Source organism: Stenella coeruleoalba (genome assembly GCF_951394435.1).
Source record: "Stenella coeruleoalba genome assembly, chromosome: 17".
NCBI classification, from domain to species: domain Eukaryota; kingdom Metazoa; phylum Chordata; class Mammalia; order Artiodactyla; family Delphinidae; genus Stenella; species Stenella coeruleoalba.
The window spans coordinates 18,433,152-18,577,330 of NC_137163.1; the positions used below are offsets into that span (position 1 = coordinate 18,433,152).

At 40.8% G+C, this 144,179-nt stretch overlaps 1 protein-coding gene across 6 annotated transcripts; it reads left to right on the forward strand.

Annotated features, from left to right (window-relative positions):
- Positions 1–35,015: 35,015 nt before the first annotated feature.
- ENPP2 (ectonucleotide pyrophosphatase/phosphodiesterase 2) lies at positions 35,016–111,104 on the forward strand. Of its 6 annotated transcripts, none has more exons than XM_079901183.1 (26): positions 35,016–35,143; positions 35,365–35,467; positions 45,323–45,478; positions 49,842–49,967; positions 52,002–52,062; positions 54,173–54,270; positions 54,485–54,564; positions 55,317–55,436; positions 62,609–62,664; positions 67,589–67,654; positions 68,597–68,669; positions 73,061–73,216; positions 75,215–75,323; positions 78,145–78,270; positions 81,528–81,559; positions 82,264–82,391; positions 85,290–85,377; positions 85,542–85,629; positions 86,751–86,923; positions 89,952–90,003; positions 98,612–98,748; positions 99,730–99,865; positions 100,564–100,641; positions 103,814–103,946; positions 105,827–105,983; positions 110,518–111,104. In XM_079901183.1, exons 1-26 carry the CDS (start codon positions 35,111–35,113, stop codon positions 110,686–110,688), a joined length of 2,736 nt encoding a protein of 911 aa, XP_079757309.1. In that variant the 5' UTR covers positions 35,016–35,110; the 3' UTR covers positions 110,689–111,104. The 6 variants fall into 6 exon arrangements, with proteins under 6 accessions (XP_079757309.1, XP_079757304.1, XP_079757305.1 ...); XM_079901178.1 differs by lacking the exon at positions 73,061–73,216 and adding an exon at positions 97,222–97,296 and having other exon boundaries at positions 86,751–86,935; XM_079901179.1 differs by lacking the exon at positions 73,061–73,216 and adding an exon at positions 97,222–97,296.
- The last annotated feature ends 33,075 nt before the right edge of the window (positions 111,105–144,179 follow it).

The following is a 144,179-nucleotide window of genomic DNA, read 5'->3' on the forward strand; positions in this document are numbered from 1 at the left end:
AAGATGGGTCCAAGCCCTCATGAAGGTTCAGACTAGTGGAAGCAGCAGGAAATAGGCAAGTAAGGGAACAAGGGAATCTCTCATTACAACATGGGATAAATGATGTGATGGACATAAAGAAGGCTAACAGGTAGCTGATGATGAGGGAGAGGATGGTTCCCTATATTGGCTGTCAGGGAAGGTCTCTTTGAGGAGGTGACTTTAAGCCTGGTTCTAAAGGAAGGAACTGACCTTGGAAGATCCACAGGAAGTATGTTCTAGACAGTGGATACATGTGGGGTGTGTGTGTGTTGTTATTGTTGTTAAAACGAACAGGCATGTATTCAGACCGTATTAGGAAAAACGGAGTACATTGTATGAGAGACAGTTGAATATGTTTAGCGACTGTGATTTTTTTTTTTTTTGCGGTACGCGGGCCTCTCACTGCCGCAGCCTCTCCCGTTGCGGAGCACAGGCTCTGGACGCACAGGCTCAGCAGCCATGGCTCATGGGCCCAGCCGCTCCGCGGCATGTGGGACCCTCCCGGACCGGGACACGAACCCGTGTCCCCTGCATTGGCAGGCGGACTCTCAACCACTGCGCCACCAGGGAAGCCCCTGTGATATTTTATTTATTCTTGTATTCCTAGAATCAAAGATGCTGACTGTCATGTGATTTATACATGCAATGTATAAATGTCTGATGAATAAATGAACTAGTGAAATCAGTAAAGAAGAAACTGAAGGATAGAGGGATGGCTGATGAAAGAATGTTCCAGAAGACATGGGAAGAGAGGGATTCCATAGCATACAGAAGGAGGGCCACTTCGAAAGTGGGAGGCAAGGTGTGGAGACTGGAAATAAGTTTTCTGGTGCAAGGACAGGAAGCAGAGTTCCCTCCTGATAGTGCTTGTGCCCTTTGCTGGGGGAGAGGAGGTCGTTTGCTGAAAGTCAGCTGGGAGTGGGGTCCGGGTTCTCCAGGGGTGGGAAGAGTGACTTTGTGGAAGTGAAGTGGTGGGCTGACCAGGGACACTCATAAGGAATACAGTGGTGCTGGACCCGGCACCTAGGCTGCAGAGCACACACAGGTGGTGGTGCCAGTGGACACGGTGTGTGATGCTGTGTAGCTCTAGCAGCCCGTTACATCGTGGCTGAGGGTTTGCAGATGGTATATGGCAGTGGTTGGACCAGGAAATGAACAAACTGAGGTGGAAGGAGAGTAAGATCGAAACCGACATTAAAGTCTAGGCTGGGACATAAAGGAAGGAAGTAGTGTCGAGAAGGAGGAACAAAGTGGAAAGAATAAAGGACAAACTCTAATGAGTCAAAAGCCAAAAACGTATAATGGGGAGAAGGGAATGAGCTGGAAGGAAGGGAGTTCCTATTCCATGGTAGCTGCTGCACACATTAAAGCATCAATACTTTAAAAGACAACAGTAGCTACCTGTTGCTGAGCACGACTGTATGTCAGAAGAAAGGCAAGGGGCTTTACCTACATAATTTCATTTAATTCTCATAGCATGTACCATAATCCCCATTTCACTGCTGAGAAAACTGAGGCTTACTGAGGTTAAATATATTGCTCGCATTTTTTTTTTTCGGCCATGGCTCACGGGCCCAGCCACTCCGCGGCATGTGGGATCTTCCCAGATCAGGGCACGAACCCGTGTCCCCTACATCGGCAGGCGGACTCTCAACCACTGCGCCACCAGGGAAGCCCGCTCGCATTTTTGTAGCTAGGAAGAAGAAGAAACTGCATCTGTCTGATGAAGCCAATGCCCATAACCACCAAGCCAGGTTGATATATATATTCTTCTTGTTGTAGAACAGCATAGGACTCCTGCATCCTTTTCTTATGAGCTGGTAACCCGGAGCCAGTTATATTAACCCATTGGGCTCCGCAGGATGAAGTCCAAATTCCCTCAGGTGACACAGGAGGCTGGTCAGAGTCCAAACCCACACCCTCCTCTCTAGACACAGCCTCCCACACCCTCCGCTCTTGTCTGCAGGAACTATTTTCAGTTTGCCAAAGGCATCAGGACAGCTTTTGGACATGATGTTGTATGAGTCAGTGATGTGCTTCTTCCTCTTCTCCTCCTGGCTGACTCCTTCCAGTCCTGCCAGGCTGAGTGTGAGTATCACGAAAAAATGAGGGTGATGCCATTGGCCAGACCAGACATCTCTGGAGCATCTCCGCAGACCCCCATCACAGCTCTCCTCTTCACACTAAAATCAGGGAGGCTGCCTCCTTGTTCACGGGGGCTTTCTTTACAATCCCACAGCCTCTTCCCCTTCTATTTAGCATTTTGCCATCTGGAAGGACCCAGAAAAAGGAGGGAAAAAGGCTCTGGTCATGACTAGTGACAGACTCTCGAAGCAGCCTCAGGAACCCCTAGGCTTGTACCAGCACTTCAGAGTTGCCCGTCTGGTTCCTATAGCATTCTTTCAGCAGCTGGTAAAGAGAAAAAATTAGACCATAAAGAAACGTGGTCCATGAACTCAAGATATCTGTGGATATCCTTAACCAAAACAGCTATTATTTTAAAACACTTCCTAACGCTTTTATAATCCAAACATTAAAATGTTCTATAGTTACTCTTGCTGTATATTATGCATTATGACATGTGCTTACGTGTTATAATTAAGTTACTGGGGTGGGTCACCCAGCAGGGAGGTGGGTGCTTTGTGGATGCGGACAGGATGTGATTGAGAAGACTCAGATTTCACTTTCTGGTTGGGTGATTGGGCAAATGTCTTATTTTTCTGGAGCTTCTTTTTCTTTATGTGTAAAATGGTAGTAATAGGAGAGTCTTCCTGTCATTGTTTGGGAGGCCAAGTGACAGCATGATTGTCACAAGCCCTTTGTCAATTGTAGCATGCTTTAGGGGAAAAAATGGGGGTATTATTTTCCAGAGTGTTAGAGGAATTTATACAACATACTGCTCGCGTTTAACCTGGGAATGCTAATTCAGGGAAGTCATCAACAACACGGCAGGAAACTTCGGCAGCAAAATCCTTTCGGAAACCCCGGATAAAGAATCCGGCAGAATGAGGGAGAAATGGCAAATCAAACCTCACAGAGACTCTCCTTGAAAGATTACGGGATGAAAAATTAACTTGGCACTGTTGGGGGTGGGAATGCGGACGGCTGCCCTGGATGCCCGGTCTTCAGCCTCCGGTCACTTTCCTTCCCCAAAGCCATTTTAGTCAAAGGTCATGTGTGAGTCTTGTCAAAGGCCAGCTTCCAATGGAATCATTGTCCCCCGGGACAGCGGCCCCCTGACTACATCTGCATTGGAGAAATCCCAAAAGCAAACGGCCCAGTGCAAACAAGAGCAGCCCGAGGCAGCCGTCCCGGGGCAGAGCTCACAGCAGAGGCCGCGTCCGCAGCGCCCGGGCCGGAGCAGGCGCCCAGACGGCCGCAGCAATGAGCCGCCGCGCCGAGCGGGTACGGTAGGCGCCTCCCTCTCCCCGTCCTCCATTGCTTGGGCTCCCGGGTCCCAGCTGCTGTTCTGTCAGCCGAGAAACCTTGCAAAGGGCCTCCGGATGTGCCGGAAAGCGGTCCCCGTTGGGCTGCGTTCCCGTGCACTCAGCTGCAGCGATTTCCAGGCGCGCGAGATGCAGAGCGGAACTCATTTCGAGCTTTGGTTGCCAGGGAATGTTTGGGTTTGTAAATATGTATCTCGTTTCTGGAAACCCAGCCGGTAGTCCCTGCAGAGAGGGGCCGTGGACGAGTCTCCGGTCACCGCGGCTGGAACCTGTGCCAAGTGGGAGCTCCCCTGGGCGCAGCGGGTCTCGGGGTTCGGGGAGCTCGGTCCTCCGGGGCCGCGAGAGGGCTCGGCGTTTGGTGGATTACCTGTTGGACCAGGGCTTTGCGGAGAGGATAGGGATTTTTAAAGTCATCTGCTTCTGTAATGTGCTGTGGGATCCCACACTTGACTCCAAAGGCAACAGACATCTCGCAGATGGAGGGAGCCCGTTCCACATGGCCGGGTCCCCTCGGGGGCTCCACAAAGGGAAGGTGTTGCCCGGCGTGCACACAGCCGGCGGCGGCACAGCCAGCCCCCTCGGCCCTTTGTACTTCACTATTTGAACAAGCTGACTTTCAAATGAATCTGGCTCGGTTTTGGAGAAGAGTTGAGGGAACCCGGAGTCTCAGCTGAGCAGGGGTGCTTCTGATCCGGACTTGGAAATCTCGCAGGGCAAATACGGCAGGTGGGGAGGGTCGGAAGGGGCAGCCGGCGTTCAGGTGCGAGCGGTGGGTCCAAGGCTTTCGATGGCTGTCCTGCTACACACTCTGGTTTCATTTTAACAGGTTCAGCCCCGAACCGAGCCGCTTCTCACTGATAAAGACAATGAAAACAAAAGCCTTTCTAGCGCTCAGCAGGACGCAGAGAGGGAAGCCGGTTCTGGCATTTGTTTATGAATTTTTCACCCAGCCAGGTCTGCCGGGAATAGGACGTCTTCCTCACTTCAGTCAATCGGTGTTTGTTGAGTTTCTGCACTTCCTCTCTAGCTGAAAAATTTTTTTCTCCTTTACCTTCCCACCAAACGTTTTTTATTTAAATAAACAAATTTATTTAATTTTTGGCTGCGTTGGGTCTTGGTTGCTGCACTCAGGATTTCTCTAGTTGCAGCGAGCCGGGGCTACTCTTCATCGTGGTGCCCGCGATGCGGGCTTCAGGAGTTGTGGTTCGCAGGCTCTAGACCACAGGCTCAATAGTTGCTCTGCGGCATGTGGGATCTTCCCGGACCAGGGCTTGAACCGGTGTCCCCTGCTTTGGCAGGTGGATTCTTAACCACTGAGCCACCAGGGAAGTCTGCCCCACCAAACTTCTTGAACGAGTGGGTGACATTCACCATCTCAATGCCCCCACTACCCAGTAACTTGCTCATCCACAGTCAATGGCTTCTGCCCTCCCTTCTGAAGACAAACCTTGGCCAGGGCCACCAGAGACCTCTTGGGAGCTAAACCAGAGAGTGTGTTGTGTTCAATCTCCCCCAAGTCTTCTCTGTGTCATTTTGAACTGTTGGCCATCCCCCCCATCCCTCTCTTTCTTTCTTTCTTTTTTTTTATTAAACTCTGTCCTGGATTCTTTGATACCACACTTCCCTGGTTTTCCTCTGATCTTCTGAGTTTCATTTAATGCCTCTAAAGTTCTTCCCTTCATCAGCATTGGTGTGCCCCTGTGTTCCTTGACTCTCTTCCCTTTCCATCCAGTAGTCTCCCTAGGAAACCTCTTCCACCCCCGTGGGTTCACCCACTACATACAAATCTATAGCCTATCCAGATATTTCTCCTAAATACCAACCTTTTTCTATAGAGCATCTCCACTTTAAGGAGCATCTCCACTTTAAGGTGCATCTCCATGGAGCACCTTAAAATCAACATGTTCAAATTGAATTTGTCTGCTCTCATTCTCTCCCAGGCCTGCTTCTCCTTTTCTATTCTCCAGTGCTCAAATGGCATCCCTAATTGTCCAAGCCAGACATGACAGAATCATCCTAGACAGAATCATCATTCCTCTCTTTCATTCATGACACCTAGTCCTATCTGCTCTCCCTGCTTAATGCATTTCATACACATACCTGCGTCTCCAGCTCAGCTTCCACTGTTTTAGTGTAAGTCAATACCACCCCAAATTTGATTCTGGTCACAACTTTCTGTTAGTCTCATTTGAGGCCACTACTACCCATCCCCATGCCCCCTGTCTTGTCACCATACTGTATCAAATGGTCTTTCTAAAATGCAATATGATCATGCAGATCTTTTTTGAAAAGTCTACCGTGGATTTTTATTTTTTTCCTTTTGAGAATAATGTTGATGTACACAGGTTCTCTGGGACTTGCCTTTCTCTTCCCTTTTATCTCTCATCAGTCACTCCCTCTACACATGTTATGCACATTTTAATACATACTTTATGCATGTTGTATGCAAATTTATGCATATCAAGCTATTTACTAAACATGACTTTCCTCTTTGTCCTTCTCTTAGGTCTAACTTCTATTTTTCCCTAAGGACTCAGCTGAGAGCCACTTTCTCTTGGAGACCGCCCCTCATCCTTCAGAATGGGTGGGTGGCTCTCCCCTTTTTTCCCAGAGCTTCCTCTGTTCCTTCTATCAGAGCATTTACCATTCTTTTTTGCAAGTATCTATTTACTTGTCTGTCCTCCACTGGTCTGTAGACTCCTCGAGGGCTGGCATCAGCTCTGTTTGTCTGAGCATACTTCGAGCCTATAGCCTGGACCCAATGAGGATGCTCAGTAAATTTGTGGGAATTCTTGTACAATTCTTGTCAATGACTATGATCTCCAGGCATTGAATAAGATGAAAGAGATACAATGTATAATACAACATGGTAAAGAATGAAGAATGAAAGTCAACCCTGATTATCAGGAAAAGGTGTAGTCTTCCAATTATTTAACAGAAGAAGGGTGTAGACTTTCTGGGTACTTAAGATAATCCCCCAACTCTCCAGATCTACCAGCTCCCTCTCCCATCCACATCTCAGTGGCTTTCTCCTACTGCTGTCCACATCTATCCCAACCTTGCCCAAGGCTGGGAAAAGCTGCACAAAAAGCTGTTTGCAATTTTGCTTTGGCTTTGTGAAAGCGAGGGAACTGTTTTCAGTATAGTACCTGGCCCAGGAAGAGGTTGAAGACCAAGCTAGGTGGACTTGTAAGAGAGCCTTCTGATAAGCTGATATCAAAGATACAAGCTGGCATCTTTTGATACCAGAAGGAAGGCTCAGAAGGGACCAACAGGTGAGATCTCTAAGAGCTGCTAGAGAGCGATGGAGGCTACAGATAAAAACATTCAGTTTGATTTTCTAAAGAAATTTGTGCATTTGAAACTCTAGACAGAGGTGAATGATGATGAAGAGAGTTATTTAAACGGCAGATTATTCTTGTTTGGAGCCACAGTCCTCGTGGGACTCAAATGTACATTACTATCCTCAGAAAAAATGCACAATATACAAACATGGTACTTTCCATAAATTTTCAGGAGGTTCGTACAAGCCTACTCTTGGAACCCCTTGTGTTGTCATGAACCTCGGGTTAAGAATCTTGAATCAAAGAATTCATTCAGGGCTTCCCTGGTGGCGCAGTGGTTGAGAATCTGCCTACTAATGCAGGGGACACGGGTTCGAACCCTGGTCTGGGAAGATCCCACATGCCACGGAGCAACTAAGCCCGTGCGCCACAACTACTGAGCATGCGCGTCTGGAGCCTGTGCTCCGCGACAGGAGAGGCCGCGATAGTGAGAGGCCTCCACACCGCGATGAAGAGTGGCCCCCGCTCGCCACAACTAGAGAAAGCCCTCGTACAGAAACGAAGACCCAACAGAGCAAAAATAAATTAATTAATTAATAAACTCCTACCCTCAACATCTTAAAAAAAAAAAAAAAGAATTCATTCATTCAACAGATATTTGGGAGAGTAGGTGGTGATTAATAGGAACCCACGTAAGTCCAATAATGCATACTCTCTCTTTTAGAGGATCTCAGTGTAATGTGTGGTATTCAGTTTGGAGTCACAGGACTTGGGCTCATGTCCCTGCTTTGGCACTTGCTCGTTGTGTGACTTTCTCTCTGAATGATAGTTTTAGCATCTATTAAAAAGGATAGTAGGTGTTGGAAATGGTGACTAAAATAAAGTTTGTGAAAATACCTGGAACATGGTTATACTCACTTAACATTAATCAATTCAAACACCTTGGTTTTAGGAAGGGCCCAGATCCTGTGATATTCTTCTGGATTAGAAGCATGCACGTGGGCCGGATTAATGACAGGATGCGTTTACTAAAGAATAGCTGATTGACAGATGGACGTCTTTAGGATGGTATGCTACTGGGGTCCATCTTCACTCCTGTTTTATTCAATATTCTTAACATCCATGAAGGCATAGCACACTGATCACATTTGCTCAGACAAAAGGCATAAGGATTGGGAGTCCAGAAGTTATCAATTAGTTGTAGCATACTTTGACTTTTTATTTTTAGAAGCAGTGTGCAAAAATAGATATAAAATATATCATGCATGGCTGCCAAAAATCAATTGCAAATTATTGGGTGTGTGTGACAGAGAGAGAGAGAGAGAGAGAGAGAGAGAAAAGAGGGAAAGTTAAAGACAGAAGTGGTGGCTTCATGTAGTTAAGGTTTAGGGATTTAAACTGACAATAAATCAACCATGAGATGTTTCTTCTAAAATAATGTTAGGGGGCTTCTCTGGTGGTGCAGTGGTTGAGAATCCGCCTGCTAATGCAGGGGACACGGGTTCGAGCCCTGGTCCGGGAAGATCCCACATGCCGCGGAGCAACTAGGCCCGTGAGCCACAACTACTGAGCCTGCACGTCTGGAGCCTGTGCTCCACAACAAGAGAGGCCGCGATAGTGAGAGGCCCGCACACAGTGATGAAGAGTGGCCCCCGCTTGCCACAACTAGAGAAAGCCCTCGCACAGAAATGAAGACGCAACACAGCAAAAATAAATTAATTCATTAATAAACTCCTACCCACAACATCTTCTTTAAAAAAAAAATAAATAAAATAAAATAATGTTAGGTTTTATTAAAAGAGGTATGGTGTATAGCACATGGAAAACAATAGACCTTCTAATCTGTATTATGCAGACCACATTTAGAACAATTGTACCTGGTTCTGGGTGCTACACATTAACACATTTTTTGAGCACATACATATATACACACACACACACACGTGCGCATACACACACGCACGCACACGCACACACACGCACACACGTGCGCATACACACACGCACACACACGTGTGCACACGCACACACACGCACACACGTGCGCATACACACACGCACACACACGTGTGCACACGCACACACACGTGCGCATACACACACGCGCGCACACACACACGCACACACACGTGTGCATACACACACGCACACACACGTGCATACTATTTGCCAATCACTGTGCTAGACACTTATGACAACTGCTGGAAAGAGCAGACCTGCTCTCAGAGTTCACAATATAGCAAAGGTGTTAGATGAATAAGCAGGTGATTTTAATTAAATGTTTTACTTGTATAATAGGGGAAGCTTAGGTCCCTGAGGAACCACTTAAGAAGGGGTTTTTAATCCAGACTTAATGGAATTGGGGTAGACTTTCCGGAGGCAGTGATGTTTAAATTGAAACCCAAAAGCTGAGTAGGGGTTATCAAGGCGCAGGTGGTATAGGGAAGAGGGTTCCAAGTGCAGGTGACAGTAACTTCCATAGGGCAAAAGTCCTGTGCAAGGAACTGAGAGAAGGGATACACACACAGAGGAGAGGGGATGAGGGAGATGAGACTAGAGTGGTGGTCGGGGATAGAACTTCATGCTCTGAAGCCGTAATCGATCCTGAGAAGAACAGGGAGCCATTGAAGGTCGTAAGCACAGCAGGGTCACAATCAGTTTTGTGTTTTGGAAAGGTCAATATGGACAAAGCGTTGGAGGGATGGTCAATGAGAGAGAGAGAAAGAGAGAGAGAGAGAGGGAGAGAAACGACATAGGAGGAGTTATTATAGTATAAGCAGGAAGGGATGGTGGCTCCAACAAAGATGGTAGCAGGAAGATGACAAGAGAGGAACATTTTAAAAGCTAATTAGGAGACACAAAGCAAATAGTGACAGGGCTTCCCTGGTGGTGCAGTGGTTGAGAGTCCGCCTGCCGATGCAGGGGACGCGGGTTCGTGCCCCGGTCCGGGAGGATCCCACATACCGCGGAGCGGCTGGGCCCGTGAGCCATGGCCGCTGGGCCTGCGCGTCAGGAGCCTGTGCTCCGCAACGGGAGAGGCCACGGCAGTCAGAGGCCCGCGTACCGCACACACAAAAAAGAAAAAAAAGCAAATAGTGACAAACTTCAGGGATGCTGTAGGAAGGATGTCTGTAGGACATTTAACCTGCAAAGGAGAAAGTCTAGAGAGCTATAGTATCTGTCTTTACATCTTTCACTCTCCGTGGGAAGAGAGATTAGTATTGTGCTTTTCTCTCTGAGATGGCAGTGCTGGGCCAAATGGGTGGGAGATACAGGGAGATAAATTTCAGCTCAATACAATGAAGAATTTTCTAACAGAGCTGTTCCAAGGCAATGCATTCTTTGTCACAGAGATATTTAAACAAAGGCTTGATAAATATGCTTGGAAATTTTGGACAGGCAGGGATGGGGTGGCCAAGCTGGAGGGCATTGACATTTCCTTTCAACCCCAGGATTCCAAGACTGTGTGTATGAAGTTCAAATATCTTACTTAGGCTGGCACTTAAGGCTCACTGTGACCCAGCCCTTTGTAGGGAAGTCTTATGTCCCGGTTTCCCTGTATAAGCCTAGTGCATGCCTGGTGTCTCCTAGTAGCTATTATGAGCACTCAACGTTCACTCTCAAAAGGTCCTAGTTTGAACAATAAATTTTATGATCATCCATCCCTTGACTTAATGTTCCTGCCTCATGCCCTGGCATTCTGTGAGGAACCTTACAAACAACTCATACTGAAGTTTTTGTTACTCCCGGAGGAAACCTGGCATTTTGCTGCCTGTTTGTTTACTTAGGCCGTTTCCTATGTCAGGAATACTCCTCCTCTGTGCATTCTGCATCCTTCATTGAGAATATACTTTTTCATCAAGGCCTTTTTATAACACCACGGGTTGCATTAAAGTGCTAAGTACATAATTATTTGATCTCCCCCTATTATCCCCTAGAAGTCCAGTACTAAGATCTGTGAAAAATAGTCAGCCAGTGGTATGAATGGTACAATGTGTAAGGCAGTAACGTTTCAGAAGGAAATTCCCATTTATTAGAAAAAGTCATATTTTCATTTTTAAAGTGATTCATGCATTTTGTAGAAAAAGTTTAAATTAAGGAAAGTACCAGGAAGAAACAAAGAATTGTCTACAATCGTAGCACCTATAGATAAGCATGTGAACATTTCAGTGAATATCCCTTCTATATTCTTTTATGCACATGTAGTCTTAAAATTGGAATCATGCATATCCTTCTGTAACCTGCTTTTCACTAAAACATACCAAGTGTGTTACCCCATGTCATTATATATTTTTCAAAAACGTGGTCTTTGGGGGGTGGTGAATTGTGTTCCATTCTGTAGCTGTCTCATGTTTTGTTTAACTAACTTCTGGTGGACATCAGGTTGTTTCTATCTTTTGATGTTACAAATAATGCTTTGATGACCCTCTGAGACATACATCCATGTACCCATATATCCATCTGTATGGGACATTTACATTTTCTAAAATTGCAAGATAGTTGACCAAAAACTGATATTGAGTTGCTAAGAAAGCATGAGTTTAAAAAAGGTCTAATTTTACTTTAAAAACTTCACTATTATTCTATGTTATATAAATCTATTATATATGAGATATTATGTGCATGTGTGTGTGTGTGTCTCCACTTATTAATTCTCTAATTTCATGAAGGTATCTGATTTGAAAATGTATCAACAATCTGTGGGCTTGATGCAGAAGTGCGAGATAACAAGTGAATACATTTCTTGAACAATGAATTGAGCTTGAAATCTAAAAACTTCAGTGACTGTATCAGGGTGACAAATTTTTGTTTCCAAGCTAAATATAAGGAGAAGTGATGACATGTATGTTGCAGGATAAAGAGAATTCTCTGAAAAGAGAGACACTGCCTAATGTTCTGGTGTCTGGAGGAGATATGTGGCCATGGTCTTAGATCTTTATTCTAAAGTAAATAATTCATCTTCTTAGACACTCAAGGAGCAGGTAGGTCTCCACTGTAGAGTGAAATGTTTCATCTGAGAAGCAGGCCTTGGTTGGGAAACACTGTGAATCAGTTTGGTGACTTTTTAACAAAATAAATGAAAGATCTTGTCATGGGTTGATTTGTATCTATCTGCCACTCCTTGAAGTCCTAACCCCCAATACCTTTAAATGCGATCTTATTTGGAGATAAGTTCCATATTAGTCAGGGTTCTCCAGAGAAACAGGATCAATAGGATATACACTTGACCCTTGAACAGCACAGGTTTGAACTGTGTGAGTCCACTTATACATGGATTTTTTTCAATAAATATGTACTACATTTCTACTCAGTCTGAAGCTGGTTGAATCCATAGGTGCGGAACTGTGGGTACAGAAGGCTGACTATAAAGTTATACATGAGTTTTCGACTGCTCTGAGGGTCAGCACCCAACCTTGAGTTGCTCAAGGGTCAACTATATACATATATCTATGTATATATGTATTGGCTCACACGAGCATGGAGGCTGAGAGGACCATTGATGTGTTGTCTTCAAGCTGGAGAACCAGGAAAACTGGTGGTGTAATTCACTTTGAGTCGAAAGAATTGCGGGGTTAGTGGTGTAAGTCCCAGTCTGAGTCCAAAGGTTTGAGAATCAGGAGCACTGATACTGAGGGCAGAAGGAGATGGATGTCCCAACTCAAGCAAAGAGAGAAAATTCACTCTTCCTCTATCTTTTTGTTCGATTCAAGCCCTCAGTGGGATGGATGGTGCTCACCAGCCTCGTTAAGGGTGATTTTTAAAAAAAATTTATTTATTTTATTTACTTTCCTCATTTTTTTGGATGTGTCGGGACTTAGTTGCGGCACATGGGATCTTTGTTGAGGCACATGGGATCTTCTGTTACGGCGCACAGTCTCTTCGTTGTGGTGCACAGGCTTCTCTCTAGTGGCGTGCGGGTTTTCTCTCTCTAGTTGTGGCGGCTTGTAGTTTGCAGCACATGGGCTGTCTCATTGAGGTGTGTGAGCTCAATAGTTGTGGCGGGCAGGCTTAGTTGCCCCGCGGCATGTGGGATCTCAGTTCCCTGACCAGGGATGGAACACGTATCCTCTGCATTGGAAGGTGGATTGTTTACCACTGGACCACCAGGGAAGTCCCGAGGGTGATCTTCTTTACTCAATCAATTCAAATGCTAGTCGCTTCCAGAAACACCCCGCAGACACCCCCAGAAATGTTTTGGCAGCTATAGGGGCATCACTTAGCCCAAACACATCGACACATAACAATTAACCATCATAGGGTCTTTACAGAGGTAATCAAAGTAGAGTGAGGTCATCAGGGTGGGCCCTAATCCAATAGGACTGGTGTCCTTATAAAAAGGGGAAATTCAACACAGAGACATGGAAGAAGATGATGGGAAGAGACACAGAGAGAAGATGGCCATCTACAAAGCCAAAGAAAAGGGGCCTGGAACAGATCCCTCCCTCACAGCCCTCAGAAGGAACCAACCCTTCTGACACCTTGATTTTGGACATCTAAGCCTCCAGCACTGAGAGTCAGTACATTTCTGTTATTTAAGCCATCCAGTTTGTGATACTTTCTTATGGCTTAATACAGATTTGAATTAATATAGATTTCATGAGAGCATAATCCCCTTAGCATGGCTTCAGCTGGTAACAATACAACATTATTTTGCTCTTTGGTAACCAGAGATTATGGTGTTGTCCCTAGGAATGACAGCTGACGATATATTGCTGTTTCAGTCAGCAAATATTTTCATTACCGTGATCTCCTTTGACCCTGATCAAAGCCTAAGAGATGGGCATTCTTACATCTCTGTAAGAATGCCCATTAGGGATAGGAAACAGAGGCTCAGAGAGACTAAGTGAATTATTCGAAGTTGCAAAGCTTGGAAGAGGTAGACCTGAAACTCAGATATTGGCTTCTGGATACTAAATACCACACTAGTTTAATGAAAACACAATGCTTTTCACCTTCATGGACATGTCAAATGTCATCTTCCTTCTTTAAAATTTGAAAGACACGTTTGTGGCATGCTGAGCCAGATTTTTCGTGGGTTTTTTTCCCCCCTAAATCCCCTGAGAATGATTTTATAATCCTACTTGTTGGAAGATCTCTGATTGGCTGAAGGCACCTACTCCATCCACGTCCTCGTTATCAAATATTTATCAGGAATTTAGGCACCGTGTTTATGTGCACAGAATATTTCTTCTCCACATAGAAGCTTTGTTTACTGACAAAATGGGCTTTCTCAGGACACGGTTTGATTACTGACAAATCCAACTGCGAAACTTTGGATGTGTTGGATATAATTGAGTTTTTCCATCATTAATTCTGCTCAGATATTAATTCAACATAGTGACATGAGGGGCGCCAAGCAATTTCCAGGAAGCTGCTTGACTTTAATCAGCAGGAACAAATGCAAGATTATTGCACTTTTTCCTTGGGTGACCTAAGCTTGTTCTTGGCACCCGTGAACACAGAGCGCTGGTTGTCTCATAGTGTTTCAGTGGCTTCTACCCAGGGGACTTATTAGTTTTGAACCTTAGGGATAATTCCATAAGAATGTAATTCTTTCCCTCCCTGAAAGAACAAAATGTTGCTTGTGTTGGGCTATTCTTGTTATGTGATAAAACCAGTGGTTCCCAAATTGTGGAATCACAGAGATCTGTAGGTAGGGTCGTCAGATTTAGGAAAAAACGGGCAAGAGAACCAAAATACACAACAACAGTAAAACCTCCAGGATGCCCCAGTTTAACTTCAATGGCAAATAAACAAGAAATACTTTTTTAGTATAATTATGTCCCCGATATTGAAAATACTAAAAAAGTATTGTCTCTGGCAACCCTACCTATAAGGTTATATTGGGGGTAGAGTGTTGATAATTTGTCAATATTTCAAAAGTTATGAAAATTATACGTTTACACAAGTAAGACTTCAGAGGTTCCTGAAAATGTTAAATTTCCTTGATTTTGGTTGGGATTTTTTGGACCCAACTTGAAAGCACTGTCACCTCACGCTGAAACCATAATTTTATTACCGTTTTTGATGACTTGTGTTCCAGGGATCATGCAAAGCACATGCATTATCTCATGTAATCCTCAAAATCAGAGGTCGGAGGACTATAGCCTGCAGGCCAGATCCGGTCACTGCCTATCTTGTAAATAAAATTTTGTTGAAACGCAGCCACCTCGTTTGTTTCTGTATAGTTTGTGGCTGCTTTCATGCTCCAACAGCAAGTGTGTAGCTGTGATAGGAGATTGTTGTATGGCTCACAAGACCTGAAATACTTATTATTTGGCCCCTTGCAAGCAAAGTTTGCCTACACTTGCTCAAACCCACCCTTTGAAGGAGTTACCTATATTCCCATTTTTAGAATGAAAACATGAAGGCCCACAGAGTTTAAAAAACTGGGTAAGTTCTCACAGCTCTTAGAGTTCAAACTAAGGTCTGTTGAATTCCAAAACTTCTGACTACAGCTGACCGTAAGGCTGATAGTCAATTACATTTATCCTAAATGGGTTTAATAATGGAGAAACTGATTTCTGATTAAATACTGTCCATCCCAAAGATGAGGCAGAAGGAATGGGGTCGTGGTTAGGCACCCAGGCTCTGGAGCCACAATGCTTAAGCCCCAGCTCTACTGCTTAATTTCTCTGTATCTCAGTTTCCACCCTTGTGAATTGCAGATGATAATAATTCCTATATGTGTGATTGTTACTGGGGTTAAGTGAGACAATGTCTAAAAAAACGGGAAGAGCAAAAAAAAAAACAAAAACAAAAACAAAACAGGAAGAGCATTTGCCGTGGTCCACTAGGCATTTATTATTTTTATTTCAAATGACTGTTTCAAAGCAAGGGTAAAATAAAGAGTTTGGAAAAGTTGGGAACATCTGCCATGGTTGATTGACAGAACAGTTCAGGCAGGAAGCTCAGAGAGCACAGCGGCCCCTACTTGTCAGATCACAGCATGGAAAGATGCTTGTCTGGCTTCTTTATACAGGCGTATCTCATTTTATTTGCTTCACTGTGCTTCGCAGATACTGTCTTCCGTTTTTCTTTACAGACTAAATGTTTGTAGCAACCCTGCATGGAACAAGTGAACGGGCACCACTTCTCCAGCAGCAATGGCTCACTTTGTGTCTCTGTCACATTTTGGTGATTCTTGCAATAGTCCAGACTTTTTAATTGTTATTATATTTGTTATGTGATCTGTGATCAGTGATCTTTGATGTGACTATTGCAAAAAGATTGCGACTTGCTGATGGCTCAGACAACAGTTAGCATTTTTTAGCAATAATGTATTTTTAAATTAAGTTATGTGCACTGATTTTTAGACACAATGCTATTGCACACTTAACAGACTACAGGATAGTGTAAACATCATTTTTATATGCCCTGGGAAACTAAAACATTTGTGTGACTTGCTTTATTGTGGTATTTGATTTATTGCAGTGGTCTGGGACCAAACCCGTAATATCTCTGAGGTGAGCTTGTAAGAGATGTCTTTGTTCTGAAAGTGTCTTTTAGTCCTTGGTTGGCCGTGTTTGCCTTGGGAAGCCGTGCTGTGAGATGTTACAGGATGTTCATCCAGTGCTCACTGGACCTTAAACCCCTTATTACTATTACCTCTGATATTTATAGCCCTAATATCCACCCCCAGTGGCTCCAAATTGACTAAAAATATAGCCAGGCTGCTGGAGAATAACCTTCTTAAATAGCACAAGACAGGCAATTGTCCTCAGAAACACCTCAATCTATAATTTAATCCTTAGGCAAAAACTAGAAAAAAAAATCAGTTTTTACCAGTATTCCTCACCCTCCAAAGCATATTTTGTGTATGGAGTCACTATGAATAAAATCTGTATGTGGACCCTGTTAAATATATTAGAATAGCCTTGATCTTTTGAGGAGACTAGGAGATAAACGTTGTTCCCTGAGAGTGATGGAATTGGATGACTTGAAAAGACTGGAAAAATCTGCAATATTGTGTATAAACCATTCAAGAGCTAAGTCAATATGTAGTCATTAAAAACATGGCCAAGACTCCTGGAGACTTTGCTTTGCAAAAGTGAAGTGGCATGAGCATGCATGGCCATTATCAGCAGGGTTTTGCAATTTCCTAGCGTGCCTGGGGTGCATGGAAACAGGAGCAAAGCAAGTAGCATTATTTTCCTAGGGTTGGCTTAGTCATCCTCTAGGATCTAGAAAATCCTTGAGAACTCTAGCCTTGGAGGTGGAGGGAGAAGCCTCCAGCAACTCTGCTGCCATTTTACAGAGAATAAAGCTGCAGGACAGTTGCCTCATCCCTTTTCTCCTCTGTCTCAATCCTCCACGCTCTGGTTACATTTCCCTTCCTCTCTCGTCACAATCTTCTTCCTTTGTTAATTCATTGAACCAACATTAATTGAATGTCTCTGTGTGCCAGGCACTGTGCCAGACTCTGGGGATAAACGAGAAGAGGCATAGACTTGGTTTCTAATCTCATGGAGTTTACAGTCTAGTGGGAGAGGCACACAGGCCAGGAGTTGTTACCGAGTCTAAGCTCATACTGCTCGCCACACAACAGGCCAATAATGGAGAGACGAGTTGCTGGGGCAAGGAAGAATGACTTTATTCAGAAAGCCAGCCAACCAGGAAGATGGCGAGCTCGTGCCCCAAAGAACTGACTTGCCTGAATTAGAATCCAGGCTCCTTTTTTACTAAAAGGGGAGGGAGTAAAGTCAAACACTTCCTGGTTCCCATCAGCCTCCGGAGGGGATGTGGTCATTTCTTCCTCCCTGTAGTCATTCACAGGTGGACCTGGTCAGGATGTTTCCTGTGAGCTAAACAAAGGTATTTTAGCTTAATGCTCATTACCTGGGAAGCAGGGTTCCCAGAGATGGGCCATTATCTATAATTTAAGCTTATAGGCAACATCCCTTTAGTGATTAACTTGTGATAGAATACGAAGGTTCTTCTCTATTACAGTTAGAGTAAGTATTGTAAGGCGTAAAGATTGGGGAGAAAGAGAATAATGACGTGTGTGTGTGTGTGTGTGTGTGTGTGTGTGTGTGTGTGTGTGTATGTGTGTATGTGTGTGTGTGTGAAGGGTGTGGATGGGGTCAGGAAGGCCTTTCTCTGAGCTGAGAACTGAAGGCTCAGTGAGAGCAGAAAAGTCTGTTGAGTTGTTTCCAGACACAGCCAGCTAGTGAACAGTAGCCCTGAAGTTTGAACCTAGGTTTGCCTGACTTTGAGAATTCTCCACTCTTCACTAAATCTTAACCCAGAAAGAATTATACTTGCTCCCAAAATGTTTACATTTAGCTGTGTTGTCCTCCCATGAAGCAACTTGAACAACAGTAAGGAGAGAAATCATTCATCCTTCACCCCATCTGATCATTCACCATGGGCTAGCCACGATGTGTATGCAAGTGCAGAGCACAGCTGTGACCAACGCCAAGGAATGTTGAGGAAAGCATTGTTAGCCCGGACTTGGGGTGATGCGGCCAGAGTCCACATGCTCTTCAAATGCATCACAATGCCCTCTTTGCTCCAAAGGATCCTGGCCCTCATTAAAATGCAAGGCATGTGCATCCCACTTGCTTATTCCTTTCATTCCTAGACAAACACAAGTCTAATAAAGAGGCAAACAAGTGTGTCCAGGTCATAAGTCCACTTGGGAAAATGGGTATTTTGGGGAGGTTAGACTAATGCTAGCAGGTTGCCATTGCATTGTGAACTCTGAATGTCATTTGGCACTCTGGGGTTCAAGGGTAATATTGCCTGCAGTACTAATTACACACTGCAACTCACTGCCAAGGGAGGTTGAGGAGGTCTGAATGTTAGAATTGGCAGCCATATTTCTTGGGTATTTAGAGTTCTGTTTGGGGAATGTGGCTGGTCCAGATGGAGGAAGTTCAACACTTTCTATGCCAGATGTTGTGGAACTTTCAGGAGATGATGGAGAGGCAATCCCTGTCCTCAAGGAACTTTCAGTTTAGTAGGAAGAATTTCTGACAAAACAAACTCAACCCAGGAGGCAAGGTGTGGTGAAAAAATCAGGAATTTGAACCATTCAGTTTGGGTTTTCTCCACCATTACCTTGTAGTCTTGAGGAAATTATTTAACCTTTCTGAGTCTTGGTTTCTTCATTCATAAAATGAGGTTTTATAACTACTTCATGCCATTGTATAACTACCTTAATAGATGGTGACTAGTAATCACTGTTGCTGTATTTATTACTGTTAGTATCAGAATATGGCAAATTCTGCTCTAACACTGAGTGACTTTGGGCAAACTATTCAAATCTTCGTCTGTAAAATAGGATAATTCTAATGGCCTTATGTGTGTAGTTCAAGAGCTAACTGCATTCTCTCATCACTCTTACCATCCTTTTTTATTCTTTATTTGTAGCTCTTATCACTCATTGACATATTTGTATATTTTATGTCTTTTTCCATCCAAAACAATGTAAGCTCCGGCAAGAACCTGGCTGCTTCTGTTAATTGCTGGTGTCATTTGTGCCTAAATACAATGCCTGGAACATAATATGCTCTCAATAAAATATTTACTGTGTAAATGGATGAGCAAGTGAATGAATGCTAACTCCTAGGTTAAATATTTAGCCAGTTGTCGGCTCCCAGCACACGGGACCTGTCCTTGTGCTTAGTGTCATTACTAGGGGTGGAATATGGTGCGTGCCAGGCCAGGACCCAATACAGAAAGATTGCTCCCGGCCCTGTCAGGTGGTGATCTTTGTTCTTAGCACTGGCATCTTATCAACTGTGTTGTAGCTGGGAGAAGCAACCGGGTCATTGTCAATAGTAAGGTCACATGAGACTAATTGTAAAAATAAGAGTTTCAGAATTTTTATCAATTCTCAAGAAGAAGGGGAAACAGCTGCAGAAAGGGAGGAAAGTCTGGGAAAAGGAGAAAATAGCATCTTTAGCAAAATGTTTTGTCACATGGGACCATAGGCTATAAGTCTCTGACTGAGACTTACCCAGCTCCAACCCTAGAAGGCATGCAAAGCAGCTGCCTCGGTCAGATGACACGAAGATAGTACACTGGTAAAGGGCCCCAGCCTGGAGTTGGTGCCAAAGTGAGAAACTGTCCTTGACAAATTCTGTTCTGTTTCTGAATTGTTAAAGGCACTAGGAAAAGAAACTCTCAACTGCCCTTCAAGTGTGAAATCAGAGGAATTTCTTTTAAAAATAATAAAACAAAATATAGCATAGTGGACTATAGCAAGAAATACTTAGAAGCTGGACTCTGGTTAGGCAGACCCGAGTTTGGAAGCTGGATTCTGGTTAGGCAGACCCGAGTTTGAATGAACTTGTGTGAACTTGAGCAAATTACTCAAACTTCTGTGAGCCTCTGTCAAAAAGAGAAACCAATATGTACTTTGCAAGATTGAGAGAATCCAGTGAGTTCATTCCTGTACAATGTCCGGCAATTCTAGGGGCTCAATAGATGGTAGCTGTTATTGTTAACAATGAACACTACGTGGATTATTTTGCTTAATTCTGCAGTAACCCTATGAGAAGGTAAGGGGATTCTTCCCATTTTACATATGAGGAGATGGAGGTCTAGGGAGGTTTTCTAACTTAGTCAAAGCCACACAGCTAGTGAGCATCTGAGTCAGGACTCTAACCAAGCCTGAGAGCCCAGGATTTTCCTAATTAGCAAGTTGTATAACATCTCTCATAAGAGCAACAGAAGCTTAGCGGGACAACGGAAGGTCCAGGACTTCTGCATTCTCTTGCATAATACTCTAGTGGCAAGCTGGGGTTATCGGATTTCAACTTTTCAGTGGCTCTCTGTTTACAAAGCATTGTAAGAGACCTATAAGGCTGCTAGAGGCGATATAAGGTCAGCTTGTCTTATGCCTGTCTTCTAGATCCATCCAGAAGTAGATTGCTTCATATCTTAAGTCCATCAAATGATTTTGTGAAAGGTGTTCCTCCTTTTCTCAGCCCACTCCTGACAGTGTTCCCTTTAATGAGCATGAATTACATTGTGCATGCCATAGGTATTATATATCTATCTATACCTATCTATATCTATATGTATATTTCCTTCAGGAAATGAAATAGTAAGAACAAGGTGTGTATAGGATCCTTAGCTTTCCTTTGGATTTACTCAGGAAAAATAAAACCAAGTTCTGTTTATTTAATTTAATTGAGTAGCTCTTTGCTGGTCATTATATAGAGAGAGAGAACTCAGCTCCCTAAGAGAGTTGTAAGAAGAGAGAAAAATAGTAGAGGCCTAGAGTTGGAAATGACCATAAATGTTGTATAGCCAATCTTCCTTTGAATTTAGATGCTTTATAAGACCAACCTTTTCTTGAATAGTAACCATGAGTTCCTTTTTTATAAGAGAACTCTGGCAGCACGGCTGGCTAGAAAGTTCATTTTATTATGAGACGAAACATGCTTCTCTGTGCCTTCTAGTGTTGCTCAAGGAAGTGCAATGCCCTTCAAATATCTGAGAAAGACAACCACACCCACCTTCTCCCATCATCCACGCAAGGCACCCGGGAGGCATGGTCACAGGTTCCTCAGCCATGGGCCATGAGGGGAGCCCATTAGATATCCCTTCTCTAAATATTAGTCAGAGTGAGCCTTTTGAAACAGAAATCGGATCATGTCACTGCCTGACTCAGATCTCTCCAGTAGCTTCTCAGCACACCCAAAATGAAACATAGAGGCTCACTGGGTGACCTGGGTGGTCCTACATAAACCAGCACCTGATCCAGTCTTTGATGTCCTCTGAAATTGCTCCCCCATCTTTCACTCCACTCCAGCCACACGGGCCTTCCTGAACACCCTGAGCTGTCCCTACCTCAGAGCCCTCCCACCTGCTATTTCTCCCAAGAGACACCTGGTTCTTCCCTCACTCCATCCAGATTTTTATTCAGAGGTCATCTCTCCAGAGAGACCACCTTTGTTGCCACCCAATTGAAAATAACTCCTCCCATTACTCTCTGTTCTCTGCTCTGCTCTGTTTTCCTTATCATTTATTAATTACCTGACATTATTATATTTCTCGCCCACTAGAATGTGAGATCCATGAGGCAGAAGTTTCGTTTTGTTCACTTTGCATTTCCAGTGCTAGATACATACAAAGTGCTCAATAAAAGTTTGTTGAATAAATGAACAAATAGATGAATGAATTAATGAATGGATTGGGTAATAGGGACTGCTCATCATCTTGGTCCTGCCTCTCTCACTGCTGTCTGGTTCTGTAGTGACCTAAAACAAGTGGTCACTTAAATGAGATATCCAGAAGTGAAAACAGTCCAGACGGAGTCCATGCAGTGCCAGGCTCAGCTGAACTTTTCTGTCCTGGATCTGAGCGGTAATTGTCTATTAGAGGAGCCTAAGGCAAAATGAGGTCATTTAGAGTTGTGGTCAAGCATAGGCTCCTATAGAACTTGCAGGTAACAAAAATCCCCAGCTTTCTTTTATAAGGATTGTTTTCAGTTCTGGTCTCTCCTAGTGTGAAGTTTTATAACTGAATTTTGTATTCTAGTTCAAGAATCTTACCCCAGACAGATTGATCTGGCTCTCTCTCTATTTCTTCTAAAATCTTTTGACTTCAACCTGTCAAGATATTTTTGAATTTCGATTCAGTCCATGGTACGTAGTACGTGGCACCTAGCTGTTGCTGGAATACTGCGTTCAAGAACATACCCTGTATCCATGATTCAGGAATCAAGAAGCTACCATCTCTGTCACCCCCGCAGATGTCTCCTAGGGCATAGGAAGCTGGAGAATGGACACTGAAATAATGTTTCAGAAAACCTTCCACTTCCACAATCTTATTTGCACAGAGAAGCAGCTGAAAGGGGCTGGAAGAGAGATCCTGTCTTCATTCTGCTGTCCAAATCTCATGTACATAAAGACAATCTCAGCAGCATAACTGGCAGAGTCTATAAACTGTATCTATAACTCATCCTACAAAAAGCCTGCAAGACAGGAGGGCTCCCTGGAAGTGGGGTGGAGTAGAGATTGAAGGAGCCAGTTCTCAGTCTCTTCCACACATAACCCTTGCATACCTCTACAATGGAACTCATCAGAGTGTGTTTAACAGACAGTTGACTTCCATTTCTTCCGATGAAAACATGCTTTTTACCTCAATATCCCTGATACTACGTGGTACTTGGCACAGAGTAAGCTTTTACTAAGCATTAGCTTCTATTATAGGGAATGCTTACTAAATCTGTGTTGAATCCACACTATATGAATTTGTAAAACTCTCACACTCCAAAATGTAGAGCCATTGTCTGACAATGACCTGCATGCTCTCTGATCCCTTAGGAACTTTGAAATGACACGGTTATGATGCCCATGGCTCTGATCACTTCCTCATTACCAACTGATTCTTTTTTTGGGGTCAGTCTAGAATAGAAGTTAATCTGTGGCTTCTGATATGTTCTGAAATAGGAAACATTATCAAGTATCAAGGCTTATCAGACACTTATCAGATTCTCTGCTTTTAATAGAATCATGTTTCTTCTAGAAAATAGTTGAAATTCCCATTCCTTTTAGATCTTGCTAGTTTTGTAATTTTCATTGGGAAATCATGGAGAAAAGAGGGCTCCCCCACTTAATATGTACTTGAACTTGGGCAAGTTGCCCAAGTTGAGCTTGTTGACAGTGATAATAATCTGAAGGGCTTTATGAGGTTAAATAAGGCAATATATAAAAATATCTCTAGTTATGTTGCTGAGCAAAAGGCAGGCACTTACTAAATACTAGCACTTAGGGGGTGTCTGATCCATGCCAGGTATGGTACCACTCATGCATACTTGCTGTTCCCTTTTCCTTCACCCAGTCCTGAGCTGTCCTGATATCCCAACCAGAGCTACTTTAGCTCTGTGACCTTGCCTACGAGCAGCATTTCAGTTTTATTGATTGCAAAGTGGGAAGACTGAGTAAGCCTTAATTCTTCTAACTCATAGCCCTTTTTTTTTTTTAAAGAAATGTTCTTTAAATGTTAAGACACATTTTTTTAAATGAGGTATAATCAACATATCACATTATAGTCATTTCAGGTGTATAACAATGATTCGATATTTGTATATATTGAGAAATAATCACCATAGTAACTCTAGTTGAGATCCATCACCACACATAGTCACAAAACATTTTTTTCATAATGAAAACTTTTACGATCTACTCTCTTAGCAACTTTCAAATCTGCAATGCGATATTATTAACTACGGTCACCATGCTGTATGTTACACCCCCATGACTTATTTATTTTATAACAGGAAGCTTGTACCTTTTAACCCCCCTTCACCCATTTTGCCCTCCCCAACCCCCTGCCTCTGGAAACCATCAGTCTTTCTCTGTATCTTTGAGCTCCTTTTTTTTTTAGGCTCCTCCTATAAGTGAGAACATACAGTATATGTCTTTCTCTGTCCGACTTTATTTCACTTAGCATAATGCCCTCAAGGACCATCCATGTTGTTCCAAGTCATTGTTCTTAAATCCCCACAACTGTCCCACAGACTCTGGTTACTGTTTGTTGCCATTAAATTCGAGCCCCTTGAGATCTGTAGGTGAAATGACAGGGCTACAATGCCTTAGGTTTTCTTCTTAGGCTACTTTATTTGAAAGTAAAATGAAGCAGGAAACTGATGAAGCAGAATGGCAGAGACCCTGAAGTGCTCTAAAGGAGTCCCAGGAAATTCTCCTATTTTTAGGGAAGTAGAGGGTTTCATCACACATCGGGGCTAGTTAAAATAGGTCCAACACCACAACTCAAAATGCTTCAGTTTTCCTGTTAATTATCAGGTTTGGAGGGTAACTGAGGTGACTCTGGAGACAGCTTTGAAGGCACTGACCCAAGCTGCAGATCAGGATTAATATTCCTTTTCTGTGGGTCCAGATGCTTTGGAATTTGCTTCACTGTGAGAATAATCTCACTAGCTCTCTTTTATTTTAGCAGCAATTTTTGAGATATAATTTATAAACCATAAAATCCATCCTTTTAAACTGAACATTTTGGTGGTTTTTAATACACTCACAGAGATGTGCAAACACCACCATAATGTAATTTTAGAACATTTTCAACACTCCAACACAAAACTTCATATCCAAAAGCAGTCACTTCCACATCGCCTGACAACCACTAATCTACTTTCTTTCTCTATGGATTTCCCTATTGTAAGTAGTTCATATAAATGGAATCATACAGTATGTGGCCTCTGTGTCTGGCTTTTTTCACTTAGCATGATGTTTCCAAGGTCCATCCATGTTTTAGCATGTATCAGGACTTCATTCTTTTTCATAGCTGAATAACATTTAATTGTATAGATATACCAAATTTTGTTTCTCCACCCATCAGTTGAGAATTCTGCTCTGGACATTTGTGTACAAGGTTATGTGTGGACTATGTTTTCAATTCTCCTGGGTATATACCTAGGAGTGGAATTACTGGGTCATACGGTAACACTATGTTTAACATAGAGTCTAACACTTTGAGGACCTGCCAAATTGTTTTCCAAAGGTGCTGCACCACTTTGTAATCCTATCAATAATATATGAGGGTTCCAATTTTTCCACATCCTTCCTAATACTTATTCTTTTCTGTCTTTTTAATTTTAGCCATCCTGGTGGGTGTGAAGTAGTATATATTTCATTGTAGTTTTGATTTGCATTTCCCAAATGACTAATGATATTGAGCATCTTTTCATGTCCTTATTGTCCATTTATATATCTTCTTTCTAGAAATGTCTATTCTAATCCTCTGAACATTTAAAAAATTGGGCTATGTGTCTTTTTATTGCTGAGTTGTAAGAATTTTTTCCATATTCTGGATACTAGACCCCTGTCGGATATATAATTTGCAATTTTTCCCCCATTCTGTGGACCATCTTTTCACTTTCTTGCCATCTTGACAATAATGTTTTTCAATCCATGAACATGATTGTCTTCCCATTTATTTAGGTCTTCTATAATATATTTCAATTATGCTGTCTGGTTTTCAGAATACAAGTCTCACACTTGCTTTGTTAAATTGATTACTAAGTATTTTAGACTTCTTGATACTATTATAAATACAACTGCTTTCTCAATTTCATTTTAGATTGCCCATTGCTAGTGTACAAAAATACAATTGATGTTTAACATTTAGTTTGTATCATGCCATCTTCCTGAATTCATTTATTAGTTCTATTTTTTTTTTTTTTGGTATGCGGGCCTCTCACTGCTGCGGCCTCTCCTGTTGTGGAGCACAGGCTCCGGACGCGCAGGCCCAGCACCATGGCTCACGGGCCCAGCCGCTCCACAGCATGTGGGAACCTCCTGGACCAGGGCACAAACCTGCGTCCCCTGCATCGGCAGGCAGACTCCCAACCACTGTGCCACCAGGGAAGCCCAGTTCTAATATTTTTTAAACAGATTCGTTAGGATTGTCTATGTACAAGTTTATGTCATTTGTGAATAGAGATAGTTTTATTTGTTCCTTTCCAAGTTAAATGCCTTTTGTTTGTTTTTCTTGCCTAATTGCTTTGGCTAGAAGTGCAGTGTTGAATAGAACTAGTGAGAGAAGACATCCTTGTCTTGCTCCTGATCTTAGGGGGAAAGAATTCAGTCTTTCACTGTTAAGTATGATGTTAGCTGTGAGTTTTTCGAAGAAATCTTTTATCAGGCAGAAGAAGTTTGTTTCTATTCCTACTTTGCTGAATGTCACTAATTGTTGTTTGATTTCAAGGGGAATCACAGAAATGGCAGTTTTGCTTCCTCCCTGAGAGGGTACCATTGTACTCTAAGCATGTGATGATGCCATTCCATTAGCAAGTATAAACTTCCTTTTAGGTTTGAGTTCAACAACTTTCTTGAGTTGAAGCTCAAATTCTCGGGACTTTCCAATTCAAATAGAAGGCCTTTATTATTGTAGTTAAAACCTGCACCTTGAAAGCTGTCTCCAGAGTCACTGCACCCTTTTCCAAATAAGTGCTGCCCATTTTCTCTTGAGGTTAGAGAGAATGTGAAAAAAAAGTTGTTTATAACATGTCTAACTTAAACCTACATGTAATCTCTCCATAAGTAAAGGCAATTCTCCTAGAACCTTTGTCACTACTAAGCACCTATTACGTGCCCAGCCTTTTGCTACCTACTGAGAATGAAACGGAGCAGGGCCCTATGGTCTGTTCCCCCCTTGTCCTCAGCCTGCCTTTTGTCTGTGGAAAGATTTTAGCCAAAGAATAAGTTTAATCAGAGAGGTGAGAAATTGCAGAAACAAAGGAAAACAGTCAAAGGAGACCAAATAATAATAGTTTAGTCATTAAGCATAGTCAAGGAACTTTAGTTCCTTCTCAAGGGCTATAGATCATATTCTGAGCCATATCCTGTGAGCTGTCTTATAGATACTGAAACCCCCGCTAGGTGGAAGAAGTTAACTCCAGGATGACCATTATGACATGACTATAGCAATGACATGAGCTGCCACCATTCTGAGGACTGGCCTCAAAGAAACGGAAACAAACTGACCCTGGAACTGAAGATTAACTATGCCTAAAACCATCAAGATGAGGCTGGTCAGACCACCAGTGACCAATTTCAAGATGACTGTCAGAGCTGACTGTGCTGTTTCTGCATGTAGCCCCTTCCCTCTGTCTATAAAAGCTCTTGCCCCCTGATTGTCTGGGAGTAGGGGGGAGTCAGCCTTTGGACCGGCATCTGCCCTCCCCCCACCCCCTGGGTGCCGGCATCCAAAAGAAAGCAAACTTTCCTTTCCACCAGCCTTGCCTCTTTATTGGCTTTTGAGCAGAGAGCAGCCAGACCCCACTTTCAGTTACATGAACATGATAGTAGATGATGAAGTCTTTATCCTCCTGGCTTTAATAATGGCTAATATTTGTATGTTTCCTATGTTCAAGTACTGACCTACCTGCTTAACATGCATTATATCATTTGGTCTTCATATCAACCCTGTGTGATGAGAACTATTATTATTTTTATTAAAAGAAATCTGAGTTTTAGAGAAGTTAAGCAAGGTCTCACGCTTAAAAGTGGCAGACCTAGGTTGGATGGACTCCAGAATCCAGACTCTTGTTTCTTTCCCCTGCTCTCTGGGGATTTATATTCTTATTGCTGAGACAGGAAATACTTAAATAAAACAGGCAATACTAAAGAACAAGAGATAAATGTTTTGGGTAGAATCTGTAGGTTCTTGAGGATAGCACAGTGGGTATTGCAGTTGTGAGGAGGGTTCTTGTTAAGATGCTGAGCCTCGGGGAAAGGAATGGATTGGCTAAGATTTGTATGAGCACAAAGGAAAGAGGAGCAGGGCTGAGAAGTAGCATAAGGAGAAGTGTGGAAATTAGCTTAGACTTCTGGGGGGAAGAGTCTGACTAAAGTGAGAGTTTCTGTCATTTATCAATGGAAGATCTGGTTTGGGGGTAATTTGGGTCATATTTTGGTGTGTGTGTAGGTATATGAATACTACAACAAAGGGTAGGGTTTAGAAAAGTATTTTTAAGTAATGGAATTAACTTACTTATTGATTGTTTTTGTTTGTTTTTACAAACTGTACTCCTTGAATTTCCACATTTCTGAGAAAGTGCCAGAGAGAGAAGGGAGGTGGCTGCTTAGATGGGATCCTGGCTTCCCACTCGCACTAGAGCAGCTCCAAATTTAGATGTTGGTATTCATTTTGAGATTTTATTTGAAAATAAGGTTTTAATGCTTAAAAAAGTGTTTCAAACCACTGAGTTAGCCCAATAATCCTGCTTTACAGATGAATAAATATGGGCTTAAAGGGACACAGCTAGTTAGTAAGAGAGCAAGAATTCAAGTTCAATTCAAGTTCCAATTTAAACTTCTTGATGCCAAGTGCTTCATTAGACAAACATTTATTGTCTGTTTGTTATATCCCAGGAAAGATTCAAAGCTCTGTGGAGTGCAAGGATGACTGGTCCCTGCATTTGAAGGACCACAAGGGATAGAGATGCCTAAAAAGAGATTATAGACAGTATGGGAGGCCCATTGCTCTGCATGGGAAGGGAAAAATCAGGGGGTGCTCCACAGAGGAGTGACACCTGACCTGAATATTCACGAATATGTTGGAGTTTGCCAGGGAGAGTAGGTGGAGAAGAGCATTCTAGGCTAAAACAACAAGGTGTATTAAAGAACGAAGATGTAGGAAAGCACAGCTTAATCAGGGACTAGCAAATAGTTCTCAAATTAAGAAAACTTACCCTTTATTTAGCATTCTCCTGTGTCAGGCATTGTGCTAGGCAATTTACATGGATTATTTCATGTAATGTTCTTAAGAATCCTATGAGCTGGATACAGATGAGAAAACTGAGTCTTAAGGTGGAGAAGTAATTCACCTAAGGGTCATGTACGGTCTCACAGTTAAACAGTGGTAGAGCTGGGATATGAATCCGGGGAGCTTAATTTTGGATTTAGAGTCCTGTGCACCTTGCTAAGCAGTTTGGATTTGATCCTCTAGGTCAGTGGTCCTCAAATTTGCAGCAGAATCACCAGATGGGCTTGTTAAAACATAGATTCTGGGCTCTACCCCTGAGTTTCTTAGGTAAGACCCAAGGATTTGCATTTCTCACAAGTTTCCAGGTGATTCTGACCCTCCTGGGGATCACACTTGGAGAACTGCTGTGATAGGAAGCTACTGGAAGGTTTTCAGCTTGGGGGGGAAATCATCAGATTTGCCTGTATTTTATGCAGGGCTCTCTGGGTGAGGAATGGAAATGAATTACAAGTTGGATAAGAGAGACCTCAGTGAAATGGTGTTTGGAGGGGGAAGAGAAGGCACACAGGAAGAATAGTTATGAGATGAACTTCTAATGTGTGTCCAGAAGAATGAAGATGAAGAGATAAATCTAAAAGTAATCACACAGAAAGATAATTTAGGTATTAATGGCACTCAGCAGGCTCTGATAAAGGATAGTAATAATTGTAATTAATAATGAGACTCTGCAGACATGGTTTCTGATTAGAAACAAGAGATGAAAGGATTGTAGAACAAAAAGTGGTTTTAAGGTTTCCATGAAAAGACATTGGAGAGCAGAGTGGCTGTTGAGGTAGCTGTGTTTTGAACGTGCGAGTTGAGGCCCTTGTGTGGCCTCATAGAGAGACATCACACTATAGTGGGAAGAGGACCAAACTAACTTAGGAGGCGTGGTTTCTAGAAACTCAGTCACTCATTCTACCATTTTGAGATGTCACCTATCTCCATCTCTTTATCTACAAGTGGTGTTGGCAACAGCTTCTCAGCCTGCTTATGTGAGACTGGAGGGTAAAGGCTGAACGTTTTCGACCTTGTGTTGATACTTTTAGCAAAACAATTTTCTCTAGTCACATACCCACCGATTCGTGCTCAGATGTTACACAGTCCACATGGCAAAGTAGACTCAAACGTCTTTCATTCACCTGGACTTTTACATGCACGTTTCAGAGTAGCCCCCCCCAAAAAAAGACTTAAATTGAGTTTGAGATTTAAAATGTTTTATTATAACCTAGGGTTAGGAACAAAGCTGAGTTATTTCCTGGGGGGTAATTCTTCTTAACCTCAATTATGAATAAATGCATTTTCAAGTTTTCAAGTCTACTATAACTTTACTTTAAATCCACTGCCTTAGAAGATTTTTAAGACTACTGACACGTTTTAAAGCTATTAGCGAGATCCCTCATGTTAACTATTTAATTCTAGAGTGTTAGCAAATGGATACACGTCTCTAAGTCTTTCTTATAATTCCATTAAAATTTAAGAAGTGACTTTGCTGGTCATCACGATCATTGCATATTCATTCACTCAGGAGTCATCACGTTTAACACCTGCCTGCCCCTCAACCTCCACACCCAATGCATGAACAAGTCCTTTTCCTATAACTCTCCCAGTTTTCTGCCTCTCCACCAACACCATAATGTTCTTGGTGCAAAATATCACTCAGTGTCTTTTGTCTGGATTACTGCTGTCATTTCCAAACTAATCTACTGTATCCATTTGACTCCCTCCAATTCATAACCACACTGTACAGAGATTAATGCTTCATATCTAATTAAGCTTCCACCGACTTAATCCCTTTAAAGGCTTTCCAAAGCTTTTAGGATAAAGACTATACCACCCTACAAGACTGATGAGGCCCCACATGGACTGACCTCTACTAACCTCTCCAGTCTTATTTCACTCCAGGCTCCCTTTTATCTCCCTGAACTAGTCAAACGGGCTGTCTTCTCTTCTAGTGGATGCCTGGTGTCTCCAGGCTACAACTTTTGCGGCTCCTGTTCGCTCCACCTAGAATCCTTTTCTCCTCTCTCATCTAGTTACTCCCCTCTATCCCTCAAATCACGGCTCATCTGACACTTTTCAGAGTCTTCCGTGACCATCAAACCTGAATTACACGTTCTCATAGCATCATAGACTTCTTTACGTCTATGCTTGCCCCAGCTGCAATTTTACATTTATTTCTGTGTCTATTTGATTGATATGCAGCCAGGGGACTATGTTTGGTTTGGCTCCTCATATAGAACTAGTGCCCAGAAGAGTGCTTGGTACACAGTAGGAGCTAATGAACATTTGTGCAATGAATGCATATTCTTAGAGTGTGTTCCAGTTGCAGGGGCTCATGCTTAGATACCATTGGGAGTAAATGTAATGCACAGAAGTGTACGATATAAGTTGATGTCATTGAAAGAGGTGACAGTGTTGATTTCAGCTTTCAATTGTGTAATAAGTAATAACACAAGTACTGTTTTCATTTGAATAGGCGTATGCTATTTCTCCACTGGAGAAACCCCCGGGACCATAGATTACCCATAAAACTTTGCCTCTGTGGTTTAAACTCTTAAGTGGTGTCTACTTTATACATACAGGCAGTCCTGGGTTGTGGGAGCGATTGAGCCTGCTTGTTTTTCTATTAGCTGTCATGAGTTTTTGCTCCATTTAGATTGGCAAATCCCTTTTGCAGAGACTGTTGTCCGGTTTTTACTCTGAATTTTCTAATAGTCCTCAACCACAGCAGAATTGAAAAACAAGGCTTAAAGAGTTTTAAAATAGGATAGGAAGAATATACATGGGTGCGGTTTTCTTACTTTCCTGGTGTGTGCTGTAGTGACTGCTAAGTGGTACCCCTGAAAATCAGGTGGTCAGTGACTGTCTAACACCATAGTCTTAGAAGTATCCTGGGACTAGAATTAAGTCGTCAAGGCACCATGATTGCAGTTAATTTTGCACCATGAGAAGCTGGACATTGATAAAGTTTGAATCCATTCGTGAATGCTTCATAATTACTGCAGGAGGCAAGAGTGACATCCCTCAATTACAGATCTTTCAAATCTCACTGTTAACCTCAAGCCCTCTTACCGTAATCAGGGCTTGGGAACAAGGATTCACAGAAGCATTTCATGAAAAGATGGACTGTGCATTTGTATAAATGCAACTACTGTATTGCAATTAAGCAATACACACACTGCTGCTTCGTACCACCAGCAAAGTAAATAAAACACTATTCTGCTGCTTACAGTTTGGAGATGATCCCCATGGAGGAATAGCCACGGTTTGTCATTGAGATTGAAACTTTAATGTCCAGTTAGTAGTGAATGCTATTAATGGTATATTAAAATTACATTATGAATTAGATCAAGCAAGTCAACCTTCAGGGCAGATATTAACTGATTCAGAGTAATTTATTCTAATGCTCTGCTGTTCTTACATGATTTGTATCAGAATGTGGTCCTTACATTGCTTGCATCAGAATAGCCTATTGTGTCAGTTCTTGTCTGGCTCCTAAACCCCCTTTCTTCTCCCCACCTCCTGGAGCTAATGAATCAGAATCTTGGGGGTTAGACGATAAGCATCAACATTTTAAACGAGTTCCCAGGGTCATTCTTATGCCCAATAAAACTTGAGACCCACAGAATGATTTTTAGGGCCTGAGACTTGTCAGATTGTTTGGGTTCTCTTCTGCCAGGGGGCAGTGTTCTCTGAAATATGGCTGGATTAATAAACCAAGCTGAAAGCTAATTTTAGTCTTTCTCATACACTTTCTTGTTTACTGACCCCAACCATGGTTGACCTGATACCAAAAATCTTAAATACCAGAGCAGGTGAACTTTCTTGATTCGGTTTTGTCATAGAAGGCTTTAGACTATATTTCAGTCATTTTAGTTGAGTTTCTGGACGTGCGGTATCAGGCTTTTTGGGTTTCTCAATTTTAGATCATGAGGGGTAATTTTATTTTGTGTTTGATTTGATGCCCAAGATAGGGACTTTGGTCATGCTACTGACAGTTAATTTATAATGATGTCTCTTAGTAAAATCCTGTGTAACTGTGTTAGATGGGGTGTGTGTGTGTGCGTGTGCGTGTTTGTGTGAATGTGTTCCATGCACACAATGACCTGGTAGAAGATAAAGTTCTTTGGCAGATGGTTAACAGAAATAATGGCTGAGTTCAATCCTCTTAGATAATTGGTAACAAGTGCTGTACAGAAGCCAATTCTGGATCACCCTGGCTATTACACTTCAGACTTTCCCCCCCTGCACAGCTACTCTGCATGTCAAAAAAAATTAATGGATAATGTTCAGCTTCTGAGTCTAATTTTTTTTTCAAGGGGGGCCTTCACTGTCCTCATGCTGGATTTCTACCATCAAATGTCAGACAGATTCTAAATCTGCTGGACTCCGGTGAGGGCTGGGGAAATTGGCGAGGGCAGGGGAGCACCTTTGGAACGCTGTGCCATCGAGTGCAGTCACAGGACTGCCTTGCAATTTTCCTTTTAGCTTTAGAGTTGTCCTCTGTACAAGCAAGCCTGCATCTTGAAATTGAACATAAAGAGTAAAAAAAATCTTACGTGGGGTTAACATCTTTCATAAGCCTTGCTAAATGCAGGACCCCAAATCATTTCAGTATGGCACAGACTAAAGCAAGAGACTTCCATAGGAAAATTCATAAGCCTGCCATCTCTGCAAGACTGCGAAATGAAAAGGACGTTAGAAAGGCAGCTAAAAGTTTGGCACTGTGTTTTTTTCTTTTGCTCAATTAGCTGTTACTAAATTCTAGAATATCTAATGAAACCCAGGACTAATGTGCAATCCACCATAAACAAGTTCTGGCTTTTGTGCTATCAGGTTTTATTTGAGCTGAGCCACTGCTTCCTCAGTAATTTGTTGCATGGTAAGCGCCGTATTTGTTTACATACACACATATGCTGTGTGTAGGAACCATGGTCACCGGGTCCGGCCAGAGAAAATCCAAAGATAAGCTTTCCTCCCTCATTTGAATCCTAAAAGTGTACAGTATTTAAAGACCTCTCAGCTTTTGAGGCCTTGATTTCTTTTAGGAGTCTCCTGATTGCCAACTAGGTTAGTAAAGAGACTTTAATGCTCACGATAGCATCAAAGGGCACAGTGTTTGGTGGCTAGATGATAATTTATCTGGGAAAAACCTAGGGAAGCAATTCTTTAAAGCTAAATTCTTGCTGCCATTGAGATTTCCTTCCTCAATTCAATCATTAATAAAGCTTTCCCATCCCACCCCTGCTGCTCCCACACCCCTCCAAACACACAAAAACAAAAGCAAAAAAACCCAAAAAAACCCCAAACCCAAGCTGACAGTTTTTTCGGGAGGAAGAGGCAGAGACACGTGAAGTTATATTGTCCCTCCTCACCGGGCAGAAGAACTGTGTTGCTTAGTTTGACATTCCCAGTATTTTGATAAAAGTTACTTCTCTAAACTCTAACAACAACATGGGGAAACATAATGCTATCTCTTGTGTTTAGTTACAATCGTGGGAGATTTCATCGTGAGAAATATTTGAGGAGTCGGGAGTAGCTGAGAATGTGGCAAAAGGGACAGGGTCGTTTAAACTGCCAGAAAAATAAATAAATAGGCAAGACAGAGAAAGTTATTAGGTTTATAAATTATAAAACTTTCCTTTTAAAAAAAATAAAGTCGTGGGGTTGACTACATTGAATAACTACATTGTAAACCTTAAAAGCTTAGAGCGGGTAGAAACCCTTTTATGGCTCTGTTTCATTTTTATCGGATAAAATGCATTTGGTTTCTTTTTTTAAAACCATGTTTTTAGGAGGGAAGAAAAATGAACATGCAGTGTTATTGGCTACAGCGACATAAGAAACCCTTATGTTACCAGAGGAAACCACATGAAAGTATCTGTGTGTCAGGGGAGGGACAGATAGGGGGTGGAGAGAAGGAGAGGGATATTTCAAGCTTCTTATGCTCAGAGCTGCGATTTGTGAACAAACTGTGATGAAATCAAGCTGTGGACAAATCAGAGGAGCCTGTCAACCTCCCAGGTGGGATTACTTGTAGTTAATAGACTGGACTCAGCCCCAAAAAGCAGTGCATTCAGTGTAGGCAAACAGAACACACTGCAAAAGGCTTTCCAAGAACCCTCTGCCATGGCCAGGAGAAACTCCTGTCAGCTGTATCAGGTAGGAGAATGACAGAATGCCACGGGAAAGCCTTGGTTTTCAGAGCTGCTTCCTGATTTTGAATTTTCTTTTTGTTTCTAAAATGAAGACAGCACTGTATGGTGCCTTTGGGAAGTTGTGAGATTGGGTGGTGATGTTGAAGGCATTTGCATTTTGCCTTCCTGGAATTTGATTTAGGCTTCTCTGGCTGCATTGACAATTTGAGCTCTTTATTCCCTTAGGTAATATCCCTGTTCACTTTTGCTGTTGGGGTCAATATCTGCTTAGGATTCACAGCAAATCGAATTAAGAGGGCAGAAGGATGGGATGAAGGCCCTCCTACAGGTAAGTGTAGCAACTATTCCCATTTTCAATCTTTAAAAAATTTTATACATTGGGTCATCAATGTCAGCTCATTAAGAAATTCATCTTTAAACTGATCTTGCAGTGTAACTACTTTAGTCCTAGATGTCTCTGGAATAAAAGCAGCTCTGTGTATAATTCAGATAGGATAATGTGGTTTAATGAGAGAACATTTGTGATCTCTTCATGCTAGATCACTGGCTATTTAAATCTCTGTCCTCTGAAATTTCTAAATGTTAAGATAATATTAAAGCTCTTGTGAATTGACAAGGCTGAAACAGAAGTGGTGAGAACAGGTGCTGGCTTAATATTACAGATACATGAATTTGATTGATTGTCATGTGGTATGAGATGTAGTATTTGCTTCCAGAAAGTTCTGACCTAGAGAAAAATAGGAATGGAAGTAAAAAAGGCAGGGAACTCTCTTTGTGAAACTTCAGGGCTATGAGATTAAGATTTACCTAGAACAGGAAAAATATAAAAGAGAGGAGGTGCCTAGAGGAGCTTACAAGATTGAGTTGCACTCATTGATTTTTCTTTTGGGCTGAGGAGGGGTAAGTTTTAATAGTGTACCTTGACTTAACTAATAGAGCTGAAGTGAAAGAGTTTTCGTTTACAATACACTGTGCCATAAGCAGTGTGGGAATTCTTATGAAGGAGCTCCTTGTGCAGATGGCGGGGCTTAACTGACCAGGTCTTAAGTAATGAGTTGGTTAATTTCCTGGAAATTGGAGCTGCCGATGGTTTTATGAATAAAAATTACATATGAAGTAATGGGTACTCTATGGGGCAATCTTTTCTTGACTGTTCCTGACATCTCAGCAGGTTCGTCGGCCTTCCTGTGCATTTTGTGTTTCTCTGCACTGTATTTCTTGACCTGACTCATAAGACACTCTCACCTGTCTCTGTTTAGCCAGCATGAGCACTTATTAGCCAAGTTATGATCCATACATTGATGGAATACTGAGTCTTCCTTACATCAAGCAGGTAACTTTTGAGTAAGGGTGAAAAAATTATATTAGAAGTAGTTTAGTGAGTCCAAGTGGGGTGTGCTTGGGGTGAAAAGTGAGAAAATAGATCATAAAAAATTGCACCCCTGGGCTTCCCTGGTGGCGCAGTGGTTGAGAGTCCGCCTGCCGATGCAGGGGACACGGGTTCGTGCCCCGGTCCGGGAAGATCGCACATGCCGCGGAGCGGCTGGGCCCGTGAGCCATGGCCGCTGAGCCTGCGCGTCCGGAGCCTGTGCTCCGCAGCGGGAGAGGCCACAACAGTGAGAGGCCCGCGTACCGCAAAAAAAAAAAAAAAAAAAAAAAATTGCGCCCCCAGGGAGCCAAATGGACAGAATGAGTTGTCTTCTGTTGGGGAAGGGGAGGAAAGTAGATCACTAGGCTGGAGAATCCTGTTTTGATTGATAGCAAATGCTCTCTTCAAAGACTTCTTTTTCTTGTTCCAGACAAGCATAACTCCCATTCACACTGACTGTAACTGTTCAGGCTGGAAGGGGGGAATTGGATCCTTAGTTTGGTCACGTGGGCAAGCTAACATCTTGAGAGCCCATTGCTGGTTCTTTCCAATGGACCCTAAAGGAACTTTTTTCCTGTATTGTATTAATATATTACTTTGGCTAAAACTGATATTAAAAGTGATTTCCCTGATGAACGTTGTAAAATCAAGTCGCCCATTATTTTCAAAGTTGACTTCTTTGGAAAATGGTCATGAAAGTCCTGGACTGGCACCCCGGATCTGTATCACTTGCTGGGCCGTCTTGGGGAAGTCACTTATGAATTCTGCTTCCTTAGTTGTACGACAAGGCACAGGCCTAGATGATTTTTAATTTTCATTCTGGATTTGAAAAAAAAAAGCCCATGATTCTGTCCACTCTGTTTCATTGCCTTTTGAATGTGTGTGCTCTCTTCAGGAGAACTTGAAAAATATAGACCAGATTTACTAATCCTTGAATATATTTTGTGTATAATAAATTATTTCCATATATTATTAAGAATAACTATAAGAACTAATTAATCAATGCTACTTCTGGAAAAATAATATAATCTAAATTATCATCTATAAATCGAAGTGATCTTAAACATACTACAAAATATTTGCTTCTTGAATTATTTAATTAAATCATTGATTATTTTCAGCCTTTATGGTATCTTCTAAAAAAATTTATTAGTGAAAATTCTACAGCTAAGAAGTATTAGTCTTGGGACACAATGCCATTTAAGTCTGAGTTTTGGGATTTTGGTATACCTGACACTTTTTATTTTAAATTTTCTGTTGATATAGCTTACCGGCTGTCTAGGCACTGTGGATGATTTCTCCTGAATAAAGACCAAGATGTACTTTGGAAACTGAGTGAGAGCATAGTGCAGAGAATTTAAGCATTTTCATCTTTTTAAATGTTATATGTGCCTGAAATGACACATATAGTTGGTTATTCTGTCAACAAAGCCTACACATCGGAAAACACTGGGTGAACGATTACTTATGTATTAGAACAAGGTACTAGGAGGAAAGGCTGCTACGCTTATTTTCAACAATGCTTTCATGTTCCAGAGAAATCCTGGGAAGCTAGATGCTTCGAGATCTTTCCACCAAATAGAAGGAACATAAAGGGTATTGACATACGGCCAGCTTCAGACTGACCGGAGCAAGACCTCTCATTCACAAGCGTTCAGTTTTTTGTTGAGCAAATGTAGGTCCTCAGAATCCTCAACTGTAGCTGAGAATGTTCTATATTCATGCACACCCTTGCTGCCGTACTACAGACTGCGGTGTTAAGTTTCAAGGCTGTGGCAGTGCAAACTGTTATAATTAATTAACTAGCACACTTGTTAGCTGGATTTTTTGTTAGGATGTTGGGATCTATTGGAAATCATGGTAGAATAGGATTTCCTCTACCAGATCATAGAAGATCTACAGATTTATTAGAAGATATGAAATGAGCAGAGGTAATTATAATTCTGTTGGGTAAATGTAACGGGCCATCAGGTAAATGAGATGGCTGGAATAACTTTTCAAAGAGAATGTAAAGAATATGTGCAATTCAGTTTGACATCCTTGTTGCATACATCTGATGTAGCCAGCTTGATTTACCTTTAAAATTGCAAGCGAATTTATGTGTATACAAGTGTGTGCGCACTCATGTAATGTGCATATATGTGTATGTTTGTGTTGTGGTGGTGGAGTCTATTTCACTGAAGTTGGTGATATGTACTCTTCCAGTCTCCAGGTGGAAATGGGATATCCTCTGAGAGAAGCAAGTTAATACTTGAAAGACAAAGGGAAACTTATAAGCTTGTGAATAACTGGCTAATACGGACTGGAAATCTCAGTCCTCATTCTACAATGAAAAGTCACTTAAATGATAGGGTGGCAGCATGTAGGAACTGCAAAGCTGACAGATATATCAGTCATTACTCTGCAAGGAAAATTAAGGGGACTATCACGTCATGGGATTTTATGTTAAATCTAGTGTAGAAATCAGAGGGAGTTTAAGTCAATGGAATGAAATAATTTGAATTAGAATTTAAGGAGGGCATGGATTTTTCAGTTCATTTTTAATTGGTGCTTTGGTGCAGTGGTTTTTCATTTATCTTAAAAATGATACGGAATCTTCTATCTTGTTGCATTAACCAGAAATCTCCATCTTCAATAGAGTTCAAATAGAATATATCTTCCAAGATCATGTCTTAAAAAGAACATCTAAAATTCAGAGCTTATGTACATAATTTGAAAAATCCTTTGTTAATGAAAATGGCATTGTAGTTATAGTCAGATGATCTGAAATTGCAGCTAGGCCTTTGCTAACTCAAGTTAGGCCTAGAGCTCTGCTCTTCCAACCAGGAAAATGGGGGTAATGTTGCCTCTTTATCCGAAAAGATTTTTTAAAACAAAATGCCATGCTAAGACTGATGAGAATATAAAGTGTTAAGTATATGATGATACACTTAATTTACCTCCAATTTTGTTTGAAGGTCAGTGTCTAAATTTTTACCCTATCAGGTTGACAATACCTGCTATATAAAATGATGTTTCATTGTTTGGTAGCAGATTTGTAAATCGTTCAGACTTACACTACTGACTACTCTCATAAATGCTATTTGAGTGGTTTATAAGTGAAATTAAAGTCTTAAATTTCATTCAAGTCATCTAGAAATCTGTTTTCTTGTAGTTTATTGAAAGTACAGGTGTTTGAAAACTTCCCAGGTGGACCTATTTATTAAAAAAATTGTCTATGAAATCTGGTTCAGAAGCTGTGAAGAGGAGAGAATAGTGATGCCTAAGTAATAGGTATTTATAGAAAGTGATGTATTTAGGAAGCAGAGATACAGACATGTAGGCCGGTATGTAAGTGCTGCTTTCTAAGGGATGAGGTCAAAATGTATGGACACCAGGGGGGGGAAGGAGTAGGTGGGATGAACTGGGAGATTGGGATTGACCTATATACACTACTACATAGAAAATAGATAACTAATGAGAACCTACTGTATAGCACAGGGAACTCTACTCACTGCTCTGTGGTGACTTAAATGGGAAGGAAATACAAAAAGGAGGGGATATATGTATAATATAGTTGGTTCACTTTGCTGTACGGCAGAAACTAACACAACATTGTAAAGCAACTATAAAAATAAAAATTAAATTAAATTAAATTTAAAAAAATAAAATAAAAATTAAAAAAAAAGAAAAACAAACAAACAACAAAAAGAAAAAATGACTTCAGTACAGGAAGGTATGACCAGAAAGAACGAATCATATACTCCAGAAGAGGCATCAGACAGTATTAAATCCTGGAGTTGGGTGGTATCTTGAGTGTCGTTCATGTTGTCTGCCTCCTTTCCTTGCATTTTATATTTCAAACAGGGCAGGAAGACACAGGAGAACCAGATCTGTTTCAATGCTCTTGAAAAGGAGGCGACATAACCACAGTCTGTTTCATTTCAAGCTTTTACTCTCACTGTCAGGAAATACTAGGGCTGGGAACCATGGAGAATGGGAGGAACAGAGAGGGTGTCATATCACAAACTCTGAATGCAGGACCAGACAAAACGTAGAAGAATCATCCAGCTTTATGCTGAGCTAAATGTTTTCAAACTTAAATACAGCCTCCTTCACTGGCCATCATCCAAATCTGAAAATTTCCATTTTGCAGAGAGAGTTGAAGGGAAATATGATTGGGACTCCAGGATGAAGTAATGTTTAGGTCACAACACTTGTCATGAATTAGGTTCTTTCCAATAGTCTAATTAAATTATCAATAGTATTTCTTCTGTATATAAATGACACCAGAATTCCACAATGCTACCTCTGTGTCGATACGGTAAGATGGAACGTTTTAGAAATAAGGTTTTACTTAAAGAAATAAAAATAATTTCACTTGTTTCTCTCAGAATTATGAATTTGAATGAAATAAATCAGGTTTTATATTGGTGTTTTTTCCCTAAATCATGAAATTATGCTTCTGTGAAAAAAAAAGAAATGTATAACATTGTTTTATGCATATCATACATGTACGTTACACACATATTTAAAAATTTAAAGTCCCTATTTTTATTTTTTATTTTATTTATTTTTATTTTTATTTTTTTTTGCGGTACACAGGCCTCTCACTGTTGTGGCCTCTCCCGTTGCAGAGCACAGGCTCCGGACGCGCAGGCTCAGCGGCCGTGGCTCACGGGCCCAGCCGCTCCGTGGCATGTGGGATCCTCCCAGACCGGGGCACGAACCCGTGTCCCCTGCATCAGCAGGCGGACTCTCAACCACTGCGCCACCAGGGAAGCCCTAAAGTCCCTATTTTTAAAAAACTTCCATCTGTGTAGATCTGTAACATTTATTTTTTAAGATTCTGGAACAGACTAGTTTCTTTGAAGTAAAATAACACCATTTAAGTATGTTATTAAATTGGCAAATGTCTCATACAAAATTTCAAACCCCCATTGCACCTAGCACAGATTTCTGACTTGATCGTTTTCAAGTTTTTTGTTTGTTTGTTTGTTTCATTTTGTCTTTATCTTTCTTGTTAGTTCTGAGCTTATTAGGTCTGGAAAAGGAAGGCTTTACAGATTTTAGACTTCAAGCAAAGTAAGTCAGAGAATCTTTCCATGTTTGATCATTCAATCAGGTATAATAAAAAGAGAAGTCCTAAAATCTGTGCTTAGCCTGGTGTGGGGAGAAGGACACGGGACCTCGGCATGAAATGAAAAAGCCAGCACATGGGGAAGAATTACAGAACTACAGAAAGAAGCAGCGCTAGAACTTGTTATGAAAGAAGATGGCAGGGATGGAATAGGCCCTGGAAAGGCAAAGCGAACTTTGTTCTACTCTATCCCTTTATTTTCTTAGAAAAGTTGCGGCAGTTCAGTTGGGCTCATCGGACTTGAAGAAGTATACGGCTCAATTGTTTATCTTCCTATTTCTCTTCCTGCCATTGTCAGCTGAATGCAAGTCAGCCAAGAATGAATTTTGTCATATGTATCCCTAATCCACATAGGCCCAGGAATTCACTCTCATCTGAAAGCTGTTGGTAACCCAATCTTGAGTACTTTTATGAGATGTATCTTTGCATTATGAGTGTAAGGGCAAATCTTTCTTAACAAAGCTGTCTTCAGTTTAAGGGTTGGCAAGGAAGATTATAATTGATAGGGGCAAGCTATTGAGGGAAATTCAATTATTTTCAAAGACAAAGTAAGGGATAAACTTAGAGAATAACCAACTTTGTAAGAAAAGAGTAAAAATCACGTTGATAGAATGGATGAAGAAAGGTTTAAAATGGCTAAAATTTTGTACAGATATTTTGAAAGGAAAGAAAGAAAGAAGAAAGAGATTATGATGAGGGGAAAGCAAAGGGCATGAATGGAGGAAGATTTCACATGCAGGCTGGGATGCTATGAAGAAGAGGAGCCAGGACAAGTAAACAACTACAAACAATGTGCCTTTGGATCTCTTCTGATTATCTCAGCTATAAGTGTAGCCAAGCATATTTAAGTATGCAGCTCATAGGCATGAATACTACTCAGAATTTATTAGATGGCTGTTGGAGTGATTCTGTCTAAGCAGTACCCTTAAAAAAGGAAAAATTCAATTATAAGCATTTTTCTTATCTTTATCTTTTTTCTTATCTCTACTATAGGATTTCTCTATTTTTCCTTTTTCTACTTCTCAACCCTCCTCCCCTCATAGTTTCTTAGGGTCCAGCATGCACTGTTGATTGGTTGGCCAAAGTCAATAGAAAAATGTCGTTTAGGAACCAGAGGTAAGGCATTGCATTGGAAACCTGACGTTATTTCTTAAACCAAACTGGTGTGCTTTGTATGTATTTCAAGATCCCAGAATGAACCATGTAAAAGCGTTTCACATCTCATGGTCTAGTGAATCTGTTTGCTTTAGTTGAACTGATCTAATGCCATATGGGTGAGGATTGGGTGACTCTGACTTTAAAGAGGACAAAGAACTAAGGGATGAACAGGATGTTCAGATAAATGGCTTCGGTGAACCTAGAAATGTCATTTAACATCTGTTCTCTCCCTGCCTCTGGTGTTTTGATTTTATAAGTAATGAATACTAATCATAAAAAAATGAAAAATTTGTAAATGTAAATAAGGAAATAAAATTACAAATATCATGTTTTAAATAACATTTGTTAGGATATTTGTATATCAATATTATATAACATATACTTTATACACATATGTTCACATGCATGTATACATATATACACGAGAGAGAGAAGTAAGCAAGCAAAAACCCAAAAGGACATTTGTAAAATGTTAGACGTTTCAAACTGCAGAAAAGTAAGAAGTCTCCTTGTTTCTCTCTTTCTCATTTTCCCCAAAGGTAATTCCTGTAAGGAGTTTCTTACAGTGAAAATACAATGGTTATTCATACTGGCACCGTGTCTCAATGCCTCTGTTCTCACCCTCTGTCTCATCTCGAGCTCTGGCCTCTGTTTTTATTTTATATTTATCTTTATCCTTATTGCTTTGGCTCTATTTTTAACACAAAATATATCAATTATATGTACTATTTACTACTATAACAGTTTTCTGTACTTTGCTGGTTAAAAAAATGTGTTTATCAATTTTGTAGATCTTTCCATATTAGCCTATGCAGATCTGACTCGTTCTTTTTAAGGGCTGGGCAATATTCCATTTATGGAGATAGTGATTCTTTCTTGTACGTGTATCTTGGCAAACTTTTGCAAATATATGTGAGAGAAAAATTCCTAGTAGTGGAATTTCTGGGTGAAAGATTCATATGCATTTAATAGTGTTGATAGATACTTCCAAATTATATAAAATTTTTAATAAAAATTTTCATTCCTAGCAACAGGTATGACACTGCTTATACTTTCCATTCGTCAGAAATTAATTATTTTGTAAGCTAGGATGAGGATCCAGATTAATTTTTCCAGTCAGCCCAGCACTACTTACTGATAAATCTTTTTTTCACTTCTTGATTAATCCTTCTTTCTTTCTCTGATTTAAAATGTTATTTTCATTATAAAATCACTTCTCTTATATTTGGTCCTATTTCTCATCCTCATGCCCAGCACTGATCTACTTATTTTCTATAACCAATCTGTTTTAATTATTTAACTTCAGAATATATTTTACTTTCTTTTCAGTGTTTTTTGTTTTCATATATTTATTTTTGATAAGCATTTAATATCCTCTCAAGTTTCAAGAATTCCTTTTTGTATTTTTATTGTGATTGCTTTGAATCTTTAAGTTTATTTAGGAAGAACTGACATTTTGTTGTTGTTTTGTTTTTGTTTTTTTCGGCTGTGCCATGGCTTCTGGGATCTTAGTTCCCTGACCAGGAATTGAACCTGGGTCCTCAGCAGTGAAAGCACAGAGTCCTAACCACTGGACCACCAGGGAATTCCCGACATTTTTGTAATATTGATATTTTTACCTCCAAGATGGTATGTTTTACCACTTAATTAAATCTTTTAAAATATCTTTTTTTGTAGAGTTTTACTGTGTTCTTCATGTAGGTTCTAAACATCCTATTAAATTTATACCTAGATATTTTACCTTTTAGGTACTATGATGAATGGAACTTCCATTTAATTTTTGAACTTATATTGCCTGTATTTTACAAATTTGTGGAATTTTTATCTCATTGAATTATTTTTTCCTAAAAGTTTTAGTCGGTTCTTGAGATTTCTAGATATACAATCATATCATATGAAGATAATGTAGGAGGATTTATGTTTGAAAAGCCGAGACTGTAGAGTTTGTGTTTGTGTAACCCTAGTTATAGGTGTAGATTTTATGGCTGGAAGAGATTTTAAGAGTCTTCTATTCCAATCCCATCTGTTCAGACTGTTCTCAGAACATTTAGGCTCAATTTTCCTTACAAAAGCTATGGATATTTGAATAGGGGAACGAACTCTTTTTTCTGAGTATATACTTCAAAGTTCTGTTCTCTGTTGGCATCACAGCATCCACAGAGAAACTATCCCTCATGTTTGTGGTAATAATCATTGTAAACAGTAGTTTTGTGGTAATAATCATTGTAAACAGTAGCAAAACCAATAGCCAACATTTGTTACTTTCTACGTGGCTGACACCCTGCTCAGTGTTTTGCATGGTTTGTTTCATTTAATTCTCATTGTAACCTCGAGTTGCTTCTATTAATCCTCCACTCTACAGATGAAGAAACTGGAGCAAGGAACCTGCTGAAGGTACATAGACGGCAGGTGATGGATCCGGCTGCTCAGCCAGAGTCTGACTGCATCACCGCATTGTATTGCTACACAGGGTCACCCCTCCATAGCAACATAACCCATTCCCTAATCCCCTTGCCTTTGTCTCTTGTATCTTGTAGTGTTATCAGACTCCCCCTGGACCAACACCTCTGGATCTTGCAAGGGCAGATGCTTTGAACTTCAAGAGGTTGGACCCCCTGATTGTCGGTGTGACAACCTGTGTAAGAGCTACAGCAGCTGCTGCCATGACTTTGATGAGCTTTGTTTGAAGACAGGTGTGTAAGTTTTGAGTCTTCTCTAGCCTTGATTAGATGGCTTAAGACCTCCTGCTGTTGTACAACCTGCCATTGCCATTCTGCTTTGGCCAAACCAAACCGTGAGTTTTAGTTTTGTTTCTTGAATGATTATCAGTTTTATTATGAGCACACCCTATGTGACTGTTGTGTCCACATAACACCCACCCAACGATGGTTCTTTGCAGCTGCAGTCATTATTTGCTAGTTTTGGAAGTATTTGAGGCCAGCCTTTTTTTTTTCATCTTATCATTTCTGTCTCTTGCTGTCAATTCCCTCATTCACTGCGAGGATACCTGGGCTGAAACTGTGCACATTCTTAAAGCGTTGGGGTTCTTTTGTTGTTGTTGTTTCAACTTTAATTTTTTTGTTTGCCTGCCCAGTTTCTAACGTTTGTTTTATTTCATCTTATAGTCTACTACTATACTACTTTGATGTCATTCCCTGTTCTCAGTGCAGGTAGAAAATTGTTATAGAATTCTACTTGGGGTCGCGTGCTCAAGGCACCTCTCAGATCTTCCTCTACAGGTTCCTGACCTTTCTTTGCATTTCTTCCCTATTGGAAGAGTCAGTAGAATATACAGGCCTCTGAGTGAATGTACATGAGTTGAGAAGAAGCACTTTGGAGACTCTTGCCATTCTACCTGCTCTGTTTCCAAAGCCTAACACTTTAGAGGGGACTTTTGAGATACCTTGTAGGCTATCCATCATGCCTCTGGGCAACATCACATTCAAATTTTCTGGGAAAGGTGATGAGCAACCCTGCTCTTAACACCATTAGATACAATGATTCTACAGCTCTCTTGATAAATTATTACCTGTTTGCAGACATTTATGGTTAGATGATTCTTTCAAAAATCTGACTTATATTATCATTAACATTAGTCTGAGTTTTCTAATGACATCATGAGAAACAGAGACATTACTCTCCTTTACTAAAGAAATAGCCGCTGATTTACATGAAAACCTATGTCAACCCCCTTACTAGTTCTGATTTGTTTGTTTTCTGCCCCAGATAAGAAGAATTTTATTAGACTGTTTTTTTGCATAATACATTTTCCAAACATTTGGCCATTTTTTGGGTTACTTTCCTTTGGAACTTCTCCCAGCTTCCTTAGTTGTGGGTTTGTAAACTTAAATGCTGAGAAGCTTGTAACCTGAATATATGGATGGAACAGATGTTCCAGGAGAGCTTTTGGCTCTAAAGTATTATTTCAAACCAGCGGTCTGTATTTGCTTGGCACTGAGGAACTAGCTAATGTTGTGTGTTTCCTCTCTACCTTGAGTATCTTGTCCCTGACACGTCATCTCAGCCCTCCAGATTCCTGATCTTGGAGCTCCTTGCAAAGTTTAATGGATCTCCTGCCTTTAGGTTAGCTCTCTCTGAATGTAGCTCATGCCTTTCTTCCCAAGTTTAATAAGCATGGGTTATAATAGCACTTTAAAGTAGTTCATTTCCCTGTGGAAATGAACAAGGCCAAATGTGGAAGAATAAAATAATAGCAAAAGGTTGAAGGAGCAAACAGAAATCTCTGAGATTCTACTATGCTGACACAGCACTCTCTAGAGATAAGCACAATCAATGTTTCAGTGTAAACTCTGAGACTGGGTGTGTGTTTAGAATGTGTGTACACATTTATACATGTGTGTATTTATGCCTGTGTGAGGTGTATCTGTATTTGTGTACCTTTGTACACATCCCCCTTTTGAATGCCTACATTGTATTCTATTGGATAGATGCAGCCTACTTCATTGAGTAACTGATCAGCATTTATGTTTCGGTAATTTTTGCTATTATGAACAATGTATCAATGAATATTTTTCATACATATTCATATTTTTGCCTATTTTCCTTGAGATAAATTCTGAGGAATGGGATTTGGGGATCAAAGCGTATATGCATTTTTAAAATTTAAATATATATTACAGAATTATACTTCTCAAAGTTGATATTTCTCTCAAAGGGCACAAGAGCTTTTCAGCATTCCCTTTTCAGCATGTTCTCATTTTAAATAATATTTTTCTGATAGGTAACTTTCTTGTTATCCAATAAAGTTCAATGTTTTTTGTGTTTATTCCCATATTTGCTTTGAAAATTCTACAGCTGACTGAATCATACCTTACTTGTAGTTCACTGAATTTTTAAAAATTTCATTCTTATACAAAGTTAGTAATTTCTCAATAAACCTAGCTTGTTAATAGTGATGCTGTTTTGTGAGCAAAGGGATTTTCTTATGGAACTAGGGAGGAATAAGCTAGGAGAGGAATACTGGTTGATAGAGTTATCTCTGAATTGAGGAAAAGGACTCGCATGACCTCTATCAGTCAAAGTAACCTTGGAAAATTGCTAACCATTGGGAATAGCATACCCTGGGCAAGAGAATTCCAAGCATTTATTCTGGTTGGGAAGAGAAGGCAGTGGAAATAGGGGATATTAAAAAAAAATCAGAGAGTGGAATCAGGATGCAAAGGTAATTCTAAAAGAATGGAAACTAGACAGTAGTTGCATTGTTTTCTAGTATGGCAGCTGTTATCCCCTTATCCATTTATTCACATAGCTGTAGTATCTCTAGGTAGAATATTATTAAGGAGCAGCACTGCTTTCTTTTCTTTTTTTAAATTTAATTTAATTTATTTTTTATACAGCAGGTTCTTTTTTTTTTTTTTTTTACGGTACACGGGACTCTCACTGCTGTGGCCTCTCCCGTTGCGGAGCGCAGGCTCCGGACGCGCAGGCTCAGCGGCCGTGGCTCACAGGCCCAGCCGCTCTGCGGCACGTGGGATCTTCCCGGACCGGGGCACGAACCCGCGTCCCCTGCATCGGCAGGCGGACTCTCAACCACTGCGCCACCAGGGAAGCCCCATCAGGTTCTTATTAGTTATCTATTTTATACATATTAGTGTATAGATGTCAGTCAGCACTGCTTTCTAAAATCATTGCTTTCCACTTATGACATGTTTTAAGAGGTGAAGACCTGAAGTGTCCTTTAGCTCAAAGAAGCGTTTCTTGACCATTCTACGTCAAGTAGACCGGGCCCACCCCTGTCACTCACTATCCATGCCATCCTGTTATTTCCTTCACAGCACTTAGCACACGCTGAAATGATCTCATTGACTAGTTTACTTGCTTATGGTCTGTATTTCCCAATTGGAATGGAAGCTCCATGAAGACAAGACCTTGTTCTTCACTACCTCCCCAGCACCTAGAACACGGAAAATATAGTAGATGTATTTATTGAATAAATGAATTAACTCTGAAGTTTCTCAATACAGCAACCCCAAATTTAAAGAGTCATATTTTATTTTCATGGTAATTCTCAATTAGATTGAATAAGTGTTCATGGACTACCTGGCGTGTGCCAGGTAGATAGACTCAGGTACTGGGGATGTAGCGGTGAAAGGAGAGATGTGATTTTTCCTTCCATGGAGCTTACAGTCTAGCAGATGAAAAGTCACACAAAAAGTACAGCACAGTCTTTAAAATAAAAATATTACTTTTCCGAAGATATTTTCTTGGTAGAGTTGAGTGTGAGCTCCCAATCAAGTATGCTCAGATAGAAATCTGTAACCTAGCAACTGACCTCCTTGAAAAAAGGGCTCTGACCTCTGATTGTGGGTAGGGCCACAGTTTGGTCAATGCTTAGAGCTGTGAACGTTTTTAGTATACCTTTATACTCTTCATATCTGTTTAGGACTTTAACCCCCAAGTGCATCTTATAGCAGGTAGAGGCCATTTAGTTGCACTATTATTTTTTTTAACTTTTTATTTTATATTAGAGTGTAGTTGATTTACAATATTGTGTTTGTTTCAGGTATACAGCAAAGTGATTCAACTATACATATGCATGTATCTATTCTTTTTCAAATTCTTTTCCCATTTAGGTTGTCACATAATTTGAGCAGAGTTCCCTGTGCTGTACAGTAGGTCCTTGTTGCACTATCATTTGTATTTAAATCAAGCTGATTAAAGTTTAAATAAAGCTACTTGGGAAAATAAGAGTCCAGCTATAGCAACTATGCCTACAATGGTAGGTATCTCTATCACAAACCTTACACACTATACATTGTATTGGGTCATTTAGGACAGTTGGCAAATGGTTAAGGGTTTCATTTTTCCAAAGGAGCCCAGTGGCATTTGGCTTTGTACTCTGATTTGAAAAATTAAAACTCCATCCTATTTGTAAGTCCTCCAAATATCATCTAGGCCTCAGGCCAACTCTAATTTCACAAGCAGATTAAATGATGTGGGATTTTAGCTCTTTTTCTTGGCAAACGTTGTAAGCAATTGTGGCCTCTTTTATTTGGTTTGTGTGAAGCAGTGAGTGTTCTGTTGTGCCGATTTCAGCTGGCGGCTGGGAGTGTACTAAGGACAGATGCGGAGAAGTAAGAAATGAAGACAATGCTTGTCACTGCTCAGAGGACTGCTTGGCCAAGGGAGACTGCTGTACTAATTACCAAGTGGTTTGCAAAGGTACATGTTTCCTCGGGTTGGCTTGATCTTTAAAAGAATAAAAACTGGAGATGTTTGAAGAGACCTTGGATATTGTGGATATATCACCTTGGATATGGGCTTGGGAGGCAGGAAGGCGTTGTCCTTCCTAATTTCTCATGCTTCTTTCTTAGTTTTGCTTCTCTGCATTTCACTGATCTGGAATAACAAGGAAATAACCCCAAGTTCCGTAATTAGATACAGCCGGAATAATGAGGAGATTTCTAAAAGAGTTCCTGCCTTGGTCCTAGGTCAGGTTTCCTAGAAGCAGAGCCTGAGACAGGAATTCTGTGTATGGAATTTATTGGAAGAGTGCCCTGCAAGAAAACTGTATAAGGGAGCAGGGGATGTGGGAGAGGGGAAAGTAAGCAAGGATGTGGCCTCAGGGGAGGTCTCACCTTGGTCTGCTCTACTGCGGGCTCTGGAAGGTAAATCCCAGAGTCCTTACCTTTGAGGCAAGGGGCATGGCTTTTGTACTCACTGGCTGTAAGCTGTAAGGCAAAGCACCAGCAGCAGCATGGGGATGGGGGTACTAGCTGCTAAAGGGGATGGGACACCAATAGCTCCTCCAAAGCCATACATGCATGTGTGCTGACTTTGTGTGGCTGAGTGTCAAATATGATGGTTTTATTCCAATAATAAATACTACTCAATGGACTGCCAAACATATAAAAATATGCAGTTTCTGTCTTTAAGGATTTTTAAGTCACCATCGCACCCACTTCTAAAGTTAATGGAAGGATCCAAGGATCTTTGTGTAAAGTTTGCAAGTCATTTTTTAGTGTCTAAATTAAGTCCTCTTCCTAGCTGTGACATGGAACATTTAAATAGAGTTTCTGTTCAAATATTTTGGGGGAAAAGCAAATCAGTTCTGAAATATGCATAGTGTTTATTTATGGCAAGACATACTGCTTGAATGCTGAGTTTGAAAATTTTTCCTACCCCAGATGATTATTGGAACTGTTGATAAAGCATAAAACTCGTTGAGAATTTATTTCCTTTTCCCTTTTATTTCCCTAGTAAATGTACCAATAAGCCACAAAGGCTATTAGAAGAGAAAATAAAGTCCTAAGTATCACTGGTCGTTGAATCATGAAATGCTGGCTTTTGCTGGTTTAAAATTCTAGTTGCAGTACTTTTGTAGGGCCCATATGTACGCCTGGGTTATTACATGTGTGGTAAAGCTTCCCTATTTTAGGGAGCATGGTACTTACACAATTGTCCGTAGTTAGATTCTTATTGACCAGGGAGATCTCCAGTGCTCTTTACATGGGAGCAATTTCTCCAAAGTCTTGGTCACAAATGTTACTTATGTTCAAGACATATGCTTTTTTTTGTTTTAGGAGAACTTAAAGCAAATGCTTTTTGATAATTTTCATTTTCTCCAAAGTAAGCTTCATTTTGTATCTAAGCCCTTTTCTGTTCTCTATTCTTGGTGGGAGTAACTCAGGAAAGACATAGCTTTATGCTTCCAGATCTCAGTGGAAGATAAAAGTGAAAGATAGCATTGGTTTTTATTCCTAAGTGCCAGGGCTATTCACGGATCCATTGGCGAATAACCTCTCTATTGCAATCTTCCATCTATCATCTCTGAGTAGCCTAAATCTTTTTCCCCAACTAAAGGGAAGTTGTGCCATGTTTCCGACGGCTATGAGATGTTTGGTGGCCTAGGAAAAAATGTTCTGTCTAATGACCAAACAGTTTATTTCTGGAGGGAAACAAACATGGAATTTTGTTCACTGACGCCACTGGTGTTTTTATCTACAAACCATTTAGACTCGGAAGGCTCAAATAAACACCACTTGGGGTTATTAAATCTAGACTTTCCCATCATGTATGGGTGTAGTTTAGTAAGCCAAAACAGACACTAGACTTTATTTCAGAAGTTCTTTTCAGATGGCGTCCCATAAACAATGAGTATCAAACAGGACACAGGTCCTGCAATTATACACTTCAAGGCTCTGGATGATATTTATAATTAGATTCATCAAAAAGTCTACCCATTTTTCCTTACAGGAGAGTCCCATTGGGTAGATGATGACTGTGAGGAAATAAAGGCCCCAGAATGTCCTGCAGGGTGAGTGCATTTAATGAATATTATACAGTTTTAAATATTTATTGATAAAATATCACAGGCTATGGATGGGTAAATGGTTAAAAACAATGTAAAACTGAAATCCTCTTATATAGGCAAACTTATGAGTACTTCTGAATAATTTACCAGTCGAATGCTGGAATGTACATCTTGAAGTAGGGAATTAAAAAAATGTTTTTTCTCCTATCACCTGCACATATCAGAGACTGAATATCCTCTGTATCTCACCTTAGCTGAAGTTTTACGAAGTATATATAAATAACGCTGAGGAAGAAAAGAAACATTCTGGCAGTGATTTGGTTTGTTTTCCTGTGTTTTTTCCTGAAGTGCTGCTTTTGCTTTTTGTTTTTTTGGTGACAGTAGTGGTGGTGGGGTGGCTGAAGGGAGGACTACAGAATGTCTCAAAAATATTATCTGCGATGGTAACTCCTACCAGATGCTACAGAAACTTGACAAACCACTACAGCCCTGCTTTGCTGGGATACAGCCAAACTTGAGTGACACCCCACAGCTCAAGTGGGACCAGCATAAGACACTTATTACGCCTTCCAGGAAACTGTTGCAAATTCATGGACCCTTAAAATGCCTGGCAGAAAATAAAATGTTCTACAAATGTGTTTTCATGAATGTATTTGATCGAGTGTCTTTTTGTTTTAGGCAGCAGAGCCTGGGACACAAAATCCAAGAATTTAAATATTTTTATTTTTGTCTCCTTTTTAACTTTCATGAGCTACTTGAACTTCTTTGGACTTTTAGAATGGGATGGCGATAGTTTCTGAATGTTTAAAATGTGTTCAGTTATTTTGGAGGTGAAAGCAATCTATGTGGTAGAAGCGTAAAATTATAATAGTTATGATAATAATGAACTCATATAGTATTGTTCTAAGTTCTTTATATGTGACTCTATTTTAAATGAGTCATTTAAAATATGCCTCATTTGGGACTTCCCTGGTGGTCCAGTGGTTAAGATTCTATGCTCCCGATGCAGGGGGCCTGGGTTCGATCCCTGGTCAGGGAACTAGATCCCGCATGCTGCAACTAAAGATTCTGCATGCTGCAACTAAAAAGATCCCGCATGCCGCAATGAAGGTCCCGCGTGCCGCAACTAAGACCCAGCACGGCCAAATAAATAAATAAATATCTTTTAAAATGCCTCATAAGAAATGTAGCTTCAAGTAAATTCAAGCCCGTGCTTGCTGAATTATCTTCAAACTATTAGAAACAGTTTTGCACATAGTTTAGCATTCTCAAGTCTGATCGAACAACTGTATCTTTAGAATATAACAAAAAGCCTATTTCATCAGTCCTGCCCTAGTTAGGTGGATAGTCTAGTTCTTTATTGATTGATTTTTAGATCTTCAACAATTTTAATTATTTTTGAAATTATTTTGTAATTAAACTTAAAATAATTTTTGTATAAGTATTTAGTTCTAGTGACAGGAGTACTACTGCTATTAATTTCATCTCCCTCCCTTCCTCCCTCCTTCCCTCCCTCCCTCCCTTCCTTCCTTCCTTCCTTTTTTCTTGTATGTGATAAATATTTGTTGAAGCCCTACTATGGGTCCACAAAATAAAAGATGAATAAGACACAAACTGTGCTTTGAAACGAGGGAAGAAGGTAAACATGTTAATATAGCAATATAATATAGTATAATGTATATATGAATGATAAAAGAGGTATTAATTAATATCTTAAAGGGATTCAGAAGCATGACACCTAATACTATGAAAGAGGAAATCTTAAGCTGAATTTTAAAGAATGAATAGGAGTTTTTCAGGTAGCAAACGGGAGAATCAATATTCCAGGCAAATATAGCAGCTTTTTACATTGTGAAAAACCTTGTTTGCAGTGCAAGAGGCAGCAGTGGAGAAAGTACATTAGGGGAAATCTGGAGTCCAGTCCGTTCCCTGGTCATTTAACTCTGCACTTAAGTTGCCACAAATGTTATGTGGCTAGAAGCCAAGGCTTGTACAGATATCCTCACTTGAAGTTTCATCTTGGAAACCCTCGGTTCCAATTATTGAGAATGACTAGGCATAAAGCAAAGCTGTGACAATAATTTTTCTAAAGCTTAATGTGTTACTGTTTAAGGTTTGTCCGCCCTCCATTAATCATCTTCTCTGTGGATGGTTTCCGTGCATCGTACATGAAGAAAGGCAGCAAGGTCATGCCTAACATTGAAAAACTAAGTAAGTCATTTTCATACTGTGTTCTTATCTGTAATCCATGATCTGCCCAGTAGCCACTTAGCTGTCGGTTTTGAGATGTATGGACACATGACTTTACCATTTGAAGTTCAAAAGTGAAGGTAGCACATGTCTTTGCTCATTTATAGAATGGATTTGCATACATGAGGTGATTCCTGGTTGTTCTCTTGCTCTAATACCTGAATTCTGTTTCTAGGGTCTTGTGGCACTCACTCTCCCTACATGAGGCCCGTGTACCCGACAAAAACTTTCCCTAACTTATACACTTTGGCCACTGTAAGTATTTTTTCAAGTGGTGTAGATTCAAAGCGCTGATTTCATGCTGAAATGACTTAGAGAGATTTAAAAAACATGTTCCTTAGTGTTCAAAGAAAATCTTTCTCTTTTTCATCTTACCTGTATCAGTCGTTTATAGTAAATGCCTTTTACAACCCTGTGGATGACTGAACTTCATTGCAATTTTAAAACCTTTTTTTTTTTTCAGCTGCAGTTCTGTCTGCATATATACATTCAACCTCTCAAATACCACAGGAGCTATTCTTTATTTTCCGAATTTTCAAATAAAAAATGTTGACTTCAGAGCTGCTATGTTTAAATTTTCAGATACTCCCAATTCTACCTTGCTTTCTTCTTTAAAAAATATAATTTATTTAGTTATTTTTGGTTTGGAGTAGAAATAAAACCTAGGAAAAAGGAATCGTGTATTTAGAAACTTTGGAGGCACATAAGTAAATTTCATTCTAAGGGGTAATTTATTATAATAAAAATTATTGTCATCTTATTAAATGCAACAGTTAAAAAACATCCCAATATTAAATTTCTTATAATCATGTCAAGTTTCACAGATGGCTTATAATCAGTCCATAGATAATATTCCTGTTTGCTAAGACAGACACGTATAGAGGTTATATATGTCTTATATAAAATTGGAAATTAAATATTGTTATAAAACCTTCTATGATAAGAAAATTTATGATAGAACTATTATGTGTGGATTATTTTGACAATAAATTTGCTTTTCCACAAAGGGCCTATATCCAGAATCACATGGAATTGTTGGCAATTCAATGTATGATCCTGTATTTGATGCCACTTTCCATCTTCGAGGGCGAGAGAAATTTAATCATAGGTGGTGGGGAGGTCAACCGGTGAGTTTTGCATTTTTTTATGTGTCTGTGCCTTGAAACATTTCACCCACCCCCAAATTTGTTACCTGTTGAAAAGATGCATTTAATTTCCTCATACTTGACAATGTTTCTGTCTTTTGATATTGTATATATATATGTGTGTATGTGTGTACATAATATATGTGTATCTATATGTGCATATAATATGTATGTGCATGTGTATTATGTATATATATACGTATGTGTTAACATATGTGTGTATGCAATGTATATATACTGTGTATACATATGTTTATGTGTCTATGTTTATACATGTGTGTATGTGTATGTGAGGTTATGATTATAAAAGTGTGTGATGATAAGGATCTCCATTAGGGTGACAGTGGTAGAAATGGTGACATAGGGGTAACTTTCAGAAATATTTTGAAGAAGGAATACTCAGATCTTATTGATTTACTAGATTTGTGGACACAATGAAAAAGAAGTGAATGACATGACTGCCACAAAATTTTAGCCCAAGCGCCATACGATCAGGAACAGGGAAACTTGCTGGGAAAAAAAAATCTCAGTGAAACCCACAGTAAATTTATGAATTCTTCTGTTTAATCCATTTTTTAAAAAATCTTGGAAGTTACGTATAAGTAGAATCTACCTTGGTTCTGGACCAGCAGATTGATACTTTGAAAGAAATCATCCTATTTACTTCAGATCAAATGGCTGGGCAGAAAGTAAAAAGAGATATAGGTGGCTTTCTGCACAATATTTTTCCTGTGACTGTGTGTATGTGTACGGTCAGGCAGCTTGCTTTGGTCAGAGGTGAGCAAAGCAGCAACATAAATCCACAGCTGTTTAATGTGCAGAATTGAACTAAGTGCACGTGACCCTGGGTAGAAGGATCCGAATCCCCGTAGGAACACATCCCAGTACACACAGTCAATCAGAAACACGTAGAAGAAGGATGGCAAATGGTTCCATCTCATGTCTACTCTGACTGGGGGCCACGGCTCCCTGGAACACTGGTGGGAAGGGGGGCTGGGAGGCTTTTGTGCAATCTGCCATGGCATGAAGAGTGGGCAGTCTGCACATATCCACGTACCTACCATCCCCAAATGATCTCCTACCTGGAAATGTTTGCTTCAGTCTATGGGCTAAATAGAGAATATAAAGTATGAAAAAAATGGTATTGCTCTTTGAGAAAAGGTCATCTATGACAAAAAAATTCATATTGCATAATCAGTATGCATGGTTAAATATGGACTTTTCATTTAAAAAAAAGTTGGAAGACTTGTGTATCTGTAGAAGTGTTTCTTTCTATCAGAGGTTCTGATTCTGCTGTCTTTATTCAGGCTAGACTCCCAGAAGTCTGTGATGTCTTACGTTGTAAGCAAAGTGAAATTTGTTTACAGTGTGGATTTACCAAACAAAGTTTCTGATAGAGGAAGATTTTAGGTATAAATAAAATAATTGAAATTTGAGTTCTGTCAAGAGCTGTTGCTAGTTGGTGTTTTATATTAATTTTGTCATGGAAGCAAACTTGCTTGAAGAACCACAAAGGATATAAATAGTAATTTTATCAAATTGGATCAACTTCCACTGAGTGTGGATATTAGGCTTCCTCTGGGTTGGCATGACTCAGAAGATGAGTCCACATATTCATTAACTCCTGCAGAAACAGAGCAGACGGAAAGCTGTGAACCTGCTCAATGAAGTGAAGTCTGTTTTAACCCTGTTTGCCTGTTTCCTCACTAACTCTCTAAGTCGACGCATTTCACTAAGTTTAGTAATTCCCTAGTGCTGACGGAGATTTGCACTGAAACTGATTTGTGTTTCTGTCTATCTTCTTGAACAATATGCCACCATAAGAAATCCAAGGAGCACAGTAGATATCATTTAAAAACATGTTTTATAGAAACTTGGCACATAGGAAAAATATATGGACAGGAACTATAAGAAACTACAGTATGAGTATAAGAAATTATAAGTGCTATAAGAAAAGATGAGCCTTAATAAATACTCCTTAAGCATAAGAGGCTTGTATATTTCACAGTGAAAAAATAATTGGAGTAGAGAAAATATTTATAAAAATCTTAAATAGGCAATTAAGTCAAACAACTTATTTTTTACTGAGTGATTAAACCATGAAAGACATTTGGCTAAATAATATATGAGTCATATTAAATGGTGAATAAGAACCATTCTTATTCTAGTTTGAAATCTTATATATGACATGAGGCATTTGTAGTGTCCATTCAATTTGAATTGCACCATTCAACTTCCAAAAATAATTTCTATAATTTAATTTTATTTTTAAAACCCTGATATAGCCACTTTAGCAAAGTGGAGTCTGCTTTTAATTTGTTGATCTTCAGAATGCACTATTAAAAGTTGTCATTCACTGTACGATCCTACATTTCTCCTACATATTATAATGGGATTCCTTTTCATGTTGTTTTGAAACTATTTACTTTTTTCTCATTACAAAAGTATGTTCCATACTCTTAACAGAGTGCCATAAGTGTGTTTGTTTCTTTGAAAAATCTCTCCATTCTAATCCTGCAATTTCTAATACTAAGATAACTCAGTGAGGAAATTGCCTGTTCCGTTCAAAGCTGGACTCAGAGAGGTGGAGAGTGAGTGAGACTCCACAGGGCCCACTACGTGTGACGATTTGAGAGATGAGTCCAGCACCCGACCATGGTGCAAGTCCTCTGGAGCCATAGTTTCTGGAGGAAGGAGGATTCTTTTTAAAAATTAAAAAAAAAATTTAATTGAATGAAAGATTCTTTAAACTCTATAGTGCTTTACAATTTTCAAAAGTTTCACACACATGATGTCAGATAATCCCATAATAACCCCCCTTCTTTCCCTTACCTTTATATTGCCCCCTTCCCCTTCCCTCTCCTCACTGGTAACCACTAGTTTGTTCTTTATATCTGTGAGTCTGCTTCTTTTTTGTTTTATTTACTAGTTTGTTGCATTCTTATTACTTCTCAAGTTGCCGGGCCTATGGTGGTTTTCGGCCAGCATTGGTGATGCAATGAGTTGGTCCTGAGACCATCCTTGTGAATTACTGTAGTGTAAGAACACAGGAAAGATGGCAGGTTCAAGAAAGAGATAGCAAAGAGAAGAAGAATGACATTAGAGTAGGAGTGAACTTCCAGGCCAAAGGGATTGGCCTGATGGAAAATGTTAGTCTTTGCTTACCACTTTGTCTAACAGGTGACTTTCTTTTTTATTTTTTCCAGGAAAATTTTACCTTTTCTTTATTGTGTTTCTTTTCCATATACTGCGATAAATCTATATTTCTTTCTCATTTTACTGTATCATAATGTACTTAGGATAGACTCTACTCTCCTGGTCCCTTTGCTGCCAGGCTCATTTCTCTTTCAAATTTCACTGTAAGCAACCTTTTCTAAGTAGATTTCACGAAGCTCCCTCAGCCCTCGCTAAGCTCAGGGACCCACTTTTGGGTTTTCTTGTTATTTCTATCATAATTGTGACCATATCATTTGAAATTATTCACATAATCTGCTTTCGTCTGTGGGCCCCATGAGGGTAGAGACTTGATTTATTTATCTCTTTATTCTCAGGACCTAACCCACAGCCTAACACATTTAGGTGTCCATTTATTATGTTTTGGATTGAACTGTTCTACAGCCCCATCTGAGGCGTGTTTGCCTGTACTTCTTCCTGGATTTCATCACTCACCTTCTTCTGGCCCTAATCACCTGGAAAGAGCCACACTGGTTCACAGTCTATTCTGCTGCATCCCCGAAGCCTCACTTCTTTAGTTTGTTCCTACTCTTGAATCTCAGCGATTGATTTACTCCTGCTGATACTAGGGCCCCGCCCATTCCTCTGGTGTCCCAGAATTCTATTTCTTCTACCTCTGTGCTTTAGAATGCAAAGGAATAATTTCCCTGCAAAGAACTGCTAGGAAGACTACAATAGTAGTTCATGGTTTTCAAAAATGTTTTTTTGCATGTTTTCCTTTTTAAAACATCTCCCCTTCTCCCACAGCTGCATATTCTCCTGAATTTGAGAAAGTGTTGGATTTCGCATTTAAATGCTTCTGGTCCCAGTGGGAGTTTTCTTTTCTTTTTTTTTTATTCCTGATAACATATCAAGAAGGTACAATATTATTTCCATTTGTCCCCTTTTCAAAATGTAGCATCTAGGACACAAATGTTGAAAACTCTGCCTCTAGATAAAGGAAAGCAATGGACGAAATACTGGGATTAAAGGTGGGAAGGCCAGACTCAGTGTCTTCTTAGCTAATTATTTTTTAGCTGTGTTGTTTGGCCCATCGCTGAGGAAATACAGATTACATTCAAATTCAGAATGGGAAATGGGAAATTATAATTCCTATTTCTCTGAATTAACAAGAAACTAGTTTTATGATTTCTGTTTTATGATTCTCCCTCCCCTGCGCCTCCTCCACTTCATAGACCAAGAGGCTCCTTTTCATTTATCTTCCTTTGGACCAATATTTTACTGCACTTTTTTCTCTGTAATTACTAGATTTAACTTTAGAGTTCTGAAATATAATATATAACTTGCAAAGGAACTTTTATAACTGCTCATGATCTGATTTAACTTAAGAAACTTTCTTCATGCTTCAGTTTCATACCATTTGCCAAACCTTTGACCGACCAGCTTCATTACTGCTAGGGTCCTTTCCTTTGAGATTTTAAAATGTTTTTTTAATTCCAAGTATTCTCTCTTATTTGTTCATTCTTTGCACTTTTCTGACCATGCTCCCAATTTTCTTTTAGAAAATGCGGCCAACACAACTTGTACCAAGAAGCAGGGAGAAATTTTTTGCATCTTTTTTGGAAGAAATAAATAAAAAAATTTTACCTTTAGCTTGTCTTCATAGTTCACATTGCTTTTTACAACCGGTTAATTTTTTTTTTTTTCTGATTACCAAGATGTTAATTGTCAGTACAAAATTTCGGGGAAGTACAGACAAGTACAAAAAACCAATGATTCTGATTTTGCCACTGGGATAATTTTAGCACCCTCACATCTGTCGTCTCCCCTAGTGCTCTTTCCTTATACCATTGCAAAGACTCCTTTGGTGATCATTCCCCCTGAGGGTTAAGAAGTTAAAAGTTACTTATAGGGCTTCCTGTTGCTCTGATAATGCCAACATCAGCATGTATTCCACAATATAACTTTTGAAAATGTAGGGTCATCATTTGACAAAATTGTATTAAAAAATTTTCCGTTAGAAAACCCCAGATTGATTTTACATTTCATATCTGCCAAATATTGCCTAATACAACTTCCTTGGAAATGTCAAGGCACCACAGTTTCTAGGAAGTTGTTTGGCTGTGCGTGCACCAAGGATGTGTCTCTGAAACTAAAATAAGTATGCGAATAGATCACTTAATATAAGAAATTGATCTCTCTGGGATCTGAGGTGGCTTTGAGGCACCTGCAGGGTGTCCAGGACTCGGCTTGAGTTCACCTTCTTGCTAAAGGAGGCGCTGACACAAGACTGTATGAAACTCCAGGACCCATTTGAGTCCTCCTTGGCTTGAGGATACCCAGAAATGCCAGAGTTTATCTGTAAAGCAGAAGGATACTTTGGACCAAACCCTGGTAGGATGCTTAGAGCAATCTGAGGTCCTGATCTCTCTGGTCCATCCTAATGGGACAAGGACTCCACCTTTCCCATGCTAATGACATCCGCTGGCAGCTCAGACCTCCAGGGATCTGGGAGGGTGCTGTATGCTCTCCTGCCCCATCCCTCACTTGCCGGCTGCAGCAGCTGTGATTTTGGAGCTGGGGGTTTCCAGTCCTCCCCAGAGGCCTGGGAATCCTTACAGAATTCTCCCAGGCCAGGCGTTCCAGACCTTTCTGAGGCCGTGGCCAAGCTCCTGAATGCCCCACACCTCCAAAGTGCCCCTTTCCTCAAAAAACAAAGATTTTACCTGGAGTAAGTAAAATACTATCAAATTCTGGAGACAAAGAAACCAGACAGGAGGTTGGTTGCAACTCGTAGACCATTTTTGTTTTGGTCTTGTAAAAAACCAAGCTACACTTCTTTTTCCTGTTTGCCTCCTAAAGCTAAGGGATTTCTTCCACGGACTTCTATTCAATGGGACACTGGCCATTCTAAGTTGTTTTTAGTGTCCTGAAAATAACTGGATTATATTTATTTCCATTAATGCATAATAATTAAGATGAAAATTGATCTAGTGTTTACCAAATGCTAAAACACTGTTTTTAAGGACTTTACATGTATTAACTCATTAAAGCTCAGAATAATCCTATGCGCTAGGTAATATTATCTATATTTTAAAGGAATGTAGAGACCTTAAATAACTAGCTGAAGGATCACGAGGCTAGTAAGTGACAGAGACAAGGCTTAAAATGCAGCTAGCTGGTCGCTGGGCTCAGGTTCTTAACTGCCGTATCTTCTACCTCCCAACAGCATGAGCTGGAAAGAATATACATATATTGGCCACTCCACGGGGCATGAGGGATCTTAGTTCCCCAACCAGGGATCGAGCCCATGCCCCTTGCAGTGGAAACGCAGAGTCTTAACCACTGGACCGCCAGGGAAGTCCCTGGAAAGAATATTTTAAAAGCCTTAATGACATGCTTGGTTCACCTAACTTATCCCAGGAATTTACTCCTAAAATTCCACTTACTAAAAGGCTAAGTAAAAGGTACAAGGGGAAAACCAGAATAAAAAATAGCCCCTTTTCCCCATTTCATTCACCTCATTTAAAACAAAACAAGACAAAGCTAGGTTCCGAGATCCTGGCATCTGTGTGCCAAATTGGGGTTTTCCTCTGTAGGCTTTCAACAGTCAAGGAAACATATGGTCACTCGGGGTCCTTTGATGAGCAGAATTCTGCCATGTAAGTGAAATGTTCAAAACAATGATCAGAAAAGACAGGTACAGAAGAGATTCTTGAGATGAAATAAAAGTTTTTTTAAAAAGAGCCACTATAATCATAGCAGAGCTTGAAAGCTTTTGCAGAGAATGTATTGAATAACATTTATGGAAAGAATAATTCTGACTTCCAGATGTGAAAAGAAAAAGGTTGCAAATATTGGGAAATTTATGGTGGGGTATGGTAAAGTATAACATATCTGAGCTAATATATTTTAAAACCTTTTTCTTCTTTGACCCAAACCCAGAATATGTTCTAAGCCTCTTATATTTTCCTCATTAGCTATGGATTACAGCCACCAAGCAAGGGGTGAAAGCTGGGACCTTCTTCTGGTCTGTGTAAGTTACCTCTATTTTGTCAATGTAAAATTACAATTATGATTCCATTTAAGAAACATTCATTCAATTTGATTTCACTTCAGTTAAATGTTAACATACTCCAACGTATGAATATTTTCTGATTCAAAATAACCCTCCATTTTTTTTTTAAGAGATCCTCTCTGTCTTTTTCCATCTCCATTCTCTTTTCCTCTTCTCTCTCTCTTTTCCCCCATCTTTTCTTAATAGAATGTAAGGAAGATTTTCTCTCCTACATCTAGTCACCCTTTAGAATTTTCTGTCCCTGTTTATAGGTTTTTGGTAACTTGGCAACTAGGGAACGTATATTTCTCAGGCTATTTATTGCTGTGATTTGAATTATCATTTTCTGTAAATATATTACAACATTCTATATTTATTTTGGTTCACAACTTTAAAAATTGAATATGGTCTCAGACAGCTGATGTAGTGGTCTAGAGACTGGAAACTCCAGACAGGAGACAAGAGGAAGTCTCTGTTTCCACCCCATTTTCCCACTGAGCTCCAGGATTTCCCTAATAAGAAAAAAGGAACTACTTCTCTTCCCCGCAGAGGTGATGGGGGGATTAGTAGTTAATGTTCATAAAATAGCCTTAAGATGAAACTTACCTAATAAAAGTGTCAACATGTTGATTATTTTTGAGGTTCCTTAGTAAGAAAAGGAATCTGTTTCAACTTTCATGGGGATTTTGTTCCCACTGAGATGTTCTTTCCATCTTTATTTTTTTTAACCACCTAAAGCTGTTTCCATATTTGCCTCTTATGCCGTAACAAAAATATGACTATTCTGTAATTGTGCGCTGAGAGCAATCACAGGTTCAGATTAACACAGAATGGTACCATCTATATTCTCCAAATTCAGGAATAAAGGTAGCTTTTTCAGATTTGAAGGGCTAAATTGAAATTGGGTTTGGTGATTTGAAGCTAACACAGAGTGTCCCTTAACAGTCTCCCACCCCCCTTTTTAAAAAGAGATTTTCTCTGTTGAGAAATAAGTATATGTTAGAAATGACATGTAGATTTACCAATTTAATCTTATGCATTACATTTTTTAACCTTTGATTGCCATTGATACTTATAGAAGTGATTTCTTCTGCTCCACAACATATTTGGCTGGTAGAATGGAGAGGTGCCAACGGCATAATTAATACCTAGTCCCCACCCTTTACCCCCCGAAACTGCCGCAGAGCTTCATTGAAAAGCCTTAGTGTTCCGGTTTTGAATGGTAATTTTTTCCCCCATTTCAAACCTTATAAGAAGGTAGCTTTTTTGCTCCAAAGATGTCTGTAGTTTGCTTTGCTTCTCAGACTATTCTTTTATTTCTATATCCCGGAAGTGACTTGGATTCATTTTCTTTCTTTCTTTTTTAAAAATCTCTTTAGAACTTAAAAAAACTTGTCATACTTCCAGGTATTGAATAATTTAATATTTAATATGTCAAGGAAATCTACACGTCATAGATTCTGAAAATTTTAAAATTTAAAACCAGATTCAGCCATAGACTTAGACTTTGAAGGTCATCTTTTTAACCTGGTTCCATGTTGCAACCTAGAATTAGTCTAGCTTTTCAAAAGATAGCATTTCATTTCAAAATCATCCTCAGCTGAGTCTCCATTACACTCTTTTATGTCAATTCATGTTCAAAGGCAGTAATTCCCTTTATATATGGGTGTCTAGATTGATTCCAATCCCAGCTCTGTCACATAATAGAGTGCTGACCTTGGACAGGTGATTTAATGTCTCGATAAATGAATGTCCTCATCTTCAACTAGGAATGATAGTGTCTTCATCATAGGGTATCGTGAAGGTAGAATGAGTTAACTTATTTAAAGTGCTTAGTAGGGTACTTAGTACATAGAGAACAGCCAATAAATGGTATCTGTTTTCTTATTCACATTACCTCTTTCAACAATGACCAGACAATGGCTATATATGACCTAAGGTAATTTGTTCCCCTTTAGCACTAAATCACTCATCTGGTTTATTGAAACTCATCTAGTTTATTTTCCATTTTTCCTACTTCCTTTTCTTTTTCTAAAACATGTCTAATGTACTTGGTGTCATGAGAAATTCTATATCAATCAATAATGGTAAAGGCAACAGCAGGAATCCCATTTCCCTTTCTGTTTGGAATACACTCTTCCTTTGTCAGATCTGTTTGTGCCGTGTCTGCTTCAAATTTTAAACATTAATGGCTAAGGGCCATGTCTTTTTTGGTCTCTGAGGTTATTTCATAAAGATAATCTAAAGCGACTAGGAAACTTAAAGACCACTGTGTCTGACTCCTCACGTTTGAGATCAGAGTGCCAAGGCTTAGAGAGGTAAAATGTACCCAAGGCCACAGTTACGGTGGATACTCAGGCCTCCAAAGTACTCATGCTCTTACCACACACACGTATTCATCCCCTGCCCAGAAAATGGCAATTACCTGCTTCTCGTTCCAAGCAGAGAATGGTGACTTCCCCGTAATAGCTTTTTTTTTTTTTTGGTAGGAGTATCTTGTATCTTTTTTCGTATTCACAGAAATGCCTTGAACGTAATACGCTTTTAACAAATATTTCGTGAATGAGTGTACTATATCTGTGGGCCTGTGAATCCAGTACATAATGATAAAAGCTAACTTTTTTTGGGGGTGGGGATGCCACGTGGCTTGTGGAATCTCAGTTCCCTTACCAGGGTTTGAACCCTGGCCACAGCAGTGAAAGTCCGGAATCCTAACCACTAGGCCACCAGGGAACTCCCGTAAAGCTAACATTTTTCAATGTGTCAGGCACTATTCTAAGTATTATCTCTTTTAATCCATACAACAACCTTATAAGATAGGGACTATTATTCTCCTCATTTTATAGAGGCACTAAAAGGTTAAGTCACTTGTCAAAGTCTCATCCAACACAAACCCAGGCATTCTGGCCTCAGAGCTGATGCTTTTTTTCCCTGCTCCCTACTTGTCAAGTAGCCCATCCAAAGAAGGCATTAAAGGGTGAACATTTTGAGCTTGAAACAAATTCTATTAAATTGTATTTTTCCATTAGCATCAAGTGAGTCCATCAGAATCCATTTTTGTGACTTAACACCAATTACATAAAATAAAGCAGCTTGTAGGTAGGTAGTGAAGTAAGGTAAAATGAAAAGGCTACAACATTCACTTTTTTTTAAGTTAGGAAAGAATTCCAAATATGTAATTATTTTGTTCAGATACAGGGGATTTCTAAGGCTGAAGAATTAAATACCTTCAGCGATTAACCTGGCTTTGCTATGCCTACTTCAAATTCAATTATAGGTTATAATAGACAGGATCGCATTTATTCAATAGCATTGGAATTTGTTTAAATGAGAACTTGTTTTATGGTAAACATGACTTTTTGGGGGCTGGTAGGATAGTTCTAGACAGAGAAGGCGCCAGAGAGAAGAATGACAAATCTCTTACCTATTGGAAATAGGGGGAGGCTGCCTGAGTAGAGTCCCTGCCAAGTCTAGCCATCTACCATGGCTCTGAAGGTTCGTCTTTCCTCCTATCTCTCTCTTGCTCATGTCTACCAAAAGTAAAAGCTGAAATGGCTCACCCAATATCCCACAATAAATTTTTAGTAGTTTATTTTTTAGAGCAGTTTTAGGTTCACAGCAAAACTGAGCAGTGGGTACAGAGAGTTCCCATCTACCTCCTGCCCCCAAACACGCACAGCCTCTCCCGGTATCAACATCCCCACCAGAGTGGTACCTTTGTTACAAAATGATGACCCTCCATTGACACATCATTATCACCCAGAGACCATAGTTTATATTAGGGTTCACTCTTGGCCACAGTAATTTTTATAGTTTATATGAGGGTTCACTCTTGGCCACAGTAATTTTTACTATCTACAATTAAACTTAGGCTTCAGTTTAAATTCATCATAAACATGCTCTAATACTTGGTCTTGGATGGGGAAGCAGAAAAGTATGTTGTGTTCCTTGTTAGGAAAAAATAAGCAAATTTCCCCACAAATAAAGACATCACTCAGCTTGCGAGCATCTTAATGTAACTCAGCCCATGATACAATGCTATCATGTGAGCCGAGAGCTCTTGAAATGAGTGCCAGATTGAGGGTAATTATATTTCAACAGAGGAATGAGACTTAAACACAAAAGTCATTGTGGATGAAGATTATACCCTTTTTGTCAGTCTCATAATTATATGTGCCTATTCTTGATAGATTTTTATAGAGCTAGAAGAGAATTTCAAGAATACCTTTTCTAAACACTGATTTTATACAGGAGGAACTTAAAGTTTCAGATTAAATAATGTTTCTTAAGTCATATAGCTACTTAGAGATCGAATGATAACTAATCATGATCGTTAATGAAAATAGGGATGATTTTTAGCACTATGTGCTAGGCACTGTACATGCCTTCTGCCTTTCTTGTCTCATTTCCTCCTTACAAGCAAGCTGTTCAGTGTGCTTTGCTATCATCTTTATTTTACTGATGAGCAAACTGAAGCTGAGAGAGGTCAAGAGGCATAGAGGTCAAGAGAGGTCACACCAGCAAGAGGCAGATTGGGGATATAAGTCCTGGCCCTTCGGTGGCTACAACGAATGGCTTTACCCACTAAATAGCAATGATTCTGAGTGTGGGGTCCTTTCCGCCTGTAGCTGAGCCTCTGATAAGCATGGCAGATTCTTCATTTGACTGTGAATCAGAGTTTCCAGTGTTGTCTTCTGTAGCAGAGGCCGAGCAGCATGACATATGGCAAATAGAAATGGACGTTTAAACACTAATTGGAAAAGGGATCTTTTACTACGACAAAGTGAAAACAGATGGTGGTAAATAGAGAGCCCTTGGCCTGGGTGCAGGAGTAAGAGCTCATCAGGCTGGAGATGGTAGAAATGCAACCTAACCTCACGCTTTGCCGGTTGCTACCCTACAGGATGATCCCTCATGAGCGGAGGATATTAACCATCCTGCAGTGGCTCACTCTGCCAGACAACGAAAGGTATTTGCTTCCCCCCATCCCACCTGGCTCTCCCTCTTCTTTCTTTAGTACATTTCCACTTTAGGTCGGAATTGGGTGAATAACCAGACGGACTATGCAATAGAAGCACAGCCACTGTTTGGTATTATTACAAGTTTTGTGGTTCTGAGCCTTAAACGTGGCTTCCCTAAGAAGGACTTAGGTTACAATGGACGTAGGTTATTGAGGACCATTTAATTACATGAATTACTCCAGCTATCAATCCTGGTCACCGCAGCAGAGCTCGAGGGAGTTCCCGGCTTTGATAAATAAACCAGCAGCATCCCAAGGATTGGGGAAGCATGAAGACTGACTTTTAAAAAAGATTTTATTTTATTGAAGTACAGTTGATTTACAATGTTGTGTTAGTTTCTACTGTACAGCAAAGTGATTCAGTTATGCGTATATATACATTCTTTTTCATATTCTTTTCCATTATGGTGTATCACAGGATGTGGAATATAGTTCCCTGTGCTATACAGTAGGACCTTATTGTTTATAAACTCAATATATAATAGTTTGCATCTGCTAATCCCAAGCTCCGAGTCCAGAAGACTGACTTTTCACTTGAATGGAGTTGTCTTTCAGGCTGCAGATTGCATGGCCCCTGTGAATTTTCACTGGGTTCTATTATTTTGGGGATCCAAGACCAGAGTTTGCCTTCAGATTTTCCTCATGACTTTTTATTCCTGAAAGTAGTAACCAGGCAGTTACCCCAGCAGGGATGGTGTAGGGGGTGGTGGGTGTTTTTTTTTCTTGTAGAAAAAAAACAAGAAAGAGACTTTTTTTCATGCTAAGACTAACAGTGGTTGGGCGATGAATTAACTTGATTTGAGAGGATTTTTTGGTAATGTGTAGGGATATTTGATATTCTTTGTCATGTGTGGTTTGGGGGAGATTCTGAACCTTCCAATTTTCCCGTAGGCCTTCAGTCTATGCCTTCTATTCCGAACAACCTGATTTCTCTGGACACAAATATGGCCCTTTTGGCCCTGAGGTTAGTAGCTTATCTTCTGCCTGAGGAGAACCTGTGTCCCTGGGCCGCCTAATCTACTGACCTTTTTCAGGATTTGTACAAAGTCTCTTAGGGTGTTTGTATGTGCCAAGTGGATACAGAGTCAAAGAACTACAAGAGTAAAAACATTTAAAAGAATCTTAAACATACGTGGTTTTCTTACAGGAACTTCATTTCAGATTGATTTGCTATTCAAACATATCCTAAACTTGGTGTTCATAGGAAGGAATGTATTCCAGCCCTGCAGGCATCAGTCAAAAGATGAAGGATCGGGAATGGTTGGCATTTGCCATCACTGGGATAGGAGTAGAAAAGAATCTGGAGGTGAAACCTGCAATATAAAACATTGCAACTGAATTTCAGCTCCCTTAAAACGGTTATGCTGTTCAGAGAGTGTAGGTCAGCTCACTAACCTTAGCAGGTACAAGCAACCTGGAATATTTGATAGCATTGGACATTTTTTATTTGATAAATCTTGACATAGGTATATACCTGTGAGACCATCACCACGATCAAGAGTATGAACATATCCATCACCCCCCGAAGTGAAACAAATTCTTAATTGGGAGAAATACACTGTTGAATGAATCTGTTTAGCAGAGCAACGTGACACCCTTGTATCACTCGGGGATCTTAGTAGAAGACAATCTGTCTATAAGGTAGCATCCAGTATAACTTCAAATTCAGGAGGTGGGAAAGGGAAGGAGATATTTTATTATGTTCCTCTTTTATCGAGAGATGGAAATTTTCCCAGTGCATCAGCATAGATCATTTTAAAAGATGCTGGGATTTGCAAATCTAAATCTTTTAATCTGTGAAATGTTTTCCACCTCTCTTTCTTACTAGGGTGGTGAGGTCTACATCAACATAATAAAACTTGATTTGGATGAGAAATTGTTTCATAAACTCTTTGAGGATGGGAACTACCTCTTATTCTCTGATAGCCGATGGCAACGCTGTTGGCTATAATTAAGTTTGTTATGTTCAGCATAAGGATGACTAAGCAAATACAGATAAGTGTGTCTTGGTTTAAGTATTTCTGACCAAAATGCAGCATGTTTAAACAAAGACAGTAAATACTAAGGAGCCATAAATACTTCTGAATGCTTTAACATCAATTCAGCGGTGATTTCCTTAAGCACTGGAAACTAGAGGCTGTGTGAACCCATTCCTAGTTTACCTTAAATCATTGAAGTCATATAAGTCTCATGCTCTTTTTCCTATTCCTTTGATGTTTAACCACTGGTGCATGATTATGAAACACAAATGATAAAATGAGATAAACATCTGCGTACATGAAACACAAATCTTATTCTTGCCAGAGCAAGCGTGGCTGTTTTATCTTTAGGGTGTTTTTCTTTGAGATTAATCTAAAGTGAACAATAGGAGCCTCATTTTATTAAGATGTTAAAAAAAAAACCCAAACCCTAAGCAGTTCCATGTACCCTATTTAAAGGTTCAATTTTGTTGGGATAATAGTATCCCCTAAAAGACCCTGTGGCACAGGCAAACAGCGCTTGTTATAGCCGCTCTTTTAAAAGCCAGAGGCTGGTACTTTAAGAGGTTAGGAGCTACTCCAGTTGCTCAGCTGGTAAGCGAACTTGGAGACAGAACTTCTGACTCCCAGACTAGGAAATAATTTAACTCTCCTTTAGTCCAGGAGATAAGCAAAGTGGTCCATTAATAACTATGTTCAAACCACACAGAACGTTTTCTTTATGTCAAACGTTGGCTTTTTACAACACAGAGGAGGTATAATTCTTATAATTTTCATTTCCTTAAAAGTTATACGGCTTAGCAATGAATCTTCTTTATTCATTAACATCTCTGGATTTCTAATATGTGTAGTTCAGTTATAATTACTTACTTGAAAGTGTGTTTTTGATCAAGAAATGAACTAAAAGCTTCTTTTAAAGTCCTGAGCAGTGAAAAATGAAGCATAATATAGGACACTTTAATTTGCTGTAATGATGGTTCTATGTTCAGGATTCTCATAAATATACAAACATTTTTTCCTGAGTATTTTTGAATTAAGAGTTGGAAGTATTCATGCTATGTTCTTTTTAGTGTTAATGCTTCTTATAACTGGGATATTCTCATATATCTACGGGGTAAAACACTTACGATGTATCTTCAGTTATGATAACCTGAGAACTTGGTCACTTTCTCTCGAACAAGCAAGGGATGTTTTCAGATTTCAATGATTTCTCATTTGGTTCTAGGAATCTTATTTTTTGCTGAAAGAAAAACAAAACAGTTTAAAACATGAAACCAAAGCCAGCAAAACCTATTTTTTTGTGGTAGACGAATTGGTTTATCTACCTATATATCCCTCATCTACACTTATTGTGCATGTAGCTGAAATATTATTTTTAAAATCAGTAACATGTTATCTTTTACACCTTGCATTTGAAATTTAATCGAAATGATTCAATCTGGCAAAATGTTGTGTGCTCCAACACACTCGAAGTTTGTGCTTTATTCGCTTAACACCTGAGTATACTTTTTTCAGGACGATTCGCAAACATTGGGCTAATAGCTTCGAGAAATGGCGTATTGCTCCTGGTTTCACAGTGTAATGGTGAATGTTCAGAAAATATGCTTGCTTTTGGTTACTGGCACAACCTTTTTCTCTCTGAGCTTCTGTGCTTTCCCTGTGACTCTCCGTTCAGCTGCTCTTCAGGCCTAGAGGCAGAGCTTTGGCTGGCTAGTTACTACCTCCAGATGGCAAAGTATCCTGAAAAGCAGGGAAAGTTGCCCATCTCCTTCCCATCCTTTTAATAACCTCAGGCTAAATCTTCTAAAGTCAGACTAAAGTATGGCTGGTCAGTGAAAACTTAGCTATTGTCAACCTCTAACATTCAAAGAAGGAAATCCATGCAATATAATCCCTGGATGAAAACTCATTTTGACTAAAATCCTGTTTCTCCTGCCGCCCCTCTAACCTGCTGCCATCAGAAGGGCTACCTTTGGAGCCTTCAGAATGTTGAGGTCTCTTGCAAATGGCCGAGTGTCTGATGGGCAGACTTGAGCGCTAGCTGAATGAATTTGGTGACCATGAAATGGTAAACCCTCTTTTTTCCTTTTGCTTCTCATCTCATGGGGAATTGGCTAAAACTAGAGGCATTAAAAAAAAACAACAAAAACCAAACCAGAGTCCGTGGGACTGTCTTTCCATCGCTCTGCCGGAGAGAGAGGATGAGACAGCTGTGGCGATGCCTTTGCAGTGGCTTGCTCTGGAAACAGTGAAATCGCATGGCACATGGCCTCCTTTTTGGATACACTAACATCGTTCCTCCTCCTGGCCCTTCTTGCGTTTGAATGAGTCTCGGAACAGTCCCACCGAGAGAAATCAGCTAGGTAGACAGCAGGGCTTGCTGCTTTAATTCACCTTTGCACCATCAGCAAATCAGGGGCCTGTTTTTCTCCAGCATTTGGAAGTCCCAGAAGGTTACCTTCCTCATCTACAGTTTACGTGTCAGCCTTTACTGCTTGCTAGGTTTTCAAAACAAATGCATAGTACAGCCACTACCCCCCAACCACCGCTAAAAGGGGAATGTCTAACGGAAAGAGTATAAGTAGAATCTTTCTTGATATATTTATGTATACCAAGATGAAGAGGTCTCGATGACTTTTTACATTTGACCTAATTTTACAAGAGGATTTTTAAAAAGACAGTTAGTTCTATTTATGGTTACCTCTTAGCTCAGTGTTCTTCTCTACCAGAAACCTAAATTATCAGTGGGAAGTTCTCTCTGCTGATTTGTGGGAGTACATTCATGACCAAGGAGGACTGCTTAGTATTTATGTTTCATTCCATCCTTGGTTTAAAATTTCTTTTCCTGATCCTTTCCAATGAAGGTGACAGTTGCTTGGATGTAGTTGGTGGTCTGAACAGATACCTGTTAGAATCTGAATTGGAACCGCCTCCGTGAATCCTTTAGCACTTTGAAACGACCAAGTGACCAGTATTCCATTTAGTTTTCAGCTAGTACTTTATACATGGAGAGCTTTTCATAGCCAAGGACCAGTCTCTCCGTAACGCAGGAGTTATGGAATGCAGAATTCTGTGTCACCTTCAGGTCTATCCACAGTAGGTCCCTCAGCCAAAAGAGACCCACACGACCAGATTCTCTTAAATTATATACTTGTTCTCAGTGAAGAAGCTGTAACAGCAACATCAAGATCAATCTAGGAGGCTTCTCTCTGTAGAGTTCCCCGAATCATCCCTCATACCAACTTTTTCTCACTTAAGGAGTCAGTTTTTTTAAACTAAGACTCTACTGACCCCAGATGGCAAAGTGTGAGCTTTATGATCTGACCCAGAGGGACAGACGACTTCTGAGTCCAGACATCTCTATCCGCCAGTACAGGACAGTAGTTATGGTTCACCTTTTACTCCGGCTAAGAGACCTAAGAGGAAGGTTACCCCTAAGAGGAGACAGGAAAGACCAGTTACTCCTCCAAAGAAAAGAAGAAGAAAATTACATAGGATGGACCATTATGCTGCGGAAACTCGTCAGGACAAAGTAAGTTTATCTATTGTTCCAACGCTTTGTGGCGGGCAGGTCTGAGTTGAAGGTTTCCTTCAGTGCCTTGGTTTGAAAATCAGCTGAATATGTTAAAGAAAAAGTCTGGTGTGTCATCCTTGGCTTTGAGTCCAGAAGAATCTGCTCCTTCAGAGGTTAACACTGATGTGAAGACTTCTTGATCTTTCAGCCAGAAAAAAAAAAAACCAACAACTTCTACTTTCTTTAAAGTTAGTTGCCCCAGACTAGTATGAATATTTAGGCTTGAATGAGTGTTAAGAAAGCTATTGGTTTTGCTTGCACTTTTTCACAGAATTTGTCACAGTTTCTTGTAGCCTTGGTTCTTGAGAACAACCCAGCAAGGTAGTCGGGGAAATCCTGAGAGACGGTATAGATTAGAACTCAATAGTATATTGGACTAGATTAGTGGTCTGTACCTTCCAAGTTCACAAGAGGTCTTAGATGATAGGCAAGGGAAGAGCTGAGACAGAAGGAGAGAGAAAACAATGGGTAGATAGAGTTGGGTGTGTTTTCTTATAGAGATATGAGCAATGTGTACTCTTTTCATTACATTCAGAATAGCCTATAGGTTGTTACTTTTCTTGAAACCTCCGGAGACCTCTGAGGCACTATCTTATTTATGATTGTTTGAACTAATCACTAAGAAATAGGTTCTGGATTTTAACCTGAGTCATCTTTCTGACTGAAGAAAATGAATTTGTTGTCAAGGGTTGACAAAGGTTGTGCATTTGGTATTTCTTTGTCTAGGTGAAGGTCTTAGAGGAGAGCACAGTTTACTCAGAAGCAAATACCGCTAAGTCTACCCTCTGTTAGTCTCTTCAGATTATGCCGCACACATCATTATGAAACTTTCACTTGTGACTTACTCCTTGGGACAGAATTTGAAACACTGACTCCTGTCATGAAGAAAAAAAAATTTACACCTGATTTTACTGATGATGTGATATGAGGAAAGGTCAAGAGTCATCTGAGAAGATGCTAATGGAAGATAAGATTATGTGTCTGAGGAAAAAAGATATGCCGATCCCTTCCGTTCTTATCTCTGTCATTTTGAGTGGATATGTGTGACTGTAGCTAAGCTGTCCAATTCAGCTGAAGTTCTGTCAAGTGTTTGTCTGATGGGATGTTTCTTGAAAATCTTTCCATTGCACAGAGATGAGAGGGAGAAGGAACTCTCTAGTAGGTTCTATCAGAAACTTCCACTTGAAACAAGAACGTGAGAGATGGATTATGATTCTTGTGCTTTGGAAATGTTCTTCAGAGAACTGAGTTTTCAGTTTTCGTTAGGCTAAATAAGAAACCTTCTAGAACAAGCTCAATGATTCACTTCTATTTAAGTTTGAACTCTTGTAGATTTTTATTTTACTCAAAATCAGCTTGAAAGGGACTAAATTGAGACGTAGTAGCTTGCTTCTTAGAAGTGGTCCTTCTATTAAGAATCTATTGTTGTCAGAAATTGACAGTAAGTTTTTTGGAACACTAGATGGGTCTCTTTGTATTAATGATGCTCTAATTTGGCATCCAGTGGAAGGTTACCATTTAACCTCAGAACTGCTTTTGATTCACTTAGCCTCCATCTTCTTGCCATGGTTCAAAGCCTAGGTGATTTCACGTAGGGAACAAGAGGCTTAAACTGTCCATCTGACTCACTCTCAAAATTCTTGGACTTAAAGAACATTGTTACATTTTAGAAAAGCCATTTTATCTCTAAAAAAAGAAGTGCCCTTAATTTTTCTATTTTTATGTCAAAGAATCTTGAAAGGGATTGAATGAGGAGAGGTTTTACATTCCTAAAAGAATATAAATAAAAATGCTTAGACCATGTTTCCATTTAGAAAGGCAGGAAAATCTCCCTAGACAAAGCTCTGCCTCTGGGCCTGAAGTTTTCTTTCCAGAATGTTTTAGGGGTAGAAGATCTATGAGATACTGAAAGGAAGAAACAAAAACCTTCAGGGACTAATTTGCTCCTTTTTCCAGATGACAAATCCTCTGAGGGATATTGACAAAACAGTGGGGCAATTAATGGATGGACTGAAACAACTAAAGCTGCATCGCTGTGTAAATGTCATCTTTGTTGGAGACCATGGTAAAGCTTTGTTTCTTTATCCAGATAGATAACGTTTCTGATGTGCTGGGGAAATCCTTGCTCTCAGAATCCCAGGTTATATTCTTCTTCCTCCTTCCCCCTTTCTTCAGGATGGAGAAAGAAATCGAACCGTGACTCAAAATTATGAGATGACCTGAGATGACCCTGCATACATTTTGATCAAAACCAGGGAATTCCTGTATCTTCCTATTCTTCGCAGGAAAAGCCTTCCTACAAAAATCTGTCCCATATTAAAAAGTTGCAGGGAATTCCCTGGCGGTCCAGTGGTTAGGATTCGGCGCTTTCACTGCTGGGGCCTGAGCTCAGTCCCTGGTGGGGGAACTGATATCCCTCACGCTGTGCAGCATGACAAAAAAAAAAAAAAAAAAGATTGTGATATTAAGAGCTTCCTCTGTGAATGTGACATATCCCTCCTAGCCACATCCCCAAAAGGAGCCCACAGAGTTCATGTGGCTAAAAAATAGATCTAAATATGATTAAGAAAAGGTGGAGACATAGGCTTCTTGTCAAAGAGGTGACATATGAGAAAAGTGATTTCCATGCATTCATTGAGCGAATTCAAGACCCAAGTCAGAGGACCCTGGATCAGTAGAGAAGACTGTTAAGAGAGGAAGAAGCAGTTTAGGGAGCTGTTTTCTAAATCACTGTATAAAGTAGAAAAATGTATGGATCAAGAGCATTATAAACATATATGTCTATAGAGCTGGGGTGGGAGGGTGCAGCAGAGAGCATTCTTATTTCACAGGTGTGCAGACTGAGAGTGCCTTCTGCCTTCCAGAACTAGCAAATTGAAATCATGGCTCTGGAATATGGGGCTGCTCCCTTCTAGGAGAGGGTTTGGAAGAAGAAAATTAGTTGACTTGGTAGTTCTGTTAAGAAGGGCAGATAACTCTCCCTAATCAAAACTCTGCTCTGGGCCTGAAGTTTTCTTTATAGAATTTTCTAGAAGATCTATAAGAAATTAAAACAAAAACAAAACAAAGAAAACCCTAGAACTAATATGCTCTTTTGCAGGGACTAAATGTAACCATCTGCAAAATCATGTTCCATGAGTTTGACTCGGTGGAGAGCTGCAGATAAGACAGAGAATGGGGAGCCTGTGACACAGCTGATTTGATTTAAGTTGCCCAGAGGTGTCAAGAACACTTGCTTACATGTTGGAGCCATATGTCTAAGAAGTAGATGGGCTCCAGTGAATCACAGGCTGGAGCCCTGTAAAAGTCTTGGCTAGATTCCAGTCTGGTCTTGCCAGTGTGCAGGCTTCTGAGACGAATAAATGGCACAGCATCTCTTTCTTAAAAGGTAGTATTGTCTAGTGTTCCAGAGCCTGGGTTTGGGAGTAAGAATGAGTTGCCATGGAGTTCAAATTGCACTGTGCCACTTAAAAGCCTCTCCAAGTCTCAGCCTCCTGGTCTGTAGAATGAGAACACTAATACCACCAACGCAGAGTTAGTCTGGAGGGTGAAGGGTGATGATGCTTGCTTGAGAAGCACTTTGAAAGCAAGAGAGATGGTTCACCACTGGGGTGGCTAAAGTGACTTAGGAAGGCAGCAAATGGAAGATTCTTCTAGTCTTCCATTAACATGTATTTAGAGACTTCCCCTTCCTGGATTCACATTGTGCTTGAACGTAACAGCTGTTTATTGCTTCAGTTATTCCTCCTGAGATTTTAAATGTTAAAAGGCAAGATCTATAACCCTTGTGCTATGTTGGGATATGTTTTTCTCTCTCTTCCTTCCAATTTATATTTTAAAAAGAGGGGTCTGGATCTGGGATCCCAGAAGGTGATAATTTGAATTTCACCATATCTGGGCCACTCTGAGTTATATTTCTTTATTCTAAAACCTTAGGAAATCCTTTACAGAATCATTTAAGTTTCCCCACTTAAAAAATATTTGGATACTGGATTATACAAAGCAATATATTAAACCTTTATGGCTTCATCTCATCTCGTAAATTCTGAAATGACAATAAAGTTCTCTTCCAGCCTCCATAACTTGTGATTCTAAGATTTGAGTTTGTTTTTATTTATTTTTTTAATATTGATCAAGAAATTCTCCTTGATGGGAGGCAGGAAACAAATCATGGGTGGGAGGGGGCAATATTTGTTGGTGAAAAAATTCCCTACCAAGACCCTTTTTATATTCTAGTTGCTAGCTTTCAGTTTTAACTGATTATATTGTTTACAGCTTGTTTTCAGCGTTATTTTGTTTTTCAGTTTGGGTGGTCACTGGGGCTGACATTTTTCTTTCTCTGTCTTGTTGCCAGTATTGTTTTGTCAGTAACATCCAAGGCCACCAGTGAAGGCAGAGTGAGGACTGGTGATTATGTACTCAAGTCGTGAGATACATTAGAGAGTTGGAAAATGACATTTTGTAAAAGAGACACAGCTATTTACACCACCCTTAGCTGGGAAGAGTTTAAAGCAATCTGGGATTTTTTTTTTTTAAAGAATAGATCTTTTACATAATGACAGTGTAAATAGATTTTTTTTTTAAAGATCACAGTTACTTCCTTTATCTTGTTGGTCTTGCTGAATGACTTAAAATATAATTGAGATGATGCATTTTCAGCCTTCTAGTGCTGCAAGATGATATGACTAAAGCAATGTCTGATGAAAAGATTATATAATGAAACATTCAACAATTCAAAGTCAAGTTAAGAAACCTCAAAAGAGAGGGATCCTCATGTTAAGTTGTGAAAAACGAATTAAGGAGAGGCCTGAATGTTACCTTTAGTGTCTGTGTGGAGATTTTAATTTTACAGTTGCCTGAAAATACTTTCTTTTCCCTCCCCTTAGGAATGGAAGATGTCACATGTGATAGAACCGAATTCTTGAGCAATTACCTAACTAATGTGGATGACATTACTTTAGTGCCAGGAACTCTAGGAAGAATTCGACCCAAATTTAGCAATAATGCTAAATGTAAGTTGACTCTTAAAATACTAAATTGTTAGAAGGGTAATTTAGTGGAGTGAGAAAGGGCTTATTCTCTGAAGCTAGACTACTTGGGTGGAAATCCTAGCTCTGCTGCTCAGCTGAGTGAACTTGAACGAGTCATTGAAATTCTAAACCTCAGTTTTTTTCATCTGAAAAAAGGGATGATAAATAACAACTAGCTCATAGGGTTGTTGTGAAAATGAATCTATGTATATCACTTAGAATAGTTCCTGGCCCCTGGTAGCATTATGTAAATATTTGCTCTTGTTTTTATCATGTGAAAAGTACACTTAATTTGAGTCATGTGTATAACCATAAACTTCTGCTTACAAGAGACAAACTTTCCAACAAGAGGTTCAGGTTTACTCTTTAGCTCAAGTGAGGGAGTCCATGACAGGGTTGGCAAAAGTGCCCTCAGACCCTAAACCTTCCTAGGAGCCTGGTTGAAGGGAACTCTTTACCTTTAGAAAAGTGATTGACAGAAAGCAGCAGGAGAAACTACTAAGTCCTTGGAAAGTGGCAGCTGTTTTGAAAGATTAGAAATAAAATAAACAGGAATAATCTTATCACTCCTGTTTTACACATTTGGGTTATGATATGCCACTGACGAGAACTTTGATTTATGGGCTAAGATGTTTTACATGCTGCCCAACCACCTAGCTTTGGAGACGTGTATCGTTTTATTGGAGGCATGCTGCATTTTGGGGAAGAAAAAAATCCTTTAGCATTTTTAGCCTTGGGAATAAGAAACCATTGGCACCAAGCATAAAGCTTTGGAAAATTAAGTTTTTCCCAAACGATGTTACTGAGTCAACAGAAATGGGAACTGTTCCAAGGTCAGCTCCAGGCAACGCTGTGAAATAAACAAAACGTTGGTGTCTCTGCCTTCTCTTTTCCGTGCCTTTTCTATCTTCCGTGTCCTGTCTTCTCTGTTCCCTTGAGCTAGGCAGGCCCTTGCCAGAGTGGCCCAGAGTCACCACGGTACCTCTTGATCTAGTATTTGCATTCTAGGGCTTATGCAAGAAAGTTTTTGTCTATTTGGAAAAGTATTTCAAAACATCAGTAAAAGTAATGGGGAGGTTGCTTTAGGGGTGGAAGGAAAACTTTCCTAAGGCTAATGAAATGATAACTCCCAATAATTAAATGTCTTGTATTTAAAAAAACACGTTCATACATTTTATGAGAGATGGGAGGGCGAGGTGTTTAAGAGCAAAAACAACGGTGGCAGGATGTGTGGGTTCAAATGTTTGCCAGCTGCTTCACTCTGTGACCTTAAGCTGCTTAAACACTCTGTGCCTTAGACTTCTCATCTGTACCATAAGGATTTGGGGGAAGATTAAATGAGAGGTTCCCTACAGCTCACTCAGATTAGTGTTTAGCACATAGTCAAGCTATGTAAATGGTAGTTATGACGATGATGTTTTCGTCACGTCACTCTTTCAGCCAGATGTGTACACATTTTATTGAATCCTTCCAGTGGCCTGTGTGTTAGGTATTATCATCTCCTCTTATAAACAGTGGCAATCAAGGCTCAGAGAGAGGTGAAGTAACCGGCTAAGAGGACGACAGTCAGTGAGCGGCAGAGCGGGGACTTAAACCCAGATGCTTAACTGACTCTTAACCACTACCCTGTCCTGGGGGCCTCCCCTGCTCTCTGGGAGCTGTTAGCATGAGAAGGCTGAGTATTTCAGAATTGAAGGATTGGTGTCCCACACGTGGACTCAGGCATTTGTTATTTCCTAGAAGTTCTCTGGGATTTATCTGAGCACAAGACTGCCCTGTGCTATTTATTTTTCTTCATTATCGAAGAACATGAACTCATTCTGTTTGGTCCCTTTGAGGACTGTGGTTGATGAGGTCACTGAATGTAGAGGTTCAAAGCATGGCTTTGCTCAGTCAGATTGCCAGCAGGGTCCTAGTGTGCACGTTCCCCTCGTCCCCCGCCTCCACCTTCTAAATGCCAATTGGCTCAGTGAGGATTCTGATCACACCTACCTTCCAGCAGACTAGTTGTGAATGACCAGAGAGACAGTGCCTGCAAAGCCCTTACAGAGACCGAACATGGTATGGACACAATTTGGGTTAATTATTATTGCTACCATTATTACTTATTTTCGTGTCATTGAAAGATGCAACTCAATTTTGACCCCAATTTAAGGAGAAGGGAATCCACATTTTTTTATCTTCGAATTTCATAGCTTTAGAACTAAGATGCTGAACATTGTCTTTGAAGAGTGTATATTTATGCTGCAAGGCAAGCTTATTCATGCATTTGCACCAAACATGAACAAATATTTATTTATATTTATTAACAAATGTTTATTGAGTGCTTACCAGGCCCTGGGGACGCAGCAGGAAATGACAGAGACATGACCTGCTCCACTGATGTTTATAGTCCAGGGACGGTTGCCTCATGGCTGTCGGTATCTCTTCTGAACGCTGCTTTCCTTTTCTGCTGATTCTATAATGACATGCTGAAGCAAATTTTTGGAAAACAAAACAAAATGCAACCAACCTACAATCTCCTCTTTCTCCCCCCGCCCCCCCGCCAAAACGGGACCATCAGATAATATAATCCTGTCCACAGTTTATACACAGCCATCATTTACATAGTTTTGCTTTTAGCTAGTTCAGGGTATTGACTAAAATATCCTTTGTTTGCTGGTAGTGAAAATAAAGAAGGTGCATACGTGTGTGTGTCTGCAACTGGAAAGGGGCAGCCACCTATGTAATTAGACCTGTGATATTACCGAGGAAAAAAATTCCCTTTAGAAAAAATAATGGATTAGAAGATTCATCTTAAAAGTGGATGATGGCTTGTTTGAAAGATCTGCAGATACATAGGAAGTTACATTAAAAGCCCCAAATGCCCAGTTTAGTTCCTGATGTTAAATTTCAAATAAACTCAATCCAGGTTCCAGAGGGACCATTTGGGAGAATTTTAAAAAAGCAATTTACCCAGCAATACCTCAGTGCTCTGGAAGGAGGAATTCCCTTCCGGAAAGGTTGACTTGGACCTAGCAGGGACATTTACCATAGGAATTGTTCCTCTCATTTAGATACATTTCACTTACTGAAATTTTAAATACCCACACACAGTTTTACATATATTTTACACAAAATCTAAAGTGATAAGTCTTCTAGGAGAGAAAAAAAGAATCGAGTGTCTCGCTGCAAAAATGATTTCTCTCAGTGATTACTGTCAACTCTTTTGAAATCTTTCTCCTTCTCTCTTTGAACAGATGACCCTAAAGTCATTATTGCTAATCTCACGGTAAGTATTGCATGTCACCAGGCCTCTGCCTTTGGAGTAGCTTCCACACACTCATCTCCTGTATTCAACTCCCCTGTAGGCTGAGTGGAACATTTTCCTCACTGCCCTGCCATCCTGTATATTTGTTTCCCTAAGAGCTTTCTGGCCCATGGACAGCTGCAGGCTCCCTAATGGTCTTGGTAACAAAACAAAATGAGAGTATTTGACCTTGCCATTAGGGCTGAAAAGTATTCATTCATGATTAAACAGATCCTTACTCTGTCTGAACCAGATCTGCCCACCACCCTGTTCCACAGTTTTCCCATCCGGGATAGAGACCTTAAAGGCACATGAGACGGTAATCACATGGTCCTGAACATGCCTTCTCCTCCCTTCCCACCCCACCTCCCCATTCCTTGATTTGAAGCATTTGGGAAAAGCCTTGGAGTTTGAGCTGCTCTTCATGATGGTCTCCCGAGTCAGGAATGTATCTTAAAAGTTTCTAACTCCCCTCTGATAACCTTCTATGTCTTCTTCAACATTATCTATTCCCCTTTGAATCTATTTGTTTTCAGCTTTTGTCATTTGATAGGGGTGACAAATGCCATTTATTCAGTAATTAGCCTTTCGTTTGACTTAAAACCTCCTTCCTCTTTCTAGAGAGAATGTCTTGGACTTTTCTAGAAGACAGTCCATCTGAAGTTCAATATCCATTTCTATTTCAGTGTAAAAAACCAGATCAGCACTTTAAGCCTTACATGAAACAGCACCTTCCCAAACGTTTGCACTATGCCAACAACAGAAGAATTGAGGACATCCATTTACTGGTGGACCGAAGATGGCACGTTGCAAGGTAACTTGGGGATAGGCTGTCCCTGATTCTCATCTTCATAACGGCCCCTTTGGCAGCTGGAGTGCTTTAAGGTCTTTAGCCATTATAAAAAGAAATCTCAGTTGGAAATCTCATCGTTTGCAAAGAGTTTGTGTGCTGGATAAACAATTAGCCCCGAGACAATACATCTCTGTGTTCCTGGTCTCAGCATCTTGGTGGCTCTTTGTAGCCCCTCAGTGCATCTTTGTGTGTTTGTCTCTCTGTTTTGTTTTTCAAATTTACATTTTATTCTTATTACTTGAGTAAGTCAAACATATGCCTGGGACATTGCCTTACCACACTGGACAGGTTTGGCCTCCGTTGACGAAACTTAGCTTGTAGCGACATTTATAGAAGAGTTCAGAAAATGTTGTTAATCTTAAAACCTCTGTTACCTCTGTTACTCTGTTACTGAACAGAGGCGTGTTTTACATTGCCTTAAATATTTCAGATGTTTGCCTTGTTTGGAACTACAAAAGACTCTCCAATATGGAAGAGACTATTCCTTGCTCTTGAATCTGATGTAGGATATGTCTGGAAGCTCTAACCAGTTCCAAAGAGTTAATTATCCAAAGCTTAATCACTTTCACACAGACCTGGGGGTAGCCCTTTCCTACTCACTCTTTTTTTGTTTTTTCTTTTGGCTGTGCTGGGTCTTCGTTGCTACGCATGCGCTTTCTCTAGTTGAGGTGAGCAGGGGCTACTCTTTGTTGCGGTGCGCGGGCTTCTCATTGCGGTGGCTTCTCTTGTTGCGGAGCACGGGCTCTAGGCGGGGTCATCAGTAGTTGCAGCACACGGGCTCAATATTTGTGGCACAGGCTGTAGGGCATGTGGACTTCAGTAGTTGTGGCTCACGGGCTCTAGAGCGCAGGCTCAGTAGTTGTGGCTCACGGGCTTAGTTGCTCCGCGGCATGTGGGATCTTCCCGGACCAGGGATCAAACCCGTGTCCCCTGAGCTGGCAGGCGGATTTTTAACCACTGTGCCACCAGGGAAGTCCCCCACTCACTCTTGCTCTGACTTTCTCCTTTAAAAAAGTGCTGAGACGCAGTCTTAATTAACTTAGCAATAATTGAACAACTACTAGATGTACTCTGGCTTGGTACTTGAATGAATTTACAAGGGAGAGAAGATAACAAGAAAATGTGTGTCCTCTAAGAGCTTGAATCAGTATGGAACATCTAGAGAGACACATGTGACAAATACACAAATATCCTATTGTAATTGTCAGGGTGTACATAAAGTGAAATATGTAGGATTGTGAAGAGATATGTATGTAAACTAGAAATTATTGAGATCATTTAGAACAGACATGGGGAGTCTTCAAGGAAAAGTTACAAAACTGTGACCAAAATGGCTTGCCTGAGTATGGGGTGGTTTGGAAGAATGAGCAAATTTGTACCGTTTGTAGGTTTCGATGAAGAAAACTTGGGAGTTGAGTAGGAGTTAAGTAAAAGATGAAGATAGTTGAGCAAATTAGTGTAGACCAAAGCCAGGCATTTTAATTAGCAGTAAAGTTTTTCAACTTATGTCTTGCACTGTTGAGTTATTATATGCACATATCTTATTATCCCAAGCTGAAAGTACTTTACCTAAGAGCAAAGACCCCGAAGTTTAATTTCTTTGTTTTCCCCCAAGCACTTTACTTCAGTGCAATGTACCTATAGGTACTTAGGAAATATTTGTCTTAATAAACATGAAAGTGTTTTGGAAAAGTGCTGCATGACTCTAAGCAAAAGGTATCTTCCTGTCTCAACAAGGGAACTCAGATGCTTTTGATGTCTAGAGAGCAAGGTTTCCATTTTCTGTTTCTAAATAGAGGTACTGTCTAGGTGAGGCTTGGCTCTTCTTAGCTATGCCACTATTACATATGTTAAGCTTATGACTCAGTTATGTTCTCTAGTGGTATTACTAGGTAAATCTGTTGACAGGTAAATTTGTATGCAAACATTTTTATAGAATACAGGTCTCCATTCATTGATTAAAATCACATATTTTTGTTTTTTGTTTTTTTTTTTTTTTGCGGTAGGCGGGCCTCTCACTGTTGTGGCCTCTCCCGCCGCGGAGCGCAGGCTCCGGACGCGCAGGCTCAGCGGCCACGGCTCACAGGCCCAGCCGCTCCGCGGCATGTGGGATCCTCCCGGACCGGGGCATGAACCCGCGTCCCCCGCATCGGCAGGCGGACTCTCAACCACTGCGCCACCTGGGAAGCCCTAAAATCACATATTTTTAAAGTGCCGACTGTGTGCTTAGCATGGAGCATAGTGATGGGTGTGTAGAAATGAACCAGACAAACACGGCCCCAGAGTGGAGAGTCTTACAGTCCTGGAGCTAGTGAAGCACATAGGCAGACAGTTGAAGCTTTGTGGCAACCCTGCATCGAGAGTCTATAGGTGACATTTTTCTGACAGCACTATTTTTAAATTAAGGTATGTGCGTTGTTGTTTTAGACATAATGCTATTGCAACTTAATATAGTATAGTGTAAATATACCTTTTCTATGCACTGGGAAACCAAAAACTTCATGTGACTCAGTTTACTGCAATGTTCTCTTTATTGTGGTGGTCTGGAATCGAATGTGCAGTATCTACAAGGTGTGTCTGTACCTGTGACCAGGGCTTTGCTCAGTGCAAGCACGAGGCCTGAGGAGGGGACCAGGACTTCAGGTCCCAATTTGTCCTGGGCTGATTGTCAAAGCAAAAGCACTTGGGGCAAAAGAACAGCATCATGTTTTCGTCAGCGCAGGAATGATGCAATTACAATGAGAAGAATATATTTGTAAGATCCACTCCTTAGAGAGATTTTTTGTGCACTGTTTTTTTTTTTTAATCAGAATGATTTCATGAGAAATCCTGACTGATTGTACAATTGTTTCACTCTAGGAAACCTTTGGATGTTTATAAGAAACCATCGGGAAAATGTTTTTTCCAGGGAGACCATGGATTTGATAACAAGGTCAACAGTATGCAGGTATGCTCCTGGAACTGTGAATCGAAGTGTGTTTTAGTGACTCCAAGAAGGGATGGGAATGGTGGTGTGAGTGAAGCTTGCAAAGCATTTATAAATCGAGGAAGGGTTGCTACTAGATATTAGCAATGCCTAATTGTTTTGTTTGTTTTCTTTTCTTTTGGAAGACTGTTTTCGTAGGTTATGGCCCAACATTTAAGTACAAGACTAAAGTGCCTCCGTTTGAAAACATTGAACTTTACAATGTTATGTGTGGTAAGTCATTTATTTCATCAAAACCAAGAAAACAATCTTGAGTTAACGTATGAACTTCTTTCAATGTCGGAGAAAGAAATGAGGTGTCTGTTTTCTGGGATCACCTCATCTTTTCACACACACAAAAATGTTGTAATTTGCCCATTGGTTCAAGAGACAGAATATCATCCCCTTCTAAGGCTTCTTTGTCTTCCTTCAACAGTTGACTAACGGGGAGTTTTCATAGTGTTGCTGTTGGCAGTCTCTGGCTGATCTAACATAGCATTACAGTTTGACACCAATGGTCAGAGGCTGGGTAAAGCAAGAGTTCGACACAGAGCTTTCTCCCACCTCCATCTCTCCCATTGCCGCCCAGTTAAAATCTCGCCAGCTTGTATCCTGGCCAGCTATTTATGTACGCCTAATTATTTTTCTTCCTTGAGTTTCTAGTTGCTGAATGAGGACAACTTTTCCTATTTAGTAAGGGAGTGCCAGTCTGGTGGTTAGAGGGGGAGTCTGAAAGTCGGGTCTCCTGGGTTCTTTTCCCATCTTGGCTGCTGGCTCTCCCCTGCCCCACCTCTCAGCTTAGGCAAGTCACTGTATGCTCGCTTGGCAAACATTTCACTTGCTGTGAAATCAGCCTGTTCATTTCACAGCGGCACTTTAGGGCACAAGGCCAAAACCTCCTCTTGTCCCCGTACTTCTGTGGAGTGCATGAGAGGGCAGACTAGAGGTTATTTATTGATTATAAGTCCCACTTCAAAATTCGGGAAGAAAAGTCTCCTTAGACTTTTATAGAAGCAGAAAGGCAATGATACTGAGGCTGATGGTCCTGGGTTGTAACTATCACAGACATAGGCAGTAGCTAAGTAAGGCCCTATTTCTTCACTCTGTCTTTTTGGAAATGTCTCTCTTTATAATCAAGCAATGAACATACTATTTCAGAAAGTTGTTGCCAAGACATGATCAGGCAAGAATGATTTTGGAAGTAAGAAGCGAGCCTACAGTCTAAATTTGGTTTTATGCTATTCTAATTTGTGTTCCAAGTTTTCAGGCCCTTGGAAGGTGAATGGCTTTGACTCTCCCTATACCTCATCAAAAATATTTACAAAGTACCTGGCTCCTTTCTTTCTTCTCGTCAGATCTCCTGGGACTGAAACCAGCTCCTAATAATGGGACTCATGGAAGTTTGAACCATCTCCTGCGTACTAACACTTTCAGACCAACCATGCCAGAGGAAGTTACCAGACCCAGCTACCCAGGGATTATGTACCTTCAGTCTGATTTTGACCTGGGCTGTACCTGTGATGATAAGGTAGAGCCAAAGGTAGAAATAACTTTTCATGTTTATCATGGAGGAGCCTATTGGGTGTAGGGCAGTGCTGTCCAATAGAACTTTCTGTGATGATATGAATGGTATATCTGTACTGTCCAGAATGGCAGTCACTGGTCAGATGTAGCTTTTGAACACTTGGAACTAAGTTTTTAATTTCGTTCAGTGACTTTAAATTTAAAGAGCCGTATGTGGCTCATGGCTCCCACATTGGACAGCCCAGGGATAGATAATGAAGAACAAAAAGTAAAATTCAGGGCTTCCCTGGTGGCGCAGTGGTTGAGAGTCCGCCTGCTGATGCAGGGGACACGGGTTCGTGCCCCGGTCCGGGAAGATCCCACATGCCGCGGAGTGGCTGGGCCTGTGAGCCATGGCCGCTGAGCCTGCGCGTCCAGAGCCTGTGCTCCGCAACGGGAGAGGCCAAAACACTGAGAGGCCCACGTACCGCAAAAAAAAAAAAAAAAAAAAAAGTAAAATTCATAATGCTATTCTGTGGAATCACAATTCCCAACCAAAATGATTTTTTTCTTTTTTTTTCAACCTGGATCACATGTGTATCAGTCATGGTTCCAATAAGAAACAGATGGCCCATGCAGAAGAGGTTTTTAAAGAAGGCTTAAAGAGATTGTTTCAATCACATTTAATGAGAAGACTGTTTCAAAGGCTGGCAGGGTAGAGGGAAATCAGTGAGGGATGCTGAAGTACCCTGGGGCTAATAGGGTACCAATCCTGGGTCTCAACAATAAAGGGAGCGAGCAGTTACTGGCACATGGAGAAAGAGCTATATAGGAAGGAACGTCGGAATTTGGTAGATGGGTGCAGCTAACGCACTGCAACCTGGTAGAGGGGAAGCTGGGGGAGTAAATCCACCCCTCCCAATCCCCCGCTGGTACCTCTCATTGTTGGAGCCCTGCTAGAGGGCAAGCTTGCTCTCTGATGAGTCCCTAGAGATCAGTCTCCCAGGGCACAGAGCAGGGTAAGGAAGGGTGTGGCCGGGCAGGCGTTGGGGGTGCAGATAGGGACCACCCAGCACCTCGTGTTTGGACAGTTATTGAAACAAGCAAACTACACATGTTCAGTAATGATTTGCTTATTGAATTTTATATTGATCAAAGACCTTTTAGAGTTGCCCATCAGTGCTTCTGACAGCAAGATACAACCAGTGTTACCACTAACACTGGTTAGTGGTTGAGAGGGTTCCAACACAAATCAAAGCAATTTTATTTTTGCATGTGTGTTTTTTTTTTTTTTTTTTTTTTTTTGCGGTACGCAGGCCTCTCACTGCTGTGGCCTCTCCCGTTGCGGAGCACAGGCTCCGGACGCACAGGCTCAGCGACCATGGCTCACGGGCCCAGCCACTCCGTGGCACGTGGGACCTTCCCGGACCGGGGCACGAACCCGTGTCCCCTGCATCGGCAGGCGGACTCTCAACCACTGCGCCACCAGGGAAGCCCTGCCTGTGTGGTTTTATTACAGGCAAATGTGTGATCTTTCTATTAGACCTCATAAAAATGGAAAATAATTTTCCCACTGGTCTATCCCCCTCCCCTACCATTTGCTACTTTCTAGGATTCCTTGGGGCCTAGGAGCCACAGTGTGGGACGCCCACCATGAGAGGAAGTTTGCTCTTCTTCCCTACCTCCTTCCCTTTATTAATCCTTCCTACTTTAGCTCCTGATAAGAACTAACAGGGCTAATTAGTATAAAGTAGGTAATTCTAAGACCTCAGCTGGAGGAGTTGAGTTGCCAAAGTCAACAGGAAGTGGTCTTTGAAGTGAATTCTAGTTATATTTTTAGAGGCATCTATTAGCTGTATCTTGTTTTCTGAATTACCTTTCTTCTGCGAAGCAAGAAATATTTTGGTTATTTTACCTTAAGCCGTTTTAGTGGGGTTCTAGATCATCTTTATTTTGTCAGTGGGTTTCTCCAAAAGACTATTTTCCTTTTCTTAAAAAATAAATACAGACATACTGAAAAGGTATAGAGATTAATAAAATGAATACTTCAATACACACATTGTGAGAAAGAAAACATTACAGATTGAATGGATACTCCATGTGACATCCCACACCCCAATCCCACGTCCTTTCTACCCCACAGGTAACTAATATCCTGGATATAGTGTGTATAATTGCCATGTAGGCCTCTATACTTTCACTCCATACATATGTGTCTCTTAAATAATGTATTAACTAGTTTTTAGTATCTAGTTCCCTAAAATAACCTATGGGATAGCTTTGGATATCTTATATTTTTATGTAAATGCTGTTATACTCTATGTATCCTGCATTTAGTTGTTCATCCTTGTATTTTTGAGATTTATGCATATTAATATGTGAAGTTTTAGCTCATTCATTTTTACCATTAATAATTAATATTTAATTATATAATTATACCATCACGATTCTATTCAGTTTCCTATTTGAGAACATTTGGTAATTTCCAATTGTTAGTTCTTCCAAACAATGCTGCAGTAGACATTACCGCAAATGTCTTTTTGTAGACGTATGCTAGAGTGTCTCTAGAATATATAGTGGGAGATGGAGTTGCTGAGCCGTGACTTTTCAGAACTGCTGAGTCATTATGTTTCAGCTTTAGAAAAAGCAATTTCATAACTTGGTTTGGGAATCACTTTAGTGTACCTAGAGATTAATCCGAAATATTGAGGCAATATTCGAATTAATTTACATATATGTGCCCTAATCGTCGTTGTCGACATGAGAGGTTGGTACCATGATTATCCACACCTTTAAGGAAAGGAAACAAAATCATGGAGAAATTAAATAACATATTCGTGACCATAGATCACTAGGAAATGGAGCCTAAAATTTCATTTTGAGATAAAGTAGTAAATACTCTGCAGAGTTTATGGTATTGATGAAGTTTAGGGTCCTGTTTTGAATTTATCTGGGTACTAAATAGAGAGAAGGGTGCTGGAAAGAAAAAACGTTTCTGATTTGCTTTCTCTTCTCTTTTCTTTTCTTTTTTTTTTTGGTTTTCACACATGAAGAACAAATTGGATGAACTCAACAAACGCCTTCATATAAAAGGGTCTACAGAAGGTAAGGAGTTGATGGAAAAAACAACCAGATAATTTTGTTTTCTAGCTTCCAAAAATTGGAGAGACTTCTTATTTACTTCATAGTGTAAGCATAATATTTTTTAAAATTCGAATTTGGATTGCAAAGTGATTTTTATACCATCTGGCAAAAGGTATTAGTTTATTCTATGTACACAGGTTGCCAGCTGTGTAATAAGTCAGAAAAGTTCCATTACCTTTTTTTTTCCTCAATAGATTTTAAGCCCTCTGAAAAGCAGAGGGATTAAATATACCATTGTGCATCTGATGGGTCATAAGTTAAGGTGCTTATGGGGACTTCAGTGAAGGGAATGGAAGTCACAATTATAAATGGTAACAGCTGGTACCTCTACTGAAGCTTACCAACCTGCAGAGTCAGTGTGTATGTTATGGGAAGGGATGTACAGAAGGAACCAAATCAGAAATCTCTCTTCAAAGAAGGATTATCTTGAGCCCTAACTCATTCTCCTCTTATTTTACGTACAATAATAACCCTCCTGTATTAGTCAACTTTTGCAAGCTTGTGATGAAAAAAGAGAATCTCAGTGGGCTGTGCATTTCTTGTTCATATTTCAGGATGCTGACTATAGGCCAAGTGTGGCTCTGCCCCATGTGTACTTTTTATTCTGGAATCTAGGCTGAAGGAGCAGCCCCTAGCTGGGACATGCCCTTCTCGTGGCAGAGGGAAAAGAGGAATGGCAGAACCAGGCAATGGGTCTCAACACTTCTGCTTTGATGAGGCATCTGTCACTTCCATTCCCAGTTCATTGGTGAAAGTAGGGCACATGAAACCAGTGGAGTAGGGAAGTATATTCTTTCCACAAGGACACTGTCCTACAAGTCACTTGGCAATGGGTAGAAGTATATAATCCTTTACAAAAGAGCAGTAAATAATTAGGAACAATAATGCAATCTACCACATAAGCTCTTCCTTCTGGTTTTGAAATCCCAGGAAAATTAGAAGAGATTAGAAGAAGACGGAAAGGCTCCTACACAGGTTACTACAGCAGGTGGGATAGCATCTTGTAACAGCAAGGGAATGACCAAAAGTGTATTAAAAAGAAGACAGAGATCAAGCACAGCAGCCCAAGTCATGCAGTAAAGATGCACGTAGTCAAATTCTCGTGAGAGCGTTACATGAGTTATTAGCTTACATATGGTTCTATTTATCGTACGTGCCATTTCCAATCTGATTAAGTAAAGGTTGAGGAAACCAGTGGAATATTTTATTTACTTGACTTATTTCCCCTCTTTATAAAGATCTTCATGTTTTTTCTTCTTCTCTTTCTACATCACCACCCTCCCGGTTCTCTCTTTGATGATAGAACACACAGACTCTTTGGCATGTAATTGGATGAACACGGCTTTTGAGATAGGACTTAGTTGATGGAAGGTACACAAATCCTTCACAAATCTAGAAGTGATTTGAAGTGTTTGACATCAAACCTCTAGTGGACTGCGGTGTCATTAGAATTGGAAAAATTACAATGCTGCCAGGATCGAGGAGTATGGAGTCTCATGACTTGAGTTTTTTAAATATTCACTCACCAAGGCAGAGAAATATTACTGAGATGTTTCTCTTCTAAAAGTCACTAATGAAATAGTTAATTATGATAACTTTGAATGGACTCTAATGTTTTCGCTGATTCAAGCTCTGACTATTCATGGTCCTAAAACATTTCCATCTGGGAAAAAAATCTTTCATTTAGTTTTCTCGTGACAGTGTGCTCATAGGACAAAACCAGTCCCACAAGTCAGCGTAGACAGTGGCCTCAAACTTCTGAGCTTGAAAATAAGAGGCATCTTCTAGGTGAATCACTGACTCTCAGGGCTGGAAAGAGCCATAGTTATTGAGCTCACTGCACCATTGCTCTGCTCAGAGGTGAATATGTGTCTTATCTCTAGATGATTTTATGTCACCGAGGCTTAAAGTTTATATACTTTCATGGAAATGGGCCCTCACGTGTTTTTGTTGAGCGCCTACCCTGGGCTGGGAGCTGATTTCTCTGAGACGTCTGGTTCTGTCAGCTGTGTCACCAATAGTTTCCAGCATGTAACTTCACAATGGTGACATAAAATGTTAGGGGAGGATCATGGTAGCACACCTTCTTGGTCTGCTCATGGCCTAATGGGATAGTCTCTAATGATACAAGGGAGACTTTATTTATTTTTATTATAATTAACAGTTTAATATTCAGTAGACTTTTGGTAAGGTTGTTTAAGTTTATACAGCATTGTTTTGTTAGTGTGTATAATAATGTCTATTTGCAATTGCCAATAGCTGGAGTGATACAAGATAGACTTTAAAACTATTACATGAAATTCAAATAATTATATATCATTGCCTTATTATGTGCAAAGCATTTGCTCATTTAGATTCTAGGATACATGTAAGCCTCGGTGTTCTCTCTCCTGTCTCTTTCTCTCTGTCTCTGTCTCTTGGTGTCTGTCTCCTTAAGGGTCTTGTCTCAGTCATTTCTTCAGCTGCAAAGTGACATTTTCTTGGTCTGAGTTCTTTCAGGCCTTTATGGTGAGTCCTGGGTCATAAGTCTAGTCCCCCACTGGAAATAGTCAATGTCTGCTCTGCTGGAGTAGAACCTCGTGAATTCGAGGTGCTGTATGTGTTGTGCTCAGAGCGATCACTTCCCCTTTCTGGCTATCTCTAATATATATTGAGGCTTTTCAACCATTTTGTAGACCTGAAGTTCTATACAAATGTAAAGTTGTATTATTTTCCTGCCGAGTTTTTAAAAAAAATACACGTATAGGTAGCTGATTTTTTCAGAATAAACCACAGGCCATGCCCATTCCATTTGTAACATTCATATGTAACTGTTTTAATGTCATATGACATAAAACCACTCATACATCTGTACCAAACACACATGTAAAAGCTATGCATTCCAACAGTGAAACAACCCAGGGTAAATGTGAGGTAACAAAACAGTGGTATATTAAATTAATCTTAGGCTATATTTTATTACGAATACTAAACTTACAGAATCAAGTCCTGTACTAAAATGAAGAGGAAGAACAGATATGAGCTTCAAAAACTGGGATCTAAACTTCTTGCTAAAGCTTTACTATTTCTACATTTGTAGTGAATTCCGGATCTTAATTGCATGGCTGCTTTTCTGGATCACATGTATGTAATGTCTTGGCAAACTTATTGAATTTTCACTTTGTAATCCATGAATCAATGGATAAATGAATGAAATTGAAATATTTAAATTTCTCACAGCAAGCAATTCTGGCACTTGAGCCAGGTATAATTTTTACTGTAAGAATAATCGCACTATTTATTTTCACTTTAGTCTTTTCTCTACTAGCATTGCTAAACCATGTTTTGTATTTTCTTAGTCAGGTTGACATTCACTATCACCTTTGTGAGACAGGGAATTAAACATCCTCTTAACACCTATGTGTTTGGCTCCTTATCACACGCCATGAGAAATTAGTTTGGTTAGAAAAATGACTTCAACACTAGTAATTCTTGTTAACTTTAAAGCAGTCCTGAATAGCTAGAGAGGGAATATTAGGCAAGTTATACATAGAAAGCCAGTTCTTGAAAGTCATAAAGAACAGTATTTTTTTAAAAAATAAAACAATCAGGGCTTCCCTGGTGGCTCAGTGGTTGAGAGTCCACCGGCCGATGCAGGGGACACGGGTTCGTGCCCCGGTCCAGGAAGATCAGACATGCCGCGGAGCGGCTGGACCCGTGAGCCATGGCCGCTGAGCCTACGCGTCCGGAGCCTGTGCTCCGCAACGGGAGAGGCCACAACAGTGAGAGGCCCGTGTACTGCAAAATAAAATAAAACATTTATTTATCCACATAGATATTTGGCATTGTTGGAGGTAGAGATACAATGGTAAACAAAATAGATAAAATCTGTGTCCTCATTAAGTTATTATTTTATTGTGAGATTTAGCCAGTTGATGAATTACAGCATAGTGGTTTTTTTTTTTTTTTTTGGTACGCAGGCCTCTCACTGTTGTGGTCTCTGTGCGGAGCACAGGCTCCGGACGCGCAGGCTCAGCGGCCATGGCTCACGGGCCCAGCCGCTCCGCGGCATGTGGGATCTTCCCGGACCGGGGCACGAACCCGTGTCCCCTGCATCGGCAGACGGACTCTCAACCACTGTGCCACAAGGAAAGCCCCGAGAGTGCTGTTTCTTGACAGCATTGCCACCTGAAAGTTATGGTTTCTAAAAATCTTAGTCTTTATTTTTAAAATTAAGTATGCATGTTAGTATGCTTGTTGCAGTGATTCATCAATTCAGTAAATATTTCTTGTCTGATAGTGATAACACTCACAGATCTGCCCAAGTCACCCAGTCTTCTGGTATTATCTTTGATTGTTCCTTAGGGTTTCCCTTGGATTCTCTTAAAGTCACTTACTTAGTAGCTGTGGTCCTAGAATGCAGAAACTCCTTGGAAAAATCCTCATTACACAAAATAAAATCAAACTTTACAGCCTGACTTTTAAGATCCTCTTTACCTTTTGTTTATAGCCTCCAAATGAGAGCTTGTAGATATACTGTTTTCAAGTTTGGTTTAAGGGTAGCCTTTAAAACAAAACCAACATCTTTTTCTTTTGGGTAGAAGAAAACCCATTTTAGATTTTGTACAGAAATGCATAACCTTCAGTTTTGTTCTGAAGGACCTCTTGAGGGTAAATAAGGTGAATAATCACCTTCCCCTAGGATTATTGTGGTATACTTTTTTTTTTTTTTTTTTGCGGTACGCGGGCCTCTCACTGTTGTGGCCTCTCCCCTTGCGGAGCACAGGCTCCAGACGCGCAAGCTCAGTGGCCATGGCTCATGGGCCCAGCCGCTCCGCGGCATGTGGGATCTTCCCGGACTGGGGCACGAACCCGCGTCCCCTGCATCGGCAGGCGGACTCTCAACCACTGTGCCACCAGGGAAGCCCCAGCATAGTGTTTTAAGGGTTGAGGTAAGAAAGAACAGGACCCTACCAGAGGCATCAAATCTAATCCCAGAGGAGGTTGACATGGCAGTAAATGCTAGTAGACACTTCTAAGGCAAAGGAGGAGAAAGGACGTAGGAAAAGGAAAGACCTTGGGTAGAGACTTTGTGGTAAAATGTAAGAGCATAATATTGTGGGAGTAGATGTTTAAAATAAAAACAAAAAAGAGGAGAGATTTTCATGTGGCTCTCAAGTCAGCCAGCTAATCTGTGGGAATATGAATCAGGAAGCTGAAGAGGGAAAAGAAACACACACTCAAGTCTGGATGACCAAGTTTTGGAAGACAAAAAGAATGAGCGCTGGGGAAGTCCACACCACTTAAAAAGATTTGCCTCACAGTATTTTGCCGACGTGGTATCTGGAGGAGAACCGTGGCATGTACCAAAAATGCCAGCCACTATTGTAAACAGGGAACTGGAGTGTGGAATGGAGGCTCTGTCTGGAATTTCACGGAGTAGGAACCCAGCCTGGGAAGACACAAGCTATACTAGATCCATATCAAGAAATCACGAGGAACATATTTCAAAAGCAGAAGATTGCAGGCTCATCTCCAGGGTGGCTGGTCTCTAGATGAAGCACTTATGTGTCCAAAGAGTGAGCTTCAAGTACACTCTTCTGGCTCAACAAGGGACTTTTTGCTAAACAGAAATGCAATGGGTGACTTGTCTAAGATGTCATAGGGAGTAGCAGGCTGTGACCAAGAACCTGTGATTGTTTGATACCCTGATAAACTGAAAAAGGGAAATCTAAATTTTGTTTCTGGACCTTAAAGTGTTTCTTACTGCAAAGATGATTTCACCTCTTTCTTAGATGAAGCTATTATGCAATAGGAAGACCCAAGTAGATTCTTTGGGTCAGTTGGGGAACTTGGTTGGATATTAGGAGACTGCCAAAGCCACTACATTTTTTTTTCTTCATGTCATACATGCTCAGTTAACAATTGAGAAAAAGTTAGTCAGATGATGATATATTTGGGCTCCAACTGTGTGCCAAAAACTGCAGTTGTGCATATCTTGGGAGCTATGACACCCACATTTCCAAAGAAAATTGAGTTTCTACATGCAGAGCAGAAGCATGAGTAGAGATGGAGAAGCTTAACTGGAGAAATCTTTCAGGAGAAAGTGACTCTTAAGATGTCTCTTCCCCTCTTGTCCTTTTCTCCCTCTCCTCCCCATGTCTCTTTCATGGGAGCTGAGCTATGTGACCATATTATTTGTCATCCCCTTTTGAAGGTGAGAAGGACAATTATGCCAGGGCAACAGGCATAAATGGGATGTGGGGTCACTCTGGCTTAGCTTCATAAGTTCTGTAAGGTCCGTACTGATGCCACCTCATCCCCATCTGCGGCATGCCTCATGCTCTGTTTTCCTGTTCCACTATGTAGATATCTCTGATATAGTGAGCAGCATATTGCATTTTAGTTATTTATGCCGTGTTTGTCTCTCTAATTGAACTGTGAGCTTCTTGAGGGTAAAAGCTCTATCTTTTTTTTTTTTTTTTTTTTTGCGGTATGCGGGCCTCTCACTGTTGTGGCCTCTCCCGTCGCGGAGCACAGGCTCCGGACGCGCAGGCTCAGTGGCCATGCCTCATGGTCCCAGCAGCTCTGCGGCATGTGGGATCTTCCCAGACCGGGGCATGAACCCATGTCCCCTGCATCGGCAGATGGTCTCTCAACCCATGCGCCACCTGGGAAGCCCAAAAGCTCTATCTTAATTGTCTTTACCAAGTATCTCTATTCCATAGCCCAAGGCCTGACACAAAGAAGGTACTCAGTATATGTTTGATGAGGGGGGAATACATTAATGAAAAATTTGGAGGGAGATAAGTGACAGGACTGGTGGAGAAGTTATTCCCAGTAGAGAGAAAAGGAGTCATATATATAATAGCATAGAGTTGTTGACAATGATTATGAGCAGTATTACAAATCAATCAGCCTTCATGGAATGGAGTGCTATGTTGAGGAATGGTGAGAAACAAGGAGGAACCAGAGTTGGTGGAGTCTATAGATTGTCTAAGAGTGTTGACTGATGGCTGCTCTAAAGAGGGGTGTTGCATAGAGGACTATGGCTGCTGTTTTGTTGTCCTCTTAATGGGATAGATTGGATAATATGCCAGGTTTGCATCTGAGCTTGGAGGAATGTGTTGGGTAAGCATTAAAACTTGAATGATAAAAAGAGAATAGCTTCTCAAAGAATCTTGATACTTCTGCTTCCAGCTGAAACCAGGAAATTCAGAGGCAGCAAAAATGAAATCAAGGAAAACGTTAATGGAAATTTTGAAGCTAGAAAAGGTTTGGTTTGAGTTTTGAAGGAAAGTCTGACCTGGTAAACTGCTCCCAAGTACTACTGTTATGATTTGCTGGCTTTTCATTATATTTCATTTATACGATATTAGCATATTATGTTCTAATTCTTAGGGGTGGGTCCCCAAATTTGGTAGCTTTACCAAGACTTCTACATTTACTGCAATGTTGACAAAGCCCAACTACCCAGAACAGGCTTGTGCTGTGAACTGTGGGCTGTTTTGCCTCAAATCAGCAGTTCTACTTGGGAGGGTCTTGCAAAGTAACCTACAAAGGGTTTTCTCTGTTACTTGTGTAGAATGGTAATACTTTAATTAAAGCAACATGTATACATAATTTAGTAAGTGCCAGAACTGACTTTTTTCTAATAGAAATCATAGTAAAACAATTTTTTTTTTGGATTATCACTTAGGGGATTGTGAATTGCCAAAGCCTCAGTCTCTCAATATTTTGGTCTGCAGGACCCCAATTTCTATGAATCTATGGCAGTTCTGACTTTAGCCTGTCTAAAATGGGCAGATCAAGCTTGAGGCATTTATTGTGGGCGTAGAATGAAGGTTTGCACATTAATCTCCCATGTCTTCTTCCTAGAAGAATAAAGTTTCAAACCTTTATTTTTTCCTAAGAGGAGAGCTTCCTCTTAGGGGTCTGAATCTACATTCTGGGGTCTTAACTGAGTTCTTTGGTAACCGATGACCTCCCTTTTGTATTTAAAGGACCCCCTTGAATGCCACTTATTTTATCTATACATGTTCCTTTAAGTTCTTACCTAAAGAGTTTTCCTCCATGTCACAAAGCTACTTACTTTAAATGCTCATTAGTACTCACTTTTTATGCTGAAATAATGCATATTTGAGTTGCAGTTTACAAATAATGATCAAAGAGTACCTTCCTCTTAATTAAATCTTTGGTTAATTTGATGAGCCTTTCCAGGGTCAAGTGAATTAATTCTATAAAAATCTAATGGTCTTGACTTCCCATTCAGCTGAATCATTTCAAAATTTAATAAATAATTGTCTTTCCCATACAGATTAAAATTCTTTATAACTGAAAAAAACCATTCAAATAAATATGGTATTTACATTACAGTTTTGATAACTGTAAGCCTTGACCCACGCTTAGGTGATCAAATAAACCACAGAAGTGTTAGGAAAACTAACCTGATTAAATTAAGAAGAAGGAGCTACATTATTAATAAGTAAGCAAGCAAATTGTGGACAATTTGACTCTCTTTCAATATTTCTTTAACATTTGATGTACAGTTTAATATGAGTTTAAGACAGTTTATTTTTTTCTTTCCTAGAGAGACACCTCCTCTATGGACGGCCTGCAGTGCTTTATCGGACTAGATATGATATCTTGTATCACACTGACTTTGAAAGCAGTTATAGTGAAATATTCCTAATGCCACTCTGGACATCGTACACTGTTTCCAAACAGGTCATTGAGAAAACTGGGTTTCATGTTCTTCATGTCATTACGCTCCTTGCCTTAAGATAATGATTGTTTGCTGAACAGAATTGTCTTAGACAAGATTTTAAGTTTTCCTGATGAAAGAAATCCTATATTGGATCTGTTGTAAAATATTTTGAATTAGACTTTCTGCAGTGTTCTAAAAACTTCATGGTAATAGGTGAAATAGCATAGCATACTAATTCTTTTAGTTTTTTTTTACTCTGCTCGACATGGTCCACTAGTTACAGAAGCCACCAATATCTGGCCATTTGTTTTAATAGACTTTATTTTTTAGAGCAGTTTTAGGTTCAGAGCAAAACTGAATGGGAGGGACAGAAATTTCCCATAAACCCATGGCTCCACACATCTATAGCCTGCCCCACTATCAACATCCTGTTCTTTTTTAATGAAGGTTTTTATGTCGGGGTTTCAGTTTTGGTAAAGATGAGGTAAGAAAGTTTATATCAGGAATTAGAAAAATTCATTGGGCAGTTGAACTATGTTTTTAAACTCTGAATACAAATGACTATTTCCACTGCCCCAAACACAGCTTCTTATTCATTTGTACTCAGGCACATACAATACATATATAGTCTTTTTTTAAAAATAGGAGATATATCTATATTATTTCTCAGAATATTATTTTTTAAGCTGTCTTATGTGGAATCTCATTTGTTATATCAACAGTGAGATTTCTGCCTTGCGTATTATTGTTTCACCTAAGACTGATCAGAGAGTCCTGCTACTAAAGACATAACAGTTAAAAAGTTACTAGCTTAGTACATTTAAAACTGAGGTCCTTAGAAAAAAAAAAAAAGAGTCAATATCAGAATATGAGCTATAGTAAAAGCTAATGGGGCTTTGATTCTGGCTGTCTGGAACCGAACGATCTGGCTTCAGTATTTCCCTGTTGGTTTGGTGTTGTCTGTGCCGTGGCATTGCTGACTACCTGTGACTACCATGCAGGCTGAGGTCTCTGGCATCCCTGAACACCTGACCAATTGCGTCCGGCCTGATGTCCGTGTTTCTCCGAGTTTCAGTCAGAGCTGTTTGGCCTACAAAAATGATAAACAGATGTCCTATGGATTCCTCTTTCCTCCTTGTAAGTTACAGATAGCAGGATCTGACCATTCTAGAGGGATGTTATTTTGTGGAGTCTGGCGTGTGCAACTTGGTATTTAGGATTTCAGTGGTTTTTAGGTTTTCTAAAAAACCTAAAAACCAGAGGGGCGCTCAAGAGATTGAGGAGATGAACTTCTCTGGGAGCCTTCCAAAAGCAGCCGCCAGAAAAGAGACCAGCTTTCACAAATCCTATTCCCGGGGAATTCTAAAATGCAAGGGAATATTCTGTGTGTCACCTGACATCACTAAATGAGCATCTGAAAGTGAAATAGGAAATTATTGACATAAATCTTTTACATAATACTATAGAGGTGATCTCTTAAGAATACATGAAGCCCTTTAATTCTCTCTCATTACCTTGATGACATTTTTTTAAAAGTCCAAATTATGCCAGTAAAATCAAAGAATTCTTTTATAAAATACTTAGTAGACCCAAGACTAAGTAGGAAGAAAAAGAATCATAAAAATTTTTTTAAGGAGAACTATTGAGAAAAGAGATTGAAGAAAAGAGATTGAGTGGGAAGGGAAGTAGGAAATGGTATATAAAGAATGGGATAAGTAGGAATAAAAGAGTAGATACATGCATTTCATGCTGTTTGGACCATTTTAGAAGATACCTTTTTTTATTGATGTCGATTTTATTATGTAATGGGCACTATTTGTTTTCCCAATGTTTAGATCTGAGCTCTTTGCCAGAAACTAAATATGATGCATTCCTTGTAACCAATATGGTTCCAATGTATCCTGCTTTCAAACGTAAGTCTAATATTTACCTAGTAGACTATTATTTGTGGAAAGAAATGTTTCTAAATTTACCACTTACCTTTCCTACCTCTCTATTCATTTTAATAATAATAATACCTTTCATGTGTTTAGCCTTTATAATTTTTGAAGAACTTTAATGTAAATTCTCTACTGCTAAGCCAAAATATGAATCTGTGAGGGAACTTGGCAGGTTTTTTTTTATCCCTTATTTATAATTAAGAAATTGAAGTCACAAGAAGTGACCCATGAATGGCAGAAGCTGAGCTAAACCAAGTTTGTGCTTTCCTTCTAATCCGGTGTTCTCTCTATTTCAATGCTCAGTGGTTTAAAAGAGTCTTCTCTGTATTTTGGAGGCTACCTGACATTTAACAGCATCTGTATTTATTTATAGAATGTTACAGTAAAAGCCACTAACACCTTTTTCCTTTAGTGGGATGGTGATGTGTTCTGAATATTGACCCCAAAACCCAGCAAGAGCTTAAAGGGTCTTCTGAATCATCAGAGAATTAAGTTCAGGAGGTTTTAGGGCTGTGCAAATTATATACACTCATAATTTCTTTGTATATGACATAAATATTTGTGGATGGTAGTGATGAAATGAATGGTATAGGCACAGTGAGCCCCAGTCCCAAAACTGAGTTCTGGTCTCTGGAGTGTGAACACTGGCTATGTGATCATAGAAATGCCATTTAGCCTGTCATTTATAAAATTATGAGATTTGATTGCATGACTTCTATGGCTTCTGTGGATTTGTAACTTAACTGTCCAATGACAAAAACAATCCATTTTCTATTTCTGCTAACAAAGCATTCATTCATTTGCCTATCCATCCATATTCCCTCCATCCATGCATCCCTCCATCCATCCAACCATCCATGTATTCAAAGACAGAGAAAGCATTATAGAGTAGCTTTGCCCTCCCTTTGGTTTATTTACAGTGAGCAGACATATATGCTTATAGGAAAGGTAGGAAAAGGGAACACTTCTACATAACTCCACTTTCTAAAGGAGTATTGGGCTGTGTTACATGACTCTCAGGGCTGAAATAAAGTCTCAAAATAGGACACGAGATGGTGGAATGTCATCTACAGAGCCGAGCCTCCTCAACTTGACGTTGGTGAAATGGCCAACACGGTTTAGAGAAAAAAAAAATGTTTATTTGATGTCCTAAGTTAGTAAATAAAGGCTTATTCAAAGGTAGAATCTCTTGCCTATGAGTGAAAAATTAAAGTATGCTTTTAAAAGGTTTCCTCGTTTGTTCTCAGCCCCAGCTGAGAAATGTTTCACAAACCCCCGTAGATCCATTTGTCCTAATATTACATGGAATGCAGCTTCATTGAATTTCCACAAATCAGGGTTTCCTGGATTTCTTTATCCTTTACTGATGCCTTTTTGAGCAAGCAGCAATAAAGGAAGCACACGGTACCACCCTGAGGCTGGTGTGGCCAAAGGCCTTTCACAGAGGGCCCGCTGTCCTCCTTCACTAGGGGAATGGTTTTCTCGCATGCCACATTTCTGCGGGTTTGGCCTTTTGACTGTTCTCATTGTTATTTCTTTCCCTCTATGGCTCTCCAATTTTTACGCTTAAGTTAACATTTGAACTTCTTCCCCACTGTCCTCATTTCTTTATTGCAAATAATTATCCATGGTATTTTGGCTCTGGTGGGCTGCTCTGTCTTTCTCATTTAGAATAGAGGATCAGCAGTTGAAGCACTATGGGAAAAATGCCCAAGCATTTTCTAATAAGGGGAGGTAAAAAATGATAACAGCCTGAACCTCAAAACCCCAATGTAGAATAGAGCATGTAAGTTAAATCTAACATGTTAGAGCCAACTTCTTTGGTTTGCCTTTCCTGTCGTCTTCTGTTATTCCCTTCTTTTGCCTTTTCCCTTTTCCATTCTGCCCCTCTCCTTCCCCTGTGATTGACTGTCGTGTAAATTGGAGCTAGCAAGGCCAAGGAAATCCTCTCTAGAGGATGACCATGAAAGTGAGCAAGGAATAGCGGAGGAGAAACTAGGCATGCCTAGTCAGGGGACGTGTTTTCCAGATGAAGGGAAAAGCATATGCAAAATCTTACTCTGAAACAAGTTTAGTGAGTAGGGAGACAGGAAGAAAGGCATGTACCTGAGGGGGAAAGGAATAGGAGGAAAAGTCATGGAGGGAAGCAAGGGCCATGGTGGAAAGTTGGGATTTTATTTTAATTACAGTGAGAAATCATCTGGAGTGTTAGAGGTGGGTGTTGCAGAAATGTGATACAATCACATTTATAGTGTAAAAGGATCCATGTGGCTACTCCAAAGAGAATGGGCTGCGGGGAAGGAAGAGTTTCTCCCAAGGTGCCAAGTAGTCTTTTGTGGTAGTTCATTGCAAAGAGGATAGTGACTTAGACCAGGGTGGATGCAGTGAAAATTGTGAGGAGTGGTCAGATTTGGAAGACTGGGATGTATTTTAGAGGTAGCACTAACGGGACTTGTTCACATGCATATGAAGTAAGGAGAGAAGTCAGGGATGAATCCTAAGATTTTGACCTGAACATCGGGGTGAGTGCAAGTGCCACTGGCTATGATGGAGAAGCCAAGAGTTGGATCAGGAGTGGATGAAAAATCAAGAATTCTGTTTGGATAATTTTTTGTTAGATATGATTATTAGGTTTTCAAATGCACCCTGAGAGGGCTGGTTGGATAACATGTCTGGAGTTGCCTGGAAAGGTTAGGGCTAGAGACATAAACTTGAGAATTAGCCCATCTACGACATGTGAAAGAAGAGAAAGTAGATTAAAGCCTTTTTTCAATTTCCCACAAACACCATACTTCCCCTGTTGCACATACTATTCTCTCTGCCTGGAATGTTGTCTCCACCTCTTTGCCTCAGAAACACCCACTTGTCCTTCAGATCTCAGCCTAGTAACCACTTCACCCGTAAATCCTTCCCTGACTGGTTGGGCTACGTTAAACTCCTCTACCATTGTCTCCGTATCTTTCTCTTGGCCGGTTCATAAATGACACACCCATTTATGAACTGGATTGGATGGATTGCTCTTAAGAATCACAACAGATCTACTGTCTCTTGGCTTGTGACATTTGGCTTGTTTAATGCATCCAAGAGAGAATTTGGCCAAAGCAAGGAGTTTTGTTTACGGAGAACTGATTTTGTTTTTGTACAGGAGTCTGGAATTATTTCCAAAGGGTTCTGGTGAAGAAATATGCTTCAGAAAGAAATGGAGTTAATGTGATAAGTGGACCAATTTTTGACTATGACTACGACGGCTTACATGACACACAAGACAAAATCAAACAGTAAGCTTTTCATTCCCACGCAACGTGTGCTTTTAAATTCCAAGATCTCACTCAAGAATATTTTTCAAATATTCACGTACTAGAGAAGAGCTGATACCTCTTAAACCTGTTGCTCTTCGAATCTCCTTGTGATTTCTTCAGTTCTTTTGGACCTGTGATTAAACGAGGCATTGGTGGTTGGAAAGGAATTAGGATTTGTGGTAAATAAATGCACTTTTCATTTTCATGAAAGAAAATGTATCAAAAGATTAGAAATTTTTTTAACTTTATTCTTCAACAACTCTTTAGTGGGAAGATGATAATTTTCACTTGTGTTCACTATTTGGGGGGGACTTTTAGAATTCCTTAGGTTTTCTGAGTCAGTACATTTCAATAGGAAATTACATATAAACTTTGGTCAAATCTCATTTCTATCCCTCTCTGTGGTGCTATTAGGGATATAAAAGGATGAGGCATACTCTGTTCATAAGGAACTTACAGTCTGGTGGAGAAAGTAAGAAGATATAAATACAACAAATTCATAATAGGTCATCATTTAATTTTTTTTTAAGGAGCTGATATACCTAATATTTGAAGAACTCTTTTAAAAGATTTTTTTAATTTTATTTTTGGCTGCGTTGGATCTTCGTTGCTGCATGCAGGCTTTCTCTAGTTGTGGCAAGCGGGAGCTACTCTTCGTTTCGGTGTGAGAGCTTCTCATTGCGGTGCCTTCTCTTGTTGCGGAGCATGGCTCTAGGCACGCGGGCTTCAGTAGTTGTGGCACACGGGCTCAGTAGTTGTGGCTTGTGGGCTCTAGAGCGCAGACTCAGTAGTTGTGGCACACGGGCTTAGTTGCTCTGCGGCACGTGGGATCTTCCCGGACCAGGACTCCAACCTGTGTCCCCTGCATTGGCAGGCAGATTCTTAACCACTGCACCACCAGGGAAGCCCTCTTCATTTAATTTTATACAAGCATGAAACAGTTAGAGAGCAACACAAAATATGAGAGGGTTTCATTGTGATTGACAGACAGACATAAAATGCTAATTTTTTTCATATATATAACTAATAAAATAGGTGTTATCCTACCCCCTTTCCAGTCATCCATAAGAGAAATTTTATCCTACTTGTACATTTATTTTATTGCTGATTATTGTCATAGTTTTCAGCCCAAATTATACTGTTAGTTCAATTATAATTTCAATATTTTGAAATGATTAAAATTAAGATAATAGAAAACCAGGTAAGGAATTATGAATTTCTATACTATGCTCTACTCAAAATAATTTTTTATACTTTTGTAACTCATCAGTAGCACTCAGTTCTTAGAATTTTCTTTAGTAAATGAATTCTCTGTACCAACTGTACCAAGTTCAGGATCTCACTGTGGCTGGAAGGGCTATCGCTCTCCTAGCTCCTGTGTTTTCTGCCTCTGGTCCATTTCATACAAGTCTATGAAAGTTCTTTTCCTGAAACATGGATCTCATAATGGTACTTCCTAGCACAGAAACCTTCAGTGGAGCATTACTGCCTGAAAAATAGTGCCCAAACTCTACAACTTTGGCACTCAGAGCCCCCCTTACTTTGGCTTTTATTGACTCTTCCAGACTTACATTTGTACTCCATTGACCTATGCATTATGTCCCGCCTCTGAGAATTGGTTCAAGCTGTTTTCTTTGTCTGGAGTATCTTTTTCTGTCTACCAGGTTGAGAGAAAGAGGGGATTCCAGGCATTGAAAACATGATATTCAAAGATATAGAAGTGGGTTAACACCTGTAAGTGAAAAATGACTCCATTGAGTGAAATTTAATTTTAGTGACTTGGGCAATAGTCACTGGCCACCATTTAAAAAAGAAAGCTACTACCTCGGCTATAGTTTGATTTTGCCTTCCTGTTTCAGGTATGTGGAAGGCAGTTCTATTCCTGTTCCAACTCACTACTACAGCATCATCACCAGCTGCCTGGATTTCACCCAGCCCGCCGACAAGTGTGACGGCCCCCTCTCTGTCTCCTCATTCGTCCTTCCTCACAGACCAGACAATGATGAAAGCTGCAATGTGAGTTCAAGAACAGTGTCCTTTAGGATTTGCTGACAGAATTCATCTTGGTGTCTTAATTTATATTCCCACCCTTGAACTAGGACATACTTATCATAAAACATTTGCACTACACAAATGGGTATACAAATTGGGTCTTTAGAAAGGACCCAAAGGAAACTTTGCATAACACTTGGGAACTTTGTGCTCTAATGGCTTTTTATTTTTCAGCATAGGGGTGTGTGGGATGTGTGTGCATTTAATGTTGTTCTATTTCTGTGTTTGATTTTGGCAAACGATAGAAGTGCCCATGTTTTCCATTTTGCAAAAGACAGATATTTTGTAGAAAGTGAAAAGTAAGACAATTTTGGTAATTACTGAAATGAGGGAAGAGTTCTCAGGAGCTCATTATATCATTCGCTCTACTTTTGTGGATGTTTGAACATTTCATTCATAAAAACTTTTTTAAAAAGACACACACACAGGAATATATACTTTACAAATCAGAGTTTCATTTGCTACTAGTTATGAGGGCAGACGTAACAGGTCACCCCATTCTTAAATAGCACAGATGACTCTTGATTCACTTATTCCAACGTGAAAGGAGGACGGCATGGCAAAAAATCCTCAGGAAGGCAGACAGGATCCGTGCTCTGTGCTCCTGGCTCTGTACTAATGCTGCACTCAGGGACAAATCACATGATTACTCCAGGTTTCTTTAATGTGATGGAAATCCTGTGCTCCAAGGTTGATTTTAGAAGTAATAGTCTCTATGCTTTTGTTTATATAATAGAATAGGAGATAAAATCTATAGAGGAAGATTTTTAGTCAAAAAGCAGTACTCAAATTCCTTAATTAGGTAAGGTACCCTGGGAAAAATGATGGCGTGTTTAACATAGTCACACTCCAGGCAGCCTTCAAGGGGGAAAGTAAATGAAACAAGCATAGAAATTGCTTCACTAGAAGGCAAAGACCCTTAAGAAGAGCTTCAACAGAGATTTTCAGCTTCGTGGACAAGGCAGCTTTGGGGCTACGGCTTCAATTACAGGTGAAGATTGAGGCTAGGACCATGCAAAACAAAATAACAGGTGCAGACCAAAAATTGAAATGTGGCTGAAAAAGCTAATTAAGTTGGCTAGAATATTGGAAATGAGGATCATAGTGGGAGGTAAGGTTTTAAAGTTTGCATGGAATCAGATTTAAAGTAAAAGTAGTCGTGGTAGTAGTCATAGCGGCCATAGTAGTAGTAGTTATCATTGATTGAGTCCATGTTGCTATCCAAGTACTCTGCAGGTCCTCTCATTCATTACTTCTGATCATCTCATTACCCTATTAGGCAGATATATATGAGCTCCTTCCCCTCCCCTTTCATTAACTCTTGAGAAACCTGTAGCTCATAAAGAAAAAGTATGTAACATGGTTACTGGTTAGTCAGTAGAAAAGTAGAACTTTAGATTCAAGGCCTCTGATTCCAAAAGCCCATCCTTTTTCAAACTTATCAGATTTCTATAGTGGAAGCTTGGGGCCTGAAAACTTTTTTCTCATTGCACAGACATTAGATAACCACGGAAAATGTTTAGGCATAAGAGCAACATTGTAGACTCTGTTTGGGGGAGATAAATTTGAATTGGAGGGGATCAAGCATGGTCCTCAAAGGTCTTTGGCAAGATTCCCAGGATTGAGGGAACAGAATTTGAACTGGGTGTGGTCTTGGAAATTTCTAAAGGAAGGTGGAAGGCAGCAATACTGTGCTGGAAGGATAAATAAGATCTTAGAAATAATTGGATGGGAGGTGGAGAAGCAAGGGAACTTCAAGTGAGAGAGGAGCTGTCCTCAATTTATTGGCTCGACTTTCTCAATTTCGATTGTTCACAGCCCTCGAGACTAGGTAATGGCATACCCGAGAGGGATGTAGTGCCTCTGCATAGCATGATGTACTTTTTTGAACTTCAGTTTTACTAAAATCTTGTTGTGGGGAGGTAAAAGTTTTGCAGAAAAGGAAACACATATTTTATGGAGTTAAATTCAAAATTGCCATACATGTTTAAGATAAGGCAGAGACTACAAAGACATTTCAGACTTAAAGTAGGCCATTTAAGAGACACCTCAATTCCTGGGGAATGTATGTTCACATTTCCCTGTCATTAGGGGAATTTGGTGATGCAGGAGTTTGAAAAACGTTGTTCTGAACTCAGCTCAGAGGCAGTTCTTTATTCACCCCGATGTTACATCTGACAGATGAAATCCACTGATGTCCTCATACATCTTCCTCTTTGCACAGAGCTTAGGGGTATTTCTTATAGAGTTCAAGGCCAGCATGCCTCTTATTGAAGAACCCCCTGCCTACGTAGACACCTGTCCTTGCCTTAAAGTCTACCTTAAGACTTCTGGGACTTGAATTCACAAATTCACTTGGGAGGAAGTTAGGGGGAAAAGGCAGGTGAAGGATAAATGTCCATAGCAAGAAAAACACTAAGCAAGTTCCTGGACTGTGCTTTCGTTTGCATTAATGTGTAAATTTATTTTTAAAGTTTTTCTTTTCCTCTCTTGGAGCACATGAACTTTTATTCGGCTTTTATTAGTTTTGCATTTTGTACTAGAGTCTCCTGCAGCAAATCCTTCTGTGGATTGCTAGCAAGAGGCAGAAGGCCTTTTCTTCAAGTGTAACATAGCCCAGTATTTTGACTAATTGGAGGCCGGATTTTAGCCTGTGAGAACCAGAGGAGAATGCCCCTCAAATGAAATTGGCAAATCACTTCCCAAGGAAAGAAATAGCCAAAGACAGATTTTCCCCCAAATTCGTATAATCCCGGCTAGCCATTATTTAAATTAGGAAAAACCTTTTCACTTCTTGTCCACACATTCAAATGACTTACATTTACAAAGGAAACATTAGACTTACTGACCATTGAAAACTCAAATAAATGAGTTGAATATGAAAATTCTCCCGAAAATATCACTTCATGCTTACTCTGCTTACTCTGAGGGGGTCCCGACCCATTTGGAGACCTCCTACTTCGTTAATTATGTGGTCACACGGAGGATTGGTCAGTACCGTTGTGGGTAGAGTTATATTTAGGCCTGTTCTTTCCTATGACTCGCAGAGATCTTGGTTAGCTTGGGTTAGGAGGGTGGGGCGTGGAGGGTTAAAATCCTTAGTTCCCCCAGCCTGCAAAGCAGTTTCTTCCTGTTTCTTCATTTTGCCTGGGATGGCCAGGCATCAGTTTCCTGAACCAACATCCTCCTGTACATATTTAGCACTGCCACAAGCTGCCGGAGCTCCCTGTCCAGGTCCGTGTAGGTTGGAGCTTTCTGAGAAAACCCAGTGCAGGTTCTTGGGCTTTGGTGGGTCGTTCATTGAGACCACTTGCAGTCAAAGACTTGGGCGAGGGCATGCTTGAACGTTCTCAGCCCTGGGACGCACAGCTACCCTTCGACTTGTAGAAAGACTTTTGGAAGCCATTGCAATTCCGGAGGCATTTGGGAATAAAATTATTGGCAAAGACCCTCCTGCCCCATGTCTACTGACGAAGGTAGACATTTCTCCATATTCTCAAGGTTCTCAGATCTCGTTCCTTCTCTCAAGTTCCCTCAACAGTGAAAGAAGATATTTTTTAAATGTAAAGGACTGCTTTATCTGCACTGCCTTTTTGTTTCTACTTAGATGTGGAATAAATTGTTTAGTGTGGGACATTTAAATGTCTTTCATCTCGAATTTGTGCCAGTGAGGCAATTTTTGGCAAGTAGTTAAGACAGAAAGAGATTTCCTTCCTTCCCATCATGGGAAAACCCATGATGTTGTTTCCTTACTTTACTCATTTTTTTCCCCTTCTTCCTTCCTCTCCTTCCTCCTTCCCAGGGAGCTGAAGTAAACATTATTATTCTTATGAACCAATGAAGAAACCGAGGCCTAGAGAGGTCAAGCAGCTTCAGCAAGGTCTCACAGCCAGGAAGTGGAAGAGTTGCGATTCCAACTCAGGCCTCTTGGGCCCCAAAGTGCCAGGTGTATCAGCTGAGCTGCTTAGAGTCGAACTCATTCAAATATCAATTCACTGCCGTCTAATAGAGGATGTCCTTGATCTAGCACATTCTTCTGAAGGACTAGAAATGCACACACATCATTTTGTGCATTGGGCACAAGCTCTTTCCTTTCCTTGGGAGGCAGAGGAGCATTCCTAATTCCTCATGCTCTGTACTTCTCATTGCAATTTGACAGCAGGGGAAAGAAACACATCACTGAATTCTCCAGGGCCTTTGGTTTTCCCAATTTTGATTTATGTTAGGAGAACATGTTGCATCGAATGCCGTTTCGCACCACACATCTGGTTTATTTGGTACAGCTAATTGCTGCTGAAAATGTTCACAGCCAAGGGCCCGTATTTGTGGCCCATTGCCAGCAGCACTGTGGGAGAGAGGCGGGGAGGCCAGGAAGGAATAACACGCCTTGGCTTTGGGTGCAGGAGTATGTAGAGGTCATTTGTGGACGTGGAGCAAATGGACCGTGTAGAGAAACTCCTTTGGAAAATTCTGACTCTGTACTCCCTTTCTGTTGCAGAGCTCAGAGGATGAGTCCAAATGGGTAGAAGAGCTTATAAAGATGCACACGGCTCGGGTGCGGGACATCGAACATCTTACCAGTCTGGATTTCTTCCGCAAGACCAGCCGCAGCTATCCAGAAATTCTGACGCTAAAGACATACCTGCATACATATGAGAGCGAGATTTAACCTTCTGATCCTCTGCGGTGCAGTCTTATCAACTGGTGTATATTTTTATATTATTTTTGTATTTATTAATTTGAAACCAGGACATTAAAAAAAGTTAGTATTTTAATCCTGTACCAAATCTGACATATTACGCCTGAATGACTCCACTGTTTTCCCCTAACGCTTGATATAGGTAGTCTTGTGTTCTGAGTAGAGCTTGTAATAATTACTGCAGCTTGCGTTTTTAGTGGAAGCTTCTAAATGGTGCTGCACGTTTGATATTTGCATTGAGGAAATATCAATTTTTCAATGCACAGTTGCCACATTTAGTCCTGTACTGTATTGAAATACTGATTTTGTAAAGTTGCATTCACTTACTGTTAATTATGACAGACATATTTAAGCCTTATAGACCAATCTTAAATATAATAAATCACACATTCAGTTTTCTTCTGGTTTTATTTGGTCTTTATTTCACATAAATTAGAGTGTTTGCTTCTGGTATAGTTCATGCATAAAAGGTACACATTTCTTGTATTGGGCCCTCTTCTTAGTTGGATGTAGTTCACATAGAAAAAAGGACATCCTTAATATTCAACTGTGGTGGCCCGGATGAGGTAGATGAGGTACATATCTATGGGAAATCAGAAGGGCAGAGGAAACAGAACTCCTGAATATCTCTCTCACCTATCTATTTTAAAAATATCTTGAAGTCTGGAGGAACAGGTTCTTCTGATCAAGTTGTTTCAAAGCTTTTATTAGGGCTTCCCTGGTGGCGCAGTGGTTGAGCGTCTGCCTGCCGATGCAGGGGACGCGGGTTCGTGCCCCGGTCCGGGAAGATCCCACATGCCGCAGAGCGGCTGGGCCCGTGAGCCATGGCCGCTGAGCCTGCGCATCTGGAGCCTGTGCTCTGCAACGGGAGAGGCCACAACAGTGAGAGGCCCACGTACCGCAAAAAAAAAAAAAAAAAAAAAAAAGCTTTTATTAGACTCAACAGAGACTATATTAAGGCTATATTCTGTATAAGTATCAACGTAAGAACCGGGGAGGATATAAAGAGGAATAAGACACTGGGATGAAATATAGACATAAATGTGTAATTAACCAATCAAAGTTGAGAATAATAAATGCCAAGTGAAAAGTGTTAGTAATCACGCAATATGACAGAAGGGCCTGAATGATAGGTGGGGTGATTTTTGATCGACTCAGTTGTGGCTTTAAGTAATAATGACGCACAAAGCAAGGAATCATTCAGAGATTTTCAGTCCTTCTGATTGTGTCAGGGAGAACGCTGCATCTTAGTATCGCCATGTCTCTAACAGTTAGTAACCTCCCATAAGAAAAAAAAAAACAGCACTTTTTTTTCATCATGTTAATTTTTACAGTAGCCACCTTTTATGGTCAGTGAAATGGGTTTTTAATTTCTATAAATTCTCCTTTAAAAGTAAATCTGCGTAAGAAGGAAGACATTGTGGGGACTTCCCTGGTGGCGCAGTGGTTGAGAATCTGCCTGCCAATGCAGGGGACACGGGTTTGAGCTCTGGTCCGGGAAGATCCCACATGCCGCGGAGCAACTAAGCCCGTTCGTCATAACTACTGAGCCTGCGTTCTAGAGCCCACGAGGCACAACTACTGAGTCTGCAAGCCACAACTACTGAGTCCGTGAGCCACAACTACTGAAGCCCATGTGCCTAGAGCCCATGCTCCTCGACAAGAGAAGCCACCGCAATGAGAAGCCTGCACACGGCAACGAAGAGTAGCCCCTGCTCACTGCAACTAGAGAAAAGTCCGTGCGCAGCAATGAAGACCCAACACAGCCAAAAATAAATAAATAAACAAACAATTTTATTTAAAAAAAAGAGGGAAAACATTGTGTGAAATAAAAAATACATAATAACAAAAGTAGGACAGATGGTAGTGGGGATATGCGAAAAATCATGAAGGTGGTATGAGAAAAACCGATGTTTGGGAAACACAGATACGGGAATACGCTGGAAGAAATGAACATGGTCATACTGTTGACATCTGTATTTATCCAGCAGCTGCGATAGTCCAGGCACGCCTCTGGCACTTCATATGCTTTGTCTGTAAATATTGAAAAGTGAGGAGCTCAGAGAAGATTTTATGGAAAGGGGAAGCATGAAGCTGGGAATGGAGAAGGCTTGAATTGGGCTTTGTAGTTTGGGGTAGGTAGTGTGGAAGTGAAAGCGTGGGCGATCGTTAGTCAAATTCATTTCACCTGCCTTCATGAATCAAAAATACTTGCGTGTCCTCCAAGTGGCATGTAGCCTAAACAATAGGTCGCTTGCCCAAGTTGTTTTCCAGGAACCTGGAGTCAGCTTTGTCTAGTTTGAGCTGAGCTGGTTAAGACTGGATAGGACCACCAAGCCTCCAACTGGGCATGCGCGAGTGTCCACTCTCGGTGACCTTCTGACATCACAGGGCCAAAAACTCCACCTTCAGATCGTGCTAAGCGCCTCCATTTTTTAATGTGCAGAGGCCTGTGGCTTAGTTAGCCCTGCACAGAATGATGATTGACTACTGCACCTTTTTCCAGTCACCTTTCCTTACAATCCTTGTGCTCCCCAAGCCTCAGACCGCCCTGCTTCTTTATTTTTTAATCCCAAAAATACCCCGCGCTCCTTGCCTTCTGGGAGGCGGCTCTGAGATGCCTCCTCACTTGGCTGCCTTTCAAATAAATCCTCTCTCTGCTGCAAAACTCAATGTCTCAGTGTTTTGGTCTGCTGCAAGTCAGGCAAAACAAACCTGGATTGGTAACAAAAGTATGGTAGAAATGAATTGGGATATCACTCATCATTTATTTAATATTCAGTAATGATTGATTGACCATCTACTGCATGCCAGTACCTATGCTTGCTGTTGAGGTTAAAACTAAATAAGATAAAACATGGTTCCTGCTGTTGCAGAACTTGCACTTTAGTGGGAGAACGAGACCACTTAAAAAACCCCAGGGTTTAGTTGTGATGTGTGCTGTGAGAGGATAACAGGTGCTGAGGGACAAGGGGGTGGAAAGAGAAGAGCCTTCGATGACACTACAGCCAACACTTGAGGGATGAGAAGAAATGGCCTCAAGAACAAGGATGAGAAGGTAGAGCAGGGCCAAGGATTAGGGGTGGGGAAAAATCTTGGGATGCGTGAGGGTCTGAAAGAAAATAGGTGTGGCCGAACACAAAGGTGGGGTTGGTTGGGAATAGGTCAGCAGATCCTAGTGGGCCCTGCTGAGGATTCTATTCTAAGTGCAACGGAAAATAATTGAGAAGTTTCAAGCCAAGGTATGACAACATTCAATTTAAGATTTCAGTGTATTGGCATGGATATGCAATAATTACATAGTATGCTCTAAACGTAATTCCACATAAAATACGTCTGATATGAGAGAGTACACCTATTAGGTGCAGTAATTCTGCATTAATACTCCCAAAAGTAGCATTACAAGAGAGAAGTGTTAATTCTACTTTTTAAAAATATTTGCAAGCTCCTTGCTTAGCTAGATTTGCACATCACCTCAGATTGAACTCTTCTAAAAATAGGTTATACCTGAGGCTTTTGGGCAAAGCAGCTGCAAATTTAGTTGAGTACCGTTACTCTATTTTTAATCCTTAGGTCAAGTCTTTCTTTCTCATAAATAAACTCCATACCGACCACTGTATATTTCAAGTGAGTGGTTTTGCCGATAAACACATGTCATTAATTGTGGGGTTATTCGTGAAAGTCTCTGAATGGACAGGAACTCTATTAAAATGAGGTCTGGAAGACTATTTTAAGTTGGGGTTGTTTTTTTGTTTTTTTATTGAGACCTTGGTCCATTCATGCTTTCATTGAGCCCGTTGCCAACTGCTTGCTAGCACGGTGGTCCTGTTCTAGTGGATGGATTCAGAAAGTGACTCTCTAACACGAGCTCATTGTAAATAGAGTAAACCAGGGAAGCAGCCACAGAGTTTCTCGAGGGTAAAAACATTCTGAATTGTTTTTAGGAGGGTTGACTTAAAAAAAAAAATAATCTAAGCAAAAGCAGTGTTTGGTGTCAATCGCGTTTGCCCCGGATTCCAGTGCCCATTATTCCTTGCGGTGGCTGGGGGGAGGGGGGCTGTGGATGAGGTCTTCATCCCTCCTGTTTGTGTTCCTCTGACTTCAGCTGTCTCTCCCTATGTCTTTGCCGAGTCAGGCTGGGGCTGCCCTGCGGGTGGGAAGTGGTAAAGGCAACGGGAATTCTCCCAGGAGGAGAGGGATTGTATGCGATGGTGAGGAACAAGATTTAGCTCTTTGAGTTTGTAGGCTGGGGTAAACAGAGCCTGCTAGAGGCTCAGCCAACAGCGGCAGTGGTTCCTGTTTGGGCTGCACTTCTAGGAAGCGCGTGTCCTTGATCCCTCTTGTTCCCGCTCCTGGCAGGGATGTCCAGTTTGGGCTGGAATATGAAAGTGGAAATTGTGTCCCTGTCCTTTGAAATTTTGCACTCTGGTTCCTGGGAACAGGCAAAACTCCAATCCCTGTTCCCTCTAATTCCCCCTGGACTCTGTTCCCTCTAATTCCTTCAGGTGGTTCTTTTCCTGCCTTTCAGTGGAGACTCAGGTGCTGATTAATGTTCAGCTGAACATTTGAGACCCTTGGCAGTGTTCTTTATACAAAAATGCATGAGAAATAGTTTTAACTTTAAAAGTCTTACAGTACAGTGGATCATATATATGTTAAAATATAGTTACAATGCAACATACGTTTAGTGAGAACAGAAAGGAAGAGTCACTCTACCTTGATGTGGAAATTAGCATTTATTAAGCACCTACGATATGCCAGACTCTAAGCTAGTTATCTTACCTATGTTATGTTTTTCACTGCTATTAACAGCCCTGAGGTATGTACAAAACCCCACGTTTCATAGCTGAGAAAAATTAGGCTAACTGTTGAAAAACGAGTTGTCCACAGCCACATAGGTAAAGAGGAGAAAGGCAGTGTTTGAATCCCTCTCTCACTCCAAGAGCCATGCTATTCCTGCATGCCAAAATGCCTTTCAGGTAGGAAGAGGGGAAGAGCAGATCAGAAAAGACATTGAGAAGTGATGACATTCAAGCAGTAAGAAACCTGAAGAATTAGTAAATGTTTTTCAGGGAGAAAATGAAAGAAGGCAGTTCTAGCAAACATTTGCAGAAGTAGGAATTCTGAAAGATCAATCGTAACACTGTCAGGGAATGGAAATTAGTTTCGTGGAGCATATGCTCGTGCTGGCTTTGGAACTGGGGTGTGGAGACTAAAAGTTAGACTGGTAAGGCTGAGTTCAAGTAATAAAGGAGCTTGCTGAAAGGATTTAGGCTTCATCCTGATGGAACTTGTTTACTATGAAGACCAATCCACTCAAGATTGTGACTTAGGAAGCTCCATCTTCCTTCAATGCATAGCATAATTTGGGTAGGCATCTAGTAAAGAGTCTTATTGTTACTGTATATGGGTGAAGGCCCAGACAGTTTCAGTAGTTTGGGGGATGGAAAGCAGGGGAAAATCTGACAGATACATAGGACGTTCAATTGACAGAAAGAGGGATGATAAGCATAATTCAGAGGCTTTTAATTTGGGCAGTTGGGGAAATGATGGGGCCATCACCCAAAAATTCCAGGAAAAGGAACAGGTGGAAAGATGCTGGAGTAACAAGGAGACAATAAATTAAGTCATTCATTTATTAGGGCTGAAATGGAAGTGTGAACAAGTCGTCTCGGCGAATCTGACCAGGAAGCAAGGGAAGTAGGAGACTCAGTATAAGGAAAAATCTGCACACCTGGTATGTAGGTGTCAGTTAATACAATACACGTGGGCCCCACTACCCTTGTAAGGTATATAGAGTGAGAGAAACCAAGATAGAGGAAGGAGGCCAGCATTTCAGGGCAGAGGAGAGAAGACAAGGCCGTATTAGGCAGTGGGATAAACGCTGGAGATTTGCAGGTGTACTCTTTTGTGAAAACCTAAACCCACTGATGATGTGGAAAGAAACAGTCTTTAGAGTTCCAAGAGAGAAAGGGAACTTTCCTGGGATTCAGGACAGAGAGAAGTCTGTGGATCTGAGCGGTGGTTACACTCTAGGATGTGCTGTATGATCCTTTTAGAGAGATGGAGCCCTAGGTCCTGGAGGTCCTGGCTGTGGCTTGGAAACAGAAGATGGGCAAACCTCAAGGGACCTGGGGATATGCACAGTGTAGATATCCATGCCTGTTGTATTGGTTTGGCCAAACAATTTGTTTGTTTTTTTCATAACATCCTACGGAAAAACCTGAACCAACAATTTGGCCAACCCAATACTTCTCCTGTTGTTCTCCATTTACTAGATTCTGGTGTAACCTGGAGGGGAAGATGGAACTCTCCGTAAAGACTGAATTAAAACATCATGTAGGGCTTCCCTGGTGGTGCAGTGGTTGAGAGTCCGCCTGCCGATGCAGGGGACACGGGTTCACGCCCCGGTCCAGGAAGATCCCACATGCCGTGGAGCGGCTGGGCCCGTGAGCCATGGCCGCTGAGCCTGCGCATCTGGAGCCTGTGCTCCGCAACGGGAGAGGCCACAACAGTGAGAGGCCCGCATACCACAAAAAAAACAAAAGCAAAAAAAATCATGTAAGCCATGTTAGCTGGGATCTTAGATCTTAGATTAGAAATGAAATTTATTTTAGGGAAATAAAGTTAGGGAGTGAGATACATACCCGCTACATCTGGAAAATGCTTAGCACCATGCTTGGTACATGTCAGGTGTTCAAGAATATTGTCTAAATAAAAATGAGCCAGGAAAAAAATTTTTCTTTTAAATAGAAGGAGCAGCTTGAGAGGTAGGGAGAGAACGGGGAAAGAGGGAGTATTGTGAAATGCAAGCATAGAGACACTTTCAACATGGAGGAAGTGGTCAGTGATGTCAACTGCCAGAAAGAAGTTAAATTAGACAGGAATTTGAAGGAATCCATTGAATTTTGCAATAAGGTGGTCATCCATGACCTTCCTGGAAGCACCTTCAATGAATGTACTGAGAAACAACCAAAGTGTACTGGGACGAGGAGAGAATGGGAGACCACGCGAGAGGCAGTGAGTGGAGACTGCCCTTTGAAGATAGGAAGTAGGAGAAATAGACAATAATTGCAAGAGGTGGGTAGAGTTGAGGGAGGACTTCCTGCTATTTAGGGTGGAAGAAAGCTTTCATAGGCTGTTGAGAAGATTTGATAACCCTGGAAAGGCCCTCATGGGTAAAGCCACTGAATTATAAACAAATTTGAAATTGAAAGCAATGAATAATGGAGTCCTCTGTCACAGATTTGCCTTCAAATTAAGGAACTAATATAATTTCCTCTCGGGATAAGTGTTAGTACAAAACATATGATGTACATTGTACTTTGCAAAATGGTGGCCTGCAGGCTGGATACAGACCACAGATTGCTTTGTTGTGCCCACATGGTATTTAAAAAATACATTAGGGGCTTCCCTGGTGGCGCAGTGGTTGAGAATCTGCCTGCTAATGCAGGGGACACGGGTTCGAGCCCTGGTCTGGGAGGATCCCACATGCCGCAGAGCAACTAGGCCCGTGAGCCACAACTACTGAGCCTGCGCATCTGAAGCCTGTGCTCCGCAACAAGAGAGGCCGCGATAGTGAGAAGCCCGCGCACCGCGATGAAGAGGGGCCCCCGCTTGTCACAGCTAGAGAAAGCCCTAGCACAGAAACGAAGACCCAACACAGCAAAAATAAATAAATTAATAAACTCCTGCCCCCAACATCTTCTTAAAAAAAAAAAAATACATTAGATGCCAAAATTTAGAATCAACGGATTGCAGATTTTTGACCTCTCTTAAAACATTAAGCGTTTTTTACTTAGTCATTGTTTATAGGCTATGGTTCCTGTCAACCATCAGCGGAAGCCTATTTGGTTGCCTTTAGACAGGGCAAGCATTCTCTAGAACAGGGTTGGCAAAGGTTCTCTGTAAAAGGCTTTGCCATACAGCCTCTAATTACTCAATTCTGCCCTTGTAGAGTGAAAGCAACCATAGACACTACATAAATGAATGGGCTTTACTTTCTTTAATACCTCTCTTACTGTCCTTCTTTCCACCCCAGGTGTAGTACAAGTTGCCATTGTTTTTATTGTGCTGGTACTTTTGTTTTATTGTGCTGGTACTTATCCTACTGCATGAATTTACTTTGCTTGTCCTTAGGCATTTGATTTTGACCCCCAGGTAGGGTGACCAGATGCCTTGGGCTGACAGACTTAGTGCTAAAACCTGAAAGCCTTGGGCAAACCATGATGAGCTGGTCACAATATCCCTATGTTTACATTACTTTACATTTCTATTACCTACTTTGTCACAGAAAATGCATTGTCAGTTTCCTTAACTGATCTAAAAATCTTAATAATCTTTTATCTCTTTCTCCTCTAGGGCTTTGTTTGCCATTTCAGTAGTAACTCCAACCAGTGTTGTACTTTAATATATTTGTCTCCTCTAGCTCAAAAGTAGGGGATCTTGTCTTGTTCATCATTATATTCAGAGACATTTGCCTAGTGCCTCATATAGATTTGATTATCATTAAGCAATACATGAGTGAATGATGGGGCTTCCTCTCTCTTCAGCCCTCTGAGATAATGTCATTGTGGCTGAATAACTCTAGGATGAGATGAAGATAAAATGGTAATCCAGAGGCCCACACCTCCTGAAATGAACACTGTGTTTCTTCTTTGTGTTGATAGCGTTCACCCTGGGCTATGATAACACCCCAGCCAGAGACTTACAGTTTTTGTCCTGTTCTTCCACTTTGGTAAAACTCAGTTGCCCACCTGGTCAAATGACGCCCATCCCTCTGCTGTGCCCTTTCACATAAACAGCTTGAATCTGCAACATGAGGAAAAACCTTGGGGCTTTGAAATCAGATGTAGGTTCAAGCGTGGACTCTGTCACGTACTAGTTCTTGGTCATGTTTCTCACCTGTGGCCAGCTCATGTGTAAAATAAGAATGCTTATATGTACCTCTTTGGATATCTAAGAAAATTAGAGATAATTGTGGACTGAAAAAAAATGCACAACCTCAACGTTGAGAATGATGTGTTATTCGGCAGATTTTCTGAGGACTTAAGACAAGAGGCCAGCCTCTCAGATCCCTCTGGGGGACTGCTCCGAAGAGGCAGGAGGAGCCAGGATATAGAGGAGATTTTGCAACAAAAACCAGGTAGTGGGCGCATCAAAGATCACTGTTCATTAAAGAAAACCAGGCATCTCAAGTCAAGGAATTTAGTGCTTTTCTTTGTATGGGAAGATTCAAGAGTCTGGCTCATTGAAATCATTCCTTTGATATGCACCTTAACTAACTAAGTCTAAGACTGGTATCCTGTTTTGTTTTGGTTTTTTTCATCCCAGATTTCCTGAGTGCACAGCTGGGGGCTGCCACAGCGACTGCTGGTTTGATGGCTGCAACATCCCTTTTCTACTGATACGGCAGGTGATATTCTTCATCCACATAATGAATGTGCAACATCTAGCGTTATGCCTAGTTCAATGAATATTTAGTATCTCCACGGGAAAAAAAAGAAGAACCCAGAGGCGCGACAATGGGGATCTATACTAATCATATTAATATATTGAAAACGTACCGTGTTTCAGACACTGCGTGCAGCACTTCACAGGAGTTATTGTATTTAATCCTTACAAAAATAACATGATCTACCGTCCTGGGAATGACGGTGTTCCTGGAACACAGGACTTTTAGCTCTAACATTTGGAACAGCCGCAGGCACGCTGGGACGAATTGGTCACCCAAAAGCCCATCAGTTAAGTGTCTTAGTGGGCCCATTTTATAGACGTGGAAGCTAAAGCTTAAGGAGGTTAAGGAACTTGCCGAAGATGGTACATCTGTGGCAGAGCTGGGGTCCCGAGCCACAGCTGTACAAGGTCCAATCCAGATTTCTCCATCGTGACCCAAGGCTCTTTCTCCTTTCCTCCAGCTCTACTGGATGTAAGAGAGTTAAGCTGTCAGTTCTCAGTAGGAATTTGGCTAGGCACTCGGTTTCATAGAAGCCTGGGATTATTTTTGTGTGTGGGGGGGGATGGGGGATGGTTGAAGGAAGGCTGGTTTGAGTTCTATCCTTTATTTAACACCAGAAGGCAAACATTTGTTTTCCTGGTGGGAAAGCATTTTAAACTGGGGGTGGGGCGTGAGAGCAGAGGTGGAGTCTGATCTCTTTTCTTTTTTACACTTTTAGTAAAAGTGCAAAATAAGCTCCCTTCTGTCAAGGTCACAGTAAACAGCTCTCTGCGGCTTGTACAAATCCACATCACACACATCTGCTGACATAATAAGGAGTTCTGTTGCTCTAAATGTGGGGAAAGAATCCTTTCCTCTTCATTTACAAGTCAGAAGTCTTATCCAGAGAGATGTAAATAGTTTTATAGGATCTGAATATAAAAATGTCAGTTTGTCTCTGACAACACGTGTACGTGGCATCCACACTCATCGTGACAAAAGTCCAAGTATTTGAGGGTAAAATGAACCCCCTTGAATTCAACAGTATTTTCTTCCTGAGCAATATTTATTAACAATAATACTAATGAAAAGGCAGCTGTCATAGGCCCGTGAATGGAGATGCTCCATCGGTGGGTAATACTTGGGGTTCCCTAATATAAGATGTGCCTCTCATTCATGTGTTGGACCTGAGACAGGCCAAACAAGAGTGACTTTGGGGAGAGCTCCAAAGAGTTGCAGCATCTGGAGGAGCAGGAAGCAGATGGAATCTTCATGGCGTTTTCTCCAGAGTACCAAAAAGCAAAGCCACCTGGGCACTGGAGCCTGGAGTGTGGCCAGGTGGGGGACAGTGGCCTCTATTTTGGTATCAAGTAAAATCTCTCATGAAAAAGATGCTCCCTTCCATTACATTTTCTGTATGTCTCCACGTCTTGCTTTTACACTGCTTCTTCTGTTGTCTTTACCAATAATTACATCAATACGTTACCTTAATTTATTAATATTTTTTATTGAAGTATAGTTGTTTTACAATGTTGTGTTAATTTCAGGTATACAGCAAAGTGATTCATATGTGTGTGTATATATATATATATATATATATATATATATATATATTCTTTTTCTGAATCTTTTCCTTATAGATTATCATAGGATATTGAGTACAGTTCCCTGTGCTATACAGTAGATCCTTGTTGGTTACAATACATTATCTTTAAAATATTATTAAAAACTATGATTGAGAATGTGTTGACAGGAAAATCCTTGCTTCTGTTCCAACTAACCCATCCTTCCACAAGCTGAGCTGGACTTGGGTTAGTTTAGTTTAGGTCTTGGTTTCCATAAGTGATGGGGCAATAACACTCCTTCCTGTCTCACCCAAGGTGGATTTCTACTTGGGGTGACCAGTAAGATCTTTGTAGTCAAGAATGTATGAGGAAGATTCAGGACTGTTTTTATTTTATGATACCTGAGCTGTCATACTACGTCCACATGTCAAAATAAACCATTGCTGACTTCTAAATGGGAAGCCAGCATTTTGTTTAACTGAAGAAAGTCACCTCCAGGTTTGCATTCTTTTCTTTCTCTTCTTGTCTTCTTGAGGTCTTCCTTTGCGATTTCTCCCTGGGGAGGAGGAGGGGATTACTCGTTTCTGTTATTCGTCTGGTACGAAACAGAAGGCACATTCAAAGGGGGTGATGGAAGAGAGTTAAATGAAGGCACAGTTTGCAAGGGTTGAGGCAAACCAGCTAGAGGTAGTGAAGCTCTCTTGTGGTAGCAAAGGGGAATTACTGCCTTTTGGTCTGACGAGCCAAGGAAAGAAGAGGTTATTGGAACCTGGAGAAAGAGCTGTGGTTGTAGAGATGGTCCTCGATGTGACCTTCAGAAGAGGGATGCAGCCATGTCAAACCATTGCCTGGAAGGGAGAGACCAAAGAGATAAACGCAATGAATCTGTATCTCTCCTGCTGTCTCCCATTGGTCAGACCCTACTGAACACTGGAGGACGAGGGAGCCGATTGATAAGTCCACAGCTCCTGTTGAACCAAACAGGAAGAATAGTGGAGAGTGGAGATGCAGGGGCAAACAGAGGACGTAGAGCAGAATTTCCAGCGATGAAGGTGTGTCTTTGATCTCTCCATGGAGTATCCTTATGTCTCTTCTTTCCCAGGCTAATTTTCAATGGAGCACCTCCTCTAGAGGTAGCTGGCTGCTACTCCCTTCTCAGATTCTCTTCACCCCCTAGTAGCTATATTTACTGATCTTTTCCTGGGGTAGCCTCTACTCTAAAGCTCCTCAGGAACATGGACTGTGCTTTAGTCAACACTTTTAAGTTCTTTTTTTAAAAAATTGAAGTATAGTTAGTTTACAATGTCTTGTTAGTTTCAGGTATACAGCACAGTGATTCAGGTATATATATATTATATATATAATATATATATATATAATATATATATTCTTTTTCACATTCTTTTCCCTTATAGGTTATTACAAAATAGTGAGTATAATTCCCTGTGCTATACGGTAGGTCCTTGTTGGTTATTTATTTTATATATAGTAGTGTGTCTATTTTAATCCTATCCTCCTAATTTATCCCTCCCCCCTGCACCTCCCCTTTGGTAACCATAAGTTTGTTTTCTATGTCTGTGGGTCCATTTCTGTTTTGTAAATAAGTTCATTTTTTTGTGTGTGGTATATATACAATAGAATATTACTCAGCCATAAAAAAGAATGAAATAATGCCATTTGCAGCAACATGGATGGACCTAGAGATTATCATACAAAATGAAGTAAGCCAGACAGAGAAAGACAAATATCATATGATATTGCTTCTAAGTCGACACTTCCACCGTCAGGTCTCAGCACCATGTTTGAACCTCAGTAGATACTCAGAGTAGTAACTGAGTAGTAACTGAGTACTAACTGAGTACTAACTGAGTAGCATTGGACTCAAGCAGCAAGACGAGCTCCAGGTAAAATCAGGAATTTGAAAATCAGGGTTCTAGTCTTACACTGTCAATAATTTTTGGAGGGACCTTGCTCAGTTTGTTCCTCAATTTTCTCACATGCAAAATGAGAGTGAGTTGGATGATCTCTGGATTAATACAATGATTAGAATCTTATAATTTTGAGTTTCTAAACTTTCCCTCCCACTCTGCTCCTAATTTCTAAATCTGTCTACTCAGTTCAAACGTAGAATTCTTCTTGTGCCCTTCACCAATAGTTTGTTCCAAAGTCAAGATTATTTACTCCCATCCTTGTACTCCCATTGCTGTCTAACCAAGTAAGAGATAACATTTATCTCTATATTCTTTAGTTAGTTGACTGTCACTGGTTCCTCTCTGGCTGGGTTATAAAATATTTGGCCCATAATCTCTGTTATGCATTGGTGTATTCCTAGTGTCTACCAAGAACTTGATAATGTCAGAGGACTAGATGAATGTAAGAACACGGAGTTTTAAATGATTCTCGGAGGGAGGGAAGGAACATCAAATTACCTTACTTAACCAAAAATAACATAAGTGGCTTTTGGGTTTATGCTGCCCAGGGCCATTGCCAATGGCTGGGCATTTCTAAACCCATCTCTCTTCACACTTCCCCTTGATCTCTACTCTTCTGGCCTTTCTCCTTCCCTAGTTGGCTGTTTGAAGAGACTTGAATAACCCAGCAAGATGGGCTGAATTCTAGACCTCAGTGACATTTTCCTTTGCAATCATTTAACTTTGCTTTCATTTAACTTCAAAAGAAAATAAATTTAAGGCCTTCTTAGAAGTGAGCTGGGCACCACAGCTCTTGTATGTGATTTTAAATTATATAAATTCTTATAAACATCTTCCCTAGCTGACTATGGGCAAGATATTTTGTCCATCAGGGATTTTTTTTTTCTTAATCATCTCTAAAGTGAAAACTCTCTGCCAGTTTTTATGATACTTTAAAACTTTCAAGCAGCCTCTCTGGCCTAAGTCTGCCTGGCTGTGACTATTGACTCACGCACTGATCAGCAAGGACACCTTGCAAAAGTCACATAACTTCACTGAGTCTCACTTTCCTGTCTGTAAAATATGGTAATAAAGCACGGACCTCATAGAATCATTGTGAGAATAATATAATTCAGATAAACCTGGCATGAAGGTTAGCAATGTTTATTGCAGAAAAATTCACACTGTTACGTAAATCAGATTTAATTTAATTTTGTTGATCTTCTTTGAAGCCATCAGAATATAGAGATTATCACGAAGTCTCAGTAAACTGTGAAGGACATTTGCAGTGTGTTTGGCTGCTGGGGTTCGCTGCACCCCTCTTTTGGTAGCAGCACTCCAATTTCCTTCTAAGAAATCACCTTTCAGGACTTACTTGGTGGTCCAGTGGTTAAGACTCAGAGCTTCCACTGCAGGGGCCAACGGTTTGATCCCTGGTTGGGGAACTAAGGTCCCGCATGCCACACGGCCCAGCCAAAAAAAAAAAAGTCACCTTTCTTTACCCTTCTCTGAGTTCATGCAATCTGAGTGATATAGATCCACCCCAGTTTTACAGGAGGGTTACTCAGATCTGACCAATTACAGACTTGCTTTTCCCTGGGTGTAGTGAGTGACTCTGAATGGCACGTGACCTCATCAGGACCAACCAGACACAATGGGACTTTGGCTGGAATGTCCCGAAAGGAGATGCTTCTTCCCACTAGACTGGACCCCAGGAGGATGTAAAGCTGGACCATGATATTCTTCTTCCTTCCAGGAGGGAAGATTACCCCATGTATAGGGTATTACAGTGGACTCAGAACAAGGTAAAGAGAGATTGGGTCCCCTGCCTCAGTCAAGCATGTAGGTAGACATTTCAACCAAGCATTTCGGTAACATGGGCCAGCAAATGTCTTTTGTGCTTCAGTTAGTTTGGACTTGAATTTGGCACGTAATTGACAGAATGCTGACTTGCACAAGAGCTGGTCATTTCTTCCTTCTGCAGATTAAGGACTATGAACCCATTCACAACCTAGAAAACAATCTTAGCCACACATACCCCTCCTACCCCTCCCATCATCAGCCTTATTGTTTCAAAGGTCTTGCTTCAACTTCTTTTTGCCACACAAGCCCCTCCATTCATTCATCTCCTTTATGTCCCACCTGGTCACAAACCTACCAGCCCACCTGGTCCCCGCACTCTCCTCACTAGCTCCCTCCCAGTGCCCGGCTCCCTTGTTAATGTCTGCTGGTCTTTGACAAGTTCTAAGCTGGCCACCAGCACCTCTTAAGTGCCGCAAAGAACAAATACATAACCGATATTCACCTCACAGCTGTTCCTGTCTTATCCCTTCCGAGCTTTCTCAGTTACAAGGATAAATTCAAGTGTCCTGATCCTGTGTGAGGCTGGGGAGACCTAGTTTATTTCTTTTTTGAAAACCCACAAACCAGCTCATTCAGCTGAACTAGATGAGAAAGGGACATAATTCCAGAGGCCTCCACTGTTAAGCTTGTGGGTTCCTCACTTGTAGAGGCTGGAGAGGGCAAAGGAGAGAGAGCGTGTGGTTTGATTACAGTATAATTTTCCTCCCTCTGGGAGCATTTCAAGCGTATTCTACAAATGTCAGGGAACCAATGACTCATCAAACAGTCAAGTGTTGGTTTTGGAAAAGGGAGAGGAAGTCACTGCTTTGGAGCTCAGGAATGGATTTGCACCAAGGTAAGATCTCATTGCACCAGTGGGACTGAAACGTTGGCAGGAATCCCTTGCTCTTTTCCGAGCCTCGGAGAGATGCCATGTCTCCCAGATTTCAGGGGCAGGGTGACGCACTTGCAGTCAGAAAATATTTAGCCTGAGCCTTCCCATGGTAACACTTTCTGTGTCTCCAAGGACCAGGGTGCTGTGCCCTTGAAGTGAAGGCTCGCTTCCCTGAGGACAGAGAGGAGACAAGCCTGGCCTTCTGTCCCAGGACGTTGGCAAGAGTGAGGTGGGAGTAGTGTCTGTCGCCTGATTAGTCTGGGCAAATGTGAGCTGGAGCAGAAAAGCAGCTGTCAGAGAGAATCTGGCCAGACTTTTCCACCCTAGGCCCTTATCTCTCTTCCACTTGCTGAGTTTGGGAAGTGAGAAAGCCCAGTTATTGATTGGGAAGCATGAGAGAGGGATGCCAGCACAGAGATGGAAAGAAAACAATGGACAGAGCTGTTCAGCGAACGCCGCAGGTCCTTAGACAACACTTTCTCCATGTGAACTCATGGTAACTGCATGTCACAGGTCACCTGTGAGGTGAAAGTAACTGATGTGTAAGGCAGAGATAACACGCAGGGCAAGAAACACATAGTGACTCTTTCCCTTCTTCCTTCCCTTTAGGGTCTCGAGCAAAGACCGTATCTCTCTGACCACTTCTGCATCCTCCAGAACGCCTATACCCCTCCTGTTCAGTCTTTTCTTTTCTTTTCTTTTTTAAAATGATGATGAGGTGTTTGTAGATGCTTGTGTACAGTTGATGGTAGTGATGGGGGTTTTGGAGTGAAGTTCTGTGGTCAGAAGGCCTGTTCTACATCTTAGTAAATCCTGGTGGTAGAAGTAAGGGAAAGGGAGGGAGCACAGGCTTTAATTGTAGGCAGCCCGCGTTGGAGGCTCCCTTTAGAATGTGGCTTGTACGTGGCAACTTGGCCGTCAGCTTTTGGCTTCAGTTGCAACTCCGGGTTGCCAGGGAAAGGGTCATTCCATGGCCTGTAACACCTACTTGTAAAGAGAGTACTTCGGTGTCAGTCCTCAGACCTGCTCGTCTCTACTTGCCACTTGCTTGTCTGCCTATCTTGTTCTTACATTAATACGGCAAAACCCTAACCTTATTTTCTGCTTTTCTAGATTTTTATCTGAATAGCGTGGTGATACTGGAGAAAGCCACACAGTAGGACACAGTGGTATCACAATAAGTTCATGGTCACACTCATATGGCCCATCAGCTGTCTCACCACCCTCCACAGTAACAACCGTCACTCTGTCCCGACATCTGATCATGGTACATGTCCCCTTGCTGTGAGCAGCTGACATCTCCTCTTTCTTGCCGAGGGAAGTGAAGCCATCAGACCAGAAGTTCTTCAAACGCAGACTAGCAAGTGTATACCTGTCCCTATAGCAAAACCCATCTTTACCTCCTGTTACATTATTGGGGGGCTGGCAGGTCTCTCCTCCTAAGATCAACCTCTCCTTCCTTGTGCTCTAGTTTCTACATTTTTCTGTCTTCACAGGGACCTTCCATTATCAATGACTCCCCTCAACTGGATCTTTCCATAAATATTTAAACACTCTTCACTCTCTTCAGTCTGTGAAAAAAATTCCCCTACATTATACCTGTATCCTCTTATAGCTGCTTCTAACTATTTTTCTTCCAAACAGTCTTCTAATCCTTTCCAATTTTCAGAGCCAATTCTCAAAAGACCTGTCTACACGTGGGGCCTCTCTTTCCTCTCCACCCCCATCTGGCTTCTGCCTTCTCACTCCTCCAAAGTCGCTCACTAAGATCACTCATGACCTTCATGCCACTTAATCTAAAGGCCACTTTTTAGTTCTCGACCTCTCAGCAGTATTTTATACCACTGATAACTGCCTCCTTCATGATCACTCCAAAATGCCACACCTTCTTGGATTTCTTCCTCCGTCTTTGGCTAAGTCTTCTTTCTCTTTGCAATGTTATTTTCCCCCTAACCTGCCATTAAATAGTAATGCTTCTCAAGGCTTTGCGTTAGACCCCCTTCTCTTCCATTTTCTTCCTTTCTGTATTTTATCTCAGGAATCCCTTTGATGTACATGGCTGTCATTACCACCAAGTCCAAGAAGACTTTGAACTGAATCTCTAATCCAGATCTTCCCTGAGAGCCTCACACTTGTATATCCAAATTTCTATTCAGTATCACCATTTGCATGGTGCAAGGCCACCTCAGACTCATCATACCCAGGATAATGTATAAACTTTCCCTAAACCCACTTTTTTTCTAGTGTTCTCTGTTTCAGTGAATGGCATCACCATCCAGCCAGAAATTTAGCACTTTTGGCCATTATCTTCAATTTGCTTTACCATCACTAAATCTGTCAATTTCAACTCTTTATTTTTTCCTTCTCACGCCTTGTCTGTCTTCATCCTGGTCTAGACCACTCTTGCTTCTCACCAAGGTAAGAGCTTCCTGTTTGTTCTCCCTGCATGAGTTCTGACCCTCTTTTTAATCCCCTCTTTATTCTATAAGAGTGGCTTTTCCAAATGCAAATTTAATTGTGGGTACCAATCTTTTCCACCAGTCACCTACCTACTTAAAATTTTTAACGCTCCATTGCTCTTTGCAAAGAAACAGAGACCCTTACTTAACACAGCCGATGGAGTCATTTCTTGTCCTGGTCCCTGCTTCCCTCTCCAGCTCATCTGCCACCATTTTCTCCCTCACTGTGTCTGCTCCTGTCACCCAGGCGCTTCCTGGGTTTCTTGATTAGGCCGGGTTCCACATGGACACACGGCTTTCTCACATGCTATTCCCTATTCCTGGAATAAACTTCCTTTCTTCTTCTGCCTAGTTACCTTGCACATACTCTTGAGGTATCAAGATAAACATCACGTCCTCAAGCATTTCATGACGTCACAACGTAGTTCGGATTCTCTTGTGGTAGGGTAGTATCACGGCACTCGTCTTTGCTTGGGATAGTACGTTCATTTGGGCTTAATATCTTCCTAGCTGACTGGACTGTAATGGAGATTAGTGATCTGCTCATGGTATCCCCAGTATCCAGCACGATATCTCATGCTTGGGAAGCACTCAGCAAATATTTGTTGAATGAATGAATTGAAAATCCCATTAGAAAGGCCCCATTGTCTTCGTTTTGTCTTCACTATGAGGCCTATACAACAAAGGATGGAGCTGTGTGGCTCTCACAGGTATGTCTGACTCTAGAATCCAAGAAATACCTGGTATAGAACAGCTGTGCAATTACTAAGGAAAGAACACAAGTCACACTGCGTGTGTGTGTGTTTACTGTTGCTATTGTTTTAAAATAGGGAACCAGAGTGCAAAATCACTTGTTAAAGGCTCAAATCGTCTTAATTATCTGATGAGCTGTCACTAGGAGAAAGATCTAGCTGAGCACTTTGTTGAACAGGGTCCATGTAATTTGACCATAGTTTAAGGGGGATTCGATTTACGCAGGTTGACCGTATGTCCTCATTCACACTTTTTGTCAAGGTGTAATTATGAATGGTGCAATTATTACTAGTACCCTCTTTAACTCTCAGAAGTGTTCCACATTGATCCATACATGATCTGAGCATCCTGTTTACAGGTGAGGCAGCAGGGCCAGTGTAGATAGGTCTGGAATTAGGAGTTTAGGTTTTTGTTTTAGTTCTGCCTTTAGATGTGATTGTTGCAAGTTACTTTAATAGGTTTGAAGGGCTAGATTCTTATTAGCCTGTGATTTTGTGATTGTTTTGTGTGTGATCTTTAAGCTAAAACATTAAAGATAGGTTAAATTTTCAATGGGAAGACATGAGTAGCATGGCCCTCTAAGCTTAAGGGACACATGAGCAATGTCACAGAGATATCAAAAGTACATAAATTATTTAGGAGCAAAAGGAACTTGGTGGGAGAGGGCATAATTAGAACAGTACATTTTTACTGTATATCTAGGAGAGAATTGGCCTCTCCCGTTGCAGAGCACAGGCTCCGGACGCGCAGGCTCAGCGACCATGGCTCATGCGCCCAGCCGCTCTGCGGCACGTGGGATACTCCTGGACCGGGGCACGAACCTGTGTCCCCTGCATCGGCAGGCAGACTCTCAACCACTGCGCCACCAGGGAAGTCCAGGAGAGAATATTTGATGAATGGAGTAAGATGGTAGCACACAGACTTTAGATAACTTTGGTAGGAACATAAAATGCATCTGAGATGTGTAAGAATAGTACATGAAAAACTTATTTGAAACAGATATAGTGAAAGGTGATGAGCGGCCAAAGTTGGGCAATAAAAGTAGTGAAGAAAACGGACTTGGAGAGAAGAACCACTAAGAGGGTAGAAATGAAAGTGTTTGGTGTCTGGGGAATGATGGGATTGGGGAATCACTTATTCAATAAATATTTTCGCACTTATTTTGTGCCAGATACAATGTGGGGTATTGGGGTACAAAGATGAAAAGACTTGATCATTGATTTCAAGGAAATATATAAGTTAATAATTATAAAGGATACCATATAAATTAGAATGGACATATGTTCAAAGAGCAGTGAAATCATAAAGAAGGAATTTTTAAGTCTTCCTGGATGAATAAGTAAACATCATAAAGGAGGTCTTTGATCTGAGAGTGAAAGAATGAACTAAGAAAGTGATTGGGCTGAAAACAGAGTATTCAATGTCAAGGCTCATGTCTTACTCATCTCTATATTCCTAGAGCTCATTATGGTGTCCAGAAAATAGAACGACCACAGAATTCTGGGGTGTAGCAGGAGATGGCTACAAAGGGAGGTAGACGATGATGAAGCCATGAAAGAGAAGAAGGAAATGATGACCATGCAGAGGTTGAACTTAAAGACTGTTTTGGTACCTTCTGCATCCTGGATGGTGCCATGTCAGCCTGAAAGAGCTGATTCTGCCTTTGAAGTTTGCTAAGCTACAATTAAGAGAGTTTAGCCATCAGGAGAATCTGACTCAATAAACAGAATTACAAATTTCTATTCTAATTCCATTCAGAAACTTTAAAAGATTGGATTATATTTTGGTCTAAGGGACAGGCCACAGATTTAAAGGAGTCAGAAATCTTGATATTTTCCGGAATCTCTTTGCTCATCTTTAATTGAAAGGATATTTACTTTTCAAGCCAGTTTTCAGGTCAATCCAATTATGCTTCTCTGTGACACATACTCTCATTTCACCTTGGCAGATTGGTTTCATTAGAAATAATCCACAGTGGGGGTAATGTTAATATAATATTGCTTCTAAACTAGGCACAGCTTGATGAAAGATTTGGATGTACTTGGTGGGTTGCCATTCCAATTTCAGACGTTTTGCTGGCATTCCCTGAGAGTTTGCCAAGAGCAGGGGATGACAGCTAAATGGGCTTTTCATGCTCTGAATGTGGCAGTGGAGAGTCAGCCTCTCTTTAAAAGCCTTGGGGAGTTGATGATGGAGAGGCCCTGAACTCCTCTGAGAAATGTTGTTTCAGAAGAGTACTTGCCAATTCCAAATTTACCAGTTAAAACTGGAAGATGAATTAAGTCATCTCTCACATTTAGGCATTGTTTAATCCAATTTGCAATTCAGTGTCACATACTTTATGTCATTGGATCTTCATTTTAACTCTGGGTTGTAGTCAAGAGCAGTCTTACTTTTTTCTGTTTTATGGATTTTACAGATGAGGACTGGGTTTAAAGAGAGTAACAGGGCTTTCCTGGTGGCACTTCCCTGGTGGCTCAGTGGTTGAGAGTCTGCCTGCCGATGCAGGGACTGTGGGTTCGTGCCCCGGTCTGGGAAGATCCCACATGCCGCAGAGCAGCTGGGCCCGTGAGCCATGGCTGCTGAGCCTGTGCGTCCGGAGCCTGTGCTCCGCAATGGGAGAGGCCACAACAGTGAGAGGCCCGCGTACCGCAAAAAAAAAAAAAAAAAAAAAAAAAAAAGTAAAGAGAGTAACTTGTTTGTTCATATTTGCACAGATAATTAAATGTTTATGAGGTCTGCTCATTCCCAGTCTAGTGCTTAATATACTTAACAATGTGGTTTTACTTGGTACGATTTTTAAATACGCTCAATGAATGAGTGATAATTCAGTCGTTGCATCAGATAGTGTCCATACCATAGGTTTAGGTAGGCAGGCATAATGAAGATAGAAAAGGTACTAAAGACCATAGCTTTGCTCTTCAAGGCTTGGACTTTGGTGCATCTTTGTGTCAGCATAATGGTGGTCTTGCTGATTCACTAGTCCAAATCATCATACACATACCAGGTACCTCCTCCTGAGACATACAAAGAAGGCTCTACAAAGAATAGGGAGAGATTATAACAGGAACATTTTGTGCGTAGAAATTCCATTTAACTATGACGATCTGCCTCACCAGCTTAGTGGTACAAAGGAAGATCCTTCTTTAACTTTTTTGATATTCAAATTAATTGTATCTGAAGTTGCTTTGGTAGAAGACACTGCTGGTCCAGATTTCTGCACCTGCCACAGTGATTCTTCAAGGGACAGTAATCTGACTTCCCCATTGTTATCTGCTGCCAGAGAACTTACCACTGTTATAGTTTTTTGGTTTCTTCCCATGTAAAGGTATTATTCTCAAAGTGCTCACAATGGCTGTTGGATCAGGAAGAACTTCAACATCAGTGGCCAGCTCAGCTAGAATCCATTCTCTTCCTGTAAACAGTAGACCTTGGCCTTGAACCTAGATATTCTGCCTATGCTCCAACTTTGTGAGCCCCCTTTCGAAGGCCTTTGGTGGACTTACGTTGACATCATCCCAATCTATCAGAGAGGGTTTAATGTTGAATATCGGAATGGAAGTTGTTGAAGCCTCTACCACCTAGGTATCCAAAAGTTCCTTAACCTCTATGCAAACTTTGCCGTCTAATCACAGGAATGTCTTTGCCACAACGAAGAGTTTCAGGAGGGGGTTTTAGTAAATACCCCAAAATGATTCCAATTAACTCTTGCCTTACCTTTACATATTTAAGAGAGGCATTTTGAATGATTCTTTGTGGAACCAAGAAGTCAAAAGGATATATCCTCATCATATTTTACACAGCGAAACCAAGAACTTATTCATGTTTTCCTATCAAGGCAACTTGATATAACAGTGTCCCAGGCTACTGAAAAAGTTGAAAGCCTTGTGTGATACAAATATTTAGATAAGCCTTCTGTAGGGAAATAGGACTTTGCCCTGACATTTGAATACTGAATGGATCTAAGAAAGAAGTCTAAGAAATTATATAGGAATAATAACTTTATGAACATCTGACTTGTGAATCTCTACTCAAGCTACATTTCACTTTATTTTCAGAGAAAGGGAGAAAAATGTCTTATATTAGAATGTATAATAGGGGGAGAAACAGACAAAGACGAGGTGGCAGAGCTCTGAGTCCAAGCAGGATAAAAAAGCCAAACTACACGCTGACACTAATTTCAGGGTTGGTCTGTGGCTGATGTGAAAATGTTGAAGCCAATGGACTAAAGAAAGAACTGCCATGAAGTTAGAGGTTATCGGGACAGCTGAAGTAGAGTTGAGTAGCCAAAGGCAGAGGGGTTCAAGTCCAGTGGCTTTGGTGTCATCAAGGATGGCAGTGAGAATTCTATGGCTTTGACCTCAGTGGTAGCTGTGGTGGTGTTCTGATTACATTTTTTCTCTTTTTATTCCACATGGAACATCATTTTCCAGCTCTCCTGTTAATTCTATGAGCTGCTAATTTTCTTCCAAGAAATCACTGTTTTTGCTTAAGTTATTCAGTGTTACTTTCTGTCATTTGTAAACAAGACCTTGACTAGTGCAGATACTGGTACCTGTAGTATATGCAGGTGTATCTCAGGAAAATGTGAGAAACATGAGGCTACTTGAATCAATTAGAATGGAAAGCAATGGAAGTGCAGCTCAGTTTCAGGCTTGACAATCCAGAAGCTCATGGCACACAGTTGAGAGTCTGCTAATGAAGCTATCACCCCTGTCAGTCTGGAATAAAATGCATATATAAGGCAAGGATTTGGTGGACTGAGTCGTTTAATGCCCTAGAATGGAATAAAGACTCCTAGGATCTAGGAGCTATTGGTTGGGGTGTGTATTACTTGGGGTGTCAACAGGAAAGTGATGGTACAATCAAATGGGGTGTTTGAGGAAAGTTTAACAAAGGGTTTATTTACAATACTGTGAGCAGGGCTAAGGGAAATCAACAAAAGATGGTGAAGCAGCTTAGGGATTTGAACTGCAAGATCCCTTACTGCTCCCTATGCCTGAAAGAGCAAGGGGAAGGAGTAGTTAGCAGAACCTAGAGACAGCTGTAGTTGCAGCTGTAGCTGTATAATGAGGCTTTCCGACAGGAACTATGGACTTTGGTAAAAGAATCCAGCCACTACTATGTCATGGCCTGGCAGTCTGGGGACCAGGAAATAAATTTCCCCTTATCTTTTTCAATCTGATTCTCCCCCTCACGCATCCCATTGGCTGGACTCAACCTGAAGCTGGAAGGTTAATTTCACCTTGTTGATGCAGTACATGGAGATCACTCTTTTGGGGCAAAAAGCAAGGAAAAAAATAATGGAGTGTAGGTCAGGGTGGGAAAATGGAGACTATTTTTCACAGGGCAGCTACTTCTAATGACACTAGATAGCTTTCAAGAGAATGACCAACTCAAATTCCTACAACATTCTTGGCTCAAGGAATGGCCTGAAAGAGAGGTATTTTCTATGACTATGGAAAAAGAATATCTTATCTCTTGGAGGCTTAGGGCAGAGATGGCTCAAAACCAAACAAATAGTTTGGTTCTGGGCTTTGCCATATTACAAAATCAGTTCAATTCAAAGTTTTATTAGACTTTTTCTAAAGTTAAGACAATGAAATAAGCGATGCTGGGAAAACTGGACAGCTACATGTAAAAGAATGAAATTAGAACACTTCCTAACACCATAAACAAAACTAAACTCAAAATGGATTAAAGACCTAAATGTAACGTCAAACACTATAAAACTCTTAGAGGAAAACATAGATAGCACACTCTATGACATAAATCACAGCAAGATCCTTTTTGACCCACCTCCTAGAGAAAGGGAAATAAAAACAAATATAAACAAATGGGACCTAATGAAACTTAAAAGCTTTTGCACAGCAAAGGAAACCATAAACAAAATGAAAAGACAACTCTCAGAGTGGGAGAAAATATTTGCAAATGAATCAACTGATAAAGGATTAATCTCCAAAATATACAAGCAGCCCATGCAGCTCAATATCAAAATAACAAACAACCCAATCCAAAATTGGGCAGAAGGCCTACATAGACATTTCTCCAAAGAAGATATACAGATTGCCAACAAACACATGAAAGGATGCTCAACATCACTAATCATTAGAGAAATGCAAATCAAAACTACAATGAGGATACCCTGAGAAAACTATAATTCAAAAAGAGACATGTACCATAATGTTCATTGCAGCACTATTTACAATAGCCAGGACTTGGAGGCAATCTAACTGTCCATCAATAGATGAATGGATACAGAAGATGTGGTGCATACGTACGATTGAATATTACTCAGCCATAAAAAGGAATGAAGCTGAGTTATTTGTAGTTAGGGGGATGTACCTAGAGTCTGTCATACAGAGTGAAGTAAGTCAGAAAGAGAAAAACAAATACCGTATGCTAACATATATATATGGAATATATATTTTTAAAAAAATGGTTATGAAGGACCTATGAAGGGGCAGGGCAGGAATAAAGATGCAGACATAGAGAATGGACTTGAGGACACAGGGAGAGGGAAGGGTAAGCTGGGACAAAGTGAGAGAGTGGCATGGACATATATACACTACCAAATGTAGAATAGATAGCTAGTGGGAAGCAGCTGCATAGCACAGGGTGATCAGCCCGGTGCTTTGTGACCACCTAGAGGGGTGGGATAGGGAGGGTGGGAGGGAGGGAGATGCAAGAGGGAGGGGTTACGGGGATATGTGTATATGTATGGCAGGTTCACTTTGTTATACAGCAGCAGCTAACACACCATTGTAGAGCAATTATAATCCAATAAAGATGTTTAAAAAAAAAAAGACAATGAAATAGGATGAGACCCCATAAATTAGAATGGGACCATGTGAGAGAATTTAATGTCTACACTTGCAACTGCAGTGAGCCTCCATGGCCAGTTGAAATAGCTCACCCCTTTCCAAGATTGCTGGAAGTCTTTGTAACCAACTCCCTAAGTCTTGCAGGTGAAAGGCAATTCTCCTGTTGTCCTCTCTCCACCAACCTCACTGACTCTCTGTCCATAAAAAAGAGTTTGCTCCTAGAAAATGTGGGTTGGGGACATTTAAAAAATTAAATCTGAGAAGAGAAATTTTGTACTCTAGAAATATTTCAAGAATTTACTAATTTATGGGAACAAAAATCTGAGCTATGTGTTCAGGAATGGACTCTGAGGGTGTTGGATTAAGGATGGAAGAAGATCATTTTATTTCAGGCCCAATTTATTGATATTGGTCTATTTTCAGGTTATTTTGGATTCATTTGTACACATTTGAACATCTGGGAGTGGTTCTAATTGTTTTTTCACTTGGCTGACTGAAATCTGGACCTACATGAAAAAGATGCCAATTTCATTGTAGAGACAGAAACCAAAGACTTTTGAGATAGGAGGGTTGAAATGGATTAATTATGACTCACCCACTCATTGCTTAACCATGGTCTTCCAAATGGCCCGCTTTGCAGCTTAACTCTGCCCTTTGTCTACGCCGCTTCCTTCCCCACCTTTCCAGAGGCGTTGATCCCAAGGGTTCAACGGGATCCCTGAAATTTAAATGCCACCTCAGAGTCTTCTTCCCAAAGAACCCAATCTGAAACATCAGCTATAGCCTCACCTCAATTACAAAAATGAGGAATATAGCCTCAACCCATATTTCGTTCCTTGGTGTGTGTGTATGTGCATATACTTTCCTTCCTTTCTGCTTTTTCTACCCCATTTTATATGGACGTACATGTCATGTATTATTGGGGAATGACTTTTAGTTTAGTCAAAGTGGAAGAATACCAGGAAGGAGCAAGGTCCTGAAACTGGGGCTCGCTACAGGACCAGATGAGACATTGTTTTGCTCCCATCAGAAGACTGAGAGTTTGGTTGTCCTGGGGAGCATTTCATTGTGTTTAGAGAGGAGCAATGCTTTTGAAAATGTTACGAAGCAAAAAAGGATCTAGGGAGATGTTAGCCAGAGTGGAGGACTGTGGTGGATGTTAGTCATTTTGGCTCCCTAGAACTTAAAATGTCCTTTGTATTTTGGGGAAAGTCCTAAGAGAGGTGGGAGGTTATTCTCCCACAGAACTGAAAGGGAAGGGCTATTCTCTCCTTAGCTTTGCTCTAGTCGCTGGGCATTTTTATGTGACCCATGTGTAGCCAATCAGATTCTCCAGCATCCAACTTTGAATGCGGAGGAAACTATGCAAGCAAGTAACATGGTCAGTTCACAATTATTCCTGCAGGCTGTGGCAGATTCATGAGTCCAGTGTCACTATAGCAAGAATTTGGGGGCTGAGGGATATTCTATGTAGAACAGTGGCAATATAGGCAGACTATCTCTAGGCCGTTTCCCTTGGTTCTTGCCTTACCTGGTTCTCTCATCTTCTTGCCATTTCTGTAAGGTGTGCAACACCTGTGCAGTCAATTCCTTTTCTGTGTCACTTAGCCAGAATCTGTCTCTGTAATTTGCATCCCAAACTCTAACTAGTATCTGAATATCCCAGGGCACTCATAAGTCCTAGGAGCACAGATACCTAATGGAGTTGAGGAGTTCAGGCACTTGACCTTCACGGCAAATCAGTGCAAAGTAGATGGAAATAGGGGAAAACAAGCACGTCTCCACTACTGACATCCTTGGATGAAACAACTTTCCTGTTCTTTGCCCTAAGCAGCCTGGGTCTGTACAGTGAAGGAAGTGACTCTGCGATAGCCCAGCAAATATAAGCAAGAGGGACCTACTGGCCTTGACTCTGTTCCTTGTGCTCTTTGCTCTCTGTTTTCCATGATTATCTATGACACTAGGGCATTTTGCATTGGCAGGGATACATCTCAGATACTCCCACTGCCTAAAAATGAACAAAACGCTGAATTTATTTATAAGTGGTTACCAGCAAATTGAAGAATAGCTGTTTCATGGACTTGGACTGATCTCTGAGCAAGTGGCCCGGGGCCATCTTAAAGGTCCCCTTTCTAGTTCTGTAGCAGCTAAAAAACTGGCAGGAACAAAGAAATGTGTTGGATCCTGCAGTCAGAAACTTTAGAGCCGTAGACCTTCTCCCATCAGAGCGGTCCCCTAATTCATTCATTCAGATGCTTTCTCAAAGCTCTATGCCTGACCTGTGGCTACCATAACAATGGCAAGAAAAGAGGTTGCTTGGTAAACCCGGTCAAGCTGCAAGGCAACCACAAGCTGTTACAGATTTCTTCTTGACTCCTCTTATGACATTCTCATTGCAACAAGTAAGTAATAAATCTCCTCTTATTTAAATGGCAGATGTTAGAGAGCATTATATTTGTTTAGGTAAACCTATAAAGGGGGAAGTTAACTCATAGCATCTGGAAAGTAAGGCAGAGGTTAATCCCTTAGGATTCAGGAAGGGACTGAGAAAGGAAGTCTGAGCAGTAAAGACCACCCTAGGGACCAAGAATTAACAGAGCAGAGCTCTCCTTGTAGTCTGAATTTGGGGCACTGTTAGCAAAATACCAACATTCCCTTCTGCGATGGACTGAATGTTTGTGCCCCCTTCACCACCCTTTCCAGATTCACATGTTGAAACCCTCATCCCCAATGTGATGGTATGTGGAGGTGGGAAATTTGGAAGGTAATTAGATCATGATGGTGGAGTCCTCACAAATGAGATTAGTGCCCTAGGCTTGAGAGACCTTGCTCTCTCTTTGCCATGTAAGGAGACAGCCAGAAGATGGCCACCTGCAAACCAGGAAAAGGGCTTTTACCAAGAATCAAATTAGCCAGCACCTCACTCTTGGATTTTCTAGCCTCTAGAACTGTAAGAAATAAATGTTTGTTAATTACATCGTCCAGTCTGTGTTATTCTGTTACAGCAGCCTGAGCAGACAAAGAGTAAGACAATTTCCAGCTAGGAAGGCAGCTGGTATCTCTTGGTGAGGTAGGAAATCATTCATTAGAGGAATGTAATTATAATAATGGCTTGGGCCTCATATACAACTAAGCTATAGTACTAATGCACCAGAAATTGAGAAAACATATAGTCTTTTGTTTTTCTTAACATCTTTATTGGAGTATATTTGCTTCACAATGGTATGCTAGTTTCTGCTCTATAACAAAGTGAATCAGCTATACATACACATATATCCCCATATCTCCTCCCTCTTGCGTCTCCCTCCCACCCTCCCTATCCCACCCCTCTAGGTGGTCACAAAACACTGAGCTGATCTCCCTGTGCTATGCAGCTGCTTCCCACTAGCTATCGGTTTTACATTTGGTAGTGTATATATGTCCATGCCACTCTCTCACTTTGTCCCAGCTTACCCTTCCCCCTCCCTGTGTCCTCAAGTCCATTCTCTAGTAGGTCTGTGTCTTTATTCCCATCCTGCCCCTAGGTTCTTCATGACCAATTTTTTTTTTTTTTTAGATTCCATATATATGTGTTAGCATACGGTATTTGTTTTTCTCTTTCTGACTTGCTTCACTCTGTATGACAGACTCTAGGTCCATCCACCTCACTACAAATAACTCAATTTCAGAAAACATATAGTCTTCAGAGAGTTTTAGACAGAACCTCCATCATATTACTTGTGAAAATTTATTGAGCACCTGCTATATGCCAGCCATGGCACATACATTTTCTCATTTTATTCTCTCAGCAGCTCTGTGGTAGTTTTTATTGTGTTCATTTTACAGATGAGGCTCAGAGAAGATAAAGTCACCCTTCAAAGTCTCTTTCTCTGTGTGCCAGGATGTCAGAATCCAGTTTTATCTGATTCTGAAGGCCAGGCTGTTTTTACTGTTTTGACTAGAGTTAGAACAAGTCAGTCATAAAACATCTGCCCACAAGATAGGCGTGTTTGTCTGCTTAGGGCTCATCCCTGTCTTTCTGAGGTTAACAACAACCAGCGTGTTTTTTTTTTGTTGTTTTTTTTTTTAAACCACATGTCCCTGGGTACCACTGACAGATTCAGAACCCCAGGCTGCCCTGAAATTTGATCCTAGCCAGTGTGGGATCTTTCATATTCTTCTGTTCTTTGGCCTCACGGTTTACATAAAGCACAACATCAATCCAGTTTAGCCTGGAACGAGTTCTAAAAGAAAGCACATTACTTTACATGCACAGGGAAGAGAAGATAAGTGAGTTAGGTTTGAAACAAACTTTGTTTGTGAAAGTGCTTTGTTTTGTCACAAGGGCCTTGGTCACGTGGTACTTTAAAAGAACCCAAACAACCAAACCACCAAAATGAAGAGTGGTTTAAAAGACATACGGTTTGAATCACCCCCGTTCCATAGAGTAACAGAAATAGGAGCTGAAAATGACCTGCTTGGCCATCCTGCCCTTCCGGAGTCAGTACAGATGGTTCCCTGTAGACAAGGCAGCCTGAGTTAGTCCTGTTGGGTTTGATGAGCTAAGTGTTGGGGGAAATCTCATTTTCTTCCTCTATGAGTTGGCCACCTAACTGTTCTTACTGCTTGGGAATTGTCCTGACCCCAAGCCAAAGCTTGCCTTTGCTGCATTTCATCTCATTGTTCCTCCATTATACTCATGGGCCTCTGACTCATTCTTTTGTTTCTAGAAGTTTCCATGCTTTCCAGAGGCTGGCATGGCACTCTCAGGGAGTTTCCCCAGGACCTTGGCTTCTCCAGATGGACATCAGCTCTTTACCTTCTCCCAATATAGGGAAACTCCAGTATGAAACCCGGAGATTGTTTGCACACAAGTGGGCTTGGGAGGTGGTGGTGAGCTTAACCGAGTGTCCCCCAGGTCTTCTCCTCATAACCAGTGTTTCTTTTTAATTTTTTTAAAAATTTATATATTTAAAAAAAAATTTTTTTTGGCTGCCTTGGGTCTTCATTTCTGCGTGCAAACTTTCTCTGGTTGTGGCGAGTGGGGGCTGCTCTTCATCGCAGTGCACAGGCTTCTCACTGCGGTGGCTTCTCTTGTTGTGGCGCATGGGCTCTAGGCGCGTGGGCTTCAGTAGCTGTGGTGCATGGGCTCAGTAATTGTGGCTCGTGGGCTCTAGAGCGCAGGCTCAGTAGTTGTGACGCACGGGCTTAGTTGCTCCATCGCAAGTGGGATCTTCCCGGACCAGGGTTTGAACCCGTGTCCCCTGCATTGGCAGGTGGATTCTTAACCTCATAACTAGTGTTTCTTAAAAGTTGCTCTTAATATATCTTTAATGACAGAGTAATGTGAATGCATATCTCAGAGGGATCTACCCGAAGTGGCTTGTGATTTCTTCAACATGGCTTATTTTGTCTTAAATATTCATATCTTACCTGCATCTGTGCTTGCTTTCATAAAAAATATTTTAAACACTAACCAATTAAAATATTCCACTTTGCACCCTCCCCCAACCTGTAATCCCAGCCCTGCAAAATCCTCAAGTAAAATTGTCATTGTAGGAATGTGCTTATTCTAAGTCTGTGACCTCAGATACCCTCAGACATGTTATATTAATGAGAATATAAATGCCCGTTTGAGAAGCATGACTCTAAGAAGTACAAAGTGCCTATCAGGGTCAGGTGAGGAATGCAGGATCTAAAATAAAGTAGGTGTCAGAGAGTGTGTAACTCATAGAAAATGGGCGTGTTCTGTTTTGGGGTAGACTACAGTATGAATCCTGATCTCTGAGAGTCGGTTCATGTTATTTAACATCTATAATATTCAGCTTCTGCATTGGTAAAAATGAGGATAACAGTCTTTGTGAGGTTTTAAAGAGAGAATATTTATGAAAACCCTTAGCACAGGCTTAGTATAGTTGGCAGTAAATAGATTTACTTGCCTTTCCTTTGTTTGGGGGAGGGCTCTGGAGGAGTAGATAAAGAGATGAAAGCTATTCAAGTCTCTTTCTGGGTCATTTCTCTTCTTAGCATCGCCCTCTCCGGCCCCACTCATTTTCTGCAACAGGAAACTTTCAACTCAAAGACTCTCAGCCTTGCCTTGGGGCCTGAGCCAGTTCTGGCCAAATGTGACCATATTTTAAGGGTCCTCCTCTTACCACTGGAAAGAACCTGGAATGAGTCTTGTTACCAGTTTTGTGTTGGGGATGGGCCATGGGTGTCTGCCCATTCTCTGAGCTTCAGTTCTCTCTAATCTCTGTTTTCTGACCGTGACTCGGCCTTGGTTTCCTGAGTGCATTTCCATTATCTGAGACTGAGGCCTTCTGTCAACAGTACATCTATCCAGCTGGACCCAACATCTGCATCACTCTAACTCCTTCTCACGAATGCTGAGCCCAAGTGATGGAATAGTCTTTAGTGTTTTTCTGTTTTGTTTCATCAGTCCATTGTCTGCCCCCATCATATGTTTCTGGGGGCCTAACATCTGCATAACCCTTATTTACCCCTTCTCATGAGTGCAGAGTTAAACTGATGGGTCAGTGCTTTGCATGTCCTATCTATCTATCTATCGATCGATCGATCTATCATTTATCTCTATCTATAATTTTTAAAAAAATCAGTCCAGTGTCTGAAGTCCCTCTGAGATTCTGATGTCTGAGGATAGTTTTGTTCACAAGTTGAGGTGGGAGACAGGTCCTTATCTCTGGCTAAGGATGCCTGCAAAGCCAGATGCTTCCTCACCTTCAGCCCCTGCAGCTAGAATGTGAGCACCTGCCTAGACTTGGCCAAACGGATGCTTCTGCTGAGTCTCTGAACTTGGAGCCAGTGACGGAGAGTAGCAGGGAACACTCAGAATTCATTCCAGAGGCAGAGGTAGTGGCACCCATGCGCACTGGCAACAGAAGAGGCACCCAATGCACACTGCTCCTATGAGAGGACCTCGGCTGAGATTCTAGACTCCCACCTTCTCTTTGCTATTCCTTTCCATTTTGGAGCTTGTTTCCTGGTACTTCCCATCAATTCCCTGAGCTAATCCATGCCCTTCCATAAATCCTTTTGTGCTTTAGTTAACCACAGTTTTGGTTATTTGCATCCAAGAACCTGACTCAACAAACCCTTTAATCTAGCCCCATCAACCTGAATCATACTGCTGCCACCTGCTGGATAGTTGTTTCATTTTTGTAAGCTTGGGTGACGCCATGACTTCCAGGAAGCAGAAACTGTACTATTCTTTGCAGTGAGCACTCTGTGTGTTCCCCAAATCTCTCACCCACGAAGGACTTGTTTCCCCAGATGCTGGGAGTAACCTTTAGCTGTCAGTTCCCTCAGTGGCTGCCCATCAGTAGAGAGATGCCTTGCTCAAGGCCAGAGCCCAGCATGGTTCCCATCCACTGACTGGTGGATGTGGCCGTCTCAACCCAACTGGGGGCAACTCTGAAGAGCCCATCTAGCTCCAGAGCCCTCTATGTCGTTTGCTGAGGCCAACACTGAACATGAATTGGAGCTTGACTCCCCCCTCTGCCCAATCCTGCATCCATCCTCTCCCTTTATCAGGTGTTGATCTTCATAAACTCCTCATAAATCCTCCTGCATGTTGATCTCCACCTCAGAGTCTGCTTGCTGGGAAACACGATCTGTAATAACCTTTAGGTAACTGAATTGTCGGGACCTAGCCCAGTTGCTAAGAAATATAAGTGCCAATATATATCTATATATACTTTATAGATGGAAAGGCTACCTTTCTTTTGCCTAAAATTGATCTCCACTTCTGCTCTGGATCCCATCTCTTTTCACCTCCTCT

Bases quoted from the DNA above. Each gene is read 5' to 3' on its own strand.
- ENPP2 (XM_079901183.1), top strand. From the start codon at position 35,111: ATGGCCAGGAGAAACTCCTGTCAGCTGTATCAG. The intron at 49,968-52,001 runs GTACATGTTTCC...TTTTCCTTACAG, and splicing joins TTACCAAGTGGTTTGCAAAG to GAGAGTCCCATTGGGTAGAT. The intron at 103,947-105,826 runs GTAAGCTTTTCA...TTCCTGTTTCAG, and splicing joins ACACAAGACAAAATCAAACA to GTATGTGGAAGGCAGTTCTA.